The 144,179-nt window shown below is 44.8% G+C and overlaps 6 protein-coding genes across 7 annotated transcripts in view; 2 read left to right on the top strand and 4 right to left on the bottom strand.

The window, feature by feature from the left end:
* Positions 1 to 42,423: 42,423 nt before the first annotated feature.
* LOC127333225 (cysteine-rich receptor-like protein kinase 6) lies at positions 42,424 to 46,158 on the top strand. Its single transcript, XM_051359567.2, has 7 exons — positions 42,424 to 43,288; positions 43,802 to 43,927; positions 44,047 to 44,180; positions 44,267 to 44,477; positions 44,561 to 44,798; positions 44,882 to 45,029; positions 45,103 to 46,158. Exons 1-7 carry the CDS (start codon positions 42,457 to 42,459, stop codon positions 45,388 to 45,390), a joined length of 1,977 nt encoding a protein of 658 aa, XP_051215527.1. The 5' UTR covers positions 42,424 to 42,456; the 3' UTR covers positions 45,391 to 46,158.
* A 16,549-nt stretch (positions 46,159 to 62,707) lies between these two features.
* On the bottom strand, positions 62,708 to 66,007 carry LOC127333224 (cysteine-rich receptor-like protein kinase 6). Of its 2 annotated transcripts, XM_051359565.2 has the most exons (7): positions 65,072 to 66,007; positions 64,446 to 64,571; positions 64,202 to 64,341; positions 63,902 to 64,112; positions 63,552 to 63,789; positions 63,294 to 63,444; positions 62,708 to 63,207 (listed from the first exon to the last, which is right to left on the bottom strand). In XM_051359565.2, exons 1-7 carry the CDS (start codon positions 65,946 to 65,948, stop codon positions 62,917 to 62,919), a joined length of 2,034 nt encoding a protein of 677 aa, XP_051215525.1. In that variant the 5' UTR covers positions 65,949 to 66,007; the 3' UTR covers positions 62,708 to 62,916. The 2 variants fall into 2 exon arrangements, with proteins under 2 accessions (XP_051215525.1, XP_051215526.1); XM_051359566.2 differs by lacking the exon at positions 64,446 to 64,571.
* Positions 66,008 to 82,284: 16,277 nt separating this feature from the next.
* LOC127330118 (uncharacterized) lies at positions 82,285 to 83,475 on the bottom strand. Its single transcript, XM_071825130.1, has 4 exons — positions 83,352 to 83,475; positions 83,169 to 83,241; positions 82,829 to 83,092; positions 82,285 to 82,750 (listed from the first exon to the last, which is right to left on the bottom strand). The coding sequence occupies exons 2-4, from the start codon at positions 83,236 to 83,238 to the stop codon at positions 82,305 to 82,307; spliced, it is 780 nt and encodes a 259-aa protein (XP_071681231.1). The 5' UTR covers positions 83,239 to 83,241; positions 83,352 to 83,475; the 3' UTR covers positions 82,285 to 82,304.
* Positions 83,476 to 99,659: 16,184 nt separating this feature from the next.
* LOC127330117 (uncharacterized) lies at positions 99,660 to 102,255 on the bottom strand. Its single transcript, XM_071826126.1, has 8 exons — positions 101,779 to 102,255; positions 101,468 to 101,675; positions 101,162 to 101,377; positions 100,906 to 101,082; positions 100,463 to 100,837; positions 100,278 to 100,376; positions 100,052 to 100,177; positions 99,660 to 99,973 (listed from the first exon to the last, which is right to left on the bottom strand). The coding sequence occupies exons 1-8, from the start codon at positions 102,252 to 102,254 to the stop codon at positions 99,782 to 99,784; spliced, it is 1,869 nt and encodes a 622-aa protein (XP_071682227.1). The 5' UTR covers position 102,255; the 3' UTR covers positions 99,660 to 99,781.
* Positions 102,256 to 114,303: 12,048 nt separating this feature from the next.
* LOC127333223 (cysteine-rich receptor-like protein kinase 6) lies at positions 114,304 to 117,809 on the top strand. Its single transcript, XM_051359564.2, has 8 exons — positions 114,304 to 114,848; positions 114,958 to 115,370; positions 115,702 to 115,824; positions 115,912 to 116,039; positions 116,121 to 116,331; positions 116,777 to 117,014; positions 117,098 to 117,242; positions 117,333 to 117,809. The coding sequence occupies exons 1-8, from the start codon at positions 114,433 to 114,435 to the stop codon at positions 117,654 to 117,656; spliced, it is 1,998 nt and encodes a 665-aa protein (XP_051215524.1). The 5' UTR covers positions 114,304 to 114,432; the 3' UTR covers positions 117,657 to 117,809.
* A 24,321-nt stretch (positions 117,810 to 142,130) lies between these two features.
* Positions 142,131 to 144,179, bottom strand: part of LOC127333222 (glucan endo-1,3-beta-glucosidase) — a 2,337-nt gene continuing 288 nt past the window's right edge. The window contains exons 2-4 of the mRNA XM_051359563.2: positions 142,915 to 144,179; positions 142,561 to 142,818; positions 142,131 to 142,331 (exon numbers count right to left, since the gene is read on the bottom strand). The exon at positions 142,915 to 144,179 is cut by the window's right edge and continues 61 nt beyond it. Coding sequence (XP_051215523.1) covers positions 142,297 to 142,331; positions 142,561 to 142,818; positions 142,915 to 144,179 — 1,558 coding nt within the window. The 3' untranslated portion in view covers positions 142,131 to 142,296. The remainder of the gene's footprint in view (positions 142,332 to 142,560; positions 142,819 to 142,914) is intronic.

The raw sequence follows: 144,179 nt of genomic DNA, 5'->3' as shown, positions 1-144,179 counted from the left end.
ACCTTGTTTCAGTTCATGGAACTCATCCCTCATCTTTTTGATAAGACCCGGGGGTACATGGTACTTGCTGAACTTCAGCTTGAAATCCTCCCAAGTCATGAACTGACCTCCGTTCATGGCATGGGTGCTTGTCCAACAAGCGCGGGCTGGTCCAGCGAGATAGTGGGTTGCAAACAAGACTTTCTCGTTGGCTTCCACTCCGGCTACTTCCAGGTGGTTCTCCACAGTCTGGAGCCAGTCGTCGGCGTCGAGGGGCTCCTCGGTCTTGCTAAACACTGGGGGATTGGTGTTCTGGAAGTTCTTGAGTTTGGATCCAGGGTGGTCATGATTTCCATGGCCTTGGTTGGCGATGGTCTGCAAGGCGGTGATGTTGGCTTGGCGTTCAGCTCTTTCTGTCTCCCTGTCGGCAAGCAGGGTTTGCAGCAGTTGCATCATCGCGTCGTTGGTGCGATTGGGAGGGGCCATCTGAAGATATAGAAGATCATGAGATGAGAGGGAACCTTCTATGGTTCACTTTGGTTAAGTTTGAAAACATTTGAAAACTTGTAATCTTTTCATGACAAACATAACATTCATTCATTCATTCAACACTTAGTACAAACTAACACACACATACTCCAATGGTTTTAAGAACCATTCTCATGCTACGATACAAAGGACGGGATACAACTCATACCTACATAAGTGAAACTAGTGCAACTACTCCTCATCCTCGACATCGATCGGGACGTAGTCGTCAGGTCCTGCCTCCAGGAACTCGTAGTCCTCCTCCTCGGTGAACTCGTCCTCCTCAAAGTCGTCGTCGTCGCTCAGGAAGGCTCCTCCTCCCTGAAGGTCGATGCCCCCATCGTCATCCTCCAGCTCTCTGATCTGATCCTCCTGGGCCTTGACAGTGGCCTCAAGTGATGCTATCTTGGCGCGAAGGCGCACAATCGTAGCGTCCTTCTTGGCACACTGCTGGCGAAGGCTCTTGCGGTCGTTGTTGAGTAGCTTGATCGCCTCACCCTGCTCGATGATGTGAGCATGGGTCTGGTTCGCGTAAGCGCGAGTGTTGTCGAGGTCCTTCTGAGTCTAGTAGAGCATGAAGTCCAGGTGCTCAGCGTGGTGCCTCAACTCCGGGTGCGGCTGCAGCTCCATGGGCACTCCCATGGCATCACGCCTCACGAGATGCATGTAGCGCGATGCGAGGATGCGCACCACGTTCTGTCCACAGAGGCGCGCAAGTGCCTCCTGAAGGCCACGTGCGAGTCCGTCGAGCCAGTTGCTCTCGCGGAAGGAGAAGAGGATCCTCTCCAAGGTGGGAGGCTCCATCTTGCCCCTCAAGTCGGCAGTGATCACCCACTGTAACTGTCCTCCGGGCGTGTCGTCCAACTGAACCCCGTGGAACTCGGGGTGTGGGCGCCCAAGGAAGTCAGAGACGGCGTTGAGGTCGTGCTCGAAGATCAAGCTCCCTCCGTTCCCAAGCTGGTAAAACTTGGTGTTGATGGGTTCATTCGGCTCCATCTGAAAGAGAATTGGATGAGTAAGTTAGAGAGTGTAAAGTGTGGAAATTTTTTAAGTAGATTCAAATAAGATAGAACATGATTCATCAAATTTTGGCAAAGTCTCAAAGACAAGAGTGTAAGTAAGTTTTCACAAATATTCTCTTCATTTGATTTTTTTAAAGTTAAGTTTTTCAGAACGCCCATTCTAACTAAGGTCTTCTAAGGTCAAACAATGGCTCTGATACCAACTTGTCAACACCCGGATTTTTAAGTCCGGATGCCTATTATGTCATACATCGCAATCCCAGGAATATTGTTGTTGCGAGGCATAATAGTTAAGTATCACAGTCATCATTCATTACAAACCATAAGGTCTTACAAATTGGAATCACATGATCCATATTACACGAATAGTTGATCTATTGATCAACGAACAAACACAAGTTCATAGCGGAAGCGTAAGATATAAGGACTCTCTAGTCCACAGGCCAACGCTTGACGTCGGAAGACTCCTAGTTGTCGTAGGCGTCCTGCTGGTCATCTCCTTGTTCATCTTCATACTCTGGCCATTTGAATAGCCAGGGACAAAGCCGTGAGTACTTCAAGTACTCGCAAACTAATACTAATGTAAGTGCTAGACATTTCTAGTATGGTTTGCTAAGCTCTAGTTTATTTGCATAAAGCCAATTTTAGTTCGCAAGTATTTGAGAAAAGCTTGTTCATATGCTAACTATCTCAAGTGGGAACATTAGTGTCATTCCCACCATTCAAGTGGTGATTTCAATTCAATTCACCACAAGTCATTTCTTCTTTCAACATCATTTTCAAAGATATGACATCGGAAACTGTATGGCCTTTCCAACCGTCCGTAACCGTGGACGCGGCTATTCGAATAGATTGACACTCTGCAGAGGTTGCACACTTGTGCCACAACATTTGATTTCATCCGTCGGGATTACCCCGAATCATCGTAACACAGTACGCGGATCATCAACCATAACCTTTCACTTACAAATCCTAGTATGAGCACCTCTCCCCATGAGCATGGCCTCCCAGTGAAGACCAACTGTCAACCTGGGAACTGCACAGGGCTTGACCGTACAATTCACCTCAATTTCACATCATTTCTCAACAACGGAGGCAGCCTCAAGCGTAACCCCTATGACGTGTGTTCAGAGGGAACCCATACTAAGATGCATAAACTTCCAGTTAAGCCCTACCCATAATCAGGTATTGTGGGGGTACTTACTAATTGGAAAGGTATCGCATTCAAACCAACATCATGTTTATCAAAAATCACCATCTTCTCTTTGTCATATCCACCTTCAAAATTCATTCAATGGAATGCATCATCATTCCAAGGTTTCAAATTCAATTCAAGTCACATTGTTCCCATCTAGAGTAGTCAAGTTTTATTCATTAGCACTAGCTCTAAATCATGAGGGGTGCTATCTTGCTTTGCTTGATGGAGACTAACTTTACTACTCTAGTAAACTTATTTACTTTGACCAAAGTTAACTATAAAAGCAACTTCTTGAGAAAACAAGTAGAAAACTTGTAATGTATAAACTTGGGATAGGCTTATGTAAGAAAAGGTAAGATTCATGGTGCCTTGCCCCAAAGAGCTTTGCACTTTGCAAGAATATTAGCTTGCCTTGGTAGTTCTCAAAATTCACCTCCCCCTCCTCTTGGTAGCAACCTTCTTCTTCGGTGTACTCTCCGGTGCTAGCGTCTAAATTTGAATACGAGTATAGTTACTCACTAATTCAATGGCTATTCCATGTATCACATATAAACACACAAACTATTCTATGCACACGAATAATCTAATTAGGGTGCATGGTTTGTGTTGTTTGAGGAGAATTCACTTCTTTGTATTTAATATGTAAATGATAGTTTCCATAGGGTTCTTGAGAAATAATTTCCTCTCATTGAAATCTTCTTAAGATTTGATTTCTCAAACAATCATACATGAACTTATATTGACTTAAGTCAAACATTCATCATTATCATTTGAGAAAATGATTTAAATGAGGTAGACCACCTCATACTATTTAATAGTGCTACATATGATTTAAATCTCCAAGTAATTCATATAAATGAGTTTGGCCAAGGGTCCAAACATCACATGAATTCATGTGAGACAAAGTTTAAACGAAGTATAAGACTTCATATAATTTACTTAATAGTTTTGGACAATATCAACTACATAAACTAGCCATATTGTCCATTAATTAAACTAGGGCATGATCATGCAAAGTGACCACACCATTTTATTGCATAATCAATTAGTGTAAGTCAAATGTGAGCTATTAGAGTTGGAATTAACTTAATATCTATTATGGTTTTTTTTTAATAATTGTTTGAATATGAAAAAGTCCCTGCCTTCTTCTTTTTATCAAATTAATTCTACAACTAATATGGTCATGGGACCAGTGGCATTTTGTAGATATTTTCATTAGCTTTCCAACAATATAAAGTTCATTAAATTTGGTTGAGCCAATTTGAATCTATTGAATTTCAAAGTTTGGGCAGTATTCAAATTATTTGGATTTGTTTAAAAGTCATTTGAATTAAAAGGGCCGGCGGGAAACTAAATGGGCTGAAACCAATTCAAACGCAGTGATTCGGCCCAGTAACGCGTCCAGCGCGCGTGGGCTTGCTGACAGCAGGGGGCCACCAGTCAGTGACTGTTTAAACCCAAAACGGTATGATCTAATGTGAGGCGTAGGATTAGAAAGCAGATCGATGGCTTAGAGCCATCGTCTTCTCCGGCGAGAGACCAAGGGTCTGGCGGCGAGGGTAGGGGGTCGGAGAGCTTACGGCGGCTCCAGCTAGGGTTGGCAGTATGCTCGACGAAGTTGTGGACGACGGCGAGTCTCCTGGTAGCAGTGGCGTCGCCTGAGGTGGTCGGGATCGTCGGCGATTGCTGCAGAGCTTCCGCGGTGGCGATCTTCCGATTGGCCTTGCTCCGGCGACGATTCGATGGGTGGAGTGGTGGTGGAGAGTCAAGGATGGCAGGAGAGGGTGATGGTGTGCCTGGATTGCTCAGGGGAGCTCGGTATTTATAGGCGCGAGAGGGTGCTGCGGGGCAGTGAGGTGGTCGACATGCTCGCGGCGTCTCCGGCGAGCTAGCGAGCTAGGCGAGGGCGTGGCGCTGTTCTGCGTTTCCTGGCGAAGCGTTTGGCAGCGACAGCGGGGTCGGGCGGTGGCTAGGTTGGTCGCATTGCTTCCACGACTGTCGCGGCGTTCACGGGATCGTGTCGTTGTCTCCGGCGCCGGAGGTCACGGGTCGCGGTCGAGGGCATGTCTGGCGGATGCGCACGTGTGCGGCGGTGCTCAACTCGTGGCGAGGTGGTCCAGGGCATGCTCGAGGTGGCCAGGCAGCGCGTGTCCAGGGCGCGTCTGCGGCGCTCACCCGCGACGTCCTCGGCATGGTTTGGCCACCACTGGGTGCGCGTTTTCCGGCGATGGTCGGCGTTGCTCGTGGCCGTGGCGTTGCTAGGCAGGGGCAGGGGTGCGAGGTGGCGCAATGGGGCACGGTGGCCAGCTCTGGCGACGAAGGAAGAGAGGGTAGGGGCATGCACGTGCCCATGGCCGGCATGGCCATGGCTATGCCATGTGTGCCCTCCCTCTTAGGGTTACTATGCACATTAAGAGTGAGAGGGGACCAGGGGACCATCTAGAATAGGTTTGGGGTAGATTAGTGCTAGGTAGATCACTATTTCAAATAGTGTCAAATAGTCCATAGTTGGAAATTTGCAAATTTGTCCAAATTTGATTTAATTCAAATGGTTGCAAGTTTTTCATTGGGTGTGTTGGATTGAGTTCTAAATGACCATAGGTGATGAGAGGTGGTGGTGGAATGGTTGAATTCAAATAATTGCAAAAATGATAAGTGGGAGATTGTTACATATGTTAAAATGTTGCAACTTTGGTTGAGCATAGCTCTTGATCAAGAAATAATTTGGCATGGTGATCTTTACAAAAAGTGTTCACCTTTATGTTGACTTGGATGTGGTGCAAAGAGTTAGCAAGATTTAGTTTGAGAAAATTGAATTGCAATGGCTCAAAGTAGTGATCAGACTATAATTGGCAGATTTGACCATTATCATATGTGAGCAAGTTTTGCATTTGAAATTTATTTGAATTGTGATTCTTTGGTTCCAAAAGTTTTAATAAGTGTTTAATAACATTATTCAACTAATGGTGAAGACCAAATTGGTCTAGGGTCAAAATTTATAAAAATGCCATAAGGCATATGTGAGGGTTTTAAGGTTTTTCCTTTATTTGATTTCTTTTTCTTTTTGATTTATTTGGTTGGTGATCTTCTCATGATCACTTTAGGGTTTTAGGGTTTATCATATACACCTAATAACAATCATCATGGCATATCAATCAAATGCACAAGTCCTATGCATGGCACTATATGCAATTTAAAAAGTTTTTGTTGGTTTGAAATTTTGCTCTCTGGAATTCTTCTAACTTTCTTTTATTGAAATTTGGGATGTTACACCGTTGCCTGATAATCTTAAGTATGCTTATATTTATGATAAGAAAACATATCTTGTTATTATTAGTGCTAAGCTTTCAGATTTTGAGGAAGAAAGGTTATTGGAAATACTAAAGAAACACCAAGGAGCTATTGGCTACACTCTTGATGACTTGAAGGGGATTTCTCCCTCTATTTGCCAACATGCCATCAACATGGAAGATGATGCAAAGCCTGTTGTTGAACATCAGCGTCGTCTAATTCCTAAGATGAAGGATGTGGTAAGGAATGAGGTATTAAAACTTCTTGAAGCTGGTATTATATATCCTATTGCTGATAGTAGATGGGTTAGTCCCGTGCATTGTGTTCCTAAGAAAGGAGGAATAACTGTTGTACCTAATGATAATGATGAGCTCATCCCTCAAAGAGTAGTTGTAGGGTATAGAATGTGCATTGATTATCGAAAAGTTACTAAGAAAGATCATTACCCTTTATCTTTTATTGATCAAATGCTAGAAAGGTTATCTAAAAATACTCATTTCTGTTTTCTTGATGGTTATTCAGGGTTTTCACAAATTGATGTTAGAACTAAAGAACAAGATAAAACCACTTTCACTTGTCCCTATGGAACTTATGCTTATAGGCGTATGCCTTTTGGTTTATGTAATGCTCCTGCTACTTTTCAAAGATGGACGTCTGCTATTTTTCATGGCTTTTGTGAAAAGATTGTAGAGGTATTCATGGATGATTTTTCTGTCTATGGGAATTCTTTTGATAATTGTTTGCGAAACCTTGATAAAGTTTTGCAGAGTTGTGAAGAAACTAACCTTGTTCTTAATTGGGAGAAATGCCACTTTATGGTTAATGAAGGAATTGTATTGGGACATAAAATTTCTGAGAGAGGTATTGAAGTTGATAGAGCTAAAGTTGAAGAAATTGAGAAGATGCCCTATCCTAGGGATGTTAAAGGTATTCGTAGTGTTCTTGGTCATGCTGGTTTTTATAGGAGATTTATTAAAGATTTCTCTAAAATTTCAAAGCCTCTTACTAATCTTCTTCAAAAAGATTTACCTTTTGTTTTTGATGATGATTGTAAGGAAGCTTTTGAAACTCTAAAGAAAGCCTTAACAACTGCTCCCGTAGTTGAACCTCCTGATTGGAATTTACCTTTTGAAATTATGTGTGATGCTAGTGATTTTGCTGTAGGTGCTGTTCTTGGACAGCGAGTAGATAAAAAATTGAATGTTATTCATTATGCTAGTAAAAATATTGATGCTGCTCAAAGAAATTATGCTACAACTGAAAAGAATTATTAGCTATGGTTTTTGCTTGCGATAAGTTTAGACCTTATATTGTTGATTCGAAAGTCACAATTCATACTGATCATGCTGCAATTAGGTACCTTATGGAAAAGAAAGATGCTAAGCCAAGGCTTATTAGATGGGTGCTTCTTTTGCAAGAATTTGATTTACATATTATAGATAGGAAAGGTGCTGATAATCCTGTTGCTGATAATTTGTCTAGATTGGAAAATATTGTTTATGATCCTGTTCCTGTTAATGATAGTTTTCTAAATGAACAATTGGCTGTAATAAAGGTGAGCTCGCGAGATAGTCCTTGGTATGCTGATTATGCTAACTTTATTGTTTCGAAGTACTTGCCTCCAACCTTTTCAGCTCAGCAAAGGAGGAAATTCTTTTATGACTTGAGGCATTATTTTTGGGATGACCCACACTTATATAAAGAAGGAGTGGATGGTATTATGCGGAGATGTGTCCCCGAATATGAACAACAAGAGATATTGAGTAAGTGTCATGGTAGTGTTTATGGAGGACATCACGCCGGAGATAGAACCGCGCAAAAGGTTCTACAGTCAGGTTTTCATTGGCCAACTCTCTTTAAATATGCAAGAAAGTTTATTTTATCTTGTGATGAATGTCAAAGAGTTGGTAATATCTCTAGACGCAATGAAATGCCTATGAATTATACTCTTGTTATTGAACCATTTGATTGTTGGGGATTTGACTTCATGGGTCCTTTCCCTTCTTCAGGAGGTAACACTCATATAATTGTTGTTGTTGATTATGTTACTAAATGGGTGGAAGCCATACCCACAGAAAGTGCTGATGGTGAGACCTCTTTAAGAATGCTTTTAGATGTTATTTTTCCTAGGTTTGGAGTACCTATATATCTTATGACTGATGGAAGGTCTCATTTTATTCATGGTGGTTTTAGAAAAACTCTTGCTAAATATGGTATTAATCATAGGATTGCTTCCTCTTATCATCCTCAAACTAGTGGGCAAGTAGAATTATCAAATAGAGAAATTAAATCTATCTTGTAAAAGACTGTTAATAAATCTAGGAAAAATTGGGCTAGTAAGTTGAAGGAAGCACTATGGGCTTATAGAACTGCTTATAAAAATCCTATGGGTATGTCTCCTTATAAAATGGTTTATGGAAAAGCTTCTCATTTACCTTTAGAACTAGAGCACAAAGCTTATTGGGCTGTAAGAGAACTTAATAAAGATCCTAAACTTGCCGGTAAGAAAAGGTTGCTACAATTGAGTTCTTTAGATGAGTGGAGAAGTGAAGCTTATGAAAATGCTAAACTTTTTAAGGAGAAAGTTAAGAAATGGCATGATAGAAGAATTATCAAAAGAGAATTTAATGTTGGAGATAAAGTCCTATTGTATCGGTCTCGTCTTAGATTTTTTGCAGGGAAATTACTCTCAAAATGGGAAGGACCATATGTCATTGTGGAGGTGTATCGTTCAGGGGCAATAAAAATTGGTTCTCTGAAAGGTGATGCCACACAAGTGGTGAATGGACAAAGACTCAAGCATTATATTTCTGGAGATTCTTATAATGAAGATCGATGTTGATGTTAATCAAGTGATGACTCCGAAAACTTTCATCAAAGATCAAATTGATAGTTCTGCAGAGTTCGACTTCGAATAGGTAACAATTCTGGTAATAAAAAGTCCGCGTTTAACTTTCCGAACAATGTTTTTGCTATTTTTAGAAAATATGAAAAATTACGAGATCGAATCGGAGCGGAGGAGACGCACGAGGGCGCATCCCCACGTGGGGGCGCGGGCCCCACCCTGGCCGCGCCGCCCTATGGGGACGGCTCCTCGGAGTCCCTCTTCCACTCTGGTTCGACCTGGTACTTTCCTTCTGTCGTGAAATTTTTTTGCTATATAATCCCCCGGACTCCCCGAGGTCTGTATATCGTTTTCTCGTCGTGTTTTGTTTCGAGCTGTTTTCTGCCAGGATCTAGAAGCACCATGGTCTCTAACAACAAGAGCAAGGAGCCTTTTGAGGAGGATATTCAAGACCCCGAGTTGAAAGAAGAAGTCGAGAGTGAAGATTAAGGAGAAGTGGAGGAAGACCCGCGTGTATACCCGCGTGCCACCATCGCAACCATCGGGGTGGTGGCAAACCCTTTCAACCCCAAGAGAAGCGCACGAATTAGCATCGGAGGAAAAGTCCCACGTCGCTTCCTAGCTCCAAGGACATCTCCTCCAGGCATCGACAACCCCTTCTACACTCTAATTCATAATAGTCAAATTGAAAGGATTCCCAAGGCAGTATTACCTAGTAATTGGGATATGGATCGTTCTAATACTGCAGGAAGGATGAAACCTGAAGCTGAGGAGTGGGGAAACAACTCTAAGAGTTGGGACTCACCGTCTGACATACTTCTTAACCGCGTCGAGCACAACTCGGAGCTGATCCACAACGTCACTTACAAGATTGATGAGCTAAAGGAGCTTGTTAAGAAGCTTATCAAGAACTCACCACCACCGCCGAAGGAGTAATTCATCATTGGTTTTGGCACCCCCTTGGTTTGTTCCAAGCTTGGGGGAGTGCCGCGGTATCACATCATCACTATCTTTTACCTTTTTACTATCAAGTAGTGTCATATCATGAGTAGGGAAGTTATAATATAAGATGGTTTGCAGTGTGGAAGTATCTCTCTTTTAGTTTGTTATCTATGTATCCCTTGGTGTGAGTTATCGTTATGGAATATTAATGAGAAGTTTTATCATTTACATTTTGCACACCTTATTTTAGTTTGAAATTTTTGTTATATGATTCATCTTGTTGTTAGTGTTGGTATCACTTTGGGAGCATTAAGTAAATCAATTTCGTTTTGGCAAACTTAGCATTGGTCAACAGCAACAATACTTTGAGGTTTAAGTAGAAAAGAGGGAAATACATGTAGATATATTATTTGATTATCTATCTTTCTTGTTAGCTAATGAGTTTAGTATTCTGAAGTTAAAATTGTTTGTGCTTACAAGGAAGATGCATGATTGTTTCTATCACATGTATATTTGTTTGTTTCTCTCAACTCTTATGCTTGCTTCAAACAACTTTGCTAGCCAAAGCCCTGTACTGAGAGGGAATACTTCTCGTGCATCCAAAACCTTAAACCAAACCTACGCCATGTGTGTCCACCATAACTACCTACTATGTGGTATTTCTCTACCATTCCAAGTAAATACTTCATGTGCTACCTTTAAACAATTCAAAAAGTGTGTATCTCTTATTTGTGTCAATGTTTTATAGCTCATGAGGAAGTATGTGGTGTTTTATCTTTCAAATCTTGTTGGGCGGACTTTCACCAATGGACTAGTGGCACATCTTCTTATCTAATAATTTTGCAAAAAGAGCTGGCAACGGGGTTCCCAGCCCCAATTAATTGACTTTAATTAATAATTCTCTTCACATGTTTTGCCCTGATTCATCAGTAAGCAACTTAATTTTGCAATAGACACTCCTCCATGGTATGTGAAATGTTGGAAGGTACTCGAGGATTCAGTTAGCCATGGTTTGTGTAAGCAAAGGTTGGGAGGAGTGTCATCCATAAATAAAACTAAAGTACATGTGTAAACAAAAGAGAAAAGGGATGATCTACCTTGCTGGTAGAGATCACGTCCTTTATGGGAGCCGCTCTTTGAAAGTCTGTTTGACAAGGGGGTTAGAGTGCCCACTACCATTCGTTGACAACAACAAACACCTCTCAAAACTATACTTTTATGCCCTCTATATGATTTCAAAACTTAAAAAGCTCTAGCACATGATTTAATCCCTGCTTCCCTCTGCGAAGGGCCTATCTTTACTTTATGTTGAGTCAGTAAACCTATTTCCCTCTATCTTAAGCAAGCAATTGAGTTGTTGTGATCCAACCATTTATATTGTGATCTATTTAGTCATGTCTTTTATTCTTCCTTGTTTAGTACAAGTTTTATCTGAATGAATATGACTTTGAAGGTTATCAATGATTATGAGGAGATTGTTATGATTGAGCATGTAAGTTTTGCCGTATAAGCTCTAATATAAAGGCTCTACTCGAAAGATAAGTACAATCTATTAATTGTTCTTTGACCAAGAATGAAGTTTTCCATCACCAATTATGATTTCCTATGCACCTTTATTTGTGATTTCCCTCTACTTGTTTCAAGTTGAGTTATATGAAGAAGTTGTTCACTAGAATGTCTTGTGTGAATTAATGTGATGCTTCTTGTCCGTATTTCATTTATCGACTCTTCACTCCATAAACATGTGGTCTTGTTTACTGAGTTCATCTTCGCTTGGGGACAAGCGAGGTCTAAGCTTGGGGGGAGTTGCTACGTCCATTTTGCATCACTGTTTTATATCATAATTTACTATTATTCATTGATATATTTCATATTTAGAGATGATACTTATGTTATTTCACCTATTTTGCATGTTTCATGATTATTGGAGAATTACTCACCGGAGTCAGGATTCTGCTGGAAAAAGCACAGTCTGGTTACAATATTTCTGAAGATCAACAATTGACGGAAAATATTACGAAGCTCTTATTTTTCCAGAAGACGGAGCTAGCCAAAAGGGGAGGCCGAGGAGGGCTGCCATGGGCCCTCCCCATAGGCTGGCGCGGCCACCAGGCCAGGCGCACCGCCACGTGGGGAGGGGGCCCACAACCCCCCCTCGGCCATCTCCCTTTCGCGTACTTCATCTACCCAAAACCCTAAGGTGCGGAGGACGATCGAGAATAGACACAGCCGCCTCTGCGGGGCGGAAAACACCAGAGAGAAGAACTCTCCGGCAGGCTGAAATCCACCGGGGAAATTCCCTCCCGGAGGGGGAAATCATCGCCATCATCACCGTCATCGAGCTGGACTTCATTGGGATCATCATCATCATCTCCACCACCTACACCGTCATCTCCACCGTTGCACCTCGTCTCCGCTGTAACATCTAGGGTTGAATCTTGATTATTTCATAGGGGAAACTCTCCCAGTGTTGATTACTCCTTGTTATTGAAGCTATTGAGTGAAACCATTGAACCAAGGTTTATGTTCAGATTGTTATTCATCATCATATCACCTCTGATCATGTTCCATATGATGTCTTGTGAGTAGTTCGTTTAGTTCTTGAGGACATGGGTGAAGTCTAAATGTTAGTAGTGAACTATGTTGAGTAATATTTAATGGTTTGATATATAAGTTGTGGTGTTATTCTTCTAGTGGTGTCATGTGAATGTCGACTACATGATACTTCACCTTTATGGGCCTAGGGGAATGCATCTTGTATTCGTTTGCTAATTGTGGGGTTGCCGGAGTGATAGCAACCTGAACCCCCGTTGGTATATCGATGCATGAGGGATAGCAGGATCTCAGAGTTTAAGGCTGTGGTTAGATTTATCTTAATTACTTTCTTGTATTTGTGGATGCTTGCAAGGGGTTTAATCACAAGTTTGTATTAGTCCTAGGAAGGGCGGTGCATTAGCATAGGTTCACCCACACAACACTTATCAAAACAATGAAGATTAATCAACTATATGAAGCGAAAGCACTAGACTGAATTCCCGTGTGTCCTCAAGAACGTTTGGTCATCATAGGTAAACAAACCGGCTTGTCCTTTGTGCTAAAAAGGATTGGGGCACTCGCTGCAATTATTACTCTCGCATTTTACTTACTTGTATTTTATTTATCTGCTATATCAAAACCCCCTGAATACTTGTCTGTGAGCATTTACAGTGAATCCTTCATCGAAACTGCTTGTCAACACCTTCTGCTCCTCGTTGGGTTCGACACTCTTATTTATCAAAAGTACTACAATACACCACCTATACTTGTGGGTCATCAATTCTTAACTTACAAGGTAACACTAAAAAGCATGTTTCAAATCTCATGGTTCGTATAGCTCAACGAAATGATACTCTTGATAAAAAATGTCAAATAGAGAGTGAAGACTCTCTTGAAATACATGCTCTTAAAAATGCTCTTGAGGAATGTCAAGAAACCATAGCGTCTCTTGAAGAGAGGCTAGAAAATCTTGAAGAGCCTCAAGATAAAATTAACAAGCTCACTAAAGCTAGAGATCTTGCTAGAGCTAAGACTAAAGTGCTTATAAAGGAAAAGGCCAAATTTGGTGTTGATCATGAGAAACTTGTGAAGGATCTAGATGAACTAGACAAGGCTCACAAAGCCTTGAAGAGTGAATACTCTCTCCTCTCCAAGTCTAATGAGCAACTTCAAATTAGGCTTGCTTCATATGACATACCTAGTACCTCTACTCCTTCATGTGATCATGCAAATATCATTGAGGAAAATGCTAGGTTGAAGGATGAACTTGCTAAGGCCTCCTCTCCCCAAAGTAAACTTTCCTTGGATGATCTTTTGAGTAAGCAAAGGTCAAACAATGGGAAGGAGGGACTTGGTTTTAATGCCAAGGCTAAAAAGGCAAACAAGAAAAAGGCCAACCCCGCACAAGAGAAAAAGAAAGTCACCACTAATGGTGAAGCCCCTAAGGGCAAAACCATTAATGATGATGATGCGGGAATTGATAACCCTCACTATGTTCCATTTAAAGATTATTATGGTGATGTTTATGATAAATATGTTGGCCCATATGATGGTTATGTTGCTTGGTCTATTTGGGTCCCAAAGACCCTTGTTGCTAACAAAAGAGGACCCATTGAGAAATGGGTACCTAAATCCAAGAATTGATCTCTTGTAGGACTATGCCGTCGGAGGTTCAAAATGGGTACTTGATAGTGGTTGTACAAGTCATATGACCGGTGGCAAGAACCTCGTCAAGGAGTTGAGGCCCAATATAAATAATATCACCGTCTCCTTTGGCGATAATTCTACATCCGAGGTATTGGGTTTTGGCAAGGTTGTGGTTGCACACAACATTACTCTTGTGGATGTCATGCTTGTCAAAACCCTTGGTTACAATTTACTTTCCATTTCCGCCCTTGGCAAGATGGGTTTCGCCGTCTTTATTGATAATGATATTGTGTTCCTCTTGTGAAGCAAGACTCTAAAAGTCGCTTTCTATGGGTATCGCGAACACAACTTGTATGTGGTGGACTTTTCGGGGACAACCACGACAAGTGCGATGTGCCTATTCGGAAAGGCGGATGTGGGTTGGTTGTGGCATCGCCGCTTAGCCCATGTCAATATGAGAACTTTGCAAAGTCTCCACAAGGGGAACCATATTGTGGGACTAATGGAAAATGTGTCCTTTGCCAAAGATCGTGTTTGTAGGGCTTGTGTTGAAGGCAAAATGCATGACTCTCTGCATCCAGGCAAGACTATCATCTCTTCCAAGAGGATCTTGGAGCTCCTTCATGTGGATCTCTTTGGTCCCGTCTCTCATGCAAGTCTTGGTGCGAAGAAACATTGCTTGGTGATTGTTGATGACTACTCAAGATACACTTGGGTCTACTTTCTCAAGATGAAAGATGAGACTCAACAATTATTCATTGACTTTGCTACCGAGGTGCAACGCCAACACAACCTCCTCATTATGGCAATAAGAAGTGACAACGGCTCCGAGTTCAAGAACTATACACTCAATGATTTTCTTAGTGATGAGGGGATTCGACATCAATATTCCGCTGCTTACACCCCTCAACAAAATGGTGTTGCGGAGAGGAAGAACCAGACTCTTATGGATATGGCAAGATCTATGATGGCGGAGTATAAATCCCGCTATAACTTTTGGGCCGAAGCCATCTCCACCGCTTGCCACTCCTCTAACCGGCTCTATCTCCGCAAGAGCTTGAACAAGACTCCATATGAAATACTCACCGGGAACAAGCCTAATATCTCATACTTCAAGGTGTTCGGGTGTAAGTGTTTCTACAAAATCAAAGGAGTTTGTTTATCTAAATTTGCTCCTAAAGCTTTGGAGGGTATATTTGTTGGTTACGGTGCGGAATCTCACACTTATAGAGTCTTTGATGTATCCTCCGGGATTATCATCGAATCTTGTAGTGTGAGGTTCGAAGAAAATGATGGCTCCCAAGTGGGGCAAGTTGATGTATGTGCAGGTGATGAAATACCTCAAGATGCCATAGTAAGAATGGGTGTGGGATTCTTCCGCCCCATTGAGGGACACGGTGTGGCGTCTCGGGAAGGACTATGCTCTACCACAGTGAAGCAAATCATGCACCAACCCAAGAACAAGAACAAGACCCTCCCTCTTGTGTGCAAGATCAAGGACAAGATCAACCAAGCATTCATGATGGCTCCAATGAGGATCCATTCAATTTTTGATTCACCTCATAATGTCCAAGATCAAGTACATGATGTTGAGCACTCTCAAGAAATTGAGGAAGCTCAAGTTGAAGGTCAAGACAGGGACCCAAATGATCAAGTTGATCAAGTGATACCTCCAAGGCCAAGAAGAACCAAGGAGGAGATCGAGGCCCATCGTCTAGCAAGAAGAGAAAGGAACCTTGAAATTCGTGAACACACACATGACAAGGTCCTTGGTGATGTGTGGGCAAGTGTTTCCACAAGAAGGCAATTGGCGAACTTTAGCAATCATCAAGCTTATATCTCCTTAGTGGAACACAAGAAAGTATTTGAAGCCCTTGAAGATTCGGATTGGTTGGAAGCTATGCACGAGGAACTCAACAACTTCAAGCGCAACAAAGTATGGACCTTAGTAGAGAAGCCAAAGGGGTGCCGCAATGTTATAGGCACTAAATGGATTTTCAAGAACAAGCAAGATGAGTTTGGAAATGTTGTGAGGAACAAGGCAAGATTGGTGGCTCAAGGTTTCTCTCAAGTTGAAGGAATTGACTTTGGAGAGACTTATGCTCCCGTTGCTCGTCTTGAGTCCATCCGTATCCTTCTTGCTTATGCATCGCATCAGAACTTTATGTTACAACAAATGGATGTGAAAAGTGCATTTCTTAATGGTCCTTTGCATGAAGAGGTTTATGTTAAGCAACCCCCGGGGTTTGAGGATCTCAACTTCCCTAACCATGTCTATAAGCTTGATAAAGCACTTTATGGTCTCAAACAAGCTCCTAGAGCTTGGTACGAGCACCTTAAAGAATTATTGGTAGACCGTGGGTTTGATGTTGGGCTAATCGATCCCACTCTTTTTACTAAGAGGGTCAATGGGGAGCTTTTCGTTTGCCAATTATATGTTGATGATATTATCTTTGGCTCTACTAACAATTCTTTCAATGATGAATTCTCAAAGCTTATGACCGATAGGTTTGAGATGTCTATGATGGGAGAGATGAAGTTCTTCCTTGGTTTTGAGATCAAGCAATTGAGGGAACGAACCTTCATCAATCAAGCAAAATATCTCCAAGACATGCTCAAGAGGTTCAAGATGACCGAGTTGAAGGGTGTAGCCACTCCTATAGTTACTAAATGTCATCTTGCACTTGATCCCAATGGTAAAGATGTTGGAGATATGCCCAAGAGGCAATAATAAATGGTTATTATATATCTTTGTGTTTATGATAATGTTTACATACCATGCTAAAATTGTATTAACCGAAACATTGATACATGTGTGTTATGTGAACAACAAGGAGTCCCTAGTAAGCCTCTTGTATAACTAGCTTGTTGATTAATAGATGATCATGGTTTCGTGATCATGAACATTGGATGTTATTAATAACAAGGTTATGTCATTATATGAATGATGTAATGGACACACCCAATTAAGCGTAGCATAAGATCACGTCATTAAGTTATTTGCTATAAGCTTTCGATACATAGTTACCTAGTCCTTATGACCATGAGATCATATAAATCACTTATACCGGAAAGGTACTTTGATTACATCAAACGTCACTGCGTAAATGGGTGGTTATAAAGGTGGGATTAAGTATCCGGAAAGTATGAGTTGAGGCATATGGATCAACAGTGGGATTTGTCCATCCCGATGACGGATAGATATACTCTGGGCCCTCTCGGTGGAATGTCGTCTAATAGCTTGCAAGCATATGAATGGTTCATAAGAGACCACATACCACGGTACGAGTAAAGAGTACTTGTCATGAGACGAGGTTGAACGAGGTATAGAGATACCGATGATCAAACCTCGGACAAGTAAAATATCGCGTGACAAAGGGAATTGGTGATGGGATTCGTTGCATAGAAAACAAAAAATTTCCTACCGCGAGAACGCAATCCAAGCCAAGATGCAATCTAGAAGACGGGAGCAACGAGGGGATGATCAAGACTCACCCTTGAAGATTTCCAAAGCCTATAAGAGTAGGCTCTTATTGCTGCGGTAGACGATCACTTGCCGCTTGCAAAAGCGCGTAGAAGATCTTGATCACGGTGCCACGATCGGGCAGCACCTCCGTACTCGGTCACACGTTCGGTGTTGATGAAGACGACATCCTTCTCCCCGTTCCAGCGGGCAGCGGAAGTAGTAGATCCTCCTCGGAATCCCGGCAGCACGACGGTGTGGTGGCGGTGGTGGTGGAGAACTCCGGCAGGGCTTCGCCTATGCGCTGCGGGAGTTTGTATGTGGAGGAGGGGAGGCTAGGGTTTGGGGAGAGGGGGCTATGGGTGCCGGCCTCAAGGGGGGCAGGGGTGGTGCGGCCAAGCCATGGGCTGCCCCCTCCCTCTCCTCCTCATTATATAGGTGGAACCCCAAGGGTTTGCCCAAAGTCTTCGAACAAGACCCCAACAGAAAAACAGCCTTATGGACGAAACCTAGAGGGACAGGGACTCTCCCCTTCCCCCTTTTCTTGGCCGGCCAAGGAGGTGGAGTCCACCATGGACTCCACCTTCCCACTTGGTTGGCTGGTTAGGGTTTGTGGAGTCCCTCCGGGACTCCTCCTTCCATAGTGATTTATTCCGGATAATTCTAGAAACCACCTTCCATAAATTCACCGGATCATTTCCAAACTTGGAAAGTGACTTCCTATATATGAATCTTATTCTCCGGACCTTTCTGGAACTCCTCGTGATGTCCTGGATCCCATCCGAGACTCCGAACAAAACTTCGAACTCCATTCCATATTCCATATCTACTTAAACGACATCAAACCTTAAGTGTGTCACCCTACGGTTCGCGAACTATGTAGACATGGTTGAGAACTCTCTCCGACCAATAACCAATAGCAGGATCTGGAGATCCATAATGGCTCCCACATATTCAACGATGACTTTAGTGATCGAATGAACCATTCACATACGATACCAATTCCTTTTGTCACGCGATATTTTACTTGTCCGAGGTTTGATCATCGGTATCTCTATACCTCGTTCAACCTCGTCTCATGACAACTACTCTTTACTCGTACCGTGGTATGTGGTCTCTTATGAACCATTCATATGCTTGCAAGCTATTAGACGACATTCCACCGAGAGGGCCCAGAGTATATCTATCCGTCATCGGGATGGACAAATCCCACTGTTGATCCATATGTCTCAACTCATACTTTCCGGATACTTAATCCCACCTTTATAACCACCCATTTACGCAGTGGCGTTTGATGTAATCAAAGTACCTTTCTGGTATAAGTGATTTATATGATCTCATGGTCATAAGGACTAGGTAACTATGTATCGAAAGCTTATAGCAAATAACTTAATGACGTGATCTTATGCTACGCTTAATTGGGTGTGTCCATTACATCATTCATACAATGATATAACCTTGTTATTAATAACATCCAATGTTCATGATTATGAAACTAATCATCCATTAATCAACAAGCTAGTTAAGAGGCATACTAGGGACTCTTTGTTGTTCACATAACACACATGTATTAATGTTTCAGTTAATACAATTATAGCATGGTATGTAAACATTATCATAAACACAAAGATGTATTATAATAACCTTTTTATTATTGCCCCTTGGGCATATCTCCAACAGTCTCCCACTTGCACTAGAGTCAATAATCTAGTTTACATTTGTAAAGATATAACTCCTTGGCCTTCTGGTGCTTTATCATGTATTGCTCACGGGAGAGGTTTTAGTCAACGGATCTGACACGCTCAGAAACGTATGTATTTTATAATTCATTTGCGTCTCAACGCATCACTCATTTCCAAACGAGTCGGCATTAAATATGTTTGGTCTTCTGGTAGAACCTTAATTCCGCGGTCTGAAATATGTTACTAATATTGTCACACACAATATAGCTTCAAAGTTCTGACTCTGTCGGAACTACACCAAGTTCTCAAAAACCTCTTGACTTTAACATCCTTTGTCATTGTCAAAACAACGACATACTCTGCCTTCATTTGTAGAATCCGTCACAATATTTAGAACTCTTCTAAATCTAGCATAGACAACTTCTAGCTCATTGTGCTACCTTTTAAACAACACTTAGTCTAATTTGAGATTGAAATTTTATTTTCATATGTGACAAAACAAATATCGGTGCAACACCTTACAGCGATTTGTTTGTCATTTCTCCATACAAAACTATATATATATCCTTAGTTCTTCTTAAGTACTCAAGAATATTCTTACTGTTTTTCAATGATCATCACATGAATCATTCTGGTATATGCTCATAACATTTTTAAGAGCACATGACATCTGATTGTGTACATATTATTAGTGATCTATAATCACTCATGTGTTTTTACTCATTGAGTGTCAGATACACTCAAGTCTTGTTAAAACTTCACATGACAAGAACATTTTCTTAATATTTCTATATTGAACTATTTCAATATCCATTCTATGTACTTTGACTTAAACTTATTTTGTGTTTCAATCTATCTTCATAGATCTTGACACTAGATATGTTTCTGTCCATATCCTTTCATTGAAGTTAATTTCTCAATGAAAACTTTTAATGAAGTATATAATTACATAATTTATAACCAACTATATGTCATCTACATAAAGTATTATAAATATGTCTTAGCGCTCCCACTTAATTTCTTGCAAATGCAAGCCTCTTCATCGTCTCTGATGAAATCAAAAACTTTTGACTATTTCATCTGGTGAAGATTCCAACTCCGTGATACTCACTTCATCCAATTGAAGTTTGTATACCTATCTAGTATTCCACGGACCAGCAAAAATTCTTGGTTGTATCTTGTATACACCTTTTAATACACACTTCTGATAAGTTATGTATTTTGCCATCCTACTAACATATCTCATAAAAGAAATATGTAGTGATTACTAGAATAATCCACATAGACTATAAGCATTGCTACGGAAGATCTAATCTTATCGTAGTCAACTCTTTGAACTTTGTCGTAAACAACTTTTCGACAAGTCGAGCTTCTTCAAGGATATTTCATCCAAGTCCATCAATTTTATAGATCTATTTACTTTCAAAAAGTATTTATCTATCTTGGATTTCATGGCGTATAGCCATTTTAACGGAGTCAGGGCCCATCATAACTTCTTTGTTTGTAGTTGGTTTATCATTGTTCAAAATCAATCCTTTGTCCACAAATCATTTATTTGATCACAAAGTAAACCATACCTACAAGGTTCAATATGTACTTCGATCTCCATGGCTAAAACACTTTGTAGTCATGGGAGCCATGATCGTCGTGGCCACTTCCGGAACCAATTCCAATGTTGCGCTACTCTGATCATTATGCTCAAGTTCATAAACTTTATCAAGTTCTATTGTCCTCCCACTCAAATACTTCGCTAGAAACAATTTCTTGTAAATAAGAAACATTGACAAACACTTTTGTCTTTGTCTACATAGTGGGAAGAATTCCTAATCAATTCTCTGGGATAACCAACAAAGACATTCATCCGATTTTGGTTGTAAACTTATTTACTTATGCTATGCATACCAAAATTTAAGAAAGGACTGTTAGGGTTCATACCCATGCTGACGAGGGATCACCTCTGCAATGCCTACGTATTGTAGACTTGGGTTTTGGGAGAGAGCGACGATGGAGATTCCGGGGTCGAGATTAGGCACACGACGTACCCAGCTTCGGGTCCCCTCGGTGGAGGATCCCTACGTGCTGCTAGCAATCCAGTATATGAGCATAGATGTGTTTACAAGGTGCCGCCGCAGGCGGAGCTATGTTGTCTATCTGTTGTCTATGTGTTGTTCTCCTTATTTCGGGTGCCCTGGCTAGCTTTATATATGCAACCAGCCTAGGGTTTTACAAGAGTCCTAGTCGACTACTTCTTCGGGTTGCCTTGTTGGGCCTTCTCCATATTGGGTCTCCTCCATATTGGGCCGAGCTAGGTATACCAATAATGGGTACCCGAAGGGTATGCCCATGTCAGTAGCCCCCGAGTTTATAGGGAAGTCGAAGACTTGCGTAGAAACTCCAAGCATAACCATCTCCGGAGTCGAAGAAAATACAAGGCGAGGTCCATGTCGTAGATCATGTGTAGCGTAGATGATGTCGATGATTCTTGAAATTATCGGGTGCGCGGCAGCGCTCCCGATGGGAGTAGCCCCCGAGTCTATGTGCAAGTGCTTGCACTTGGGCATAGACTCAAGTTGTACTACTCGATAAAGAACTTAACTATATTTCTGGAGGATTTGATGAAATCCATGTGCTCCCGATGGGAGTAGGCTCCACTCGAGTCGTAGAATCGAGTTGAGTCTACAAACCTTGATTGTCATAGATGTTGTCGAAGTTATTTTCTATCGGGTGAGCGACCAGCGATCCCGATGGGAGTAGCCCCCGAGGCTACAGCCAAGTGTTTGCACTTGGGTGTAGGCTCAACTTGCTTGTAATTCACTCCATAATTTTTCCTCTTTCTTATCGGGAGGGTGAACAATACTCTCGATAAGAGTAGCCCCCGAGCCTATGAGCAGGTGCTTGCACCTAGGCATAGGCTCAAGTTGTACTACTCGATAAACAACTTGGTGCAGCCCCTCTTTTTATCGACTCCAGGCCGTTGCTATTTTTATTTGACATCCATATCTATATTGTACAGGGATAATGGTAATTGGGGCTAGTTCATCTGATGGATCAGGTACTAGTTAACTGCTCTAGTGGCAATCCGTAAAAACCTACTTCAAGATCACGTCCCTGGACATGATCTCGGGATACTGGTGCTAACTCGACAGGTGCCGCTTAAGGTCTTACCATTCTGTCGAGTCCCAGTCATGTTTATCGAGTACCTAACGCGTCCGTTAGGATTTTTCTTCGTATCTGTTGATACGGAAAAAAGTAGCAAACCGACGTCAGAGACGGCGCCACGCCACGCAGAATGGATCTGGGGTCTTGCCTTCGCAAAGTTTTGCGGCATTCAGAGATTGATCGCAACTTTGGCGCTCTGAGAATATTTTGTCAAGTGCCTTGTTCAGCTGATGCAATGACCCATTTTGCGGGCTCTTCTATTTTTCTCTCGGGCTTGATGAGACGGCCGAATATATTGGTTCTTCTATATTGTCGGGTACATCACCGATGCTCTTGCTCGGAACAATATGACGAGTCAATGGACCCGAAGATTTGTCCATCCTCTTCTTTTTTTTTTTTGGTTCCTCCTTGATGAAAATTTCGTTGAGTTCTTTCTTGAAGAAAATTTCTTCGGGTCCTCCTTGAGGACAATTCTTCGGGACCTCCTTGAGGACAATTCTTTCGGGTTCCTCCTTCAGGAAAATACTTCGGGTTCCTCCTTCAGGATAGTTCTCCGGGACCTTTTTGAGGATAATTTTTCAGGACCTTCTTGAAGATAATTCTTCGGGACCTCCTTGAGGATAATTCTTCAGGACCTCCTTGAGGATAATTCTTCAGGTCCTTTTTAGGACAATTTCGTCGGGTCCTGTCCTTTCTTGAAGACAATTTCGTCGAGTTCTCCCTGTAGACAATTTCGTCGGGTTCTCTCTTATATACTTTGAATTTTGCTTTCTCCTGCACAAATAAACAAACTTTTTCTATCTTTCCCTTGACTCTTTTTTTCGCATGCGGTGTCAGATGCTCAGATTCGATGATATGTAAAGTGAATATATGCCGCGCAGCCACCGAGTGTCGGGTGCGACGAAAGTAAACGATAATCAACTTTGTAAAAAATAAAAGAAAACTTAGCTTTTTAGACACGACGAAGTCGATGCATGATGAAGTCTTCGAGTGTAGATAAGAAATCTAGCCAAAGTAGAAACCACCAAATAGCGATAATAGATGCCGCCAAATTGTTGATGAAGAAATAGCCGAGCCTCCGAGCACTGCTGGGGTGACCTTATGATTGTTACTTAGATGTTGTGTCGCAGTTGCGACCCGAGGCGAAGTCATGGTCGAGCCCCCAAGTGTTAGCCATGATGTCGAAAGAAGTTTGACGGAGTCGCGGCGTCATATAAGGTGAAGCCATTTAGGATGAAGCCATAGACAATAATATACGAAGATGAATCCCAGATGAAGTATTTGAGATGAATCCATACTGAAGATTACGCCATTAAATATAGAGCATATAGAAGATAAATCTGTCGATATCATATAGGATGAATTCATTGACCCGAAGAATCCAGTAATAACCATAGAAGATGAATCCGCTGATATCATAGAGGATGAATCCATTGATCCGAAGAAAATAGTTCTTAGTAATAACCATAGAAGATAAATCCATTATCCTGGAAATGCATCGGGTAATATTGTATAAAAGTGAACCAATAATAACCCAAAGAGAAACAATCCAGCAAGCCGAAGAAGATAAATCCACTGAGCCGAAGATAATAAATCCACTAAGTCGAAAATAATTCCACTGAGCCGAAGAAAATAATTTCAGTGAACCGGAGAAAATAATTCCACTGAGCCGGAGAAGATATATCCAGAGCCTAAGAAAAGAAATTCACCAAGTAACCGAATATATTTGTGGTAACGAAGTAATGGTACATCCCTCCCTGTTAGGTGAATTTGCTCTAACGATGTAATGATGCAGCTCCCGAGTATTCGGGTGTGGCGAAAGTAAATAATAGTTATATTTTGAAAAATGAACACTTAGCTTTGTTATTGGCTATGGCAAAATCGACGTGGAAGTAGGTCGCCCGGCAGACAGAGTCGACGAAACAGACGCAGCCGACGAAGTAGAACTGGAAACAGCCGATGAATCGCAGCCAATGACACGGTGGAAATAATCGGCATGGAAGAGAGAATCATCGAGTTCGTGGTGGGCGAGCTCCCGGGTGAAGCGGGTGCACGTTGACGGGCGAGCCCCCGAGCATGGCGACTATGCGCGGTGAAACAGTCGAAGCTTGTTCCGATCTGCAGTTATATTACGGCGCAAAAATTGTACGCAAATAATAGTATGAGCCAAAAAGTATTTGATGTAAATTTTGCGTAATTGAAAATATAGCACCTGATCCATGTATCGGATGAACGGCTCAAATGCACGAGTCCTCCAACGTAGCGGATGCGACGGCCGTTCAATCTGTCGCGCTTTTTCTTTCCCGCAGAAGTTTGGCCTTGCTTTTCTATTTTTTTCCGAATCTTCCTTTGTTGAAGAATTTTATGGCTAAGCTGATTCTCCGGATGGATTGGACATGCTTCCTCTCCTTTTACTTGCAATTTGATCTTCCCGAGAGCTAATAATAATGTCCCCACTTTTTAAATCCTTCGCGTGTGATGACGCTCCATTATGTCAGATGATCTTCCTAGCCTTCACGAAATATCTCAAATCTCTGATGAGAGACCTGGTCACGTACATGTAGGCTGCCTCTTTATTCTTTGACTTGCATCTTCTTTCCGTCTCCAAATCGAACACATCTTTTTTCCTCTTATTTTTTTTATGAGTCTAGCTGCTGCTACAATTCATTGACGTGGATGTGTAATGATGGCTGTAATGCATGTGTTGTGCTTCTTGGGACTTGATCCTGTGCGTCCTACTTTTCCGGCGGAAAACTGCTCGCTTTCGATTCTTCTTTTTCTTCTTTGCTTCATGCGGAGTGGAACGCCTAGATCGGAAATCATACGGAAGTAGATGGATCAACCAATTCTTTGACACAACCACCGTTCTGCGCGAAAAATTCTGCCCGGCCGCCTGATGAGTTTGTTGATAAGAAACTCGATGATCTGAACGTTGTTGATGATGATGACGGATCTCGCCCGGATAACAAAATCCATCCGCCGCGATTTCCACAGACGGCGCCAATTGACGAGGGATCACCTCGGCAATGCCTACGTATTGTAGACTTGGGTTTCGGGAGAGAGCGACGATGGAGATTCCGGGGTCGAGATTAGGCACACGACGTACCCAGCTTCGGGTCCCCTCGGTGGAGGATCCCTACGTGCTGCTAGCAATCCAGTATATGAGCATAGATGTGTTTACAAGGTGCCGCCGCAGGCGGAGCTATGTTGTCTATCTGTTGTCTATGTGTTGTTCTCCTTATTTCGGGTGTCCTGGCTAGCTTTATATATGCAACCAGCCTAGGGTTTTACAAGAGTCCTAGTCGACTACTTCTTCGGGTTGTCTTGTTGGGCCTTCTCCATATTGGTTCTCCTCCATATTGGGCCGAGCTAGGTATACCAATAATGGGTACCCGAAGGGTATGCCCATGTCACATGCCATAACTTGTATGGTGTCATTTCTACGGATCATGATGATGCTCTATTCAGTGTAAAAGCGGTAGTCTCTAAAGCATACAAAAAATATGATGGCTTTATTTTATTTTATCTCATCATTAATCCAACAAAGTTTGGATACATCTCTTGGATACTTCATCATCACTATGATACTCCAAGAAACGTGAGTTGTAGAACAATTTCATAACTTTCTTAGATGTTCGCTAAAACTCGTAATTCAAATATTTCCACCATGATCCAATCATAGATATTTGACTTTTCTATTACGATGATTTCCATTTCATGCTGAAAATTAATTGAATCCATTCAAATATTTCAAACTTCTTCCTTATCGAATATATCCACATATATATAGTCAATTCATTGTTGGAAATTTTTATGAATTAGAAGAATCTCCCGCACACAACTATGCCTAGTGAACCACATACATTATCATGTATTTTTCACTAAGTTTGTTGTCCGTTCAACTCTTGGCCTATGAACGGTATTTTAATCATTTTCTTTAGAAAAGATTTGCAAGCGCCAAATGATTCAAAAATCAAATGACTCCAAAAATCCATTTGTATGGAGTTCCTTCATGCGTTCCTTTCTAACATGACCTAAATGGCGGTTCCACAAATAAGTGGAATTCAAATCATTTGCCTTATGGCATTTTAGCGTCAGTGTTATGTATGTGTGTTTCACCATTAAGATTTATAATAACTTATCCATCGTATATGGAGTAATGTCATAATTTGAACAACTCATTGTTTTCATTTAACCAGAGCAAAATAACAATTATTAAGTTCTTTATTATAAATTCTAAGGGCTGCATAGAATGCTAACGACGAACATAATAACACTTTATTTTGTTCCAGACGTGCATTCCTATCATATTCCTTGTCAGTCACTTAGGCCATTGTATTCTTGTATTGCGTTGTTTTGTATGACACTTCATACCAACCAATATAGTACTAATACCCAAGAATTTCATAGTGTGACTTAACTAGGAATACAACCATAACATGTATATCATTTATATACACCTGAGCTAGACTTTCTAGTCTTTTCTTTTCTTTTTGCCAAAATATCTTTTGCAGTTTCTCTTTTAGCTTTCCTCATTATTCAGAAAAACACTTTAACATTATTAACTTCTAGGTTTGTTGGTCAATTACCAATAACCTTGAGGTTCTTACTTTTAAGTTGATCATCATATGATAAGTGTTTCAGATTTCACTATTAGTAACTTTGTAATATGATGAACAATTTCACTCATAATTTTATCCATCATATCATGACAACTTTCCGAGACCATGTCTGTACATGCTAGGCTCGTAAAGTTTTAACCTTGGTATTTGCATGTGCAAATCTGGCTTGCACCCGTTGTATGCACACGTAGAATCTATCACACCCGATCATCACGTGATGCTTCGAAACGACGAGTCTTAGCAACGGTGCATACTAAGGATGATAACTTCATGGATATGCGAATATTATTAGTGCCCCAATAGTTGGAGGATTGTGACGCCTGGCGTCTTCAACCTTCATACATTCCCATAAAACTTATGAGTTTATGTAGTCTCACCAAATTTATATTCAATCATCTTGCAATAAGGTCTTAGATATCACATATATCTCATACCTTGATTATTTCTGAAAACTAAATTTTCAGCTCCTTACTTTTCAAACAGATTTGAACTTCAAGTTTCACGGAGACAAGATAACTTTACGTACTAATTGAAACCATAGCTCTTTGAATCAACAATGTGAGGTTTACTAAAAGTTTGCTATAGGACTTAATCAATTATTGATTATTTAACAATACGGTACCAATCCGTAAAGTTTCTTGTCAGATTTTAACAGTATTTCTATCTCAATAGCAAGACTAGCGCATGGTAGAAAACGGATGCCAATACTACAAAATTAATTCAAAATACTACTCAGACTATGTTTATGATAATTAGTTCATGTTTTAATCTAATTAATAATGAACTCCCACTTAATACAACATCCCTCATAGTTGTTAAGTGGTACACGATCCAAATCAACTACACCAAAACCGATCATCACGTGAGATGATGTAGCTTCAATGGTGAACATCAACATGTTGATCATATCATCCATATGACTCGTGTTCAACCTTTCGGTTTCCGTTGTCCTGAGGACATGTCTGTACATGCTAGGCTCGTCAAGCAAACCCAAGTATTCCGCGTGTGCAACATGGCTTACACCCGTTGTATGTGAACGTTGAGTCTATCACATCCGATCATCACGAGATGCTTCGAAACGACGAACTGTACAACGATGCATGCGAGGGGAGAACACTTTATTATCTTGATATTAATGTGAGGGATCATCTTATAATGCTACCGTCGCGTTCTAAGCAAAATAAGATGCATAAAGGATTAACATCACATGCAATTCATATGTGATATGATATGGCCCTTTTGTCTTTACGCCTTCGATCTTCATCTCCAAAGCACGGACATGATCTCCATCATCAACGGGCATGATCTCCATCATCGTCGGCGTAGCGTCAAGGTTCATGGCGCCGTCTTCATGGTTGTTCACCCCATGTAGCAACTATTACAACTACTTTGAAATACCTCTCAACATGAAATTAAAGACAACCATAAGGCTCCTGCCGGTTGCCACAATACAATAATGATCATCTCATACATATTCATCATCACATTATGGCCATATCACATCACCAAACCCTGCAAAAACAAGTTAGACGTCTCTAATTTGGTTTGCATATTTTACGTGGTTTAGGGTTTTCGAGAGAGATCTAATCTACCTATGAACATGAACCACAACGGTGATACTAGTGTTGTCAATAGAAGAGTAAATTGAATCTTCACTATAGTAGGAGAGACAGACACCCGCAAAGCCTCTTATGCAATACAAGTTGCATGTCGAACGAGGAACAAGTCTCATGAACGCGGTCATGTAAAGTTAGTCTGAGCCGCTTCATCCCACTATGCCACAAAGATGCAAAGTACTCAAACTAAAGACAACAAAAGCATCAACGCCCACAAACCATTGTGTTCTACTCGTGCAACCATCTATGCATAGACACGGCTCTGATACCACTGATGGGATTCGTTGCATAGAAAACAAAAAATTTCGTACCGCGAGAACGCAATCCAAGCCAAGATGCAATCTAGAAGACGGGAGCAACGAGGGGATGATCAAGACTCACCCTTGAAGATTTCCAAAGCCTATAAGAGTAGGCTCTTATTGCTGCGGTAGACGATCACTTGCCGCTTGCAAAAGCGCGTAGAAAATCTTGATCACGGTGCCACGATCGGGCAGCACCTCCGTACTCGGTCACACGTTCGGTGTTGATGAAGACGACGTCCTTCTCCCCATTCCAGCGGGCAGCGGAAGTAGTAGATCCTCCTCGGAATCCCGGCAGCACGACGGTGTGGTGGCGGTGGTGGTGGAGAACTCCGGCAGGGCTTCGCCTATGTGCTGCGGGAGTTTGTATGTGGAGGAGGGGAGGCTAGGGTTTGGGGAGAGGGGCTATGGGCGCCGGCCTCAAGGGGGGCAGGGGTTGTGCGGCCAAGCCATGGGCTGCCCCCTCCCTCTCCTCCTCATTATATAGGTGGAACCCCAAGGGTTTGCCCAAAGTCTTCGAATAAGACCCCAACAGAAAAACTGCCTTATGGACGAAACCTAGAGGGACAGGGACTCTCCCCTTCCCCCTTTTCTTGGCCGGCCAAGGAGGTGGAGTCCACCATGGACTCCACCCTCCCACTTGGTTGGCTGGTTAGGGTTTGTGGAGTCCCTCCGGGACTCCTCCTTCCATAGTGATTTATTCCGGATAATTCTAGACCACCTTCCATAAATTCACCGGATCATTTCCAAACTTGGAAAGTGACTTCCTATATATGAATCTTATTCTCCGGACCATTCCGGAACTCCTCGTGGTGTCCTGGATCCCATCCGAGACTCTGAACAAAACTTCGAACTCCATTCCATATTCCATATCTACTTAAACGACATCAAACCTTAAGTGTGTCACCCTACGGTTCGCGAACTATGTAGACATGGTTGAGAACTCTCTCCGACCAATAACCAATAGCGGGATCTGGAGATCCATAATGGCTCCCACATACTAAGTTGTCTATGCTAGATTTAGAAGAGTTCTAAATATTATGACGGATTCTACAAAAGAAGGCAGAGTATGTCATTGTTTTGACAATGACAAAGGTTCATTCGATCACTAAAGTCATCGTTGAATATGTGGGAGCCATTATTGGTTATTGGTCGGATCTCCAGAATATGGAAGCCATTATGGATCTCCAGATCCCGCTATTGGTTATTGGTCGGAGAGAGTTCTCAACCATGTCTACATAGTTCGCGAACCATAGGGTGACACACTTAAGGTTTGATGTCGTTTAAGTAGATATGGAATATGGAATAGAGTTCGAAGTTTTGTTTGGAGTCTCGGATGGGATCCAGGACATCACGAGGAGTTCCGGAATGGTCCGGAGAATAAGATTCATATATAGGAAGTCACTTTCCAAGTTTGGAAATGATCCGGTGAATTTATGGAAGGTGGTTTCTAGAATTATCCGGAATAAATCACTATGGAAGGAGGAGTCCCGGAGGGACTCCACAAACCCTAACCAGCCAACCAAGTGGGAGGGTGGAGTCCATGGTGGACTCCACCTCCCTGGCCGGCCAAGAAAAGGGGGAAGGGGAGAGTCCCTGTCCCTCTAGGTTTCGTCCATAAGGCAGTTTTTCTGTTGGGGTCTTATTCGAAGACTTTGGGCAAACCCTTGGGGTTTCACCTATATAATGAGGAGGAGAGGGAGGGGGCAGCCCATGGCTTGGCCGCACCACCCCTGCCCCCCTTGAGTCCGGCGCCCATAGCCCCCTCTCCCCAAACCCTAGCCTCCCCTCCTCCACATACAAACTCCCGCAGCGCATAGGCGAAGCCCTGCCGGAGTTCTCCACCACCACCGCCACCACACCGTCGTGCTGCCGGGATTCCGAGGAGGATCTACTACTTCCGCTGCCTGCTGGAACGGGGAGAAGGACGTCGTCTTCATCAACACCGAACGTGTGACCGAGTACGGAGGTGCTGCCCGATCGTGGCACCGTGATCAAGATCTTCTACGTGCTTTTGCAAGCGGCAAGTGATCGTCTACTGCAGCAATAAGAGCCTACTCTTATAGGCTTTGGATCAAGATCTTCAAGGGTGAGTCTTGATCATCCCCTCGTTGCTCCCGTCTTCTAGATTACATCTTGGCTTGGCTTGCGTTCTCGCGGTAGGAAATTTTTTGTTTTCTATGCAACGAATCCCTACAAAAGAGGTGGATCAAAAGGTATATCGCTCCATGATTGGATCCTTGCTTTACCTTTGTGCATCTAGACCGGTCATAGTGTTGAGTTTTGGTGTGTGTGCAAGGTATCAAGCTTCTCCAAAGGAGAGCCACATTATGGCTCTCAAAAGAATCTTTCGGTATTTGGTTGATACCCCAAGATATGGTATTTGGTACCCCAAAGGCTCAAGTTTTATTCTCAATGGAGACACCGATGCGGATTGGGCGGGAGATAAGGATGATAGGAAATCAACTTCCGGGGCTTGCCAATTCCTTGGTAGGTCCTTGGTGTGTTGGTCTTCTAAGAAGCAAAATTGTATATCTCTCTCCACCGCCGAAGCCAAATATGTTGCCACCGCAAGTGGATGCACTCAATTGTTATGGATGAGGCAAACTTTAAAGGAATACGGTATCATTTGTGACAAAGTGCCTCTATTATGTGACAACAAAAGTGCCATCAAGATTGCCTATAATCCGGTGCAACATTCAAGAACGAAGCATATTGAGATCCGGAATTATTTCATTAGGGATCATGTTGCCCGTGGTAATATTGAGCTTATCTATGTTCCTACCAAAGATCAACTTGCCGATATATTCACGAAGCCTCTTGATGAAGCAAGGTTCTCTTATTTGAGGAATGAGCTAAATACCATTGATTCAAGGAGTATAGCTTGACCATCTTGCAAACACACCTTTGTCTCAAAACTTTATTTGGTTTAGATGTGGGCATGGAATTAGGGGGAGTGCGGTTTAAATTGTTGAGCTATCCCTCCCCCATAATGCCAATATTAAGAAATAATTCCCTTTATATCATATGTTGATATGTGAGCTTCAATGATGAGTAGTGGTTTGGGCCCAAGATATATCTTCGCGGTGCCATACCACAACACGCATATATGGTGGCCTAGGCCACCACACTCTTCTTTGTGAAGAGTTGGAGTTATATGGATTTTCATGGATTTCATTTGACTATCTTTTGTTCTTATGGGAAATCATCCATGTTTGGTCTTTATTTGCAAAGTTTTGCAAATATGGGTGATAACGTACCATCAACAGTGTGTTCTTCCTAACCTAAGCCCCACCTTTCCTAAAGAAACCATTCTTATCTTTTACACTAAAACCCTGAAAATTTTCGAGGGATTTTTTTGGTTTTGGGATGGTTGGCGGCACTGCCATGCGCTTACCTGCACTTGCCGGTGGTGACACCAAGATCTTGTCGGTGGTTCAACCTCGCCGCTGTGGCACCAAGACTTTCGCAGCCTTGGCTGAGCGGCACTGCCGCTGGTGTCATGGGGTTAAGTGATGGGCCTGGTGGGGGAGTTAGGGCAACCGCCCCATTTCCCCCCTGCGTCCCTCTCCTCCCACACATCGCCCCAGCCGCCGCCGCCGTCCCTGCCCTCAGCCGCCGTCCCGAGCTCTTCCTCCTCCCCTAGACGGTTGAATCGGGCAGGCCCCTCCCTCCTCCATGGCTTCCTCCTCCGGTTAGCTTCCTCTCCTCTCTCTCTCCCTCTCTAGAATGGGTAGACCTTTCTAGAAGAAAGAAGGCTGGATGAATCTCTCCGTAGTTTTTTCCATAGAGGTGGATGATCTTGTGCATTGTGTGGTGAAAATTTGAGAAACAATGGTTGAGGCTAGAGCAGATCTGGTCGATTTTCACGTTGACTGGCACTGCCGGCCTCATCTCAGCGGCACTGCCGCTGGGCTGACACTGCCGCCCAAGCATCACCGGCACTGCCGGATGGGCCGGCACTGCCCCCATTCCACCCCGGCACTGCCGGTTTTAGCTGTTGCCAGATCAACCTTAGCCTCCTCACTTGTATCTTGAACATTTCCCTCACCATGCTATGATTATCATGTTTTCTATGTTTTAGTGTACCTTACCATATGCTCCCTCTTCCCATTGCTTTCACAGATGCAGGTGGTCCTCATCGCTCTAGCTCGGGAAAAAGGGCGATACCTAATGACTTTGAAGCTGATATCCTACCAGTCAAGAAAGCGTCTCGTCGGGAGAAAGGTGTGGCTGCTGCTGCTGCTGAACCTCACTGTAACATCATCTGAAGACTACGAGGCTTGCCTGTTGGGAAGTGGCCGGATCATGAGTATGCTCGGCTGCGTCAAACTAACTCCTACACCACACCCCGGGCCGCAAATTGCTCTGAGCTGTTCTGGACCAAGTATCAAGAGAAGACTTATGAAGATTTCTATGTGAATGACACCTATCAAGTTGCTCCTATGCATCACATCAACTTTACTCACATGGATAAACACGCCCAATACTTTGCCGAAGCCCGAGAGATTTGTGAGCAATTTGGTCTCTTTCCGTTGATGAAGTTTCAACATCCTTACTGTGTTGATGTGATTGGACAATTCTTTGTCACAGTCTATGTTGATAATGATGATGCCAAGACTATGACTTGGATGACAGAAGGTCGCAAGCTTCATGGCACTTGGGACCAATTTGCAGCTTGTCTTGGCTATCCTGTGCTCTCTGGCAATGAAGATGGGTATTTTAGAGCTCACAAAACTCCCAAGCCCATTGAGAAGGCTCTCCTTGCTGATCTTTATCTTGAAGGAGAAGTGGTATATGGATCACAGAATTTTCTTCGCCTGGTGTATGACATCCTTCTTCGCATTTACCGAGAGGTCCTAAATCCCAAGGTTGGCTGCGTTGATCAGATCTATGGGTATCTTGGCAATCTGTTGTTTCTCTCTCACCAGCACCGTGACACTGGCCGTCAGCTTGATGTGATGGACTTTCTGTGGAATGAGTTCTGGGCATGCATCATGTCTCGCAAGGCTCCTGTGTTTGCTCCTTACTTCATGTTCTTCATTTGCTCTCGTTGGGACAGTGCTGGGTTTGGCACACTCACTGATGATGTTATTCTTCTACCTCACAAGCACAAGGATCTCAAGGTCAAGCCTCATCCCAATCCCCCTCGTCTCCCTAGTGATGAGGATTCTGCTGAAGAGGACTCTGATATGGAGTATGCTCCTCCTGCTGACAATGGCTGGGTTGCTCGCATAGAGGCCAAGTTGGCCAAGATGTTTAGTCTTAAGACTGACATCAACAAGCGTCAGTATCAAGCTCATAGGGAAAGAAAAATGGAGAGGAGGAACACGAAGCTCATCATGCGCAAGCTGGATATTCCTGTTGAGAGTGGATCTGAGGAGATTATTACTCCTGAAGAAGAATGGATCTCTAAGCATGGCAATGTGGGTGAGTTTGAACAACTTGGGCTTCTTAGTCCTTCTAGCCGTCGGTGCCCCACTAGTGATGATGTTGAGCCCGCCGTGTCCGAAGACGATGAAGAGTCAGAGGAATCCTCCGAGGATGAGTGAGCCTTCATGGGACGATGTAGCATCACTTCTTTTCTCCTTTTTGGTGTCTTGATGCCAAAGGGGGAGAAGAAGGTCTAGTAGGAATTGCACGGGATTTGCTAGGGTTTGAGGGCACAAGAGTTTGCTTTTTATCATTCCGTTAAAGCTTGTGTCCTCCGTTTATTGTCTATGCTTATGTTGAACCATATCTTGTGTTTTTATGTTGCAAAACTTTGTTCTATGTGTGGTGGGCAAGACCGTGTAGTGAGTGACTTATTGCTATGGTTTTCGGTATTCTATATGGTTGAGAGTATTGTCATAAAGTGGTATGATCATCTTATATATCTCAACTTGTCTATGGATTTATCTCTAGTTGATACTTGATATGGTTATGGGACTCTTGTTCATGAAATTGAGATTTTGATCATGAATTGATGAGGATGTCATTATGAAAGGGTATGATCGTCTCATCTCAACTTTTATCCTCTTCCCTACATTGTCTGTCATATTTATCTCTTATGGATTGTGCTATATACCTTGAAAGTTAGAGTCTCTATATCTAATGTGTGCATATATATTCAAGCACTAAATTTCTTGTATGCACACATCTAGGGGGAGTCTCTCTCTTATGTCTAACACAATGCTATTCTTGCTCTATACTTTGCAAAATCCCGGTATTGTCATCAAACACCAAAAAGAGGGAGATTGAAAGAACATTTCATGATCTCTGAGGTTTTGTGTGTTTGTTAACAACAGCGGTGACAATTTAACTATGTGCTAAGTGGTTTACAGATAGAGAAAAGATACCACGCGTAAATCTCGACCCACTCAAAAAGGAAGAAAAGAAGAAGAACAAGCAGAAGCCTGTCCCTGGCCGGCACTGCCGGCGGTACTGGGCCGGCTCTGCCGGTGTGTGCACCCCGGCACTGCCGGTGGTTCCAGGCCAGCACTGCCGGTGTGTGCACCCCGACACTGCCGGCGATTCTGGCCCAGCTGCCGGTCTGCCTGTCGACCTGAAGATTCAGAAAGAGGCCGGCACTGCCGGCGTCTCAGGGCCGGCACTGCCGGCGATTCTCCTCCAACGGGCAGAATAGTTGGTGGGGTATAAATACCCCCCTTCTCCTACCTTGGAAAGGTGCTCAAACCCTAAGAACTTCATCCACCATTGTTGAGCCACCAAGAACACCAAAATAGCCGGATCTGCTCCCTCAACCACCCAAATCCCTTGTGCTTTGGAGAATCGAAGGAGAAGACCCCGATCTACATCCTCACCGAAGCGTTTTTCATTTCCCCCTCATATGCTTGAGGGCCCCCTTGTTAGTGTTCCTCTTTGGATCCCTAGTAGTTGTTGTTGATGTACTCTTGTTGATTTCTTGTGTTGTTACAGATTTGGGAGCCTCCAATTTGGTTATGGATGTGTGCCCCAAGAACCTTGTAAAGGCCCGGTTTCAGCCTCGAGGAAATCCCTTAGTGGAAGAGGGCTAGGCCTTCGTGGCGTTTCTCACAGGAGATCTGAGTGAAGCCTTCGTGGCTGTTGGTTTGGCTTTCGTAGCAACCACACTCTTCCAAACGTAGACGTACCTTCTTGCAAAGGAAGGGAACTACGGGAATCATCTTCGTGTCATCGCGTGCTCCACTCTCGGTTACCTCTATCCTCTTCTATCTCTTATATTGAGTAGCTATATCTTGCTTAGTTGATAACCTTGTCATATAGGTAAATTCACTTAGTTGCATATCTAGAGAATTTACCTTTGTGTCAAGCCTAAATTGAAAAAGAACTAAAAATTGGTTAGCACCTATTCACCCCCCCTCTAGGTGCGGCATACGATCCTTTCATGCCCGAATCTTAATGGTCCGACTGGCTGCGGACTTCAAGACCATGAGCTAGGGTTCTAGGGACGGCGCTCACATCTGACTCGTCCTTATCGGCATCGAGGACGTGGCCGGCGAAGTCGGTCACGGCGTCTCGTGTCGTCCATGCGGAGGAAGGAGAAAACAGACGATGTTCCCCCACGAATCGGTACGCTGGGCTGGTCCTGGGCTGCGGCTTGGGCCAGTGTTGGGCTACTCCACGGGCTGCTGTGGCTAGGTAGGTCTGGTAAGCCACCCTTTTTCTTTTCTTTTTCTTTTCTGTTTTCTATTCTCTTTTTGAATTCCGATTTGAACTTAATTCAGTTTGCAGATGTTTGTAATTATTTTAACTTGGCAAATATCTCCAAAATAATAATTACAACTTGAGACATACTATTTTGATTTTTAATATAATTATAGTTTCCACATACACAATATTTTAAATAGGTATGTCAACAAATATAATTTCCATTCTCTTTCTTTGGAATTCCAAATATTTTATAATACTTATAATACTTTTAAATAATAGATGATATGTTTACTTTGCTTTATTTAGCAGGGAATGATTAATAAAATGTGATCTTAGTATTTAGTTTCTTATATTAGAATATGATTTCAGGGGTATTATTTCATGTGTCCTAAGTTTTCTAATTCAAGGAGGTGATCCAGTGGCATGATTTCATGTTCCTAAATACTTCTAAGGACTTGGTTTCTTATTTGAGAATTTGATCACTTGCATATGATTTTATGTGAGCACCTATTTGTTAAGGTTTTGTAAGTTTTATTATAACCCTATTTCAAGGTTAATACTATTTTTTTATCTTTGAAAATATCTAGAGTAGATATTGTATCCATAATGGTTTGGTCTTGGTTACAAGGTTGAGTGGTTGATCACCACACATGGGTTCAATTATAGGATTTAGTACTAGTTGTTTCTTATGTTCCATAATTGAAGTATAAGATTTGACTAGGGAGCACTTCTAGGTTTCTAATTATATTCACCTAATGGCACATGGTTTGAAACTCAATTATGGCCTAGGTTTTAATGGTGATCATATAAGTGATGCACAAACTAGGATTGATCATCTAATAACCTTACTGGTATTTGGGTTTACGGTATGGTCTTAGGATTTGCTTATGTGCACTAGTTTAAGTATAATTGAAATAGAGATGTGATCTCTAAGTGGTACACAACTATAGGTTGGAATCTTATATAGGGTTTTAGGTGTGTAAGGAATATGTCAAGTTGACTAGGGTTTCATATTCCTCCCATTAATAGGATGGTTACCTCAAAGGATCACTTAGGTTTATATAAAGGCTTGACTAGACAAGGTCTTGCTATCCTTCATGTGTTTCACTACTTAGGATGGGAAGAATGATCTAGGGTTGCTCACTTAGTAGTCCCCCTATGATTTCATGTGATTGATGATTTTTGCTTATTATACTAGGTTTAACTTATGGCTTATTCTCCTATTTCTCCAAAACATGACCATGTATTAGACACTTGTTCCTCACTAACTCTCATGATTGTCTTCCTCACATCACACTCATTCTAGACCTTAGGGTTTATGATCATTACAAAGTTGTGATGATCAAGGGATTTGGCTTACTCAGTTATCACTAGGGAAATATGGTACTCATCTCCAATATCAAGTATTGTCTTTATCAACTAGGTATAGTACTTATTTTATACTTTCTTGGATGGACATGGCTATGGCTGTCTCAATAGATCATATCCATTGGAATGCCTGAGATAATAACTTAGAGTTATTCTCAAGGAATGATGATATAATCATCTGGTTGTATGGATAATTCTCTTACTAGAAATCAAGTGTTGGTTCAACTAAGTTGAGTGTAACACCATAGCTTGAGCTTTCCTATGTAGGAATGGATTATTTTAGGGTTTAGGGTGTACTCACTAGATCTCATTGGTATGAAAAGGTTAAGTCTCCATCTGGATAAGTTAGTTGGATTAGTCTCTGCTTTACTTCATCAATTCATGGATATAGTCTTGCTCAATTTAATATTGGATTACCTCACCACTCCAAGATGAGATAGATTATAACCTAACGCTTTAGTTCAAGAATTATCCTTGTTTCTTTAATAGGTATAATTAGGACTGATATCTATGGTTTCTCTTATTTGGGAACGACTTAAATAATATCTGAAGGTTATGCTCCAAAGATAATGATGTGGTCATCAATATCCATGGTTAACATAAATGGATTCTCCCTCTATGAAATGTCTTGAATAACATCCTAGGGTTCTTCTTATATATGATGACTTGAGCATATGGATGTATATCCAAAGTTTAGCTCAAAGTTGACATTGCTTCTCTAATAAATATAGAACTCTCTCTTCTTGAGGTTTTGATGTATAATACTTTGAATAGAGAAGAATAAATAGAAACTAGGGTATAATTGTAGTGTTGATATCTTTGTCATGAATCGAAGAATGAAGTGGAATAAATACCATAGGGTTCATGGTAGGAGCATACATTAGTTTAGCACATGGAAAAGATAAGACAAGAATAGTTTCTCCATTTAATTGTTACTTGATTTGTAGTTGAATATATAGATGTTCACATGTTATGGCAAAGATTACCATATTATGATATTTTATAAGATCAAATAGCTGATCCTTGATTAATGTGTTATTGGGTTATTTTTTAGTTCCATTTGATCTAACCCCTTAGATCAAATCACCACTATCCAAAACAAGGTTTTAACAAAGGTCACATTGAGGTTTATAGCGCTTGACTTGATGAGCTACTTCAATTCCACCAAGTCAAGTGAAACTTTACTCCCTCAGATTCATATTAATTGACTTCAATATAGATGTATCTAGAACTAAAATGTGTCTAGATACATCTATATTAGAGTCAATTAATATGAACCGGAGGGAGTAGTTACTTTGACATGTTTCATTTGAAACCGCAAAAATTCTCCGGATTTTCTATGTATGAATGCAATGCACACATTTGTTTTCTCTATTTTTGTAACCCCAAATCCTAGGATATTACACCCGGGTCTAGGGTTTCCCCTGGAGCAGCCCAGGCGAAGAACGCAGACTGCAGAGACAACGCCTTCAACAAGGTAACGCCGAACATGCGCCGCCATCATCCGCCATGATCGAAGTCGGGCCGGCTTTCACCGGCAGCTACGCCTCACCATCGGGAGCTAGACGACGGATCACGAGATCCGCCAAAGCTAGCCACACAACTAGCCGATATCCTCCGGCGAAAGAGAATACCACCACCGCCATGCCGAAGATCTGTGTGTGGATCCCAAGATCCCCCACCCCAGATCCCAACGAGGCCATCCATCTCCGGAGAGGAGGTCGCCGCCGCCATGCCCGGGGCCGCCGCCCCAGCTCCCACGTGATGCGGGCGGAGCAGCCCGTCGCGCGGAGGAGAAGGCGCATCAGACACGGCCGCCTCCAGGCCCCAAGGGCCAAGATCCAGCCACGCCACCAGCGTTGCCGCCTCACCTTCCGGTCGCCGACACCGCGCACCACCACCACCACAAAAGAAGATCAGGAGCGGCGCCGCCAGCTCCCAGGGTCGCGACCAGCTGCAACCCCCGCCGCCGCCATGCCGCGCGGGCTTTTCCTGGCGACACCTCCGGCGGCGGCGAGGGGAGGGAAGGGCTGGAGGGGGGCCGGAGGTCCGGTGAGAAGGGTCTCCCCGGAGTGGCGTGGCACCGCCACCCAGGGGGGGGGGGGGGGGTTAGGTCGGGAAGCACAAGCAAACTCCCCCGATGCAACCTCAGCGCAATCTCAGTATGTGTCCTTTGGTTGTGAGCTGTGTGTGATTAGGTACGCAAAATAATTGAATAACGGATTAGGGCTCCTTTGATTCATAGAATTTATAAACAAATTGTAAAGGATTTTAGTTCTATGGAAAAAATTCTACATTGGTTGTTTGATTAACTAGCAGGGTGGCCCTCGCAAATGCGAGGGCATCATCATAGTGTTTATTATTTTACACACATATTTATTATATGTTACAAATAGATAGAGATATAAAAACAACACAAATATTATGCTAAAGCTAAATACCACCTAAGTGAGGGACATCTTTCTAATTTATAGGTGAATAATTATTGGTCCATTCCTAGAATATAATATTAATAACCAGTCGTGTCATCGATACATGATATTTGCTTAACACATTGATGTGTTTTTGGAATATTATGCAGTGATAATATTTATATTAGCAGTAATTAGCAATAAAATTATATGTGTCATGATCAAAAATACTATAGTCCACATGACAAGTGCAAGATGATGTGTTTATGTAATATTTGCAATGGAGGAGGAAAATAGATTTTCTTAAGAAAGACCATTTTTGTTAATAAGCCATGAAAATATTAAGATATCTTATTTTTCTCTTTTGTTTCCTATGTTTTTAGACATGTGATATTCTTCTTTGATAAAAAATATATGTACCTTTAGGCATCGACACTCTTCACAACGATAATCAAAGTAATAGATATTTGACTCGTGTGTTTTTCAGTCAACATGCAAGTCCTTATTTAAATATAATATAGAAATATGCAAACAATTCTTGATTATCGATGACTTACCGACTTTTTTACTCTATTTTCTAAGAATAAACAATGTGAAAAGTACGCAAATATAGTCTAGATGCTTCGTCTAAGTCGGTAAAAAATTAGGCACTCTTGATTATTTAAATATAAATAATGAAGTTAGATAAGTTTATTTTCTCATGCTGGCGTAGGACTTTGAAAATGTTTATACGTAAAATAAGATGCATGATAGGACAATCGCCTACCGTTTTTATCTCTATCAAGCCTTATTATCTTTAGCGTTCCATAAATCATCGAGAGGCATGAAACTACATATCAAAAGAGTGTGTGTATTTCTCTTATCATACCTTTTTAATAAAAAACCAAATTAAAGCTAAATCGTTGTAAGAAATATGTTCATACTCCCTCCTGTCGGATTTAATCGACACGGAGAGAGAGCTGCGCGTGCATGTTCTTAGGCAGGTGGGCGCGTTGATTTTTCAGGACTGCAGGTAGTCTTAATTTGAGGAGAGTGAAAATGGTATAATCCAAAATCACGAAAAAATGTTAATACTTCATCCGATCAATATTACTTGTCTCTTATATTGAGGTATATAGAAGTAAAATGTGTCTAGATACGGATGGAGTAATATGTTTCCGGCAAATCCGAAAACAATAATGTCATGTAGTCAGAAAATTGAGACGCATAATTATACATGATTTCAATCTCTATGGCTTCTTTCAACTTCAGGGGCCAATCAGACATCCGGTTGTGAATTTACATGCGAGCTAGTGTGAAACTTTTTGTGTTTATATTTTATGTTTTGATAAAAAATATTATGCATTGAAAAATAATTTAACACTTTATAGTTTGGCACGTATTACCCGCCACGTCTTAGTTTACATCAAATATATTCTGCATGTATTTTTCCTAATGACCTCCTAGTGATACCTAGATGGAAACACCTACCGCAGTATTATTTTTTGATGATGAAACTTGCACATGTACCAAAATCAACGTGTCTACATGTCCGTGTTGTACACAAACTCCTTTATATGAGCACCTACCACGACTTATGTTGTGCACAAACTCTTTTTTTTCTATTTGAAACGGTATAGTACTGTGCACAAACTCTTTTCTCTCTCTTTTAAACGGTACATGAATAGTCTCACGATATGTTAGTTGCAAAAGTTACAAATATTAAATATCTAACTGTCTACGTGTTATTGGTTACTTTTGTACATATATATTGTTGTACGTAACACTTTTTATCTTTTAATTTCATACGTTAATATTAAAATCATGGGTCTATATTTTTTAAGCATATGTGGATTAACCTGGTGTCTCGAAAAACACCCTTATTTTGCTTTTAGTATATAATAGAATAGATGGAAACAATGTAGGGTAAATCATATAGGAAAAAGCATTAGTCATACCTCATGAAAAATTCCTTTGCTACAATTAAACACATTTTATGTTTTTGTAGAATTTAAATAGACATGACATCTCAATCTTATAATTTTTCGATTCCTGTTTTTTTCTATCCTATGAATCAAATGAGCCCTTAGGTTAGGTAGCTAATTGGCGAAAACGGACAATTGATTTCCAGTTGTGCCGTGTCTGATGGTCAAAATTAACCCGGTATACAAAAGCTACCACCAACAATTCCCCGTTCAACACCCGCAATTCCCCGTTCCACCATCACTGGTCGCTAGTATGGCGGCTCACCACCTCCTCCTGTTCGTGGCCATCGTCACCGTCGCGTTATTCGCTTCCCCCGCCGCAGGAGAATACCCGTGGCTAATTTGCAGCTCCAGCACCTACACGGCCAACAGCAGGTACGAGAAGAACATCTACCGCATCGGTGCCATCCTCCCCAAGAAGGCCTCCCAGTCACCGGACCTCTTCGCAACCGCCCAGGTCGGCGCCGTTCCGCAGCAAGTCTGGGCTCTCGCGCTCTGCCGCGGCGACGCCAACGCCTCCTACTGCTTCACTTGCCTCGACCAGGCCTTCCGGGTCCTGCCGGACTCGTGCCCCTACAGGAGGTCCGCCACCGTCTTCTACGACTCCTGCGTGGCCCAGTACTCCAACATCCATTCCCGCGCCACCGACGACACAACATACAACCCGACACGTCCGACCCTCTTCAACATTAACGCCACGGTCGAGCCGGCCAGGTTCCAGCGCGTCGTGGCGGCGCTCATCAACGCCACCGTGAACTACGCCGTGTACAACTCCACGCGGCTGTACGCGTCCGGGGAGGCCGACTTGGACCAGGAGTTCCCCAAGGTGTACGCCTGGGCGCAGTGCACGCCGGACCTTACGCCGGAGCGGTGCCGGGACTGCCTCGTCCAGAACATGGAGTATCTGCCGACGATGTTCACCAGCTCTATTGGAGCCAGGCTTCTTGGGGTGAGGTGCAGCTACCGGTACGAGACTGTGCCCTTCTTTGATGGCCCGGTCATGGTGCGGCTGCCAGGAACGGCAGCCAGCTCCCGAGCACCGGCGTCTGCGCCGGCTGTGACGCCAGCGACGGCGGCCGGAGAAGGTGAGTCAAATTAAAGCTTCAACCTTTTCTATGCGAATGTGACACATCATTTCGGTTATTGCCTTATTGCAACTTGCAGTCTTGCAAGACGCCCATCATAGCTTTTGCACGCCGAAATCAAACATGCTTGAGCCGCACATTCTTTCCATATTCTCTTCCTTTTCCTCAGTTATGTTCCCACGGAGTCAGTGTAAAGTGTAGGAATTTACTATGTCCCTTCCACAATAGTATAAGCCTTTTTTAAAATCTGAAAAGGCTTATATTTCGAAACGGATGTAATACCATTCACGTGCTGAGATCACCATTTGGTGAAACTAACATCTCTTTTCTGGGAAATAAAAGTAACTGCTCTGTTTGAATTTACTTCTCCATCACATCTCTTTCCTTGTCTTATTTAGGGCGGCTTGCAAGTCATGTTCTGTATACTTCAGTAACCTTATATGCCATTTCAGTTCTTATTTGTAAACCTCATCGGACCTGACATTTGTCTTGTTACATTCGTTTAATTCACAGGGAGAAAGTACAGTGCTTCTGCTTTTGTTCTTATAGTTGCTCTTCCTACTATAGCTGTCATAAACCTTGTCGCTTGCTTCCTTCTCTGGAGAAGGCGGCGGACACTAGAACAAGAAAAACAGCCAAGTAAGTCCTGCATACTCCTCAAAAATTATAACCGTATAACAATTCACGGTGGGCCCAAACTGGCATAAACACTGACCAACTCGTGGTCACAAATGGCATTGATAATTAAACATATCCAGGTTACTATACCGAAGCCGAGGACATCGACAGTGTAGAGTACATGCTGATTGGTATCTCAACACTCCGTTCTGCAACTGGGGATTTTGCGGAAATCAACAAGCTCGGCGAAGGCGGATTTGGTGCAGTGTACAAGGTACATACCAAGCAATTATATATATCTTGGGGAAAACACATCGCAATTTTTATAGCTCGGCTTAATTTCGGTTCCATCTTGCACAGGGTACTCTGCCGAACGGCGAAGAAATAGCAGTGAAGAGACTGTCAAGGAGCTCAACTCAAGGAGTGGAGGAGCTGAAGAACGAGCTCGCCTTGGTTGCCAAGCTTAAGCACAAGAACCTCGTCAGGCTTGTCGGTGTCTGCTTGGAGCAGCAGGAGCGGCTGCTCGTCTACGAGTTGGTCTCAAACCTGAGCCTCGATAAGATCCTATTCGGTACTAACACGGAGTCTTTCAGTTCTCTACATTTTCTCTCTTCTGTTTTGGTACTACTTTCTTAACTTATGTATGTTGCGTAGACACCGAGAAACGCGAACAGCTTGACTGGGGAAAGAGGTTCAAGATTATAAAAGGAATTGCTCGAGGTTTGCAGTACCTCCACGAGGACTCCCAGCTCAAAGTAGTACACCGCGATCTGAAAGCTAGCAACGTCTTGCTTGACACCAACATGAATCCCAAGATCTCAGACTTTGGCCTCGCCAAGCTCTTCAGGAGAGATCAGACGCAGGACGTCACAAACCATATCGTCGGAACATAGTCAGTAATTTGGAAACTACTACATACTCCCGTTCATTCAGTAGGCATAAATTGAACCTAACTGGATTGCCATCATGTACTAGTGGATACATGGCGCCAGAGTACGTCATGCGCGGAAACTACTCGGTGAAATCAGACGCGTACAGCTTCGGGGTCATGGTTCTGGAGATCGTGACCGGGAGGAAGAACAACTGCTACGATACCCAACAATCCGAAGATCTCTTGACTGCGGTACGTTTCTTGCTTGCTATCTGAATGTATGTATCAGATGCCGCCACACAGTATTGCTCTACAAATGGTGCAGATATGGGAGCACTGGACGGCCGGGACGGTGTTGAGTATGATGGACCTGTGCATGAGAAGCAGCTTCTCGGAAAGCGAAGTGTTGAGATGCATCCACGTAGGGCTTCTGTGCGTCCAGGGTAACCCGACGGACCGCCCGTTGATGTCATCTGTAGTCATGATGCTCGGGAGTGAAACCGTCTCCCTCAGTACTCCGTCCAAGCCAACGTTCTATGGAAGGGACAATGCTGGTGCCAACTCGGGCACCGTGTTCGGGTCAAATTTTTCTGTGCATGATGGCCCTCGATAGTCCATTTAACAAATTCAGCTGAGACTACTCATAGTGGGAGTAAGGCTAGTCATAGTGGGGAGTAAGTTAGACTAGTAACATGACATATGTTACTAGTCTAAGTTACTACTTTCATAGTGGGTAGTAAGTAATATGTGGTGTCATGCATTGTGTTATTTACTATGGTGTAGACTCAACTTGTCTTGGGGTGTGTGATGTTATGGTAACATAGCTAGTTACCACCTCACTCTCTTTCTTCATTCATTGCTATGCCATGTCATCAAAATGCCTTGGGTTGTGTGATGTTACTAGCTAAGTTACTCCCACTATGAGCAGTCTAACATAGCTAGTAACATCACACACCCCAATGCATTTTGGTGGCATGGCATGATAATAAATGAAGAAAGAGAGTGAGGTGGTAACTAGCTATGTTACCATAACATCACACTTCTCAATACAAGTTGAGTCTACAATTTAATAAATATAACATGCATGATACCACATATAAGTAACTATCCACTATGGAGGTAGTAACATAGGGTAGTAACATGCACCATGTTACTACTCTATGTTATTCCCCACTATGACTAGTCTGATGCCCGCTTATTTGATATCGCTCCCTTCTTGAATGCAAGGTCACTGTATGAAAAATATATATTCAAAGACTACTACTCAAGATATTGAATTAATATATCGATGCATGCAATATTCACATTAATAAGCACCATTAAAACATCAATCCTAATCCACTAGGTAAAGTAGAATATTGAGTTATTGAAAAGACTAACATGTTGGCCCTCTCAAATGCGAGGGCAATGACTGACCATGTCTAAAATGTTTTCTATGGTTTCACAGAAATTTATATTATGTGATTATAATTAACATGATTCTATGGGCAGCACAAATATTGTTCAAAAACAGAGCATTTGTGCAGGTGACGTCTTTAATGATATGGTACTAGAATAATTGATGTTGCCAAAAGAGCTTGTCAAGGATTATTCATGCCTTTTGTGCACGGTGATATATTAGATCAATGCATATAATTAAAATTTGTTGCAAGCTAGGATGTCGCTCCTTAATGTTACTTTAGTTTTTTTTCGAAATGGGGAGTGCCCCGGCCTCTGCATCGATAAATGCACACAACCTTTAATGTTACTTTATTGTGAGACTATATCTTATACTCCCTCCATACCGATTTATAGGGGTATTACGCATTTGAAGATAAAAATTTAACTACTAATTAATCAACAAAATATAGGATATATATCACAAAAATTATACTATTGAAAACTTCATTTGAATACGAATCCTATGGTATAATTTTTGTGGCATATATCTCATATTTTATTGATCAATTTTTTTCTGAAGAACACAATACAAACGCAGGCGCCCACATACACGAGCATACACTCCCCTATGAACGCACACACGCACACCGTACCCCTATGAGCACCTCTAAAAGACTGAGCCGACGGGTTGGATCTTGAAATTGACGAAGTCACCACAGGCGCCTCACTATCGACGGGAACGTCGCCTCCCACTGAATGAATATTCCGCCTTTATGAGACAACAGATGTTAACCTAGGGTTTGAACTCTGGTGGGTTGGGGGTACAACCACCCTTCTAACCACCCAACCTATTTTGTTGACCAAATTTATAGTCAAACTTTCTCCTCGAAATACGTAATATCCGTGTAAACCGGTATGGAGGTAGTACTCGCTATTTTATGATTGAATTAGAGCAAGTACAATAAGGCTTACTCAGCTAGCTATAAGGATTTAAATATAATATATGTTCTTAGTTGGAGGGGAGAGAAGAAGAGAGAAGGTAAGTGGGCTCTTATGTAAGAGTCAACTCTAGCATGTGCTTCTAGGTATTTTGTGAGACTAAATGGTGAGTCATGTATTGATAAAGTAGTGCATGTCTAAAGCCAACTATTATACATATTAGCTATATATTGACTATAAATGATGTGGCATATTGCTTATAGTCATCAGCTAGCTATACTATTGAACTTGCTCTTAGAGTCAATAAAACTTGTCTAATAGTACAAAAAATTGGCGCCTGCATTAAACAGGGTGATATTAGATCAGTACATAGAATTAAAATTTAGTGAAAGCTAGGATGAATGAATTCTAAAATGCAGGGTAAATATCGACGGCTACTATGGCAGCTGACATCTACTAATGGACGAAAGTTAAATCGTGGTTCATGGAGAATAATTGGACGTAGGCCATGATTAGCACCATGTGCTGGCACGGCAATGTAAGCTGATGCCCCTTTTCCACACACAGGGTGGACCGCCATAGTGGCACCGTATCAGAAGACCCGAATCTCACAATCGTGGTTGTAGATCGTGCTTAACTCGATCATGATTTCAATTTCATAGTCGCCCTATCATCTTTGACCCGTCAAGTAGAACAACTGCGCCACTTGCGAGCGATAGGTACGCACCCAAGAAATAAATGACCACTGAGTGACTGACTCATCGTATCTATCTATCTATCGCCGCTATCGCCGGTCAGGCTCAGAAAAGCGGACCATCTTGCCCGTGTCAAAAGGATAAAAAGATAGTTCCATGGTCCAGTAGCTAGTGGCGGAGCCAATATTCAAATACGGTGTACATGTCATCCTAAAATTGTTATTTTACCATTCCCTCGGTGTCCTCAGAGCAAGTACAATAAGGTCTAGTCAGCTGACTACAAGAATTAAAATAATATATTTTTGTCTAGTTGGATGAGAGAGAAGAGGAGAGAGAATGTGAGTGGACTCTTATGCAAGAGCTAGCTCTAGCACGTGCTCCTAGGCAAAGTGTGTGAATGAAAGGTGGGCCATCCATTGAAAAAGTAGTACATTCTTATAGCCAACTATTGTACTTGTTGGCTACATGTTGACTATAGATGATATGGCATCTTGCTTATACCTAACAACCGGCTATACTATTGGAGTTGCTCTTATAGGTAAGGCCGCAAACTCAAATTTTATATACCAAGACAAATAAATTAAACTAGTAAATAGCATAATTAATTATGTGAAAATGTTTGTGTTGCTTATTAATTAAATGTGTTGCATGTGGTGTTTCCTTCTCTATAAATACATGCAACATTCACATTAATAAGTATCAGCTTACGAGGTAGAAATTTTATCATTTGTTCTCAATCAGTGTTAGTGGTCTTGTATATACATGAAAAATGTACTACCTCCACACCGATTTATTAGGATATTACGTACATCGAGGATAAATTTGAACCACTAATTTGATCAACAAAAAAAATACTGAACTACTTTAGAGAAAAAACCAAAATGTGAAAATCCATATCTAAAACGAAAACCACATATCACCGTCATATCAAAATTAATAAATCGAAATGGACATGTACCGGCAGCGCAATGACCTCATAGTATATCTTGCCAACACTGGCTCTCGATGATGTCCTGTGTGACACCCACTGGCGGAGCTTAGTTAGGGCAAACCCGGACCATGGCCCGCCCAGCCCAGGAACAAAATTATGTTTTATACCTATGCCACATGTGTAAAGCCCACCACTAAGCAGCCCAGTTCACGTGAGAGGCAGAATGTTCGCGATTCAGTTCCTAGCCTGGGTGTTTCTTCTCGTCAGCGGCGCGTCCGGATTCTCCATCCATGGCGCCATTGGCGGGAGGCTTGCCAACTGCCGTGAGCTGGCTACCGAGCGGCGGAGCTAGCAGCTGGACTGCTTGGTCCGGCTACCGGGAACAGTCCAGTCCAGCAGCGATGCCAAGCCAGCGAGGACACCCAGGCGGACATATGCCCCAACCCTAAGCAGCTAAGCCAAAGGCAGCAGACACAGGCCGGCAGGGTCTCCTCCATGGCATGCAGCAGCGAGAGCTAGCAGAGACTATCCAGCAACCCAGTCCACCACAAGGTGTCCTCCATCTTCTCCAATTTTCTTGCTACAATCCCACAGGCCGCAGCTGCTCCTATTTTTGCCTGGTGAAATGCATAGCACAACCGCACAAGTGACACTGCTAGTAATGCACTTGCCCAAATCTCATTTCTTAATTCTGTTTCAGTACCAATTTTCCTATAGACTATAGTGTCGTCTGAAGTTATTGTTTAACAGTTTGGTAATTGGTAATATGAACAATTCATTCTATTGTTGTCTAAAAATTGCTGTGACATTGGGTAGGTTAAATGAGAAGATGAATCTTTTATCTACTAGTGCCACCCTAATTTCTAAGAACAAATCTTAGTATGCTCCTATGCTTTACTTTGTTCTAGAGCAATTTATGTATGATGATATGCTCAACCAAAAGGTAGCATTAGGTGTTGACCAATCTATAGTTTTGGAAGAATTCCTTGTGTCAGCTTTGGTTTGGCCCGCCCAAGTTTTTCTTTCAAGCTCTGCCACTGGTGACACCCACTAAGTCCTTCATGAAAATAACAAGAGGTTGAAGAGGAAGGATATAGTGTAAGAAGTGGGACAGTAGGAACTGAAGGTCTAGGTATAAATCATGACACCAAAAACTCTTTTTGGTAGGATTCGCTAGTGGGTGGAATATGCTTGACCAATCTCTCTCGTTGTGGACCCACAATAAGAATTCTTTATATGCAACGGTTCGCATCTATCCTATTTGTTTGAAGCAAATCCATGAGCTCTGGCTATTCATTAAGAAGAAAAGAAAACGATCTATCTATTATATTATTAAAACAACAAACAACCAACGTTGTAGATAAATTATTGATAATGAAAGTAAAATAACCGGCCTAGATTAACTTCCTCTCACGTTCGGCCTATGTGGATCTCAATATGCGCATATGCAGTCCTTATCTCCCACGTCTACACACAATAGAAAAAAAAACTCCACGACTCCAGATATATCTCAACTACTCTGTCTCTTTGACCAATGCACGTAAGTTGCGATTTCTGTTTCTTCTCTCAGATCAATCAAATAACTCGGAGATCTCATCTAATGTTCCACCAGGAGTTCTACATGACATGTCGACGAGAGGCCGCGATGGCTCTACCAGCTATATGGTCGCCCACTCCGTCGATCGGTCTCATCTTCATCACATGGAATCTCATCTTTCTATCTCACCAATCGAACTGTTGACGATGGTCGAGGACATCTTCTTTTGGTTTGTAAGCAAGCCTTTTCCCTTCTATTGATGAGCATAACACGATCTAAACAGAGCGGATGTGCTCCAGCCTCCAAAGAGTAGAAATCGATGGGTACAACCGCACGTCGTCTTTTACCGGCCATGGCGACGTACGTGTGGATCCCTGGACTGTATGGAGGCGGTCATGTAGATACTCCAGGAAGCAGTAGCATGCAGGTGCAAGCCATCCGAGCATGCTAGAGGGAGCTGCTAGCCATGCATAGAAACTGCAGGCAGATCGATATCTGTAGTTGTCGATGATCAAGATATATACCAACATCTTGCAGGGTGTGCATGGTAACTGGTACGTATATGTTGTTGTCTTGCTATAAGAACATATACAGCCTGTGTATGTCTCTGGGGTTTCATATGTTGAATATCAGAATTGAGATTGCCCAACTCTTATTTGAGAGAGAAGTGAAATTCTTTGAAGGCTACAGTAAATATATTCAGAGTTAATTACAATCGTCATGAATTAATATGTGGTTATTTTTTCGCGAAAACGCAAAAGGTTTGCGTTTCGATTCATTGATAGAAAGGAAGTTTACATTACAAGCCTAAGAAAAGACCGAACACCTACAGTACACACCCGACACTCAAACTAGACTACGACAAAAAGGCCGAAATCCGTCGAGTGCTCCTCCGGGACACTACAGAGTGAGCTCCTCCGCAAGACAGAACCCTTGCCGATGAAAGTCGCACTGCTCGCGCATCGTCGAAATTACCAAGAACCTGCCAGCTGCAGCCAAGACGCGTACCACCTGAATCCCGCGAGCCCACCACGGCTCAGCTGGGAGCATTGCTGCTCCGGCCTCGACCCAAATCCGAGGAACGCCGTCGGCGCAGCGGCTAGCTCCCGGCAACCTCGACAGACGTGCAAGCGTGCAGTCTTCAGCAGCCCGCCAACAAACATAGAGGCCAGCCCACCACTGCTCGTCCAGAGGCGTGCTCGCGCTGATCGAGGAAGATCCTCATCGCGCAAGCCACCGCGATACTACTCGGGAGGCTGGCGCGCTACCTGCATCGCAAGACACCTCCCATGTGGTCAGCGCTGAGATCCACGAGGAAGACCTACGGCCCGAACTCAAGTTCCCAAGACGACGCCTCCAAGGAGGGTACGACGTCCAAGACGCCGTCGTCGCCCGATTTGGCTAGCCAAATCTGAGGTTTTCACCCGAAACATGAGACCCTAGGCAAGGGAGGTGCCAAAACTCCTCGGTGACGCCACAAGAGGAAAACGGCGCCCTCAGGCGTCGCCGTCACCGGCCCCAAAAAGGCAGGACTTTCGCCCAGAGCATGGCTCCTCTCCACTGCAGGCACTATCATCCTTCGCCGAGACCTCCTGCGCTGACCCTTTTCTCTCAAAGCGCTAGCCTTGGTAGCGCAACCCGCCGGCAGCACGTCCAGCGCGCCAGGTCGGGGGCAGCCATGCCCACAAAGGGACAGGCTGCCTAAGAGGGGCACTACTGAGCCGCAAGCGGTGCAAGTGCCACCATGGGGTGGGTCGCTTCGGGACTGCGGGACTGCACACATCCACCTCAGAGAGCATCGCCGGCCACCCAGCATCGTCCACCTTGTCACCAGCGCCGCGCGGACGCCACGAGCCACCACGCCAAGATGGCGTAGGGTTCCGCCCAACCCGGCCAGAGCAGCAGCACATGCGCTCGGAGCCAAGAAGGACGGACAAGGAGGAGGTGCCTGGCCGCACCCAGGCGCTGGAGGGCAGGACGGCCGGGGCCCGCCAAACCCAGATCGGGCCCAAAGGGCCCAGATCCGAGCCAGCAAGCCCGCGCCGCCATGATGTCACCTCCGGCCGCCCAGCACCACCTGCCGCCAGCGCCGTCGCCGCCATCCCCAGCGCCGTCGCCGTCGCTGGCCACCACCCTACGCCGCCGCGCCGCCCGCCGCCGGACTTGGTGGCCGCCCGAGGGCAGCCGCCGCCTCCAGCACGGGGTCGCCGCCACGCCACGAAGCCGCCACACCGCTGCTAAGGCAGCCGTGCCGCCGCGCCCCTCGTCGAGCGCGCCGCCCTCACCGGCCGCGTCGGCCCGCGCCAAGGCTTCCGCGCGAGGGGGAGAGGAATCCCCGCCGCCGCCAGCGCCCGGGCTTTGCCCAGCGACGCCCTCCGGCGGCGGCGAGGGGAGGGAGGAGCAGGGGGAGGGGTCTGGGCCGGTGGCGGCTAGGGTTCCCTCCCGTCGCCCACGGGAGCGACGAGGGGGAACGAGAGGCAGTCGTCTCAAATCCAAGACAATATCTTCAGGCAATATGCTTCAATATGTGGTTATTTGGTCATCTGAGGTATAAGTAGTGCTATTTGGTGTTTAGAGCGGTGTGCTACATTTATTTTTTTTATACTCGCTCTGATCCTTTTTAATTGACTCAAATTTAGTACAAAGTTGTATGGTGCTAATTACAATACAATGGAACTTTTGTACACATAGAGGAAGGTCGGATTGCCATGTTTCTTTTGTACACATAGAGGATTTTATAATCAGATTTATCGTCGTGCATCCCTAACTAGAGAAGGTAAAAGCTTTACTATAAAGGGAACACACCAATTGTTATTTTTTCTAAAAGGGAATTAGCCGACTGATTTAGTTGTCCCGAAGAGAAACACTGTAAGTTTTACACAATCACAGAAGAATGTTTTATTTTGGCAAAATATTGAGTAAAAACATTTTACATAAAGTTAGTTTGGACACAGAATGTTGATCGGATAAACAGGATTACTAGCTTAATACAATATTTTCTTATCAAATTATTGTGTATTGCTTCAGCTTCCCCTTTATCCTAGAAACAAGTAAAGTCAAAAGCCTCACCTCATCCTGTAATCTTTTTTGTTCTTCATCTTTGCAGGTGTAAGATCCTTTCGGCTAATTATTTGTAGAACACATGACAATAAAGTTTCAGTAAAATCTTTTGGGAGGAAGTGAGGTACATCATACTTCTTGCTTTTTTCTTGCTTGATTAAAATAGTAGGTTAGTTAATATATATTTTGTTAAACAACAATACACATGTTTATTGCTACCGAGCTCTACTGTAAACACTGAAAGGATCATAGGGAGAAACTGTTAAGAAATTTCACACCAAAATATGCAGGAGTATATCATAAAAGGCAACATTCTAAAATTCTTAACTTTCAGAATAATGTGCTGCCTCACATCAATTATGCCTCCCATCAGCACCTGCCTTGCCGAAAATCATGCATATGCCATCTAACTCTGCAATCTTTTACCTTCGAGCCATGTATGACTTTGATTATGGCTGCACCAAATAAGATTAGCTGAACTTCCACCAGCACTATTCAGGTTACTTCGAGCTTAGGAACTGGTAGAGCAACTGTTTGCATGCATGCTACAAGGATAGCTTTGAGATACCCATGGTATGTGGTAAGACCGCTGCATCAGTGCAAGGGCTAGATTGAGAGCAAACCAATAACGTAAACAACATTTGTTTTCACGACTATTTACTTACTCTTGGTAAAGAAAATTTCTTACTCAAAGGTATAATGTGTCGGCTGGAAAACACTATAGAAGATGTGACTATAAAATTTAACCATTAATTGCATTATTTATGCAGCTGAAACAATCTGGAAGCTCAAGGTGAAATCTTCAACGAGATAGCACAGTGAAACATGTGATTAACTGGTCTCCACAACATTCATGTTTTACCTAGCTGTTGAACTCTGAAGTAAGTGGTGCAATCTATCGGTTTCAATGCAAAATTGGTGCACATAAAACTATAATATTATGGTTCCTCATTCGTCAGAAGAATTGGAAATCACTTTTTGTTTCTGTAGGGACGAATACATATATATCTCCTTATGCAAAAAAAAATATACATCGAGGCAAATATGTATTATTTATTGTATTGTTTTTTCTACATATTTATTCTACCGGTGCTTTGGGAATTTTTGTATATATTACATGTTACATTAATTGAAAATTAGTTCACTAATAACGTCATTAAATTTCTTAACAATCATGTGTTTCTTTGATATCCTAGAGAGAGAAATCCCTTACTTTGATGGCTGAGTGGCAACGACTAATAATCTTTGTTGGCAAGAGAACCTTAAATCACAGCTTTTTTTTGCTTGCTATCTATGCTGGATGTAACAACTAAAGCTTAATTACTTCCTCGGGCCAAGTGAAATAATAAAGCTTTTTCTTCACATATCTCATGTTACCTTCCTTCTTGCAGGTACCGGATACTTTAGGATAATGGTTTTTTGACATGGCAATAGAATTTCGGTAATTCAGCAGCGTATGTATGGAAGTCCCCTAGCATATTTTTGTAAACTTAGCAATTAGATTTGTCAATTTATCCTGTGTATGGAAGTCAATGTCATTTATGTTGGTTCATATCTAAGCCATCACATTAACTTTATAAATTACATGATTATGTTCTTACTGTTCTTATGAATTATCAAGAAGGATCATAACAGATATGCAGTGGATATCGCTAATGTATCCAGTTGATCACCCATCTTTGTAAATGCTACCATAAATGGAAAAATCACTACACAAGCTAGGAGTGACAATCAATTGCTCGAATTGACAAAAAAATGCAAGTTGAATTCTAGAATCCACAACTACATAATAGAACTTTTGAGCCTAAATAATGAAATTACTCAATCGTTTTTATTTATAACAAGTGAACAATAAAACATCTAGCCGCGCAAATGCGCGGACCACCCGGCTAGTTCTATTTATAAGTAAAACCAAATTAAAAACCATACAACATTGAATACTTTCGGCCTATGAATCGTTCATAAAGCCTAAATATCAATACAAATATAGAAAACAACCTGCCACACATAGCCTACTACATTTTCGAGCATTCCACACAAACATCGATTCAACTGCATCCATCATGTAATCTCAACCGCCTTCTTCTTATTGGCGCCGACCTTTTCGCCTTTGGATTTTACCTTCTCCATATTATTCACAAGGGAGCCAAGCATCAAGATAGAACGAGGCGACAGAATAGCCTACCGCATTTTGGCTACCGTCGCGTGCGCGCGCCCGCTAGTGGTACCTCCCCACTAGTAAGGGTTACTTGTCGCATGCGGGCGTGGCACGCAGCTAGCAGGTATTTACTAGTAGCGTGTTGCCGTGGCACGTTCCCAATAAGTTCATTGGCAACGTGTTGCCCCGCACGCCGCCAATATAAGTAACTAGCAGCACACTGCCCGCACGCTGCCAATGCTTGTATGGCTGCCTACGTTGCCGTTTCTCTGTATGATACATACACATGCAGTACCAAATATATACACACATCCATTATGATACAATTATACGAGTGACCAAACCATTATTTGATCTCAAATGTTAGAAACTACGTTCACAAGCAAGTTAGTAATCTAAACTAAAATCATACAAATGAGAAATGCAGTCATGATGAGCAGCATCAGGACGAAGGTGGCGTATCTAGTTTTCGCCTCCACCGAAGTTTTATCCCGTTTGTAGATGCAGCTGCTAAAATGGTGCACCTGTATCCAACAGTCTTTTCAATTGGCAAAGACTCCGGGAACTCTACCCTTCTAAACGACATACGGCGGCATATCCATGCACAAGATAAATAATATATGTCACTAAAGAAAATTCATAGATAATATACGATGTAGTGCCACAATATTTGAAAAAAGAATCAAGTACCCAGAGATGAACCTCATATAAAGACACGCAATAAAAGAGGTCAACCAATAAGACCAAGTTAAATACGTAAACAATGTGCATGGACATATGATAAGATATTTTTGGATGCCTCTTTCATTCAACGGTGCCAGAGTATAATCATCAGCAAATGCATTCGAACATAAAGACACATGGCAAAAGAGGTCAACCAACAAAAACAAGTCAAATACACAAACAATGTGCAAGAACAATTTACAACACAGGACTTATAATTATTGATTGTTCTAGTTTATTGACCGTATTTTTGTGGTATCATATTTGTAATGATTATTATTTATCATTCATGCCCAAATAATCATGAAAAAAAGCATCATATATTATACATATTCTTTCCAACAGTTCTTCATTAGCTACTCGCGAGTTTTGTGAGTCGAGCCGAGTTTTAAATCTGGACTCGGTTGTTAAACGAGTCGAGTCAAGCTAAATCGCTAGTTGACCGAGCTTTAACGAGTCGAGCCAAGCAGCTCGGCTCGAATTTCTTTCCTAGCTGCTACAAGGAACAAATCACTCTAGAGGGACTTCTTTTCTGTAACTTTTATTTCATTTTTTGGTTGTGTGCATCCCTATTGTCATTAGAGCACTGCGTTGTTGCATAGATTGGGTGTAGTTGATATCTTCTCGATATTAATATATTTCCTTTATGCAAAAAAATACGATTCATAAGAACCCTGTATGGAGAGACACTAACTCAATCGAATGAGTTGAAGAATCTGGTGAATGGGGTGGAGCTTAATGATCTGCCTGATATATTATCATGAAGAATTAGGAAATATGGGAATTTCAAAGCGAAATATTAGTACTTGTAGCTAATATCTAACTGGATCTAACCCACATAAATCATTGTGGAAAACCAAGATTCCTATGAAGGTAAATTTTTTGTTATGGTTGGTGCTTAGAAATAGCATCCTAACCAAAGGTAGTCTCATCAGTGTTTAAAAAAAGATAGTCTCATCATGAGAGCTTGGATAGGAAATACTCAATGCCATTTCCGTGGCCACAATGAAACTGCTAACCACTTGCTATTTGGGTTTTCCTTGTCCAAACAGATCCGGCAAAAGTAGTTATTTGTGTTAGTGTTTGCGACAGAGAGGTTCAGATGAACCTGGACAGTAGTTCCGATAGAGGTAGTCGGCAGTTCAAACCATATTGTTGTTGATCTGATCGTAACTATAAGATCAATATCAAACCGTCTGTTGTAACCTTCCTTGTATCTAGCTCTGTCGTTGTTGGCCCCTATATATATTAACACGTAACCGATGGAAGTCCCCATCGTTCCCACAACATCTCATACGATCATATGGTATGAGATCCAACTTCCTATAAAACACATCTATGTGCCTCGCCCCAGCCTCCATCAAGAACATGACGAACCCCCTTGCAGGCATCAGCGTCAATGAGAAGTTGACGAGGAAAAACTACCTCATATGGCAGTCGCAAGTACTGCCTCCTCTCCGCGGCGCCCGTCTCATGAGCTTCCTCGACTCCAAGACCGAGCCGCCGCCAGAAGAGATCACCGTCAACAAAGATGGTAAGTCAAGACGAGAGCCAAACCCCGCCTACGACGCGTGGGTAGCTACGGATCAGCAGGTCCTCACGTTCCTCCTCGGCTCCCTCACGCCGGACATCCTCGTCACCACCATCAGGATGGAAACGGCAACTGAGGTTTGGGGGCGATCGAGGCGATGTTCGCCTCCCAATCCAGAACGCGGGTCTCCAACCTCCGCGTCGCCCTCGCCAAGACGAGGAAGAAGAACATGACCACGGCGGCCTTCTTCACCGAGATGAAGGGCTTCACCGACGATCTCGCCGCAGCAGGCCGGCCTATCAACGAGGAAGAACTCGTTGAGTACCTCCTGGCCGGCCTTCATGAAACCTGCAATCCCCTGTTCGCCCCCATTGGTGGCGGACCTGTACTCCCAGATCACCGCCTACGACAACCGCATCGAGCTCCTCACCGACGGTGCCATCAGCGGTGGGAGCAGGCTCTCCGCCAACTCTGCTCAGCGTGGTCGTGGAGGACCACGCGGCCGTGGATATCATGGTGGGCGCAGAGGAGGACGTGGCAACGGCAACCGTGGCCACGGTCGTCGTGGTGCCAGCAACCCACGTCGTGGAGGAGGCAGGAATGGCGGCAAGGATCGTGACCTCGTTACCTACCAGATCTGCGACAAGCCAGGACACGAGGTGTGGAAGTGCTGGCACCGCTATTCCGACGACGAAGAAGAAGAGGAGGAGAAGGGCGCCAATGATGTGTCCTATGGCGTGGACACCAACTGGTACGGCGACACCGGTGCCACTGACCACATCACCGGTGAACTCAACAAGCTCACCATGAAGGAGAAGTATCATGGCCGTGATTAGATTCATGTGGCAAATGGACAAGGTACGAGCGTTAGTCATGTTGGTCATGCAATAGTTGATACCCACTCAAAATCCTTGCATCTTAAAAATGTTCTCCATGTTCCACATGCCACACAAAAACTGGTTTCCATTCATCGATTTACTAGAGATAATCATGTCTATATTGAATTTCATCCATGGTTTTTCTATGTCAAGGATTGAGCAACGAGGAGGGTACTTCTCAAGGGTAGGTTCGTGCATGGGCTCTATCCATTGATTTCTTCATCTTCAGTCAAGAATAAACAAGTTTGCAATGTCATCAAGCCTTCAGCTTCAAGATGGCATAGTCGTTTAGGGCATCCCTCTTTTCGTATTATTCAACAAGTGCTTAGTCAACTTCCTTACATGGGGTCTACTAGTGTATCCACTTTTTCCTTACAACTTGTGTTCTCAGATGTTTGGGGACTAGCACCTAGCTCAGTAGGGAAATATACATATTATGTAAGTTCATTGATGATTTTAGAAAATTTTCATGGATTTATCTTCTAAATAAAAAATTTGATGTATTCCAAATATCCATAACTTTCAGCAACTTGTTGAACGACAATTTGATAGAAAAATTATTGCCCTACAATCCGACTGGGGAGGAGAATATGAGCACTTAAACTCCTTCTTTCAAAAAATTGGCATTGAGCATCATGTGTCATGCCCCCATGCTCATCAGCAAAATGGATCCGCAGAACGCAAGCATTGCCACATTGTAGAAGTAGGCCTTGCTCTTCTTGCTAATGCATCCATGCCACTCAAATTTTGGGATGAAGCATTCTTGACCGCTACCTATCTCATTAACATGTTGCCTAGCAAAGTCATAAATAATGAAACACCCATGGAACGTCTTCTCCACAAAACGCCAGACTATGCATCTCTTCGCATCTTTGGTTGTGCTTGTTGGCCAAACCTTCGACCTTACAACCAAAGGAAACTTGCCTTCCGTTCAAAACAGTGCGTCTTTCTTGGTTATAGCCACATGCATAAAGGAGTCAAGTGCTTAGATGCAAACTCTAGTCGAGTCTACATATCACGTAACGTTGTTTTTGATGAAACGGTGTTTCCTTTTGCTAGTCTCCATGAAAATGCCGGCGCTCTCCTACGCAAAGAAATTCTCCTTCTCCTAGCGTCTCTTCAGAATCATCCCGTGTCATCTCCTGAGAGGGAACATCATTGCAATGAGCTAACATCTAATGACTCTGAAGTGCCTGTATTAAGTCCTACGCAGGTACAGTTGAATGCAGAAAAAATTGTGCAAAACGATGGTCATACAGAGGAAAACAGGCACCTGGACGCTGGTGCACCACCTGGCGCCAGACACAAGGCGAATCAGCCTCGGATCACGGAGATTCCCGACCGCCAAGGATCAACCTCGGGATCGCACGCGTGCCTTCCGGCACAGACACATCGCTTGGACCCACGACAGCGACATGCGTAAGGACACGGGAGACAGGACCGCGCGACAGCGCGTCACCAGCCGCGGCATCGAGGCACACGTCCGGCGAATCAACGGACGACGCGTGGACCGCACCAAGCCTAGGAGAGCGGGAACCCACGCCCACGTCACCGACAACATCAACTGCGGGATCCGCGCCATCTACTGCTACAACTGATTCAGGTTCAGGGGGATCTTCTGCACCAGCGCCCCATGCAGCTCAGCCTGTTGCGCCGGTATACAGGACAAGATCAAGAACTGGCCATGCTAAACCAAAAACTTACACGGACAGCACTGTCCGCTACGGTTTGTCTTGCTCTTCTGATGAACCTGAGAATTTGCAAGTAGCATTAAAAAACAAACAATGGAACCAAGCTATGGATGAAGAATATAAAGCATTGCTAGATAATAAAACATGGCATCTAGTACCTTAGAAAAGGGGTAGTAATCTGATAGATTGTAAATGGGTCTATAGGATTAAAAGAAAAGCTGATGGCACTATTGATAGATATAAGGCTAGATTGGTAGCTAAAAGTTTTAGACAACGTTATGTCATAGACTATGAAGATACTTTTAGTTCAGTTGTTAAAGCTGCTACTATCAGACTTGTTCTAGCCATTTCAGTTTCCAAAGGCTGGAGTTTGAGGCAACTTGATGTGAAGAACGCGTTTCTCCATGGTGTTCTGGAAGAAGAGGTCTACATGAAACAACCACCAGGTTATGAAAATCCCAATGTGCCTCATCATGTGTGCAAGCTTGACAAATCACTCTATGGGCTGAAGCAAGCACCAAGAGCATGGTTTTCCAAACTATGTTCTAAATTACAAGAGCTTGGTTTTATGGCATCAAAGGCTGACACGTCATTGTTCATATACAACAAGTTAGGTATAATTATATTTGTGCTAGTTTATGTTGATGATATCATTGTTACTAGCTCTTTCAACAAAGCCATTACTGCACTCCTTCAAGATCTTGGTTCAGCATTTGCATTAAAAGATCTAGGTGATCTCCATTTCTTTCTGGGAATTGAAGTAAAGAAATTTAAACAAGGCATTGTATTAACCCAAGAAAAATATGCTCTAGATTTACTTGACAGAGTTTGTTTGAAGAGGTGCAAAAGTCTGCCTACCATTGTCGTCATCAGACAAACTCTCTCTCACAAAGGGAGAACTCCTAGGACCAGAAGATGGTACAAGGTACAGGAGCATTGTTGGAGCCTTACAGTATCTGACTCTCACAAGACCAGACATTGCCTTTTCTGTTAATAAGGTGTGTCAGCTCCTTCATGCACCTACTACTGTACATTGGACAGCTATAAAAATAATATTGAGGTATGTCAGTGGAACAGTTAGTCTTGGTCTCACTTTCAGAAAATCATCCTCTGCATTAGTGAGTGCTTTTTCAGATGCTGATTGGGCAGGCTGTGTTGATGATAGAAAATCCACAGGAGGTTTTGCAGTCTTCTTTGGATCTAATCTAATTTCTTGGAGTGCTAGAAAACAAGCAACAGTATCAAGATCAAGCACAGAGGCTGAGTATAAGTCTCTGGCAAATGCCACAGCTGAAGCTATATGGATTGAATCTCTATTAGGAGAACTTGGAATTCAAAGGAGTAAACCGTCATGTTTATGGTGTGATAATATGGGTGCAACTTATCTATCTGCTAATCCTATTTTTCATGCCAGGATGAAACATATTGAAATTGATTTTCATTTTGTCAGAGAAAGAGTTGCTGATAAGCAACTAGAAATTCGATTTATTTCATCCAGAGATCAAGTAGTAGATGGTTTCACTAAAGCCTTACCTACCAGACAGTTTGAAGAATTCAAGCACAATCTCAACCTAAAGAAGGTTGTGATTGAGGAGGGGTGTTAGTGTTTGCGACAAAGAGGTTCAGATGAACCTGGACAGTAGTTCATATAGAGGTAGTCGGCAGTTCAAACCATATTGTTGTTGATCTGATCGTAACTATAAGATCAAGATCAATCCGTGTTTTCCTCTGTCTGTTGTAACCTTCCTTGTATCTAGCTCTGCCGTTGTTGGCCCCTATATATATTAACACGTAACCGATGGAAGTCCCCATCGTTCCTACAACATCTCATATGATCATACTTTGTGCATTAGATTTGGCAACGCTTTCCGACAACTACAATGATATGTGTGTGGAGGGGTAGCAGTTTGTCGGACCATTTGAAAAACTAGGAATGATGCTTGTTTGAAAAAGACAGTTTCCTGATGATCCTACAGGTGTTGTCTATAGGTTGTGAAATCTTCTTAACTCCTATACAATAGTATTGCAGAAAAATCAAGACAAGGGAAGAATTGAAGACGGGTAGGAGGGGATAAAGCTGGTGATTCAGGAATCTTATGCTAGATCTTATGGTTGGGCTCATGCGCTAGCGAGGATCACTGGAGCTCGAAGCGTGTGTTCTTGTGTGTATGGTTTCTTCTTACTTTTATCCCCGTTCTTGTTTGAGAGATGGCTGATATGTGTGTAGCCCTTGCTTGGTGGCAAAAATGTAAGGTTGTTAGTTGTGATGGGTTGTATACATTTTCAGTCTTTTCTATTATTTTCTTTTTTCCGAAATTTTGCAAGACTTGTGAAGTTTGCTAAAAAAAACCTCACCAAATCCCAAATTCACACATATTTGAAAGCATATTTGGTTTTACTGTATCAGCCTAGTTTAATCCACATTTTCTCCACTTTTTCCAAATTTATTGTATTTTTTTCAATAACCAAATACTCTACCCTACCTAGTGTTAGTGGGTTGTGGATTGGAGTTTTCATGGTGATTAATTTAAGGGGATTTGGTGAAGTGTTCTCACCCATCTCGGTGGAGATTATTCCAATTCCTCATGAAATATTTAGTATCAAACAAGACCTTTGTTAAATGGAATCTCGAGGGCCATCCAAAAGGTTTGACGTGGACGCGATGCTCGAGTTGGCACCAACATTGTTCCTTCCATAGAACGTCGGCTTGGACGGAGCTCTGAGTGAGACACTTTCACTTCCAAGCATCATGACCACCGACGACATCACCGGCCGGTCCGCCGGGCTACCCTGAACGCATAGAAGCCCTATGTGGATGCATTTCAACGCTTCGCTTTCCGAGAAGCTGCTTCTCATGGACAGGTCCATCATACTCAATACTGTCCCGGCCGTCCAATGCTCCCACATCTGCCATTTACAGCAGCCGTGAGACAAACTGGGTCGCAACAATATCTGATACATATATTCATGATCACGATCTGCAAGGCACTTACCATAGTTAAAAGATTTTCCGATTGCTGGGAATTGTAGATGTCGTTGTTCTTCCTCCCGGTCAGGATCTCGAGAACCATGACCCCGAAGCTGAACGCGTCTGATTTCACTGAGTAGTTTCCTCGCGTCGCATACTCCGGCGCCATGTACCCACTAGAAACATCATATGAAATTCAATTTAGTTTAAATTTCTTTGTACTGAATGGCTAGGTAACTAGTGTTACGTGAACGAGAATATATATAGTTTCTAAGGTACTGACTATGTTCCGACGACACGGTTCGTGACGGCCTGCGTCTGGTCTCGCCCGAAGAGCCTGGCGAGGCCGAAGTCTGAGATCTTGGGGTTCATGTCGTTGTCAAGCAAGATGTTGCTGGCTTTGAGATCACGATGCACTACTTTGAGTTGGGAATCTTCATGGAGGTACTGCATGCCTCGGGCGATTCCGTTTATGATCTTGTACCTATGTACCCAGTCAAGCTGCTCACGTCTCTCGGTGTCTACGCAACGCCCATAAATTCAGAACGTAGGATCAGTACCAAATGCTGAGCAGAAAATGGAGATAGCAACTGAAATAGTAATAAATATGTAAATGTGATTCTGAGTTGGCACCAAATATGATCTTGTCAAGGCTCCGGCCTGGGACAAACTCGTAGACGAGCAGCCGCTCCTGCTGCTCCAGGCAGACGCCAACAAGCGTAACGAGGTTCTTGTGCTTCAGCTTAGCAACCAAGGCGAGCTCATTTTTCAGCTCCTCCACTCCTTGTGCTGAGCCCTTTGACAGTCTCTTCACTGCTATATCTTCGCCGTTGGGCAGAGTACGCTGTGCACAATGGAACCAAAACTAAGCTGAGCTATAAAAAATTCTAGTATTTTCTGATTTTCTCCGGTATATGTTCACTTGGTATGTACCTTGTACACCGAACCGAATCCGCCTTCTCCGAGCTTGTTGATTTCCGAAAAATCAACCGTTGCAGCACGCAATGTTGAAATGTCAATCAGCATGGAGTCTACACTGTCGATGTCCGCAGCTTCAGTAGAATAATTTGGATCTGTTTAAACATCAATGCTATTTGTTACCACAAGTTGGATGTGATTTTAGGCCCACCGTGAATTGTTATGCGCTACAAAATTAGATAAATTTTGCAGGACATACATGGCTGCTTTGCTTGTGCTAGCGCTCGCCGCCTCCTCCAGAGAAGCAAGCAAGCGAAAAGGTTAATTGCTGCTATAGTAGGAAGAACAACTATAAGAACCCAAGCAGGAACACTGTAGTTCCTCCCTGTGAATTAACCAATGTAACAGGACAGATGTTACAAATTAGAACTGAAATTTTTTTCGATAAAGAGAATATATTAATATCAAAAGATATCAAAATTAGAACTGAAATGACATTAGGTTAGTGTTGATCTGGACTTGTAAGCAGAATTTTGCCCCTAATTAAGACGAGAAAAATATATGATGGAGAACTAAGTCAAACGTATAAGTTACCTCTATTTCCTCCAGAGAGAACAAAATTTTACGAAATAGCAGAATATTATTGAAGTATATTGAACTTGAGATCAGCAAAAAAAAAATTTGCACCTAACTAATAAGACTAGAAAAGAGATAGGATGGAGAACTAATTCAGATATAGAAGTTAACTCTTATGAAATGGTAGTCTCTGGTGTATCACAATTCACAATTCCTTAGCAAGGACTGAGTGGGAACAAAGCTTTTGTGCCGCTAAAGTATCTTTGATTTCAGCTTCCAAAATGTGTACTCTAGAAAGATTGAAGGTACCTTTTCCGGCGGCCGTCACAGGCGTCAAAACATTGGGCACCCCAGCCGGCGCTGAGGCCGGTTCTCCGGAACTGGCCGGCGCTGAGGCCGGTGCTGGAGAACTGGCGGACGTTCCGGCCAGCCGCACCATGACCGGGCCATCAAAGAAGGGCACCGTGTCGTACCGGTAGCTGCACCTCATCCCAACAACCCTGGCTCCGATAGAGTCCGTGAACAGATCCGCCAAGTAGTCCATGTTCTGGACGAGGCAGTCCCGGCAGCGCGCCGGCGTGAGGTCCGGCGTGCACTGCGCCCAGGCGTACACCTTGGGGAACTCCCGGTCGAAGCCGGCCTCCCCGGACGCGTACAACCGCGTGGAGTTGTACACGGCGTAGCTCACGGTGGCGTTCACGAGCGCCGCCACAAGGCGCTGGAACCGGGCCGGCTCGACCGTGGCGTTGAATATGTTGCGGACCGGACGGCTCTGGCTGTATGTGCTGCCGTCGGTGGGGCGGGAATGGATGTTGGAGTAGTGGAGCACGCAGGAGTCGTAGAAGACGGTGGCCTCCTTGCTGAAGGGGCACGCGTTCGGCAGGTCCTGGAAGGCCTGGTCGAGGCAGGCGAAGCAGTAGGAGGCGTTGGCGTCGCCGCGGCAGAGCGCGAGAGCCCATACTTGGTCCGGAGCGGCGCCGACCTTGGCGGTGGCGAAGAGGACCGGGGACTGGGAGGCGTTCTTGGGGAGGGTGGCACCGATGCGGTTGATGTTCGCCAGGTAATGGCTCTTGGCCGTGTAGGTGCTCGGGCCGCAAATTACCCACGGGTACGCTTCCGCCGCGGGGGAAGGTAGCAACGCGACGGCGACGATGGCCAAGGTCAGGAGGAGCTCGTGAGCCGCCATTCTAGCACCGAAGGCCTTGAATGCAGCCGCATTGAGCGCGCATGCGTATATAGAGTCAACTCAATTCTTAAAGTCTTGAGTGCTGGCCAGTATACATTGCATATAGATATAGAAAATGGTGACCACTTTTCCACGCAGGACAGACGGTGAAAAGTGACAAAAAAAAATAGACTAGCCTTTTTATCTGAACATTTACCACAAAATAAACCCGTTTTTGAAAATATTTCTGGTTTTGACTCTTTCACACACGCCTGCTCCACGAAGATAAGAGTGTCACCGTAATACCAGAAGGGCGCAGAGTGTATCTCTCCACCATTGTGGCGAGCAATATATCATCATAAACTATCCAAGTTCATATACCTACCTTTCGATGCACCTGATTAGAACCTTTTTGATTACCTTAATATGGAAACGTGTAAGGAAACATTGCCCCTAAGTGTGTTTTTGTTAATTAATGATAATCTTCTATAGACTAATGTTTTTATTGTGTTTATATGAAGGGATATTTCATAGACCTTGCTTGTAGTCCATGCGTTGGATTCAAATGTGGATGCCATGAATATAGGGTCAACTCAATTCTTGAAGTCTTGAGTGTTGGGCACTGGGCAATATACATTGCATATAGAAATTGGTGACCACTTTTCCACGCAGGGTCAAAACTAACAAAAATAGACTAGCCTTTTTTATCTGAACATTTACCACAAAATAAGCCGGTTTTTGAAAATATTTCAGGTTTTAACTCTTTCACACGACGCGTGTCCCACGAAGATAAAGTGACACCGACACACCGTAGTACCAAAAGGGCGCAAAGTGTATCTCTCCACCATTCGGGAGGAGCAATATATCATCCTAAACCATCTAAGTTCTTATACTACCTTTCGATGCACCTGATAAAACATTTACGATTAGCTTATTGTGGGAATGTCTAGTGGAAACCAAGGCACACCTTTTAGAGGACATTTGATATTCTCATGGTCCAAAGACTTGTGCATACGAGAACAACATGATGATTACGGTGGTGGTGGTGGTGACGACGACGACGATGAATGGCAAAACTATCTCGTAGTATAGCATATCACTCAATCAGTTCAGTACCCTTGTTCTTTTAACAATATACACTCATTGTTGTTGGCATCCTTGTTACTTTAACTATGCACATTATCAGTAAAACGTGTTCATCACACAACACATGAGCTAGTGCCAAAAGCGGGACTAGGAATAACTTGATCTTTATATCTCTACGCGTGCTTATGAATTTTCTTTCGAATCTCGTGTTTCAAGAACCGCCACAGTTAGAGTATAAATAAATAAACACTAATCATATAGTTGGATTTAAATAATAAAATTTATTGATTCTAGGGCAGAATTCCTTGAGTCGTAATTTGTTTATATTTATGGCATGCTTGCTTTCTTTAATCCAATATATAGGGTAGACTCCATCAAATCCTAAATGGCTAAGATGTGCATGAAATTCAAATTTCATTTATAAATATGTATATATTTATATAGAGTTTGTCGTATGTATTGTGGTTAGTCTAACCACTCTGGACCCAATAAGTTAGGGGACCAAAATGTACTTCATTGTGTTTTAGATACATTGGAGATGCAATGGACCATTGTCTCATCAATAAGGAAGGTGTTGTCGCCATATGATGATTGAAGACAAGCTAGGATGATCGACAACGAAAGCTTATCTATTACATTGCACCATTGTTATCTCGGTAACAAGTATTTTATTCATGCATACTCTTTTTGCATCTAACATCTTGTAGGTTGCATCTTGGCATGAAAGTTTTTATTTGCAAATGTTGCAATTTTTGCAAAGATCTTTAAAATAAAAACTTTTTGTTTCTTATGTGAGTAAGTTGAGATGATGGATATAATGGGGAGTATATAAAATCATGTTTATGATTCATCAATCCCAAATATGTCCTTTAGCAATTTATCTCTCATGTGCAATATTGTTGAAATTGCATCTTGAATCCTTATTTTGATACTTGTTGCCTTTCTTAATTCATCTCAACTAGATTTAGTTCCTTTATTGCTAGCTGTGATATATTTGAGATTTTGATTGGATGAAGTTCATTAATATGCCATGAGAGAAAAGGGATCCCTTGTCTATATATGCTTTCAAGTATAAACCCTTTTGGCATATCTTATGATTTCATCTTGGATATCATGTGTTCTTTATTTTATCTGAACTTTTGTGTGTGCATGTTTCTTTTTGGATTTTTCACCATGTTGTCCACCTAGAAACTTATATACACGAGAGTATTAATCTCTTGTCTTGATATCCTTGTTATTTGCCGACCAACCTTCTTTTCCATTTGGTTTTTGGTGTGTTGGTAAGAATTTTTTTATGAGTGCTTAATTTACTTTGATTGAATCTTCTTGCACTTATATCTCTTGAATGTTTTTGAACTCAAGTTTGTCTCTTCTTTTTTTAAATGATGCAGAGGGAGTGAGAATTCTCTAATGAACATTGGGGAGCTTCCTTATTTCGTTTAGAGCATTATTTCTCTCTTATCATGACATCTTGTTTCTAATTGGTTCTTGGGATTCTTTGATTTCTTGCTTCTTTCGTTAAAGTTTGTTATCCTTGTTATTTATTTGCAATATTTGATCCTCAATATGGTTTGAGTTCTTCCATATATTCATACTTGGATAAGTTGATGACGTTGGGATTCCAAGTACAGTGTTGTGTCAGCAAAGTATTTCCCCCACAAGGGTGACTCGAGGGTTTAAATCGAACTTTCGGGGAACTGAGCAAAGAGTATTCTCTTATCTCTTCTTCTAGCAATCCTGCAAAGTAAAATAAAATCCTTGTTTCCCCAACTCCACCGTGTAGTTGTCAAGCACAAGGTTTCGTGTAAGTAAATAAAACACAAGTAAAAATAAAGCGAGTATAACTAGATAAAATATAGTAACTGAGTAAAAAACTGTAAATGGGTTGATTGTTTTTGGTGTTTTGGATTCAAATAAGAAAAGAAATATTTTTTGTATTTTCAGATTAAAATAGTGCAGCAGATAGAAAACAAGATAAACACAATATAAATGTGGTTCTTATGATAATAAAGTGGACCGGGTTCATGGGTTCACTTGACTATTCTCTCTTTTAAGTTGTATTGGACAAATAGTAATTCATCAATAAGATACGAGGATGCAAAATAATAACATGAGTAATATAAGCATTCATATGGGCATCACGTCCTAACATAGAGATGATGCAACACACCTCTCTTATACTCCACAAGAAAGGAAAAATTCCATGCAATCTTGTATTAAGAATTAACAAAGTATAGTCATAAGTACTTTGAAATGATGTTTGAATATCAAATATGCTACCTTGACCAAACAAGATCATTACTTTTGTCACGTGAAGAACATAACACATGCATTCACTTTATCCCTAGTGAGGTAGCAAAACAAAAGGGCAAAGCCATAATAGATCATGAATTTATTGTCACTATTTAATCATTAAAACCATGCTACTCCATCTAATACACACATCACCCCACACATGCTCTTGCATAGATGTTGGATCAGAACAAATACTTAAGAACGGGGTACATAATATGCATCTATCAATACATCTTACACATAATACGATCATATCGCATAGCACAATATCATAGAATAAGGATCCACCAAGAGGTATTACAAATATGACCATAATCCTGTGAGGTAGCTCATATGGCACTAAGAACTATGAAGAACATGAAAGAAAGAGATCAAGTTACTGCCACAAACCCGTAGTATAGAGGTGGTCGACTCTCCCTTGAACATGGTGATGATGATGAAAACGTTGGAGAAGGTGGAGATCCCTCTGACGGTGATCCCGACGGAGTTTCCCCCTCCAATCTTCTTTGCTGCATGCCTCTCTTTTCGTGTTTCTGTCTTCTGCGGCGCTCTCCTCCCGAGAACTCATTGGGGCCATATATATAGTGATTTTTAGGTCAAAATACGTCGATGGGCAAAATAATCAGGTCAATTGGACGATCAACGGTTGAAAGAGTATGGGTGGCGTGCCCTACATGTTTGGGCGTGCCACCTGTGCTCTTTTGGGCCTCAGACCCATCCAGGCCTCTTACAAAGATCCAGGGTGATTCTCCCGATGAAAAAGTAACGCTACAAAAATCTCAGGTCAATTTGACTCCGTATAGGTCTTTGAAAGTGAAAAATACACAAATCAAGGAATTCCTGTTCTGCAGAGTTATAAACCAAATAAATAGGATCATTGGTAAATCCCCATAAGTCAATGTAAAACATAGTAATAACATCATATATGTTGTAAATATGTGGGAATTCAATATGATAAAGGATAAAGTTCATGTATGCATTTTGCATGCATCATAAGTGCATATAAATTCACTCATTTTATGAGAAATGCCACACATTGGGGAGGAACTCATCCTATGTTTGTCTCCAAATTTCTTCATCCATTTTGGTATTTGTTGTCAACGGGGGAGAAGTTTAGAGGGTTTAAGGTAAGTGGCTTTATTCTTAAGATTGGTTTGTTCTTAAGTGTTTGCCTCTCTTGCATCTCATATTTATTATGTTTTCCATGGTTGAATATACAGTGTAAATTATCCAAAGGTTAAGCTTGACAATATATGCAATGAAATTCAAGTCCATTACACGTGCATATATTATGGGAGAGTTTACCCTATATATGTTGGTTCTACTCACATCTCTTGCATTAGTTGTAGTATGTGTGAGTAGAATAAGTTTTGATTTGTAATAGTAGGTTTGTGTTACTTGATCTTATCAAATACTACCTCTTGTATTCATTATATAAACCCTCTTATTGAGATAGTCATCAGTTACCAAAATGGGGGAGATTATAAGGGTACTTTGCCCCTATGTTTATTTTGGGTAATTGATAACAATTCCTATGGACTGATGTTTTTGTTGAGTTGAGTTTTTGTTTGAAGAAATACTCCATAGGTTTTGCTTGAAGACCATATGTTGAATTCAAGATAGTTGATGTCAAGAGAGAAGTTTTGGCTAGAAGTTGGTGTCACAATCCTCCAAGCCTCATGAGTTGAGCCATTGGTGACCAAGACTTAGGGCATGCAAATAATTGAGGTGTTCTGGCTTCAATGAAGCATGAGCGTTCTCATGAAGATCAAGCGGGATGCAATTAATTCTCTCACCCTCTTATGGTGTTGGCGTCACTATGTGAAAAGGGAGAGGAAGAAGGCTACAATGGAACTCGAAGACGGAGTTCGGAAGCACGCGACAAATGAACTCAAAGACGGATTTTGGAAGAGAGCGATAATGTAGTCTCCCCCTTTCGCTTTTTCTTGAGTATAGGACCTCACAATATTAAGAGGGGAGCTAAGCTTTTATTTGGTACTTGGCTCAAATCATTTCATCTCTACTTCCATCAAAGTTTTCCATCTTTTTCCATCAAATTTTTCCACATTCATCGTGGCGTTTCTCTGTGTGGGGTTCTTGAGCTTGTTGGTAGCTTTTCAACAAGCCCAATTTCATCGAAAACTGAATCCGTATGCAAATTCTATTGCATTTTCGAGTTTGGAGTTTTTATCGATTTGTCTTTTTAGTTTGGTAAAATCTTTCTTATTTATTTTCTTACTACATGGTTGGACTATGATGTTTCAATGCATAAAGTTGTAGACCTCGTTGCTGTGATTTCAACGAGCCCAAGATTATCAAAAACGAAGTCCGGATGTAAAAGTTATGGCTTTTTCCGTGTCGAGTGTTCCTGCAGTTTTGTATGGGCGGTCATACCAGGTGTTTGGCTGGTATGACCGGGCATACACGCCCGTACAACAGTTTTGTCCAATCATATTGGGTCTGGAGCCGGTATGACCGGCCATGCACGTTCCTGCACGATTTTGACATAAAAACGGCTAGTTTTGCTATATATGAAAGGGGCTAATTAAGTCGGTGGATCTTTAGCTTGGCCATTATTTTGAGATTCATATCAAGTTCTCCATCCTTTTACTCTCTCTTTCACTCTTCTCCACCAAGTTTTGGATCAAGAGAGATTTAACCAACAACTTTGCGAGTGGATCCATCCAATTGAAAGATCTTTTCATCCTCTCTCTATCCACCGATCAAATTTGCGATTTGAGCCTTGTGTCAAGTTCTAGCTTCGATCTTGTTACTCTTGGAGGTTGATGACTACTAGGCGGTAGCAGTTGCCGGGAGCGATCAAACTGTGATCGAGCCGGAAAGTTTGTACATAGTGGAAAGGACTCCTACTTCATTGAAGGAGCACACGGAGAAGAAGGTGAGCCTTCGTGGCGTTCGGTGTCCTTCATGGTAACCGCACCTCTCCAACAGTGACTAGCTTCCCCTCAAGGAAGTGAACATCGGGATACATCGTTGTCTCCGCGTGCTTCGGTTATTTCTTTCCACGTATTTAATTTGCGATAGTCATCGAGTTTGAAGTTCTTGATATATTATTTTGTCATATAGGGTGCTCGACGTAGTTTATATAGGCCACATTATTTATCTGCATAGCCTAAAATTGCAAACAAGTCAAGAAAAATTTTCTAGAACCTATTCACCCCCTCTAGGTTACTAACATTGAACTTTCACTCTCAAGTTCATCAAGCGGCTCGTTTGCCGCTTCGACGTACCCAACCGCATCATCACCGACAACGGCTGCAAGTTCAACAGTGGCTTGTTCAAAGGATCTTCACCTGAGAAGCAAGGCTGAGCACGCCAATGTTGTGGTGCTCAAGGGTCTGAAGACCAAAAGCTTCAAGAACAAGCTCAAAGCCAGCAGCAAAGGCTGGCTCGACGCTCTCCCGTTTCGTACTACAGTCGATCCGCACTACAAGGACCAAGCCTACAGGTGAGACACCCTTCTTCCTCGTCTACGGGGCGAAAGCGGTCCTTCCCACCAAGCTCAAGCATGGGTCACTGCGGGTCCTCGCCTTCGACGAGGCCCACCAGGACGACATGCGAAACGATGACATGCTCCTACTCGAGGATGCTCGTCGCCAGGCCGCTGTTCCCGTAGCCCGGTACCAGCAAGGTTTGCGCCGCTACCACAGCCGCAACATCCGCCCTCGTACGCTTGAAGCTGGCGACCTTGTCCTTCGAACGATCCTCTCTCGATAAGGCCTACACAAGCTCTCGCTGATCTAGGAAGGGTCGTTCAGGATCGTGCATGTTTCCGGCCTAGCTCAACACGGCCGAAGATGGAGGATGGTGACCCGGTGCGGAACCCATTGAACAATCTTGAAGGTTTTCAAATTCTTTTTCTTAGAGGACAATCTTGTACTTTTCTGAAGGCAACCGCTGAAAAATAAAATAGATGTCAAACCAAAGCTATAAATACCAATAAGGGTTCTCACATAAATTTAATTTAGACTACAATGTTAAGGCTACACGTACATGCATAACTATTAAAATAATCAACCAACATCAGCAGTAGCAACACCAATATTTGAGGAAGAAAGTCCACTTTTCGTCCTTCAACTTTACGAAAAGTTCATGTTTCGTCCTAGAACTTTGTTTTGGTTCAAAGTAGACCCTAAACTTCCTAAATCGATCACTATGAAAGTTTAAAGGATTTAATGTCGATGTGTGCACCGGGTTATAAAAAACCACATATTACCCGATCTTACCGGACCAAAGTGAACCGGATTAGTTTTAGATGGTTGAACCGAACGTGCTAGCTAAAAAGAAGGAAACCTCCCTTAATCTCTCTCGTGATTCTCGTGGAGTCTGATATCGTTTCTTTCCCACGCCCACGCCGCCCTCTGCAGCGCCGCAAGCCACACGCCGCCATTGACATAGGCATCCCAAATGGGCCTGCCGAAGATAGTACCCGGGGTTTACTGAAGGCCCACTACCCGAAGAATAAGAAGATTCGGGAGCCCAAGATATATTAAGGAAAGTTAGAGTTGTAATAGGAAGTGTTATTTGTAATCTGGCGGGATGAGTTAGAAACCGTCCCGGACTCTGTAACTTGTACAACACGAATCCCTCGGCTCCGCCTCCTATATAAAGGGGGAGTCGAGGGACGAAGAGATCATCGAATCATTATTCACAAACCCTAGTTTTCATAATCGTCGAGTACTTTTCGGCTGAAACCTTCGAGATCTACTTGCCCTCTACTTCCAACTAAACCCTAGCCTATAATCCATAGGCATTGACAAGTTGATACCTTGTCAATTGGCGCCGACCGTGGGGATTAGAGGCGTAAGGATCTGATCTCGATGGCACGTTCAAGATCTTCGACATCATCAACCGCAAGCAACGCAATGGATCAATGTAAACAGATCGCTGCTGGTCCTGTCGATTTTGTTCCTCACCCACCCTCCCGTTTGGATGCATATGCGTATCTGGCGGAGCCTATGGAGATGACGTTCGGAAGGTTTCGCTTTCGCGTCGAGAAGGAAGGATCGTATCGTGTCGAAATTCCGATTTCGTCGGGATCGTCGGCGGTCGATTCCGATTTTTCAAGCTATACATCGTCAACTGAATCAGGAGAAGAAGAAACTTCGTCGACACGCTACGTCAGCACCAGGGCAAGAGAGAAACTCGCCAAGATCTTCAGCGACATGTCGTTCGAGTCATCTGCGGACTCATATGTAAGCGATGGCTCAAGCGATATCGACAGTTACGACTTCATCGACAAATCTATCACAGTGGGCAAGGTCTTCATCAATCTCAACGATGATGTCACCAAACCCAACATAGATCTGAATACAAAATATCATCAGATTTATGCTATTGAAGATCAAGAGGAAACATCTGAGGCTTTCGACGATTTGGGAAATCCATACGTCGATCCCTCTAATCTGCGACGAGGCCTGGGCAATAAATACGTCGGGCCACAACCGCGAGACAGAGTTCAACTTTCGCAAGCAGCGTGGGACAGAGCCGCGAGAGCTATGAACGGTACAGAACCAATGGCTACCACGGCCATACCAGAGGAATTACAAGCATATCAATATAGGCTCGCACGAGCTGCCAGAGAATTGGAAAAACAGACAGCTGAGTTAAACAGGAGAAAGAAGGCAGCTTCTGCATCCAGCAGGAGAAGGGCAGATCTAAGTCGACAATCTAGAACTTCGGGTGATAGCCACAGGGAGGCTCGGAACAGAGGAAGATCAAGGTTACAACACATACCCGAAGCAGAAAGAGAGCACTTGGTCCAAAACCTCGACATGTCCTTTATGTCGATAGACACAAGAGGGAACATCATCCCTAAGACACCAGAAGCTGGGTATATGGCGACACAAGCTTTTATCCTCGCATCTAAACCACCTCCAGGTGATCCAAGGGAAACACTATACAATATGGCAATAGCAGGAGTTGGAGCTATGGGGACAGCGTTTGTATCAACGCCTCCCGAAGGAGCGGCAAGGCAAAATAGTCCACGACCTGCAGCAGCAACAGCGGCAGCCCCTGAAGGACCAAGTGGAGCAAGAGATACGGCAGCACAGGCAAGGGTCGATAGAGCGCGGCAAAGCAGAAGGGAACATCGGCAATCCCCAGAGCTTAACGACGAAGATATGTGTGGCTTGCCATGTTTCACGAGGAGAGTCAGAAAAACTCGAGTCCCTTCAGGATTCAAGTTACCCGATAACTTCAAGAAATTCGACGGCCTTCAAGATCCAGAGGATTGGCTAGTTGATTATCTCGAGACGGTGAAGCTCACAGGAGGAACTAGGGCAACAGCTATGCAAAGCATCCAGGTGCATTTGAGTGGAGCCGCACGATCTTGGATAAAGAAACTTCCTCCAGGATCTATCGACAGCTGGGAAAGCTTCGAGGACGTGTTCATCAAAAACTTCCGGTCCACATGCAAAAAGCTTGCGTCGTTGGAGGAGTTAAGAGCATGTCGACAAAAGCCGGACGAATCAATGAGAAAATATATCCAAAGGTGGAATATCATCAAGAATTCAGCAGAAAATATATCTGACGAAAGAGCGATAGATGCGTTTGTCGCAGGAATCAGGCGTGGAGATTTTGTCGAAGACTTGGGAAGGACCAACCCAAAGACAGTATCCGCGTTAATGGAGATAGCCAACAGATGGGCAGACGGAGAAGATGCTGTTCACAACAAACGACACAGGTCGCCAGAGGAGGACCGTGGTCGAAATTATCAACCGAGGCGACGATTTCCCCGGCAGTACCCGAACTATGACGCTCCAGGACAAATTTCGGCAGGTTTTCGGGCAAACACAGGAGGAAACAACAGAGATGATTATCAGAGAAGCAGTGAGCAGCGAGGCGATAACAGGGACGATTCTCGCAACAACAGGCAAAATAGCGGGCCTAGGTTCCCGAGGCCTTTCGTTTCCCCCGAAGAAATGATGAATGGGCCGTGTCAGATGCATTTTTTCCTCGACAGCAACGGAAAAAGACAGTCAGGGCACCTGCAGAAAGACTGTCGTAATTTCCAGGCAATGCTAAGGTATGCAGAGCACGCTAACGCTCGGGCAGCACAGAGAAACCCTCGGGAACCCAGGAGCGAGATTCACTTGCCACCACCTCCCGTGATTACAGATGACAATCGACATCAGCTCAGAATAGCGGCAGCACCTCCACCACCACCTTATGTTGATCCTAACTCCAATGGAGTGGTGTCGATGATTCAGAAGGGAAGGCCATCTAATAGAGCTCAGAAAGTAATCTCACGACAAGTGTTTATGGCAGAAAAAATGCCTCCACCAACAGTCGAGTATCTTAATTGGTCAGGACAAGATATTGGCTTCACCATAGCAGATCATCCGCAGCAAGTTCCTCGACCAGGGCAGTCAGCACTTATTTTACCAGCAGTTATTGCGGGATTTGATGTCTCTCGAGTGTTCATAGACGGCGGCAGCAGCTTAAACCTTATGTATGCAGATACATTGAGGAAGATGAACATATCCTTAGCAAACTTGAAGCCAACAGACACAAGGTTCCACGGTATCACACCGGAGAAACCAAATTATCCATTGGGGAAGATCAATCTCGACGTTCAGTTTGGAACCCGAGAGAATTATAGAATCGAGAGGTTGGAATTTGAAGTCGTGGATTTTCCGTCGCAATACCACGCTTTGTTGGGACGACCAGCATATGCTAGATTTATGGCGGTGCCACATTACACATACCTATTGTGGAGGTTGCCTGGACCAAAGGGACCAATCACAGTTAAAGGAAGCTTCGTCTTAGCCGATAAGTGCGACAAGGATTTTCATCGACTATCAGAAACTTTCGGGATGCAAGCTGAGTATTTGGCATCAAAAAGTATGACTGACTACGATGTGCTGCCAGACGTTGGAAGGCCAAATAAAGAATCAACTTTCAACACCGAGAAAAATTCTAAGGAGGTGCAGATTCACCCGACAGACCCGAAAAAGACGACATCCATCGCAAATGACATGGACGTCGCATAGGAAAGCGCGCTCGTCGAGTTCCTCCGTGAGAACTGGAAGATCTTCGCATGGTGTCCAGCTGACATGCCAGGAGTACCCAGGGAACTTGCCGAGCACCACCTAAACTTGGATCCATTAGCGAGACCAATCAAACAACCTTTGCGGCGTTTTTCGGAACCAAACCGCAAAGCCATGCTGTCAGAAATCAATCGACTAAGAGAAGCTGGTTTTATCAAAGAGATATTTACAGAAGCCACATGGGTAGCAAATCCTGTGTTGGTGCCGAAGAAAAACACTAAGGTCCTTCGCATGTGCGTCGACTTTACGTGTCTCAATAAACATTGTCCAAAGGATCACTTTCCCCTCCCGAGGATCGATCAAATTATCGACTCCACGGCTGGATGTGAACGTCTTTCCTTCCTGGACGCATATTCTGGTTATAACCAGATCAGATTGAAAGAAGAAGATGAAGTAAAGACCGCGTTTATTACACCTTACGGCGTGTTTTGCTACAGAACAATGCCCTTTGGTCTAAAAAATGCGGGAGCAACATACCAGAGGATGATGCAGAAGTGTTTGGCGACACAGATTGGGAAAAACGTGCAAGTATACATCGACGATGTCGTCATAACATCAAAAAAGGGGGCAACGTTGATCGAGGATCTCAAAGAAACCTTTGATAACCTCGACAAATTCTGCCTAAAATTGAACCCGACGAAGTGTTCTTTTGGCGTCCCAGCAGGAGAACTTCTGGGGTTTCTAGTTTCAGCAAGAGGGATTGAAGCAAATCCCGACAAAATACAAGCTATCGTAACAATGAGGAAGCCAACAAAGTTGAAAGAAATACAGCAGCTAACTGGGCGAGTCGCAGCTTTGAGCAGATTCGTTGCCAGGCTAGGAGAAAAAGCGTTACCATTTTACGCTCTGATAAAGCAAGGAGATAAGTTCCAGTGGAACGAAGAAGCCGACAGAGCTTTCGAGGATTTGAAGCACACAATTTCGACACCACCAATTTTGGTGGCGCCGAAGGAAAAAGAACCTCTCCTGCTGTATATTGCAGCCACGCCCCAAGTGGTTAGCATAGTGCTAGTTGTCGAAAGAGAAGAAGAAGGAAAACTCCATGGAGTGCAGAGGCCAGTATATTTCATCAGTGAAGTTCTGTCGCCTTCCAAACAGCGGTACCCGCAGTACCAAAAACTAGCATATGGAGTAATTGCAATGGCAAGGAAGTTGCGCCACTATTTTTCGGCACACCCGATAATAGTAGTCAACGAAGCACCTCTTTCAAATATACTAAACAATCCAGAAGCTACAGGGCGTGTCTCCCTTTGGGGAATAGAACTTTCCCCTCGGGACATCACGTATGAAAAAAGAAAGGCAATCAAGTCGCAAGTTCTGCCAGATTTCATTGCAGAGTGGATGGAGCTACAAAACACGGGACCCCCAGATTTATCGAGAACCTGGACCATGAATTTTGACGGGTCCAAGAGAGTAGAAGGAGCTGGCGCAGGAGTAGTACTTATATCACCTGAAGGTGACAAGTTGAAATACGTCCTTCGGATGACGTTCCCTAACGCATCTAACAATGAAGCAGAATATGAAGCCCTCATACACGGGATGAAGATGGCGAAAGCTTGCGGTGCAACTCGACTAAAAATCTTTGGCGACTCACAATTGGTGGCTCAGCAAGTTATGAACCAATGTGATGCAGTCAATGATAGCATGATGGCATACAAGGAGGTGTACAATGAGCTCGAGAAGCTGTTTGATGGATGCGAGGTAAATCACATCAGTAGATTGAGCAATGATGAAGCCGACGTTCTCGCAAACATCGGATCGCAGTGCCTATCAATCCCGCCAGGAGTATTTTGGGAAGAAATAGCGGAGAGATCCACGAAGCCAAAAAAGGTGCAGAAAAAAGCAAAAGAGGAGAAAACTTCGACGCCTCTCAAAGAAACCACGGAGTTTGAAGAGGACCAAGAACTTGTGATGATGGTACAAATTCCATGGATGCAAGCATATATATCATACATCCTCGGGAAAGAAATACCCGACGATCCAGTTGAAGCAAGGCGAGTTATTCGACGATCCAAAGCTTTTATAGTGATCAAAGGGGAATTATACAAGCGAAGTATATCAGGCGTCCTGCAAAGGTGCGTCACACCCGAAGAAAGAAGAATAATTCTGAAGGATGTACACGAAGGAATATGTGGCCACCATGCAAGTAGTCGAGCTATTGCAGCCAAGGTTTTTCGAGCAGGATTCTATTGGCTGACAGCAATCGAGGATGCCAAGGAAATAGTAAGAACTTGCGACGCGTGTCAAAGGTTTGCCGCAAAACCTCACTCTCCAGCAGCAGAACTAACACCAATACCATTGTCGTGGCCCTTTGCCCAATGGGGACTTGATATGGTGGGTAAGCTACACAAAGCTTCGCCAGGAGGATATGAGTACTTGCTGGTTGCTGTCGACAAATTCACCAAGTGGATCGAAGCAAAACCGATAAATTCACCAGATGCAACATCAGCAATAAAATTCGTGAAGGGCATTGTTTTTCGATTTGGAGTACCTCATAGCATCGTCACAGACAATGGCAGCAACTTTACATCAAAGGAGTTCAAAGCGTACTGTGCAGAGGTAGGCATCAAATTGCACTTTGCGTCAGTTGCACATCCTCAAACTAATGGTCAAGTCGAGAAAGCCAATGGCATCATCTGCAATTGCATTAAGAAACGCCTGCTAGGACCACTGGAAAAAGCTCGACATACCTGGCCAGAAGAACTACCAAGTGTGTTGTGGAGCATCCGAACAACACCAAATACAGCGACACAGGAGACCCCGTTTTTCCTCGTCCATGGAGCAGAGGCAGTACTGCCAATAGAAATAGAGCACGACTCCCCTAGAGTCACAGAGTATAATGAAGAAGCTTCCAGGAAAGCATTGGAAGGCAGCGTCGGCAACCTTTTCGATGAAGCTCGAGACGAAGTATTATCAAGGGTAACCAAATATCAGCAGGACTTGAAAAATTATCACAGTCGATGTTTGAGACCAAGATCTTTTCAAGTCGGAGACTTAGTTCTGTGGCTCAATCAAGAGCGCACTGAAAAACTCGAGTCGCCATGGTTGGGACCTTACGTTGTCACAGAAGTCATCGACGGAGGAGCATACAGGATCAAGGACAAGAAGACGGGGGTTCCCGAGAAAAACCCTTGGAACGTAGCACAGCTCAGGCGGTTCTACGCCTAGAGTCGAAATATAGTCCTTCTCTGTAAAAATACAATGTACTGAAACGCCCGCGAGTTTTCAGACGCACTCTTTTCCTTTTCGGGGCACCGAGTGGGGCCGGAAAGGTTTTTAATGAGGCGGGCTCGCGGTGCTGCAATATAATAAAGATAGTGGAGATATATTTCTTATTCTTCGACACGCTCGGGGGCTCAACGCCTTCACGCTTCAAAAAACATACAATATAGATATATTAGACTTACCCAAATATTTCGCCTTGGTACACTAAATACCTCGCCAAATATCGGAAGCTAATAAAATTTTAAATATAGTGTACACATCAACAAACTTACTGCTTTGGTCTAAGAACCTCGCAACAAAAATATAGAACTTTGACACCACGAGGCTCGGGGACTCTCAACCCATCCATGAAAAAAACAGCGGTATCTTATTATGACAGGAGGAAAAGTCTTCGAGATGGAAAAAATAGTACAACTCCAGCCAGAAGGCTCGGGGGCTCCAGCAATATAGAGCAGTTTACAATATACAACAAATTTCTTCGGAAATCAAAAAAGATACAGACACAATGTTGTTCAATATAGTACAAATCAGTCAAAACCTAAAATACTATCTATGGACAAGCCTCTGGTTGTCTTATGCTCAGCATAGGACCCCTTGATGAAGAATTCTGAATGCATCCGAAGAAGCTCATCTATCATCGACTCAGCCACAGGAGTTACCATTTCATTGATTGAGTCGATATCATTCTTTCGCCGCGATTTTTTGGCCAGGCAATCAGCAACAATCTTCGTCAGGTCTAACTTTGGATGGCAAATATTTATCATAATCATGGCGAACCTCGCTCCAGCTGTCAATTGAGCTCGCACAAAATTATGAATACGAGGAGCATCTCTGAATACCTCCAATAATTCAGGAAGAGTTTTGGGAACTTCATTTTGAGGAAACAAAGTCCTGTAAACAAGGGTTAATGTTGTCGTGCAAAAATTGAGAAATTCGCGCACTTGGCAAGCACGATCTTGAAACCTGACAATCTGCTGGGTTCGTTCAGGGGAGGCCCAGAATAAACAGCCATGGTTAAGGGAAAGATTGACGAGAAGATTTGTTCTCTCGTTCACCCTTCGATCTTCGGCGGCAGCATCAAGAACCGAGCCTGTTAAGCGACAAGGCAAGGAATTTGAAAGGGGGCACAGCAAAGTAAAGAGGAGGCATTGCGAGATTAGAAAAACATACCTAACATATCTGTGCTAGCCTCCAACATTAGTTCAAGCATGCTATTTTCTCGGGTAGTGGCTCCCTTTGCTTCCAATACAGCAGTATCCTTAGCAGCCATAGCTTCTTTGGCTTGTTGGAGAGCAAGTTTTTCTTGTTCAGATGCTTTTCGAGACTGTTCCATCATTGCGAGAGTTTGCTTCTTCATGGATTGAAGTTGTTGTCGAAGCTCTTGCAAATCTTCTGACGAATGTTTGCTTGAAGAACCTTCGAGAGGGTTATCAGCGATTGGCATTTTCTTCGAGAAGGAAGAAGCGGGAGAAGCATCGGCAGAGCAAGGATTGGTCGAATAATTGTCAAATATTAACTGGAAAAGAAAGCGCTAGGATCAATGATAGTGCCAGAGGGAATTTCATTAATTTCTAGAAATATTTACATAGGCATTACAAAAGAAGTTTCTCCTAAAGGACTACCAAGATAATTGTCGCCACAGCTAAATTGGCGACAAGGGCAAAAGAAACAGAGAACGAAAAAACAAAGAGGCATGCAACTAGACCTCCGGCCTTGATGAGCTAGGAGTTGAAGCTGGTTTGATCCCAAGATAGGCCAGGATTTTCTTCGTGTTGGGCTTGGCTGCCTTAATCAACGACCTCCATCTTGGCTGCTCTATCTGATCGGTGTCGCCAACCTTCATCCAATCAACAGTTTGTTGGCTGTCAGCGACCAGGGCAACAGTACTCTCGACAGCAATCTTCATGTTTTCCTGGCGCATCTTCAGTCCAAGGTCCTCTGATGAATTGAAGCTCTTGGCAAGGGCAAGGAAAGTCGGGGGCTCCTCTTTCTTCGGGAAGAAGTAGGGGAACAGCGTCGACAGTCCCGCATTAGCATTCGCCACGCCTTCACGAATTTCGGATCCATGAAGCTCCAGATAAGAAAGCGCGTCAAGGAGAGGATCATTGTCGGGATTTTCCAGGTCAAACTCTTGGTTTGTTTGGTCTGCCACAGGAAATAAAACGTTGGTCAAAAACAAGAAATAGCGGGTCTCATAAAAATAGAAGGGATCAATAATATTACTTTGAGTGCGTCGACTTTGTGATTTCAGGCGCTTGAGGATCCCCTGCTCACGAGTAGCCTGTGCAGCTTTGTGCTCGTTTAAAGCAGTTTCAGCATCCTCAAGTTTTTTCTGCAGATCTTCGACACTAGCAGCTTTTGCTTTGGCTTCATCAGCCTCTGCTTTGGCTTCGCTAGCAACAAGTTTGGCTTTCTTGCGGGCCGCTTCACTTTGCTCCAGTTTTTGAGCAAGTGCGTCGGCACGTTTGTTGGCCTCTGCAAGTTTCTCTGTCGAAATAAAAAAAAAAGAGGAAAGGTCAAAAATGGCGACAAACGACAGGAGCAAGAAATCAAAAATTATTACCTTCAGTTCTGCTGGCATATTCACGGTACCCAATGAATTGGGATCCGATGCGGATAAGCTCTTTGATCATGGGCTGTCAAAAAAGTAAAAAGAAAGAGAAACGTAGGTATGAAAAAAGAGTGAAGGCGTGAAAAAGCAAAATAGAGGAAATATAGATATTGGCAAGAAAATTCAAAAACTTACATCATCCAAGAGCAGAGTGGAAGAGCTACCCAATTGAGGGGCAGGCTCAATGATCGTCTCAACCCTCGTCCTTTTTGGTGAAGGAGCAAGGGGGCTTGATGGCGGAGTAGTGGTGACGACGTTTTGTTGAGGAGGCGAAGATTCTTCTCCTTCAACTAGCGTCTCAGAGGCAAGTAAAGTATGTGACGCGCTCGTCCGAGGAGCCACGTCAACGGTTGGTGTTTCTTCCTCATCATCGCTGTGGTTAAAAATCGACAGCATAAAAAGCAAGACAAAACAAACACTTCGAGTACAGCAATAAGGAGACATAAAAAGGACTTACGAGCTGACAAGGGATTCAAGATAAGGATCGTAAGTTGCCTTCTGATGTGAAGGATCAACTTCTTCGGCTTTGGAAGTGCCGGAGTCTTCGACATCATTTCTTTTCCTTTTGCCTTTCGGGGAGACAGCGGGAGGAGGAGATTGTGCCGACGAAGTACCTTCGGAATTACCCGCAGATTTTCGTGAATCCACGGGTTCGTTCACAAAGGATGGAGCTTCTTGATTGTCATCCGTGACAATGGCCCTTTCTTCGACTTCTCCACCCTCAGGAAGAGGAGGAAGCGAGACAAGGTCAGGATGATTCTGCGCAAAATAAAATAAGGAGAGACGTCAGAAAAGAAGTTACAAAAAAGTTAACAAAGCAATAACAAGATAATGGACAAAGATTACCCGGGGGAGTGGATTGGAGGCGCTGAATGGTTTTACGCAACAAGATGCAGGGACAGGATCTTTTTTGCTGAGAGATGAGATTTTTCGGACAAGTTTTTCCAAGTCTTTGACTTCCAAATCCACCGACAGCCGATCTACATCCTCGTTGCCAGCATATCTCCATAGAGGATTTTTGCGAGCCTGAAGCGGCTGCACTCTTGTCCTTAGAAAATATGCAGTAATTTGGATTCCCGATAATGTAGGATAACGTTGCATAGAAAACAAAAATTTTCCTACCGCGAACACGCAATCCAAGCCAAGATGCAATCTAGAAGACGGTAGCAACGAGAGGGTATCGAGTCTCACCCTTGAAGAGATTCCAAAGCCTACAAGATGAGGCTCTTGTTGCTGCGGTAGACGTTCACTTGCCGCTTGCAAAAGCGCGTAGAAGATCTTGATCACGATCGCTTCCGGCGCCACGAACGGGCAGCACCTCCGTACTCGGTCACACGTTCGGTTGTTGATGAAGACGACGTCCACCTCCCCGTTCCAGCGGGCAGCGGAAGTAGTAGCTCCTCTTGAATCCGACAGCACGACGGCCTGGTGTCGGTGGTGGTGGAGAAATCCGGCGGAGCTTCGCTTAAGCGTGCGGGATGTGGTGGAGGAGAGAGACCGCTAGGGTTTGGGGAGAGAAAGGGGGTTGGGCGCCGGCCGTCTAAGGGGTGCGGCCAAGGCTGAGCCAAAGAGTGGCTGCCCCCCTCCCTCTCCTCCTCATTATATAGGTGGAAGCACCAAGAGTTCTAGTCCAAGTCTTCGAATAAGACCCCAACACTAAAACCTCCCATATGTGGGAAACCTACTCAAGGAGGGAGTCCTACCCAAGGTGGGACTCCCACCTTTCCTTGAGGTGGGTTGGCCGGCAACCCTAGGGGAGTCCATCTTGGACTCCTCCCCTTTAGGGTTGGCTGGTCATGCAAGGTGGAGTCCCTCCGGGACTCTACTTTCCATGGTGATTTCTTCCGGACTTTTCTAGAACCTTCTAGAACCTGCCATAAATGCACCGGATCATTTCCAAATTTGGAATATGACTTCCTATATATGAATCTTATTCTCCGGACCATTCCGGAACTCCTCGTGATGTCCGGGATCTCATCCGGGACTCCGAACAAATATTCGAACTCCATTCCATATTCAAGTTCTACCATTTCAACATCCAACTTTAAGTGTGTCACCCTACGGTTCGTGAACTATGCGGACATGGTTGAGTACTCACTCCGACCAATAACCAATAGCGGAATCTGGAGATCCATAATGGCTCCCACATATTCAACGATGACTTTAGTGATCGAATGAACCATTCACATATGATACCAATTCCCTTTGTCACACGATATTTTACTTGTCCGAGGTTTGATCTTCGGTATCACTCTTATACCTTGTTCAACCTCGTCTCCTGACAAGTACTCTTTACTCGTACCGTGGTATGTGGTCTCTTATGAACTTATTCATATGCTTGCAAGACATTAGACGACATTCCACCGAGAGGGCCCAGAGTATATCTATCCGTCATCGGGATGGACAAATCCCACTGTTGATCCATATGCCTCAACTCATACTTTCCGGATACTTAATCCCACCTTTATAACCACCCATTTACGCAGTGGCGTTTGATGTAATCAAAGTACCTTTCCAGTATAAGTGATTTACATGATCTCATGGTCATAAGGACTAAGTAACTATGTATCGAAAGCTTATAGCAAATAACTTAATGACGAGATCTTATGCTACTCTTAATTGGGTGTGTCCATTACATCATTCATATAATGATATAACCTTGTTATTAATAACATCCAATGTTCATGATTATGAAACTAATCATCCATTAATCAACAAGCTAGTTTAAGAGGCATACTAGGGACTTCTTTGTTGTCTACATATCACACATGTATTAATGTTTCGGTTAATACAATTATAGCATGATATATAAACATTTATCATAAACATAAAGATATAAATAATAATCACTTTCTTATTGCCTCTAGGGCATATCTCCTTCAGTCTCCCACTTGCACTAGAGTCAATAATCTAGTTTACATTTGTAAAGATATAACACCTTGGCCTTCTGGTGCTTTATCATGTTTTGCTCACAGGAGAGGTTTTAGTCAACGGATCTGACATGCTCAGAACCGTATGTATTTTGTAATTCATTTGCGTCTCAACGCATCACTCATTTCCAAATGAGTCGGCATTAAATATGTTTGGTCTTCTGGTGGAACCTTAATTCCGCGGTCTGAAATATGTCACTAATATTGTCACACACAATATAGCTTCAAAGTTCTGACTCTGTTGGAAATACACCAAGTTCTCAAAGAACCTCTTGACTTAACATCCTTTGTCATTGTCAAAACAATGACATACTCTGCCTTCTTTTGTAGATTCCGTCACAATATTTAGAACTCTTCTAAATCTAGCATAGACAACTTCTAGCTCATTGTGCTACCTTTTAAACAACACTTAGTCTAATTTGAGATTGAAATTATATTTTATATGTGACAAAACCAATATCGGTGTAACACCTTACAGCGATTTGTTTGTCATTTCTTCATACAAATATATATATATATCCTTAGTTCTTCTAAAGTACTCAAGGATATTCTTACTGTCGTCCCATGATCATCTAATGAATCATTCCGGTATATGCTCATAACATTTTAGAGCACAAGATATCTGATTTTGTACATATTATTCGTGATCTAAAATCACTCATGTGTTTTTACTCATCGAGTGTCAGATACACTCAAGTCTTGTTAAACCTTCACATGACAAGAACATTTTCTTAATATTTCTATATTGAACTATTTCAATATCCATTCTATGTACTTTGACTTAAACTTATTATGTGTTTCAATCTATCTTCATAGATCTTGACACTAAATATGTTTTAGTCCATATCCTTTCATTGAAGTTAATTTTCAATGAAACATTTTAATCAAGTATATAATTACATTATTTATAACCAACTATATGTCATCTACATAAAGTATTATAAATATGTCTCAGCGCTCCCACTTAATTTCTTGCAAATGCAAGCCTCTTCATCATTTCTGATGAAATCAAAAACTCTTTGACTATTTCATCTGGTGAAGATTCCATCTCCGTAATACTCACTTCATCCAATTGAAGTTCGTATACCTATCTAGTATTCTACGGACTAGCAAAACAATTGGTTGTATCTTGTATACATACTGTTAAGTAGTGTATTTTGCCATCCTACTAGCATATCTCATAAAAGAAATATGTAGTGATTACTAGAATAATCCACATAGACTATAAGCATTGCTACGGAAGATCTAATCTTATCGTAATCAACTCTTTGAACTTTGTCGTAAACAATTTTTCGACAAGTCGAGCTTCTTTAAGGATATTTCATCCAAGTCTGTAGATCCATTTACTTTCAAAAAGTATTCATCTATTATGGATTTCATGGCGTATGGCCATTTTAACGGAGTCAGGGCCCATCATAACTTCTTTGTTTGTAGTTGGTTTATCATTGTTCAAAATCAATCCTTTGTCCACAAATCATTTATTTGATCACAAAGTAAACCATACCTACAAGGTCCAATATGTACTTCGATCTCCATGGCTAAAACACTTTGTAGTCATGGGAGCCATGATCGTCGTGGCCACTTCCGAAACCAATTCCGATCTTTGTGCTACTCGATCATTATGCTCAGGTTCATAAACCTTATCAAGTTCTATTGTCCTCCCACTCAAATACTTCGCTAGAAACAATTTCTTGGAAATAAGAAACATTAACAAACACTTTTGTCTTTGTCTACATAGTGGGAAGAATTCCCAATCAATTCTCTGGGATAACCAACAAAGACATTCATCCGATTTTGGTTGTAAACTTATTTACTTATGCTATGCATACCAAAATTTTAAGAAAAGACTATTAGGATTCATACCCATACCATAACTCGTATGGTGTCATTTCAACGGATCATGATGATGCTCTATTAAGTGTAAAAGCGGTAGTCACTAAAGCATAATCCACAAAATATAATGGCATCAATATTTTATCTCATCATTGATCCAACAAGGTTTGGATACGTCTTTTGGATACTTCATCATCACTATGATACTCCAAGAAACGTGAGTTGTAGAACAACTTCATAACTCTCTTAGATGTTCGCTAAAACTCGTAATTCAAATATTTCCACCATGATCCAATCATAGATATTTGACTTTTCTATTACGATGATTTCCACTTCATGCTGAATTTATTTGAATCTATTCAAATGTTTCAAACTTCTTCCTTATCGAATATATCCACATATATATACTCAATTCATTGTTTGAAGTTTTCATGAAGTAGAAGAATCTCCCGCACACAACTATGCCTAGTGAACCACATACATCATCATGTATTTTTCACTAAGTTTGTTGCCCGTTCAACTCTTGGCCTATGAACGGTATTTTAATCATTCTCTTTAGGAAAGATTTGCAAGCGCCAAATGATTCAAAAATCAAATGACTCCAAAAATCCATTTGCATGGAGTTCCTTCATGCGTTCATTTCAAACATGACCTAAATGGCGGTTCCACAAATAAGTGGAATTCAAATCATTTGCCTTATGGCATTTTAGCGTCAGTGTTATGTATGTGTGTTTCACCATTAAGATTTATAATAACTTATCCATCGTACATGGAGTAATGTCATAATTTGAACAACTCATTGTTTTTAATTGACCAGAGCAAAATAACAATTTATTAAGCTCTTTATTATAAATTCTAAGGGCTAGATAGAATGCCAACGACGAACATAATAACACTTTATTTTTGTTTCTGACGTGCATTCCTATCATATTCCTTGTCAGTCACTTAGGCCATTGTATTCTTGTATTGCGTTGTTTTGTATGACACTTCATACCAACTAATATGGTACTAATACCCAAGAATTTCATTGTGTGGCCTAACTAGGAATATAACCATAACATGTATATCATTTATATACACCTGAGCTAGACCTTCTAGTCTTTTCTTTTCTTTTTGCCAAAATATCTTTTGCAGTTTCTCTTTTAGCTTTCCTCATTATTCAGAAAAACACTTCAACATCAATAACTTCTAGGTTTGTTGGTCTAATACCAATAACCTTGAGGTTCTTATTTTGAAGTTGATCATCATATGACAAGTGTTCTAGATTCCACTATTAGTAACTTTGTAATATGATGAACAATTTCACTCATAATTTTATCCATCAATTCATGACAACTTTCTGAGACCATGTCTGTACATGCTAGGCTCATAAAGTTTAACCTTAGTATTCGCATGTGCAAATCTGGCTTGCACCCGTTGTAAGCACACGTAGAATCTATAACACCCGATCATCACGTGATGCTTCGAAACGACGAGTCTTAGCAACGGTGCATACTAAGGATGATAACTTCATGGATATGCGAATATCATTAGTGCCCCAATAGTTAGAGGATTGTGACGTCTGGCGTCTTCAACCTTCATACATTCCCATAAAACTTATGAGTTTATGTAGTCTCACCAAATTATATTCTATCATCTTGCAATAAGGTCTTAGATATCACATATATCTCATACCTTGATTATTTCTGAAAACTAAATTTTCAGCTCCTTACTTTTCAAACAAATTTGAACTTCAAGTTTTACGGAGACAAGATAATTTTAGGTACTAATTGAAACCATAACTCTTTGAATCAACAATGTGAGGTTTACTAAAAGTTTGCAATAGGACTTAATTAATTCTTGATTCTTTAACAATACGGTACCAAACCGTAAAGTTTCTTGTCAGATTTTAACATAATTTCTATCTCAATTACAAGACTAGCGCATAGTAGTAAACGGATGCCAATACTACAAAATTAATTCAAAATACTACTCAAACTATGTTTATGATAATTAGTTCATGTTTTAATCTAATTACTAATGAACTCCCACTTAATACAACATCCCTCATAGTTGTTAAGTGGTACACGATCCAAATTCACTACACCAAAAACCGATCATCACGTGAGATGATGTAGCTTCAATGGTGAACATCAACATGTTGATCATATCATCCATATGACTCGTGTTCAACCTTTCGGTTTCCGTTGTCCCGAGGCCATGTCTGTACATGCTAGGCTCGTCAAGCAAACCCAAGTATTCCGCGTGTGCAACATGGCTTACACCCGTTGTATGTGAATCGTTGAATCTATCACATCCGATCATCACGAGATGCTTTGAAACGACGAACTGTTACAACGGTGCATACGAGGGGAGAACACTTTATTATCTTGATATTAATGTGAGGGATCATCTTATAATGCTACCGTCGCGTTCTAAGCAAAATAAGATGCATAAAAGGATTAACATCACATGCAGTTCATATGTGATATGATATGGCCCTTTTGTCTTTGCGCCTTCGATCTTCATCTCTAAAGCACGGACATGATCTCCATCATCAACGGGCATGATCTCCATCATCGTCGGCGTAGCGTCAAGGTTCATGGCGCCGGCTTCATGGTTGTTCACCTCATGTAGCAACTATTACAACTACTTTGAAATACTACTCAACATGAAAATTAAAGACAACCATAAGGCTCCTGCCGGTTGCCACAATACAATAATGATCATCTCATACATATTCATCATCACATTATGGCCATATCACATCACCAAACCCTGCAAAAACAAGTTAGACGTCTCTAATTTGGTTTGCATATTTTACGTGGTTTAGGGTTTTCGAGTAAGATCTAATCTACCTACGAACATGAACCACAACGGTGATACTAGTGTTGTCAATAGAAGAGTAAACTGAATCTTCACTATAGTAGGAGAGACAGACACCCGCAAAGCCTCTTATGCAATACAAGTTGCATGTCGAATGAGGAACAAGTCTCATGAACGCGGTCATGTAAAGTTAGTCCGAGCCGCTTCATCCCACTATGCCACAAAGATGCAAAGTACTCAAACTAAAGATAACAAGAGCATCAACGCCCACAAAACCATTGTGTTCTACTCGTGCAACCATCTATGCATAGATACGGCTCTGATACCACTGTAGGATAACGTTGCATAGAAAACAAAAAATTTCCTACCGCGAACACGCAATCCAAGCCAAGATGCAATCTAGAAGACGGTAGCAACGAGAGGGTATCGAGTCTCACCCTTGAAGAGATTCCAAAGCCTACAAGATGAGGCTCTTGTTGCTGCGGTAGACGTTCACTTGCCGCTTGCAAAAGCGCGTAGAAGATCTTGATCACGATCGCTTCCGGCGCCACGAACGGGCAGCACCTCCGTACTCGGTCACACGTTCGGTTGTTGATGAAGACGACGTCCACCTCCCCGTTCCAGCGGGCAGCGGAAGTAGTAGCTCCTCTTGAATCCGACAGCACGACGGCCTGGTGTCGGTGGTGGTGGAGAAATCCGGCGGAGCTTCGCTTAAGCGTGCGGGATGTGGTGGAGGAGAGAGACCGCTAGGGTTTGGGGAGAGAAAGGGGGTTGGGCGCCGGCCCTCTAAGGGGTGCGGCCAAGGCTGAGCCAAAGAGTGGCTGCCCCCCTCCCTCTCCTCCTCATTATATAGGTGGAAGCACCAAGAGTTCTAGTCCAAGTCTTCGAATAAGACCCCAACACTAAAACCTCCCATATGTGGGAAACCTACTCAAGGAGGGAGTCCTACCCAAGGTGGGACTCCCACCTTTCCTTGAGGTGGGTTGGCCGGCAACCCTAGGGGAGTCCATCTTGGACTCCTCCCCTTTAGGGTTGGCTGGTCATGCAAGGTGGAGTCCCTCCGGGACTCTACTTTCCATGGTGATTTCTTCCGAACTTTTCTAGAACCTTCTAGAACCTGCCATAAATGCACCGGATCATTTCCAAATTTGGAATATGACTTCCTATATATGAATCTTATTCTCCGGACCATTCCGGAACTCCTCGTGATGTCCGGGATCTCATCCGGGACTCCGAACAAATATTCGAACTCCATTCCATATTCAAGTTCTACCATTTCAACATCCAACTTTAAGTGTGTCACCCTACGGTTCGTGAACTATGCGGACATGGTTGAGTACTCACTCCAACCAATAACCAATAGCGGAATCTGGAGATCCATAATGGCTCCCACATATTCAACGATGACTTTAGTGATCGAATGAACCATTCACATACGATACCAATTCCCTTTGTCACACGATATTTTACTTGTCCGAGGTTTGATCTTCGGTATCACTCTTATACCTTGTTCAACCTCGTCTCCTGACAAGTACTCTTTACTCGTACCGTGGTATGTGGTCTCTTATGAACTTATTCATATGCTTGCAAGACATTAGACGACATTCCACCGAGAGGGCCCAGAGTATATCTATCCGTCATCGGGATGGACAAATCCCACTGTTGATCCATATGCCTCAACTCATACTTTCCGGATACTTAATCCCACCTTTATAACCACCAATTTACGCAGTGGCATTTGATGTAATCAAAGTACCTTTCCAGTATAAGTGATTTACATGATCTCATGGTCATAAGGACTAAGTAACTATGTATCGAAAGCTTATAGCAAATAACTTAATGACGAGATCTTATGCTACGCTTAATTGGGTGTGTCCATTACATCATTCATATAATGATATAACCTTGTTATTAATAACATCCAATGTTCATGATTATGAAACTAATCATCCATTAATCAACAAGCTAGTTTAAGAGGCATACTAGGGACTTCTTTGTTGTCTACATATCACACATGTATTAATGTTTCGGTTAATACAATTATAGCATGATATGTAAACATTTATCATAAACATAAAAATATAAATAATAATCACTTTCTTATTGCCTCTAGGGCATATCTCCTTCAGATAACTCTTTACCACGAGTATTTTGCAACTCGTGGATACGAGCCATCAAGTTTTCTGTCGACGCCATTTCTTCTTCGGTAGCCTCCGCGTCCCAGGAGCGGCGGCGTAAAATTTTCTCGGCACCATCAAAAGGAGGGATGTTGTCCTCTGCACATCCATGGTTCTCCTCCTGAATGTACAACCACTTCTTGCGCCATCCTTGAACTGAGTCAGGAAGCTTGACGTCGAAGTAGTCGACAGTGGGACGAACAGAAATCACAACGCCGCCTATATTATAGGCGACATTGGGCGAGCCATTGCGGCGGCAGAAAAAAATGCGCTTCCAAAGCGCCCAGTTAGGCTGGACGCCAAGGAAGGCCTCGCACAGAGTGATGAAAATGGAGATGTGAAGGATTGAATTCGGCGTGAGGTGGTGAAGTTGCAAACCATAGACAAAAAGAAGTCCACGGAGAAAAGGATGAATGGGGGCGGAAAGTCCGCGGATGAGGTGGTCGACAAAACTTACCCGGTACCCCATTGGAGGGGTTGGGTAGCTTTCCTCGTGGGGGAAGCGCAATGCCTGGGGTTTCTTGCTGATCCCCAGCTTCTTCAGCATGTTGATGTCCTGAGCGGAAATCTTCGACCTTTCCCACTCCGCCGTTCCAAGATCCGCGGCGGCCATGGAGGATTCCGGCGTACTGTGCCTGGTCAATCGGCGAGGTGGCATCAACAATGGCGCAGGATTCACAGTTTGGAGGTGAGGAGTTCAGGAAGTTGTGGATTGCAAGGAGGAATTTGCAGATGAGAGAAGGAAGACGGCGCGGGCGGAAGTGTCCAAGGAGGAAGAAGATGAATTTATATAGGGGTGCGGTGAAACGACGAACCGTTGGATAAGGGAAATGTGTGACAGATGATAGCCATGTGGCGTCAAGGGTAAAAAAGTAATTCAACGTCGCGGAAGTTACGGTGCGGGCGCCAGAAAAAGCGGAGGACGTGTGTCCCCCACTTGCACGACGTGTCAAGATAGTGGATTAGTTGGGCCCGCGTGGCGGCGAGAAAAGGCTTGTCGCAAATTTTTGATAGGCAATTGTGGCTATCGTCAGCAATAACGTCATCTTGACAGAGGGAAAAAAATTTGACTCAACAGCTTCATAAAAGGCGACACGGAAAAATAATGATGGAGCCTTTGATCAAATACAAGTTTCTGATCAAATGCTCGGGGGCTACTTTGGAAAAAAGAAAAAGATCTAGAAAGAAAAAATAAAAGTGGCATGAGCCTATGACCAAATATGAATATTTGTTCATAGCCTCGGGGGCTACTCCCATCGGGAGCGCTGTTCGCGCACCCGAGAAATTATAAAACTCCGGGAGAAAAAAGGAAATATGTCGGCATAAGGCGTGGAGCCTACACCCAAGTACAAGTCCTTGGCTGTAGCCTCGGGGGCTACTCCCATCGGGAACGCTGTTCGCGTGCCCGATGAAATTATAAAAGAAGGAAAGACAGAGAAAAAAGAAAAATAAAAGAGCAAAAGAGTATATTTCGAGTTATAACTAACTCTGCATATACTCCCATCGGGAGAGCAATATAAGTCATCTTTGACTCGATAAAATGTGCCATTCCAACAGCCGGAAAAGCACTCGACAATATATTCTCAGAACGCCAAAGTTGCGATCAATTTCTGAATGCCGCAAATTTGCGAAGGTAAGACCCCAGATCCGTTCTGCTGGGCGTGGCATCGCCGAAGACTGCGCTCTGCTACTTTTATCCGTATCAACAGATACGAAGAAAAATCCTAACGGACGCGTTAGGTACCCGATAAATTTTACTGGGACTCGACAGAATGGTAAGACCTTAAGCGGCGCCTGTCGAAGTTTACACCAGTATCCCGAGGTCATGTCCAGGGACGTGATTTTGAAGTAGGTTTTTGCGGATTGCCACGAGAGCAGTTAATTAGTACCTGATCCGTCAGATGAACTAGCTCCAATTACCAATATCCCTGTACAATATAGAATTTTATGTGAAGAAATATAGAAAAGTTAAAGCTGTCGAGTAAAAATAAACAGTGGAGATTTTCCCTGACTCTACGATTCAAGCAAAATCTCGGGGGCTACTAACATAGGCATCCCAAATGGGCCTGCCGAAGATAGTATCCGGGGTTTACTGAAGGCCCACTACCCGAAGAATAAGAAGATTCGGGAGCCCAAGATATATTAAGGAAAGTTAGAGTTGTAATAGGAAGTGTTATTTGTAATCTGGCGGGATGAGTTAGAAACCGTCCCGGACTCTGTAACTTGTACAACACGAATCCCTCGGCTCCACCTCCTATATAAAGGGGGAGTCGAGGGACGAAGAGATCATCGAATCATTGTTCACAAACCCTAGTTTTCATAATCGTCGAGTACTTTTCGGCTGAAACCTTCGAGATCTACTTGCCCTCTACTTCCAACTAAACCCTAGCCTATAATCCATAGGCATTGACAAGTTGATACCTTGTCAGCCATCGCCCATTGCAACACTCAAACGCCGTCGTCGCTCTAGAGGTGAAACCTGACAGAGCCGCTCCATCCCACCTGCACAAAAAGAAAACGAGATCGCAAGGTGTCCGATACAGGGTGAACTGAAGGTTCGTCTACATGCAAACTTCTGTACGATGTATATATGATTAAGACAAGACGTAGGTTCTTTCCATCTCACCTTGATTTCTTTTGAATTTGTTTGCACTGGAATTAGATATGGTTTTTTTATTTCATCTACGTGAAAAATTCTGTACGTGTATGATTAGAACTGCACCTAGGTTCTCTTAATATGCCCCCTTGATTTTGTTTTGAAATAAGATATTGTTTTTCATTGAATGGATCTAGACGTGTATAAGTTGTTAATTAGCTCAAAGTTAATTGGGTGTTTGATTCTGATGTAGTGGCGACTGACATCTATGCAGATCAATAGTGTGATTTTGCTGCAATTTTGGTTTAGCCTTTCACACGGTTTTTAATTATTAACTGATCTTTTATTTATCTTATCTCTGAATAGGTGTTGGCATGGATAACTCTGAGTTCCTTCATGTCAGATATCATTACAATGGGGAATTTTTTAGTGCAGCAAGGAGTCTAACCTATGTTGGTAGTACTGTAGCGTCATCGTTCATTAAGCGTGACAAAATGTCATATTTGGAGCTGATTGGGCGCCTTAAAAGTCACCTTCCAACACTGTGAGAAAAAATGACACACGCCTGCATTTTCTGCACTCACAGACGAGACCACTCCTCTATTGTTTTTCCACACTTGTGAGGGCAGCTTGTTGCCGTAACAAAGGGAAGAAGAGGAAAAATAGATCTTGATTTTCGCACAGGAAGGTTCACAAGCGGCACGGCGAGGAGGACAGCAGCCGCGTCACATGTCTTGACCGCCCGCAGCATGCGACTGGCGGACGAGCGCACGGCAAGGACGACGAAGCAGCGCAGTCAGCTTAGTTGCAGACGAAGAGGAGGATGGAGAGGACGAGGAGACTACCGCCGCGCCGTCGACTTAATGGCACACGAGGTGGACGACTACAGCGAGGTAAACGCCGGTGGCAGCGTCGAAGAGGTGTAATCCGACAGGCGGATGCACGGCACGTCGAGGCTGACCGCGACTGAGAGGAAGACAACCGAGGCGTTGTGCGCACGCGAGGGCTTAGCCGGACGGCGGCACCGGCGAGGAGGATGCGCGGGACAGCTAGGCTGAGGCGCCGTGGAGCGATAGCTCGGAGTGTAGGGATTTTGACCACGACTAGTTAATTTTGATCAAAATAGGGTGGTGGGGATTTTAGATTTGTCCAATCGGTTTGGTTTTTATTTGGCCCGGTTCAGTTCGGGTTATGATGTCCCTTTAGCAAGGTTTTTTCCACGTCAACTGAAAACTGTGATAGTGATCGATTTGCAAAGTTGAAGGTTAGTTTTAGACTAAACAAAACATTTGGGACGAAATGTGAACTTCCTGAAAAGTTCAGGGATGAAATATGGACTTTCTTCATATTTGAGGGAAAATCAACCGGACAGTCGTCGCGGGAAGCCTCTGTTTACTCTCTTTATTTTGGGCTAAACTTTTGGAAAGAAGTTGGTTTTAGAGTGCTGCTATACACACGACAAATTTCGTACGATTTTTGTACGATCCAACTCATCACACGCACGCAAAGAGCGGTTTGGCTTTGGGCTGAAACTCTGACTTGGGATCTGGAAGAAAAGAGAGAACCTGGTCTCCTATCAAGATAGACCCTCTCCACTGAGTGACACGAGTGTAAACATCTCTAAAATAGTTGTAGGCTAGGAAATTACTATTAGTAAGCGAGACGAGGCTGGACGTCTCTCTCCCTCTCCCGTCCGAAGCAGAGGGGCTTTTTTTTCATCTCCCGACCGATCCACCTCTACGCCGCCGTTGCGCTTGATCCCTCGTCCTCCGTCTGCCGCTCCAGCGGCGGGAGGGCGGGGGATCACCGTCTCGCGGCTGTAAATAGTGTAGGGTCTGTAGGGTCACCGGCCGGCGGCGATGAGGAGGTGGTGGAGTCGCTGGTGCGGTTTTTGATGCAGGTGCGCGTCCCCTTCGACTCCGGCGCTCGGTGGAGCTCCGTGGTGGTGCGCCTGCGTCCGTTGCACTCGCGAATCGACGGATTCGTGCTATGCTTTCTTCCCCGGCCAGATCCCGCGGGGCGGCGGATCTGGGATGTGAAGATCTTGAAGATGATGACATGGTGGTTCGCGGCGGAGCCGCTGTTCCTGGGCGTTACCTCTCCGGAGGCGGTGAGTGAGGACTTCCCGGTTGCCACGGGGATGCTTTCGTCGATCCAAGGCGCATGGACGAGCATAGGCGGCGGCGCGTCTTCCTCTCGTTCGGGATACCGGCGATGCTGGAGCTCAGAAGGACTCCTTTGTAATATCTTCTATTTTCTGGGCTTTTCTGTAAGATCGAATTATCTATGAAATCATCATCTTCTCGCAAAAAAAAAAATAGTTGTAGGCTTTCCCGAAATAGCTAGTGAAAAATAGGTGCAAACGTACCTGTTTATTTAAATTAAAAAAAATGTTATTTAAAGTTCTTTAAAAATATAAAATAAATATTTACATGTAGCTTACATGTCCCAATTCCCCAGAAAACATATGATTGAATCTCACTTATATAAATCTGAAAAAATATACAAATAACACTATAAGGATTGGATTTACACATGAGAACTGGCACGAGTAAGTATTAATATAATATGTACAGGCAAAAAAATTAATTCAAAATTTTCCGAAACTTATAATATGTAAACGAACCGTGGCTCTTAGAGTGTCATCCTGCTTTTGCCCCGGTCTCGCCCGTCATTGATTCAAAAAAAAACTAGTTAGGGTGGATGTCCAAGTGTCGCATCGAGCGGCCTCCTGTGTCGGTGTGGAAAGAGGGCTCGATATTGTCGAGGATCTGACGCGAGTCCCAAACCTCGAGCTCCTGATGCGCGTGCGGCGCTGAAAACTGGTCGTGGACATGATCTTCCGCATATCACGGTCATGGGCCCCCTCCTCCCACCTCTAGTGCGCCTGCGAGCTCCCTCCGCCAGCAATGCAACCTCCATGTTGTCGTCGTAGCAAGTTTGGTCCCTCCCCACTGCCTTTGCTACTTGCACCATCGCTGGGCGGCCCGCTCCAACCCTCGGGTTTGCCGATCCTCCTTGCGCGAGGTGAAGGAGGAGCCGGAGTTCGCGATGCCGCCCGTCAATCCGAGGCGCGGCGGCAATAGCGTTAGCCGGCAGCAGCACAAGCGCGCCGGCGGTGCCCTCCTCATCCCGAAGCCGGAGGTGAAGGAGGAGCAGGACGACGAGGCAGCCGGTAAGGCGGCGCTGTTGGCGGAGTACAAGCGGCAACAACGTCTCATCGCCAGCAGCGATGACCCCGAGGACTACCCTGGCTTGCGAGCGGCGTCCTTGGCGTCGTTGAACGACAAGGACGCCTGGAGGGGCGACCTCGACGCGGCGATCACTACAGGAATCGCGGTAGATGCCGACGGCCTTCGACCCTCGGCGTAGCACGCGCTTGCCCTCGGCGTACGATACGCCGACGGGCCCCCTCGGCGTAGCTCCTCGGGGAAGATAGGCCTCGGCAGAGCACACGCGGCCCTCGGCGTAGAGGCCGCCGTCGGCGTAGCCGCAGAGGGCCGACGGCTGGAACCGCTCGTCGGCGTCGCAACCCTCGGCGTAGCACGGTGGCCGGCGCCGTCCGGCTAACGTCCGTTTGGGCTACGCCGAGCGGCGCCCCGTCGGCGTATGGAGCCACGTGGCAGGACCTGGGCTTCCCTGGGCGACGCTACGCCGAGGGGCGCCCCGTCGGCATACGCCCACACGTGGCAGGACCTGGGCTTCCCTGGGCGACGGTACGCCGAGGGCCTCCCCGTCGGGTTACCTCCACACGTGGCGCGGCCTGGGCGTCCCTGGCAACGGTACGCCGAGGGCCTCCCCGTCGGGGTACCTGCACACGTGGCGCGGCCTGGGCGTCCCTGGGCGGCGGCGCTACGCCGAGGGCCTTACCGTCGGGGTAGGGGGTGCAATTTGGTCCATTTCTGGACGCGTGGCGCGCCCTGGTGGATCCTGGGAGCTACCCCGAGGGTATACCCGTCGGCGTAGAGGGTGCAATTTGGCTCATTTTTTTCGTTTTTTGCTGTTTCGCGCGTTTTCCAGATTTGACAGGATACACAAGCACATATAATTCACATGAAATTCATAGGCATGAAGTGCAAATACATATAACATCAAGTGCATACATAGTGTCATAGTACCATAGGTTGCATACATAGTGTCATAGTGACATGGGATGCATACATAGTGCCATAGTGTGCATACATGCATGGTGCCATAGTGTCGATAAGAGATACAATGCGACAACTAGAGGAGCTCGTCGCCGCTAGACACCGGCCCGGGCCGATTCCTTCCGGTAGAAGCTGCGGAAGAACCACCGGGAGAAGGACCGGGAGAAGTACCGGGAGAAGTACCGGGTGTAGCACCGGGAGAAGGACCACCATGATGAACCGGTGTGATCTCCCTCCCACCACCCTGGTTTCCGGAACATCCCGTTCCCTACACACATGTTCCCGAGATGTTAGCAATTTGCGAGGCAAAGGAAAGCCGTAGTATTCGGTTTGGCGAAGAACTTACCGTTGTTCTCCCATAGTACTCCGCAGCGAAATTTTCCTTCGATGGCATGTTTGGCGCCGGCCCCGGAAAGGGAGGCATCGGCCCTAAATCCACTGTCTGTCCAGTTTGATTGGCCACCATCGACGCCTGCAAGATAGTTTACATGTCAGTCTTTGAAGAAATGAAGCATCAAACTAGGGGAAAGTGGGACTTGTCATCATTTGCGAAAACAAAGGTTGGAACTTACATGTATATATGCCATGTACTCCATGAAGTGCTGCTGGTGCTGGTTGAAGGCCACCTGATATTCTTGATGAGCGACCACGTAGGCCGCCTCGAAGTCAGGCTACAATTTCACAAATTCATGTCTCGTTAGCACTTAGCAATGTATGAACGAAAGTCGGAAAGAGGATGGAAATGAGGGAAACTTACGTCGTATGCGGGTTGTTGCCGAGCCCGGCGACGAGGCGGGAGAGGGGGGCTGTCCTTGGTGAGTCCCGCCTTGAGACGCGTGAAGGTCGTGGTGAGGGTATGCTTGACGGCCTTGTTCAGCATGGCGAGACGGCCATGCGGCAACCCTCCGGACGACAGGACCAACGACTCCTCGTCGACCTCCGCGCTCATGGGGTCATCCACCTCCGGGTGACGATGCCTCACCATCTCGCAGTAGTTCTCGACGTCCTCGGCGTAGGTGCCGAAGTACTCAGGGAGCGAGGGCTGAGGCTGCGAGAGATCGGGCTTCTTAAGCCGCATCTTGTTGTATATCTCGAGGTCAGACATCTCCTCCTCGGGTCCTAACGCGGCCCTCTGCATCGCGAAAGGAAATGTTGTGAGTACCAACTTTGAACCTGAAGGAAAATAAAATGTATACATACCGTCTTCCCCTTGTAGCGCTCGTAGCTGAGGTTTCCCCCACAGTGTGTGCCACCGTCGCCTCGGTTCTCCGCGTTCCGCCTCGCCACGGCTGCAAAGTCCTCGTCCATCTTGAGCCACCTCGTCCTAACCATCTCCTCCCATGCCTCGGCATGCGGCTCGGCCCAATCGGGGATAACCTGAAAATGCAATACTCAACTCAATCTAATGCAATCGCAACTTAGTAGCAATGTAGAATCTCATTGACATTTTACTCACCGACATGTAGTCCTCCACCGTCATCTCGTACTCGGCCTTAGCATTCTTACCGACAATGTCCGGCTTATGGACCCTCTCGCCTCTCTCTGCCCAGAAGTGACCCGCGGACGTGATCCTTTGGTTGTACCACACCTGCGGTGTCAACCTCTCACAAGTCGCCCGCAAAGTCCTGTTCGCGGCCGCCTCCTCAACCTCGGGCGCCACACGATAAAAACACTTCAATCATGCAAAAAACAATTGTGAGATTCATGAGTTAGAACATTGGGGTCATCAAATATGAACGAAGCTCGAGAAAATATGTCTTACCCAAAACTTTCTCATCACGGCCTCAGCAGCCGTCGGGAAGCCTACGCCAGGGGCACTCTCGTAGTCCGTCCAAGTAGTGGCTAGCTTCATCTCGCCAGCTGGGACAGTGCCGAGGGGATAGTACTTGCCCGGCCAGAACTTCCTAAGCAAAGCTCCAATCATGCTGCTAGGCAGGCGCCCCTTGACCCCCGGAGGAAATATCCAATTGCTGCACATGAAAATCAAACATTAGCACATGAAAATCAAACATTAGTACATGAAAATCAAACATTAGTACATGAAAATCGAAATTGCCAAATTAGTACACTTACTCAGTGCCAGCAGGAATTATAAGGGTCTTCGCCTCATGGGTCTTAGGCTCCTTCCTCTCGTCGGGGACTCTCGCTTCCCCACGAATCTTCAGTGCCTTCGGCCGCCCATCCTCCTCCGGAGTCTCAAACCCGCGGCTAGAGTCCTCCTCGGCTCTAGACTCCGTCTCCGCCTCCTCTCTAGACGTCCCCTCCAAAAAGAACCCGGAAGCAACGTCGCCTGAAGCCGAGGGTGGTGGCTCAAAGTCCGGTCCTCCCCAGCCACCTCCACCTCCACCTCCACCTCCTCCCAAGCCACCTCCAGCTCCACCACCTCGTCCCCGTCCTCGTCCTCGTCCTCGTCCTCGTCCTCCTCCTCCTACCGCAAAGTCCTCGTAACGCGGATTGCGACGCGGTTCCCTCTCACTCCTTCTAACATTGTTCTTGCGTTGTTGCATCTTCTTAAGCAAGCTCGACGAGTCCTCCTTGCCGCCGCTCATATTGTTCAATCACCTGCATTGAGAAAGAGAAAACAATTAAGAAGCATGTTGAAAAATATATAAATAGTAAGCATAAAGACACTAAACAATTAAGAAGCATGTTCAAGAATATATAAATACTAAGCATAAAGATACTAAGCAATAAAGAAGCATGTTGAAAAAAATATAAATACTAAGCATAAAGATACTAAACAAATAAGAAGCATGTTGAAATATAAACACATAAAAGACCCTCACCAGCCGTCATCAATCTCATCGTCAATCTCATTTTCTTTCTCCTTGCCACTATCACTATCACTATCTTTTGAGTAGTAAGTTGGATTTTGATAGACGGGTGGAGGCTCATCATCGCTATCATCTTCCACTTGTAACTTCTCGAGCATATCTATGTCCTTTAGATCCACCACTGACTCACCACGAGTTTCTGCATCGTTCCTGAGGTCCTCTTCAAGAACACATTCTAACTCAAAGTGCCCGAAGTCCTCTTCCTCTTGATAGAAAATTCCCTCGTATGTTACAGGGTCAATGTTGTTGTAATCGTCCTCGGAGGGAATCGGTAGGTTACCATGTGGCGATACCTGGAACACGACTTCCCAGCCGTTGAGGGCCGCTTTCTGGCATGGGTACGGCAAATAATAAACTTGCTTGGCTTGGTGAGCAACAATATAGACATCGGCTCCGGTATAGGTGGTGGAAGGCTTAACTTCAACTAACCCAATGGACTTGGTAATTCTCTGTCCACCTCTTGGGTCGAACCAATGACACTTGAACACAACGAGATTGAGTTGTTTGTTTGTACGGTTGAAGGTCAGCTCGTATACATTCTCTAACCTCCCGTAGTAATCAAAGGTATCGGATCCTTTAGTGAAGACACCAGTATTTATCGTTTTTGGATTCGCCGGCCCTTCTCGGTGTGTCTCTGTATGGAATCGAAACCCATTCACGTCATACTTCTCATACTTCATGACGTCACGGTTACAACCTTGGGAAACACATCTCAACTCATCTGTCATCTCAACGTTTGCATCAGCTCCCTACAATCACGGTTCAAATTTGTTGTGTGCATTAGTTACGTGGAATAACAGGGACAAGTCACATATTGGTAGGTAAGAGGGACAGCTTAGACATTACTTTTTTCATGAACCAAGACACAAAGTTTATTTTTACTTCGAGCACCCTCTTTCAGTAGAGTCTCCAACTCCGCGCCCGTGGGATCGCGCGGAAGCCACCACTGTTCATCCGTGAATTCGCTGAAAGGATACAATAAGCATTAGACCGAGTTGAGTGTAGGTGATCGAAACTAGATACAATAAGCATTACACCATGTTACCTAATGAAATCGTGACCGCCATCGTCGTCGTCCCCCCCCCACCACTTCCTTCATGTTCATAAGCACATAGAGCATTATGCAATCCTTCTCTTCCCTCTCCAATCTATATTTTTGTCCTTTACCAGCCTTGCCACCGGGACATTGGAATAGTTGAAGCTTGGGGTCATTCATGGGCACGTCGACATTGTAACGAGAGACCGGGTTATGCAGTGGGAACTTCATCAGGATAGTACGTTGTTGCGGCATCTGCCATCTCCCGAAGGCACGTTGCCTCAGCTATGCATGCTTCAATCTTGGCTTTGTTTCCAGTTATCTTCCGAATATACTTGAACTCTCTCTCAATACAAAATCGCCACCGAAACTGCACTGGGCCACCCAATAGTGCCTCGTTTGCGAGGTGCACAATGAGATGTGCCATCGGAGTAAAGAAGCCTGGCGGAAAGATCATCTCCAAATTGCATAACAACTCCGGCACTTGAACTTGCAGCTTCTCAATAACCTTAGGACATATCTGCTTAGCACAGAGCGTGCGGAAGAAATGGCTCAACTCATGAGCACTCGCCATATTTTCTCGGGGAGATACCCTCGAAGCATCACCGGCATCAGCCGCTCAATCCATATATGATAGTCGTGACTCTTGAGCCCGGTGACTTTTCCCGTCGAAAGATTGACTCCCTTGCTCATATTCGAACAATAACCATCAGGGAACATCACAACGTATTTTAGCCACTTGAATGCCTCCTTCTTTTGGATGGAATCAAGGCAGAAGTCGGCGTGCGGCTTGAACCAATTCTTTCGACGGCCAGTAGGACGTTGCATGTGTAATTTCTTCCTATCACAGAGCTTCTCAACATCAACTCTAGCCTTGACATTATCCTTTGACTTCCCGGGAATGTTTAGGCACGTGTGAAATAAGGACTCCGCGACATTCTTTACGGTGTGCATCACATCGATGTTATGGGGCAGTTCGAGGTCCTTGTAATACTCGAGCTTCGTTAAGGCTGCCTCGTGAGTCCAGTTGTGCGTTACACCATATCCCTCAAATTGATGGCCAGATTCCGATGCCGCTGGCACGAGAGCACGTAGCTCGGCATCAACAGCTATACCATCGAACTTTGGCACCTCTGTTACTTCATGCACAACTTTGCCTTTCTTGAAGTTCTTTTTGTCTTCTCTGAACGGATGCCTCCGTTTGAGGTACTGCCGATTCGTGTCAAACGCAACATACTTGCGACCCTTATTTAGCCAAAGGAACTCAAGTCGATGCCTGCACACTGGGCATGGCCATTTACCAGCTGTACACCATCCACATGTTAGGGCGTACCCAGGCATGTCATGCATGGTATACTGCAACCAAACTTTCATGCAGAAGTTTGTCTTCGATGCTCGGTCGTACGTCAACGTCCCGTGGTGCCAAGAGTGGTTCAAATCTTCCACAATCGGCTGCATGTAGACACTCAAGTTCTTCCCCGGGTAATGGGGCCCTGGAATGATCAGCGACAGAAACATGGTCTTCCTCGTCATTAGGACTCCGGGAGGGAGATTGAGCGGAATTACAAACACGGGCCAACAACTGTAATTGGAATTCGACATACCATATGGATTGAAGCCATCTGTAGCTATCGCAATTCTGACATTCCGAGCATCTGCTGCCATATGGGGGTATTTTCTATCAAAGTTCTTCCATGCATTGCCATCAGATGGATGTCCCATCTTCGTCCGCCCCTGATTGTCCTTTATTCGAGTCCCCATCTTGTGCCACGTCATCTGTTTGGCGGTCTCCTCAGTCAAGTAAAGCCGCTGGATTCTTTTTATGAATGGGAGATACCGAAGAATCGACTTTGCGATCTTTGACTGCCTCACCTGACCATCCTTTCCCGTTACCTCTTCATACCTAGAGGCCTTACAAATGGGACAGTACTTGTCCTCCGCAAACTGTTTCCAGAAGAGAACACAGCCATTTTCACAACAGTCTATCCTTTGATAATCCATGTTGAGCGCCGACATGAGTTGCCTCGTCTCGTGCAGGCTTTTAGGCAGACAATGCCCTTTGGGCAACATGTTACCAGTTGTTTTCAGACTTGCTTCGAAGCCGTCACGGGTGGTGTTGTACCGGGTCTTGTCGGCTAGACATTGGGAGATGGCATCGAGCTGAGAAATCTCGGCGCCATCGTACAGAGGCGTCTTAGCAGCGGCTATCATATCATAGAAGGCCTTCGCGGCTGGCTCTGGTTCCTCCGGTTCTGGAGGTTCCTCCGGTTCTGGCGGTTCCTCCCGTGAAGGTGGCGACTCTGGCATGTGGGCATCGACAAGATCATCTAGAAAGTCTCTAACCCCATCGTACTCATTGCCATTGAGCCGCTGCCGCATCACCTCACCTCTGTCACGTTCGTGCTCATCAAAGTCGATCTGCGTGACGTAACGAGGCATATACCCATATTGCAGAAGGTGTTTAAACATGTCATCCTTTCCACGACGGTGATGCTTCAAGCAACGATTGCACGGGCAAAGTGGCTGAACCTTCTGTTTTGTACCACGCGCCAACTCCTTCACTAAATGCCAAGTCTTCCTTATCCACTCATCTGTTTTATTAGTCGCACTAACACGGCCGGTGTACATCCATCCATTATCAGCCATCCTCTGCTCTATTGGAAGCCAAACGACAAGCATAGCATTTATATCAAATAGGAAAATGCATCATATTTTAATTTTTTTAACAGGCAAAACGAATGCATCAACCTACATCTCTACTAGGTGGGCTCCTAGCAGCCGCCGGATCCGTAGATTGAGTACGTTCTCCATGCTCTACCCCGGTCCGAGTCAAAATTTCGGCAGCACCTCCCCGCTGCTCTCCCGATACACGTCTCGCCAAAAAGACAAGAGGATGTGCATCCGGAGAACAACGGTGAGGCGCTGCCGAAATCCTGACTCGGACCGGAGCAGAGCATGGAGAACGTACCCAACTACGGATCCGCCGACTGTCCCGTAAATGCCGCAAGCGTTACGGTTGAAAATATGCCGACCACTAATGCATATTTATCCACGTAACGCTTGAGGACGGGAAGTGACACCTAGGTTACGCAACTTGACTTGGAAAATGAATCTAGTGACATAAATAAAATGCGGAGAAGAAGTTCGAAATTTTGCTCACCCTCGGCTGTAGAGGAAGTAGTGGAACAACCGGCGAGAAGCGCGTCAAGATCCGGGATCGTCACGCCGGGGTGCTCACGAAGAGGCGGTCACGGCATGGCCTATTACAAATTCACCAAATTCACATTATTAGACATATTTCTACTAAACAATCCGGTGGCGGCTAACAAATTAACTAAGCAAAAAAATCCTAACTAACTCGGGTAAGATATGAATTCGGGCCAGTCTTAGTATAATTTGGAGCAAACCATGTACTGTAGTAGTAGCGAAGAAGCTAACATACATGGATGTGTTCCTTGTAGCTACTACTGTAAACCTCCTGTTAACAGATTAACTAAGCAAAAAAATCCTAACTAACTAACTAACAGCTAACAAATTTCTATTTCTAACTAACTAACTAACTAACAAATCCTAACTAACTAACACTAACTAACTAATCCTAACACTAACTAACACTAACATATACCTGCGGGAGGAGATCGATGGCCGGGGTGGGGGGGGTGGTGTGGGCCGTGGGGCGCGGTGGCCTGCGAGTGGTGGGGGTGGGGGGCGGGCGGCGGCTGGCGGCGGGCGGCGGGCGGCGGCCGGCGACGGGCGGCGGCCGGCGACGGGCAGAGGAGGGGCGGGGACGGCGGGTCGAGGGAGGGCGGGCGGCGGCGCGGCGGGCTGGCGGCGGCCGGCGACCGGCAGGAGGGGCGAGGACGGCGGGTGCCGGCGGGTGGCGGCGGCGCGGCGGCTCGGGAGGCGGGCGGCGGCGCGGCGGCTCGGGAGGCGGGCGGCGGCTGAGGGAGGAGCGGGCGCGCGGGAGGAGGAAAACGCGAGCGGGAGGAGGAAAACGCGAGCGCGCGTGCGTGGCCGACCAGGTGCTTGTTATCCAAATCCCCAGATACGCCGAGGGCCACCCTCGGGTTACCCTGTCGCGCCCATCCGCCGCGGGCCCCCCTCGGGGTAGCTGTTCGCCGGGCCGACCAGGTGGACCCTGGATTAATGTTAGGGTTGCCGGATACGCCTAGGGCCCCGTGATACGCCTAGGGCCCCCCTCGGCATAATGATTTTTTTTAAATTTTTGTTTTTTTTTCTTTCATTGTTTCTTCTAAGTTCTAACAATAATATACTAGTAGTAAAATAATTATAGCATCTTACCTGCAGATTCCCTCTGGTCCATTTATTGAGCGAAGGAAAGTGTCGCCCCAGTTCAAATCCGGACAGTTTCCAGCGGATTCGGCGGGGCACCGCGGGAAGCGGGTGGGATTCCCAGATGGCTTCCGCGCGCATATGGCATGTGATAGGTGGTGCGTAGGAGGTATCCTACCGCCGCGCGGAGGTCCCGCGCGATACTGAAATGCGCGCCATGTAGCTGCTTCACAAAAAAAAGCCCTTCCGGCACCCCGAAAATGGAAAAACCGTCGCCCGTGGTTCGGATTGGAAATCCGCGACCGGGGCCTTGCTTCCCATCCTAAGGCCCACGCACGTGCCAAATATGGCCTCGTTCCGACAAACTATGTGGTGAAACGGGCCGTTTCCTACTCATTTCCCCTAAAAGCCATAGAACTCCGGACGAGATAGCCCTGTTCGTGAAGGGTTCTCCAAGATAATTGCCGTATCCCACTTCCGTCTTTTGCAGTGGTCACTAGGACGCATAAAATGACGCCACGCGGCTCCGCTCGATTTTTTGGCTCCTTTTGCTTTGCCAACTGCGCAAAACGGGGCCGCCGGGACATGCGGTATGGCCGTACCGGGCGCGCGCGTGCACCCGTCCGCCAACGCGCGAAACGGAAAACATTTAGCACATAAAATGACGCGTCCTAGACCTAAAAACATTTTTCCCTCCATTTATTGAGCGAAGGAAAGTGTCGCCCCAGTTCAAATCCGGACAGTTTCCAGCGGATTCGGCGGGGCACCGCGGGAAGCGGGTGGGATTCCCAGATGGCTTCCGCGCGCATATGGCATGTGATAGGTGGTGCGTAGGAGGTATCCTACCGCCGCGCGGAGGTCCCGCGCGATACTGAAATGCGCGCCATGTAGCTGCTTCACAAAAAAAAGCCCTTCCGGCACCCGAAAATGGAAAAACCGTCGCCCGTGGTTCGGATTGGAAATCCGCGACCGGGGCCTTGCTTCCCATCCTAAGGCCCACGCACGTGCCAAATATGGCCTCGTTCCGACAAACTATGTGGTGAAACGGGCCGTTTCCTACTCATTTCCCCTAAAAGCCATAGAACTCCGGACGAGATAGCCCTGTTCGTGAAGGGTTCTCCAAGATAATTGCCGTATCCCAGTTCCGTCTTTTGCAGTGGTCACTAGGACACATAAAATGACGCCACGCGGCTCCGCTCGATTTTTTGGCTCCGTTTGCTTTGCCAACTGCGCAAAACGGGGCCGCCGGGACATGCGGTATGGCCGTACCGGGCGCGCGCGTGCACCCGTCCGCCAACGCGCGAAACGGAAAACATTTAGCACATAAAATGACGCGTCCTAGACCTAAAAACATTTTCCCTCCATTTATTGAGCGAAGGAAAGTGTCGCCCCAGTTCAAATCCGGACAGTTTCCAGCGGATTCGGCGGGGCACCGCAGGAAGCGGGTGGGATTCCCAGATGGCTTCCGCGCGCATATGGCATGTGATAGGTGGTGCGTAGGAGGTATCCTACCGCCGCGCGGAGGTCCCGCGCGATACTGAAATGCGCGCCATGTAGCTGCTTCACAAAAAAAAGCCCTTCCGGCACCCCGAAAATGGAAAAACCGTCGCCCGTGGTTCGGATTGGAAATCCGCGACCGGGGCCTTGCTTCCCATCCTAAGGCCCACGCACGTGCCAAATATGGCCTCGTTCCGACAAACTATGTGGTGAAACGGGCCGTTTCCTACTCATTTCCCCTAAAAGCCATAGAACTCCGGACGAGATAGCCCTGTTCGTGAAGGGTTCTCCAAGATAATTGCCGTATCCCACTTCCGTCTTTTGCAGTGGTCACTAGGACGCATAAAATGACGCCACGCGGCTCCGCTCGATTTTTTGGCTCCTTTTGCTTTGCCAACTGCGCAAAACGGGGCCGCCGGGACATGCGGTATGGCCGTACCGGGCGCGCGCGTGCACCCGTCCGCCAACGCGCGAAACGGAAAACATTTAGCACATAAAATGACGCGTCCTAGACCTAAAAACATTTTTCCCTCCATTTATTGAGCGAAGGAAAGTGTCGCCCCAGTTCAAATCCGGACAGTTTCCAGCGGATTCGGCGGGGCACCGCAGGAAGCGGGTGGGATTCCCAGATGGCTTCCGCGCGCATATGGCATGTGATAGGTGGTGCGTAGGAGGTATCCTACCGCCGCGCGGAGGTCCCGCGCGATACTGAAATGCGCGCCATGTAGCTGCTTCACAAAAAAAAGCCCTTCCGGCACCCCGAAAATGGAAAAACCGTCGCCCGTGGTTCGGATTGGAAATCCGCGACCGGGGCCTGCTTCCCATCCTAAGGCCCACGCACGTGCCAAATATGGCCTCGTTCCGACAAACTATGTGGTGAAACGGGCCGTTTCCTACTCATTTCCCCTAAAAGCCATAGAACTCCGGACGAGATAGCCCTGTTCGTGAAGGGTTCTCCAAGATAATTGCCGTATCCCAGTTCCGTCTTTTGCAGTGGTCACTAGGACACATAAAATGACGCCACGCGGCTCCGCTCGATTTTTTGGCTCCGTTTGCTTTGCCAACTGCGCAAAACGGGGCCGCCGGGACATGCGGTATGGCCGTACCGGGCGCGCGCGTGCACCCGTCCGCCAACGCGCGAAACGGAAAACATTTAGCACATAAAATGACGCGTCCTAGACCTAAAAACATTTTTCCCTCCATTTATTAAGCGAAGGAAAGTGTCGCCCCAGTTCAAATCCGGACAGTTTCCAGCGGATTCGGCGGGGCACCGCAGGAAGCGGGTGGGATTCCCTGTGGGCTGCCGCGCGCATTTGGATTTTTATAGGTGGGGCGGAGGAGCTATCCTACCGCCGCGCGGAGGTCCCGCGCGATCCTGAAATGCGCACCTTGTAGCTGCTTCACAAAATTAAGCCCGTCCGGCACCCCTGAAAATGGAAAAACCGTCGCCCGTGGTTCGGATTGGAAATCCGCGACTGGGGCCTTGCTTCCCATCCTAAGGCCCACGCACGTGCCAAATATGGCCTCGTTCCGACAAACTATGTGGTGAAACGGGCCGTTTCCTACTCATTTCCCCTAAAAGCCATAGAACTCCGGACGAGATAGCCCTGTTCGTGAAGGGTTCTCCAAGATAATTGCCGTATCCCAGTTCCGTCTTTTGCAGTGGTTACTAGGACACATAAAATGACGCCACGCGGCTCCGCTCGATTTTTTGGCTCCGTTTGCTTTGCCAACTGCGCAAAACGGGGCCGCCGGGACATGCGGTATGGCCGTACCGGGCGCGCGCGTGCACCCGTCCGCCAACGCGCGAAACGGAAAACATTTAGCACATAAAATGACGCGTCACACTTGTACATATATGTTAGGGGCAGATGCAAGTTTTCCAACAATTCTGACGCTCCGGTGATCTGTATCTTGGGAAACCCTAGGGCGGGGACCCCGTAGATCTACCCCTATAGCTTTCTCCGTGCGAGAGTTTACCAATGTAATTTTTTACTTGTTTTGGTTTATTTAGGACATATGTACATGGAAACCATAGGTTGGGCATACTTTACCATAAAATAGGCTCCATTTTAGCCGTGGCGAGAGTTTCCACATACAAATCCTGGATTTTACCAAGTGTTAGCCCATGTATGCGGAAATCGTCAACAACGGGTACATCCAAGGTTAGCCAAACCTTACATCACACTTGTACACATATGTTATGGGCATATGCAAGTTTTCCAGCGATTCCGACGATCCGATAGTCTGTATCTTGGGAAACCCTAGGGCGGGGACCCCGCAGATCTACCCCTATAGCTTTTTCCGTGCGAGGGTTTACCAATGGATTTTTTTATTTTCTTTGCTTTGTTTAGGACATATGCACATGGAAACCATAGGTTTGGAATAAAATAGGCCACAGATGAGCCGTAGCAGGAGTTTCCACATACAAATCCTGGATTTTACCAAGTGTCGGCCCATGTATGCGGAAATCGTCAACGCGGGGTACATGCAAGGTTAGACAAACCTTACATCACACTTGTACACATATGTTAGGGACAAATGCAAGTTTTCAAGCGATTCCGACGCTCCGGTGATCTGTATCTTGGGAAACCCTAGGGCGGGGACCCTGCAGATCTACCCCTATAGCTTTCTCCGTGCGAGGGTTTACCAATGGATTTTTTTATTTGCTTTGCTTTGTTTAGGACATATGCACATGGAAACCATAGGTTTGGAATGAAATAGGCCCCGGATGAGCCGTAGCAGGAGTTTCCACATACAAATCCTGGATTTTACCAAGTGTCGGCCCATGTATGCGGAAATCGTCAACGCGGGGTACAAGCAAGAGTAGACAAACCTTACATCACACTTGTACACATATGTTAGGGACAAATGCAAGTTTTCAAGCGATTCCGACGCTCCGGTGATCTGTATCTTGGGAAACCCTAGGGCGGGGACCCTGCAGATCTACCGCTATAGCTTTCTCTGTGCGAGGGTTTACCAATGGATTTTTTTATTTGCTTTGCTTTGTTTAGGACATATGCACATGGAAACCATAGGTTTGGAATGAAATAGGCCCCGGATGAGCCGTAGCAGGAGTTTCCACATACAAATCCTGGATTTTACCAAGTGTCGGCCCATGTATGCGGAAATCGTCAACGCGGGGTACATGCAAGGTTAGACAAACCTTACATCACACTTGTACACATATGTTAGGGACAAATGCAAGTTTTCAAGCGATTCCGACGCTCCGGTGATCTGTATCTTGGGAAACCCTAGGCCGGGGACCTTGCAGATCTACACCTATAGCTTTTTTCGTGCGAGGGTTCACCAATGGATTTTTTTAATTTCTTTGCTTTGTTTAGGACATATGCACATGGAAACCATAGGTTTGGAATGAAATAGGCCCCGGATGAGCCGTAGCAGGAGTTTCCAGCGATTCGGACGCTCCGGTGGTTTGTATCTAGGGAAACCCTAGGGGGCGGGGACCCCGCAAATCTACCCCTAGGGTTAGGGTTAGGGTTAGAGTTAGGGTTAGCAATGGACTTTTTTCCTTTGTTTTAGGTCATGTGGTGGCAAGTATGGATCCATGCTATCTAAGGTTTTCCTCCGGTTCACCCCACCGGTGAGTTCTGCCCTATACGTCCAGGACATGCCTAAGTGCCGTCAGCGCATGTGCGTGTAGCCGAAAGACCCCGGGGGTACAACATTAGACAAACAACACCACACCATGCTGGTGGTGGTGTTTTGTTGGAGAAGAACACATGGGTATATATAGGGAGGCGAGGGGCTGAAACGGCGAGAAAAGCTGGCGGGAGAAAATGGCGGGAAAAATTGGCGGGAAAGATTGGGCGGGAGAAATGGGCGGGAAAAAGGAAAAAAAAGATGGATGCTAAGCCGACGGTGCCCCTCGGCATAGGCTAGACAGCTGACGTCATTTTGGCGGGAGGGGCGGGAGGATTCGGCGGGAGAAATTGGCTCAGCTACGCCGACGGTGGCCCTCGGCATAGGCTTCACGCCGTCAAGGTTCAGTTAGGGCATGGCCGCGGGGCGACGGGACGGGGTCGCACCCTCAACCTATGCCGAGGGCCGCCGATACGCCGAGGGCCACCCTCGGCATAGCGTGTCATACGCCGAGGGGCGCGATACGCCGAGGGGCGCTTCGAGCAGCTGGGCTGACCGGGCAGTACGCCGACGGCCCCGACATTTGGCCGTCGGCGTACGCCACGGCCGTCGGCGCAGCGCAGCATTCCTGTAGTCCATCTGTGACTCTGGGAAGCCGCTCGTGGACCTCACCGACGACGGCGAGGCTGGGCCAAGAGGCATGGTGAAGGACGAGCCCGTCGACGAGCCCGACGAGCGCGGCAAGCAGGACGTCGTTGTCGACGACATGTACAACTTCCACCAGTACACAACGCCTCTGGCCGCCGCAAGTACTACTAGATTAGGGTTTAGTTTAAATTTTATCGAATTTCGTTCGAATCTATGTAATATATAGCAAGTATGAACGAATTCGCTTATGTTTTAAATATCTGAAATTTTGTTTGGGGGGCGCGGCTGGGAAGCGACGTCCCCAAACATAGCACGAAAGAAACACGTCCCCAAATAATAAATCCAGTGTCGTTTGGAGAACGCTTTGCGGAACTCTGTTGGAGGAGATGCTCTTAGTATATGTTTCGGATCCAATGGTATTTTTACTAGGCTCGGCAGTACTGCGGTTTGGATCTTAGCTGAACTTGTGCACTGGGAAGAGAAGGGAGCACCAACAGAAAGGAGAATCATACACAGATCGGACAGGATTTGTCGTGTGTGAAGCACTTTCGTTGGTTTTATCGTGCTCAAACGGTGGTCGTAGTCAGCCTATCAACTTTGACTCGTCAAGTTGAATAATTGCCCAAGTTGCGAGATGCGCACCCGTGAAAAAAAATGACAGTGAGTGGCTCGTCGTACTATCTACTAATCTATAATATCCATCTATCGCCGCTTCGCCGGCGCCAGGCTGAGGGAAAGCGGGCCATCTTGCCCGGTCGTCGTCGTTGACGCGCCGTGCCAAAAGGAAACAAAAGATCGTTCGACGATCCCGCAGCGATGCTCGCCGTCATCGCCGTCCTCCTGCTCCTCCTCCTGCTACCGCCGGCGATGCCGTTCGAGGGCTCCGAGTGCGACGGCAGCAAGTACGCGCCCAACAGCACTTTCCAGGCGAATCTCAACCTCGTCGCTGCTGCGCTCCCCGGCAACGCCTCCTCCATGCCCACCGGCTTCGCCACCGCCACCGCAGGCACCAGCCCCAACCGGGCATACGCCATGGCGCTCTGCCGCGGCGACGTCAACGCCTCCACCTGCGACGCCTGCGTGGCGGCGGCGTTCACTGCCGCTGGCGCCAACGGGAATTGCCCCAACAACACGGGTGTCACCATGTACGAGGACGCCTGCGTCGTTCGATTCTCCAGCGTCCAGTTCCTCGACTTCCTCAGGGCGGATCAGTGGCAGCCCGGCGAGCTTGCGTACGTACGGCATATCCCAAGACATGCATCTTAACTTATCAAATCCGTCTCTTCTCTTGAATACATAATTCTACTAGTATCTAAATACGGTTCTGAAAACTGGTTCAAGATTTCTAATCACCCCGGCGTTTGGGAACGTCACGACAGTGCCGGGAGCCTGGTTCAGCGCCGCCGCCACAGCCATCCTCACCGCCGTGGCCGACCACGCAGTGGCCAACTCCACCTTCAGGAAGTACTTCGCCACCGGCGAGATGGATTTCCAGCCAAAGATTTACGCGATCGCGCAATGCGTCCCGGACATGACGCCGTCACAGTGCCAGAGCTGCCTCGGGACCCTCGTCATTCAGTCGACTGGGCTCCTAGTCAACACCAAGCCCCGGTGGATCATGTCTTTCGTGGCGTGGTGCAACCTGAGGTACAGCGTGCAGCCGCTCTACGAGGGACGGTCGATGCTGCAGCTTGAGGCGCCGCCACCGCCGGCAGTCGTGCCTCCCTCTGCAGCTCCAGATTCTGGAGGAGCAGGTAGGAAGCAAACACTTTCGCTTCTTACTTTTATGTGAAAGGTTGTATTCTGCTTCAATTCATAGTTTCACTACAAGTTTACATTTCACGTTTTCGTACTTTGGTGTATGCTGTTGTTACTTAATTTCAGTTCTTACTTTTATCTAAAAAGATTGTATTCTAGCCTTCAGTTGTCACTACAAGTTTACATTTTACGTTTGGTACTTTAGTGTATATTGTTGTTACTTTCAGTGCTTACTTTTAACTGAAAGAGTGTATTCTGCTTCAGTTCATAGTGTCACTACGAGTTTGCATTTCACGTCTGGTACTTCGGTGTATGCTGCTGTTGCAGGGAAGAAAACGAAAGCAGTAGGAATCGCTGCGGGCATTGGTTGTTCCGTCGTCTTGATACTGGTTTGCGTTTTTGCTTTTGTTGTATGCAAGAGAAGGGCTAAGGCTACCAAGGACGGCCACCGTGAGTAGCATCTACTAGCATGTTAACTGTCTTTTTAAGAACTGGAATGACTACAGTTAACTTGTTGATGGCATTCTTGTCATACAGCACCAGCATTGCAGAAAATTGCGGGCGCACAATGCACGATCTTCGATTTACCTACGCTACAAGAGGCAACTGAAAACTTCTCCGAGAAAAATAAGCTTGGCGAAGGCGGTTTTGGTATTGTATACAAGGTAAGTAGTCAACCAGGAACGCACGTAAGAAAAGGAAATCATGTATCACACCTTCTCTAGCTCAAAAGGCGTATATTGCAGGGGATACTACCAGATGGGCAAGAAATAGCAGTGAAGAAACTTTTGGAAAGAACTGGGCATGGTTTGAAGGAGCTGCACAATGAGGTGCTGCTATTGGCAGAGCTGCAGCACAAGAATCTTGTTAGATTACATGGGTATTGCTCGCATCGGGATGATACGCTGCTAGTTTACGAGTATATCAAGAATGGGAGCCTCGACAACTTTCTGTTCGGTATTGTCTCCTTCACTAACATCTCTAGCTCTCCGGTTACAGACATGCATATCCGTAATTTTGGTCAGTTGTGACTAGTATTGCGCCGCTTAATTGTGTCTCTCTACTCTCCCGACCCCCCGTAAGTCTTATATGTGATATATGCATGATTGATGCATTTACCGGTAATATATGCCTACCATGAGAGACACTATCCATACATACTATGTAGAAAAGCAAAACATGAATAGGAATATAAACGAATAACATATAGCTATACAACTAAGTTTCTTGTTTAGAAGTTCAGTATAAGCCAATAAATATGTACTGTAGCATTCGATATTATAAGTTATCACAGCCAATATTGTAGATACAATTTGAATATTATTTTTTTACAACAGTTATAATGATGATTATTTATTTACCTTGCACCACCTCATATGAATTCAACATTTCGTTCCAACAGAATCTAGGGAGGAAAGTGCACTCAACTGGGAGCAACAGTATAACATCATTCTTGGAATTGCCAAGGGAATATTGTATCTTCACGAGGACTCAAGCTTGAGGATAATCCACCGAGACCTCAAACCTAACAACATTCTTCTTGCCGACGACATGGATCCAAAAATCGCAGACTTTGGACTGGCGAGGCTGCTAGGAGAAGGTCATACACATACTAAGACAGCTAGAGCTGCTGGAACACTGTAAGGTCATATCTGTCATGAAACATTCAAGAATTGTTGATATCCAGCGTGTGTACAAGCCTGCTAATTGCTCATTCCTGCAGTGGTTATATGGCACCAGAGGCAATGCACGGACGCATGTCACCAAAGATCGATATTTACAGCTTCGGTGTGTTGGTTCTTGAAATTGTAACTAGGAGAAAGAACAGCAGTTCTGGTGATCGTGACGCAGTGAATCTCCTTACCGATGTAAGTGCTGATTTACTTCTTTTTAGTTCATTTGAAATTGAAAGATTCATGTAAATATTATGTCATCATATCTGAATAAGCATCTAACAGGTGTGGAATTGTTGGACAAAAGGGTCGATATCTGAAATGATAGACCAATCACTCGATGAATACGCTCGAAGCCAAGCATTACGCTGCATCCACATCGGGTTGATGTGTCTCCAACCAGACCCTGACGACCGTCCTTTGATATTATCCGTCATTTTCATGTTAACTAGGGACAACATGGAGATTCAGGCACCGGCACAACCTGCATTCTTCTTCCGGAGGGAATCACTTTTAGCTTCTCTATCGTCGTACGACCAATCGGATATCATATTGGACGATAACGTCTCTGTGAATGGGGTTACAATCACTGATCTGTATCCTAGGTAAGTCATGGGTCTGGGTAATGTGAGGCTTTTGCTAAAGTCAAAAGTTTGGCTAGAATAGTTTTTCCATTTGCCATTTGGTAAAAGAAAGTGTAAGTAAAATCAAATTGAAAGAAGCTTTCAACAAGTTGGAATCCATATTGAAGCTTTATGGCCATTGTTTTGCCAGAGTATTCAACAGAACATAATCAAATTTTGGAGCTTTAAACAAAAAGCATCCGGTAGTAACGTGACTATATTTTTATGAAAATTATTGGACATGAAGGAATTATTTGAGAATTTATGCTAACTCCAAGTTTTACTGAAGTTCTAAAATCCAAATCACTCAGAATGTATCACAGTTCACACTAAGACTGAAATTGCATTCTCTGGAGCTGTGCCATTTTAGTGAAATGTTCGTCAATGATTTGGTCTTAAGTTATGCATAGAGTGACCAGAAATGAGGTAGTTAGATATTGATACAATTATACAGAGACTTCCAGTGTGAGTGTGTGATCATTGTCAATGTTTAGACTGGAACGATACCCTCGTCCGGTATCGGTTGCATGTTTATATAGCACAGAAAAAGCCCCTGGCGTGGCATGTACAATACGTAGTAGATCGGTGTACTACACCGTATACCAATATGTTACAAACTCTAACAGCCCCCCTTAATCTAAACCTTGGAGAGGTTGAGATTAGCTTGAATTCATCTAGCTTCTTAACTGGAAGAGCCTTGGTAAAACCATCTGCAACTTGATCCTTGCTACAAACAAAACGAATGGCTAGCTGATTCTTTGCAACCCTTTCTCTAACAAAGTGAAAGTCAATTTCTATGTGCTTGGTACGAGCATGCAATACATGATTAACAGACAAATAGGTAGCACCTAAATTGTCACACCAAAGACTTGGTTTTTGCTTCAATTTTACTCCAAGTTCTGCAAGAAGAGGTTCTACCCAAATCAACTCAGATGTAGAATTTGCAAGATATTTATATTCAACCTCAGTACTAGACCGAGACACTGTATCTTGCTTTCTAGCACTCCAAGAGACCAAGTTAGGTCCAACAAATATAGCAAAACCACCTGTGGAACGTCGATCATGAAGACAACCTGCCCAATCTGCATCAGAAAAGGCACTAAGAAGTGTGGATGTGTTATCACCGGATTTTGGCCAAATCAGGAGATGGGCCGTAATTGAGATGGACTTGAAGGATATACACGTGGAGCGTCTCTGAAGCGGCCCGGCACGATAAGTTTGGGCTAGATTGCCCGTGTATCTGTATATTATAGTAGATTGCATCTTAGTTTAGAATTAAGAGATAGAGTTTAGCTCGTACACGGTTGGGTTTATTCCCAAGTTAGAAAGTCTACGGACTATAAATATGTATCTAGGGTTATTGAGAAGGAAGACGATCACGTTCACAACAAATCAATCTAGGCGCATCGCCACCCCTTGTTTCGAGGGTCTCTCCCGGGTAAGCAACATGCTGCCTAGATCGCATCTTGCGATCTAGGCAGTATCAGTTTATTCGTTATTGGTGTTGTTCGTGCTGAAGCCTTTTTGATGGCGAGCAACACCCTTATCTTAGGTGTTTTGGGGCTGACGTCGATGCTTTCACGATGTACTTATTTAGCTACGCTGCCCCTTGATATCTAGCTGCCCTTACACCTATTTTAGGTGTAAGGGCAGCATCTTGCTTGATCTTTATTTAGTAGATCTAATCCGTTATAGTTGCTCCTTGTTCTTCAAGGATTGGTTTGATATCCGTATGGTTAGGCCTTATAAACGGGTTGAACGATCCGGTAGTGCGTAAGGTGTGGTTTATTAAGCTCTAGAGGGATTGTTCCGGGGATCAACTTCACGTTGGTTTTTAGGCCTCTTTAGGGCTGGTTTTCCATTATCTTACGTATCTGCTAGGCTCAACTACGCATAGGATGTTCCGATTATACGGTGAAAATCTAGACTATCGTAGATTAGTTTAGCTTGATATTGATAAAGCATGATCCCCATGTCCTTATAAATCTGACATGAAACATGGGGCAATCGGCTCTTTGAGCCGATCCACAGAACAACTTAAGAGCCGATCGGGGCTCGTATTTAATGTTTACGTGTTTGCCATGCAGGAAACTAGTCGAAGCAATCCATCACCTTCCTGACCAGGTATAGGTCAGGTGGCACGCCCTCGTAAGCACCAGGACGTGTGCCAGAAGGCATTGCGGGCCGTCGCCCGAGGGACCAGGGTCCACCGCAATCCTGGGAGCCTCCCGGCTCTACAGTGTTGCCCGTCGATACTCGCCGGTGGGTTTTTGACCGCAACACATTCTGGCACGCCCGGTAGGACACTCTACAGCAACCACTACGTCGACATCTGCAGCAACCATGTCAAAAGCTGCGGATGAGGTGGTGGGCGAACCAGTCACGTACGCAGATCTGCCGGAGGAACACAAGAAGAAGTACGATGAGATGAAAGCCATCTTGGAAGCCGATCTCATCGGCTCTTTCATGAAGACCCGTTCACATGGCATCAGATGGAAAGGGTTCTCCCCTGAAGGTGCTCTCGATGAAGTAGACCTCTCTACCTCTTCAGAGGAACGCGCCAGAGCTCTTTGCCAGGAGATCAATTACATGGTGGGTCATTCTCTACACCGCCATTCTGAGAGCTTGGTGAACGCTTTCGAGCGCGTGGCGTCCGAGTGGTGCAGGAGATCATGAAGCATCAGTACTCTCCGTCCGTACCGACCCTGGGAACTCACCAGGGAGAAATACCGCTCCAGATTAGACCGCCGCTGCCATTCGCTCTTGCGGCGCCAGAGCCGCCGGGTTCACTGGCGTATGTTGTCTATAAGGTTGGTGGCGATCCTAGCGATTGCCAATTCCTATATGAGCCGCCCAAGGAGATCCCACATGGATACGTGTGCACATACGTGCCGGACTGCAACGCCTTGGCGCGCACAAGCCAGATCGCACCAACATGGATTTCTGGAGTAGATGCTGACAAACAAGCATGGCTGGCTAAATATGCTACTGGAACGAGTCATGAAGGCTCGGTCCCTACAACTAATACCATGGAGCAGATCAGCACTATCTTGAGAGACCAGTTCGGCATCTTGCCGAAGAGGAAAGCAATCGGCTATTCCAAGCCGTACCCCGACGAGTACGATCTGATCCCACTGCCACCCAAATATCGGCTCCCTGAATTCTCAAAATTCAATGGAGCAGAAGGATCTAGCTCAATAGAGCATGTAAGCCGATATTTGGCACAGCTGGGCATGATTTCAGTGTCAGACCTGTTGCGTGTGAGGTTTTTCGCACAATCTCTTACGGGATCAGCCTTTGGGTGGTACACCTCGTTGCCACCAAACTCAGTCCGCACATGGAAACAGCTGGAGGAGCAATTTCATGTGCAATATCACTCAGAAGCTACCGAAGCTGGCATTGCCGATCTAGCGCAGGTGCGGCGAAACGGGAGAAACAGTGTCTGAATACATCCAACGTTTCAGGACTGTCAGGAACCGATGTTATTCGGTTCGTTTATCTGAGAAAGAAGCAATCGAGCTGGCAGCATTGGGCCTCGCAACGCCGATCAAGGACCTGACTTCCCAAGCTGAGTACAGTTCATTGTCGCACATGGTGCAGAAACTCACATTGTATGAGCAGCGACACCCTGAATTGTACGAAGACAAGTTCAAGCGTCCGGTAGGCCTGGTCGAGATGGAAGAAGCTGAAGATCCTGCACCAGACCTGGAGGTTGCTGTAGCTGAATGGGCTCGGGGGGCAAACCCCGTGTCCTGCAAATGGGTAAAACCTCAAGGGCCTGCAAGAGGGTTTGATTTCGATTTGAGCAAGGCTGAGCAGATTTTCGATCTTTTGCTTAAGGAAAAACAGCTGAAGTTACCCGAAGGCCATAAAATCCCTACAGCACAGGAAATGAACGGGAGGCCGTACTGCAAATGGCATCACTCGTTCACCCATACCACCAATGACTGCAAGGTGTTTCGTCAGCAGATCCAAATGGCGATAGAACAAGGCCGATTGCTCTTCGGGCAGTTTGCCATGAAAGTGGACACACATCCGTTCCCTGGAGTCAACATGGTGGAACCTAACCACTCCGCGAGGCGTCGACTGGATTTCTCGTTCGATGTCAACATGGCAGGGCCTGTGCGCCACCATGGCAAGGATAAAGAGCAAAGCAGTCACTCCCGCAGCAAGGAAAAGGAGGAGGCCGATCCACGCGACCGGCCCCAATATGATGACAAGCGGTACCTCACCAAGGAACAAGTGAGAAGCGTGCGATACCAAAAACCACTCTCCACGCATCTCCTCAACAAATATGAATATCAGTATGACCGACGTCAGCAGTACGACAGAGACGCCGAGAGACACAATCGGTCTGATGAAGACAAAGGAAGGTACCGTCGGCGTGACAGAGACGACGAAGGACGTGAGCACCGCGCTAAGGAGAGGTCAAGGGAGCAGGAAGACATGGATAGGCACTGGGACTGTCCCTTCTTTAAACACTGCTGGGATTCAGGGATGAGCCGATTGCCAACAATCGACAACTGCCCGGAGTGTAGACGCCGGAAGAAAGATGCAGGGGATGTTTCAGTTTTCAAGCGTCTAGGGCCTCTCCCGCCACAGAACAAACGAGCTGAGTCCTCTCAAGATGAAGACTTTGAGGAGTCAGAAGATGAAGAAGAGGATAGGTGCCACCGGCCAAGGTGGTGCCCCGATGGACTCAGCCACTCCCAAAAGCGTAGGGTGCAGCGGCTACGTAGCTTGGAGCAAGCCGAAGCGCGATACTTGCACACGTTGAGGAAAGCGCGGCCCGATCTGGCCGTGAAAATTCAGCAGACCTTGGACGAAGAGAGTCGTCCACCAAAGAAGGTTTGGCGGCCCAAGCAAGAAAAAGCCGATGTGAGTACATCGGCTGGCACAAACATGGTGTTCTTCCTTCCATCAGAGTTTCGTGCCCCAGGAACTGAAGAAGTGCCGATAGCACAGTTTGACTGCAGTCTACAGCCAGTCATCTTTGAAAAGCCACGAGAGAAGGGCTGCAAACACATGAAGGCCCTATACCTAAAGGGTTATATCAATGGGCAACCCGTCGGCAGGATGTTGGTGGACACGGGAGCAGCGGTCAATATAATGCCATATTCCATGCTACGGCGTTTGGGACGCTCCAGTGACGATCTGATCAAGACCAACGTCACACTAAACGACTTCAACGGCCAAGCATCAGGGACGCAAGGTGTCCTGAACGTGGATCTAACCATAGGCCGAAAAACGATCCCAACAGCATTCTTCATCGTCGACAGCAAGAGCACCTACGCTGCCCTACTAGGAAGGGATTGGATTCACGCTAACTGGTGCATTCCATCTACAATGCACCAATGCCTGATACAGTGGGATGGCGACGACGTAGAAGTCGTACATGCAGATGACTCGATCGACGTCTCAATAGCCGGCATGAACATTTGGGACTCGGCAGACCAAGAGCCACTCTCTGGAATCAGTTTGGACGGCTGTGATCGCATCGAGGTGTCAAAAAACGGGGTGAGGCTGGTCTTATCCACCGACCTAATAGAGTAGCAAGAGCAACATCCATCGACATACGTGGCAAGGCCGATCCCTGCGATCGGCCCCAAAAAATAAAAAGCAAGGATCTTACTTCAAACATGTCACGTAGTCGTAGTAGGGAGGTTTCCTCCTGTAAGGGAGCATATACAAGTTGTAAACCTTCATGGAGCAATTCAATCAACATGGAGGCCGATTCTAGCAATCGGCCAAAATTATCCTCGCCATACGTGTTGCCTGTGTTCAACGTCGATCTAACAGGCGACGGAAAGCTAGGATATGGGTTTACGTCAGCTGATGAGCTAGAAGAGATCGACATTGGTCCTGGGGATAAGCCACGACCAACATTTATCAGCAAAAAGTTGGATCCACATCTGAGGGGCCTGATGATAGCTTTACTGAAAGAGTACCCAGATTGTTTTGCATGGGATTATACAGAGATGCCTGGGTTAGACAGGAGCATCATTGAGCATCGGCTCCCTCTGAAGAAAGGATTTCGGCCGTTCCAGCAGCGAGCACGACAGATGAAGGCCGAAATTTTAGTAGAAGTCAAAAAAGAGATCGAGAAAATGTTGAACGCCGGGTTCATCAGGCCATGCAGGTATACTGAATGGATTTCCAATGTCGTACCTGTGGAGAAAAAGGATGGCCGATGGCGCGTCGCCATAGATTTTCGGAATCTCAATAGTGCCACTCCAAAGGATGAATACCCAATGCCAGTAGCAGAGACATTGATCAATGCAGCTGTTGGTCATAAAATTTTAAGTTTCATGGATGGCAATACCGGCTACAACCAAATTTTTATGGCCCCAGAAGATATACACAAGACTGCATTCAGAGTACCAGGCTCGGTAGGCTTGTTTGAATATGTGGTCATGACATTTGGGCTGAAGAATGCCGGTGCAACGTACCAACGAGCCATGAATTACATCTTTCATGATCTGATCGGCAAGTTGGTAGAGATCTACATTGATGACGTGGTGGTCAAGTCTGTCTCAGTGGAAGGGCACCTGGAGGATTTGCGGCGCATCCTGGACCGAACTAGAAAGTTCGGACTTAGAATGAATCCAAAGAAGTGCGCTTTTGGTGTGACGGACGGTCAATTCCTGGGCTTCCTAGTTCATGAACGTGGAATTGAGATCGGCCTGAAAAGTCAAGAGGCAGTGTGAACAATGAAGCCACCTACCACCAAGAAGGAACTCCAAAGTCTCATCGGCAAAATCAATTTCGTCAGAAGGTTCATCTCTAATCTGTCAGGATGAATTGAGCCGTTCATGGGATTGGTAAAAATCAAACCTGATGAGGAGTTTCACTGGGGGCAGAGCAACAGCGAGCGTTTGATGAGATTAAAGAGTATCTAACGAAGCCGCCCGTGTTAGTTCCGCCCTAGCAAGGCAGGCCATTCTATATGTACCTGTCAGTAGCCGATACTTCTATCGCCTCAGTGGTGGTGCAAATCTATGATGGCATGGAAAGAGTTGCTTTCTACCTCAGCCGAAGGATGTTGGATGCAGAGACGAGGTACCCGGAGATCGAGAAGTTGTGCCTCTGCCTATTTTTTACCTGCACCAAGCTTCATCACATCTTTTTGACGGCAGAAATTGTCATCATTTGCAAATCAGACGTCATCAAGCACATGCTGTCGGCTCCTGTTCTGAAAGGCCGACTCGGTAAATGGATGTTTGCGTTATCGGAGTTGGATCTCCGGTATCCACCTGCAAAAGCAGTTAAAGGACAGGCCCTGGCCGATCTGATCGCGGAGCGAATCAACACTAATATAGCTGCACTGTCTATACGTGCATGGGCCATGTTCTTCGATGGATCGGTTTGCGACGATGGTTGCGGCATTGGCATCCTACTCGTGTCGCCCCGGGGGCAACCTACACCTTCTCTATCAGGCTATGTACCCCTTGCACCAATAATGTTGCTGAGTATGAAGCAGTACGTAAGGGGATGGAGTTGCTAATTGAAGCTGGGGTAGAAGCAGTAGAACTCTTTGGAGACTCAAAGTTGGTGATTTCCCAGCTCACGGATGAGTACAAGTGTGAGAGCGAGTCGCTCTTCTCGTTATGAATGCATTGCCGCGAGCTGATGACACAGTTCAGGTACATAAACTTCAATTGTATCCCGAGGTCGCAGAATACGGAGGCGAATGATCTCGCACAGATGGCGTCAGGCTATAAGGAGACAGTAGAAGGCGCCGATGTCCAGATACATTTCATGGAGCCAGATGATTGGAGAGCCGATATCTTCAATTACTTGAAAGATCCGGCTCGGGGGGCACCTAAACGGATAAGGTACAAGGCTATGAAGTATGTCCTTATTGGGGATGACATGTTCTACAGGACCTTGGAAGGGTTACTCCTCAAATGTTTGGGAACAGCGGAGGCAAATCGGCTCTTGCATGAGGTGCATGAAGGTGCCTGTGGAACTCACCAATCGGCTCATAAGATGAAGTGGCTGATCAGGCGATCGGGATTTTATTGGCCCACCATGCTTGAAGATTGTTTCAAGTACTATAAAGGGTGTCAAGCATGTCAGAAGTTTGGGAGCATTCAGATGGTACCCGCATCAGCAATGAATCCCATCATCAAACCTTGGCCATTCCGAGGTTGGGGCATGGATATGATCGGCAAGATTCATCCTGCGTCGAGCAAAGGCCATGAATGGGTTCTGGCCATTACAGATTACTTCACTAAATGGGTGGAGACCGTCCCGATGAAATCAGTAGCATCGAAAGATGTCATCAGTTTCGTGTTGGAGCATGTCATTCATAGATTCGGGATTCCCCAGACTATCACGACCGATGGAGGTTCGATCTTCGTGTCTAAGGAGTTTAGAAAATTCTGCGAAGATATGGGAATCAAGCTGATCCGATCATCTCCATACTATGCTCAAGCAAATGGGCAGGCTGAAGCATCCAACAAGAGTCTGATCAAGCTGATTAAGAGAAAAATCGACGAGCATCCTAGACGTTGGCACGAGGTATTGTCAGAAGCACTGTGGGCTTATCACATGTCGTGTCACGGAGCAATAAAAACCTCGCCATATCATCTGGTCTATGGACAAGAAGCTGTGCTGCCCTGAGAGATCAAGGCTGGGTCGAGACGGATTACGTTTCAGAATGATTTAACTACTGAAGAATATGCAGCCCTGATGAGTGACAGCATTGAGGATGTAACGGAACTCAGACTATGGTCGCTTGAGAAAATCAAGGAGAATAAAGCCAAGGTGGCTCGCGCATATAACAAGAAGGTGAAACCAAAGGAGTTCCAAGTTGGTGATCTGGTATGGGAAGCTATATTGCCGTTGGGGACTAAGGATAAAGTGTATGGTAAATGGTCTCCAAATTGGCATGGCCCGTACAAAGTTGACCAAGTTTTGAGGGGTAATGCATACATGCTCGAGCAGTTGGATGGCGTGAAGTTCCCAGTGGCTGTCAATGGCCAGCATCTCAAGAAGTATTTCCCAAGTATGTGGGATGATGGGCTGTGAGATACGGGGGCCGATTTTTAAATCGGCCAGTAAAAAAATATTCACCAACTGGAGCAGTGGAATATGGGGGCCGATGTATGAAATCGGCCGATAAAAGGAAATATATGTGCAAAGCAAGAGCCGATGCACGGTCCTCGACTTATGAATAAAACAGCCGATGCACGGACATCGACTTAAGAACAAAACAGCCGATGTACAGCCATCGACTTTAGAGTTACAAAGTATTATGGTCAGATATCAAATTACAGTCTGAATTTGAGGAGTGTTTGCTTGGATGACTGTCTAATTTGGTATTTGAGTTTGGCCTTATGGGCGTTTGAGGGGAAAAGACCGATACGTTGCTATCGGTTCTTGGTGCGGCAATCGGAAGACTTGAAATTGGATAAATGGAGAATCAAATTGGAAGAACAATTTTCATTGATTCAAAGGAGCGACTTTACAAGAAAGAGCCGATGGCTCTCAAAAGGATCATCCGATGCCTAATGCACTACTACTACTAGCCCTATACTACTCCCTAATCTAAGGGCCGTCGCTGCCCTTGTCGTCGCCGTCGTAGCTGCCGTCGGCGCTGCTATCAGCGGGCTCCTCGTCGCTGCTAATGAAGCCGCCAGCGGGGGCTTCATCCTCCTCGTCATCGTCGTCGTCGTCGTCGTCCGACCAAGCCCAGCCACGGAAGCGCTTGGCCGGTGGGTACCCCGCGGAGGAGGAGTCTTCATCCGTCTCCTCCGCCTCTTCTTCTTCCTCGTCAGAGGAGAAGTCCGCCTCCCATGAGAGGAGGTCGTCGTCGCTCGCCGCCTCCAGCTCCCCGTCGATGAGGAACCGGAGGTCTTCTTCCCCGTCGGTGAGGGGCTCGTCATCCTCCGACTCGATGGAGGAATCCCATTCTCTCGCGTCCCAATACTCGGGGGCGAGAGCCTCATAGATGGCCATCAGATTGACCTCCGGCTCTGGCTCGCTGGAGGAGGAGGAGTCGAAGGAAAGGCCGGAGGAGGCAGAGGAGGAAGAGGAAGACATGGCTGCAGAGAGGGCTTTTTGCCGATGGCAAGTACAGAGCAGGGGAATGAAGAGATAAACTGCTCGATGCGGTTAAATAAAAGGGGATATAGTGGAAATTTAATGCTTGAGCAGTTTTCGAGGATGCGGTGTCAAAACTGTCAGTCGTGCAGAAGCTGAGAAGACAGGGCATCATGATGAAGGATACTGCGATGGTTCTGCTCTGCCCCGACGTGACTCTACGAAGAAAAAAACAGAGTGGTTTTGAAATTATCATTACCAAAACCAGGGGGGCATGTGTTATCACCGGATTTTGGCCAAATCAGGAGATGGGCCGTAATTGAGATGGGCTTGAAGGATATACACGTGGAGCATCTCTGAAGCGGCCCGGCACGATAAGTTTGGGCTAGATTGCCCGTGTATCTGTATATTATAGTAGATTGCATCTTAGTTTAGAATTAAGAGATAGAGTTTAGCTCGTACACGGTTGGGTTTATTCCAAAGTTAGAAAGTCTACGGACTATAAATATGTATCTAGGGTTATTGAGAAGGAAGACGATCACGTTCACAACAAATCAATCTAGGCGCATCGCCACCCCTTGTTTCGAGGGTCTCTCCCGGGTAAGCAACATGCTGCCTAGATCGCATCTTGCGATCTAGGCAGTATCAGTTTATTCGTTATTGGTGTTGTTCGTGCTGAAGCCTTTTTGATGGCGAGCAACACCCTTATCTTAGGTGTTTTGGGGCTGACGTCGATGCTTTCACGATGTACTTATTTAGCTACGCTGCCCCTTGATATCTAGCTGCCCTTACACCTATTTTAGGTGTAAGGGCAGCATCTTGCTTGATCTTTATTTAGTAGATCTAATCCGTTATAGTTGCTCCTTGTTCTTCAAGGGTTAGTTTGATATCCGTATGGTTAGGCCTTATAAACGGGTTGAACGATCCGGTAGTGCGTAAGGTGTGGTTTATTAAGCTCTAGAGGGATTGTTCCGGGGATCAACTTCACGTTGGTTTTTAGGCCTCTTTAGGGCTGGTTTTCCATTATCTTACGTATCTGCTAGGCTCAACTACGCATAGGATGTTCCGATTATACGGTGAAAACCCTAGACTATCGTAGATTAGTTTAGCTTGATATTGATAAAGCATGATCCCCATGTCCTTATAAATCTAACATGAACCATGGGGCAATCGGCTCTTTGAGCCGATCCACAGAACAACTTAAGAGCCGATCGGGGCTCGTATTTAATGTTTACGTGTTTGCCATGCAGGAAACTAGTCGAAGCAATCCATCACCTTCCTGACCAGGTATAGGTCAGGTGGCACGCCCTCGTAAGCACCAGGACGTGTGCCAGAAGGCATTGCGGGCCGTCGCCCGAGGGACCAGGGTCCACCGCAATCCTGGGAGCCTCCCGGCTCTACGGTGTTGCCCGTCGATACTCGCCGGTGGGTTTTTGACCGCAACAGGATGAGGATGCTGTAAAAGTTATTCCAAGTTTTAATGTATCGTTCACATATCTAAGAATTCTTTTCACAGCTGACCAATGTTCTGTAGTTGGAGCATGAAGATACTGACATACTTTGTTGACAGAAAAGGATAAGTCTGGCCGTGTCAAAGTCAGATACTATAAAGTTCCAACTATGCTCCTGTACTGAGATGAATCTTCGGAGCCAAGAGGTGTACCAACTCTAAGAGACAATTGCTCAGATGATGACAATGGTGTGGGGCCCGGTTTACATGCAATCATGCCAACTTTAGTAAGAATGTCTGTAGCATACTTTTCTTGTGTTAACAACAAACCATTTTGTGTCTTCTTTACCTCAATGCCAAGAAAATAGTGTAAATCACCTAAATCTTTAATAGCAAAATTCTCATTGAGACTCTGAAGAAGAACATAAATAGCATCATCAGAGGAGCTTGTAACTATGATATCATCAACATAAATTAGCACAAATATGGTGATACCTGACTTGGTGTAGAGAAATAGTGAGGTGTCAGCTCTGGAAGGTGTAAAACCAAGATTGCACAGTTTTGAACTCAACCTTGAATACTAGGCACGAGGAGCTTGTTTCAACCCATATAATGCTTTGTCAAGTTTGCAAATATAATGCGGAGCGCGAGGATCTTCAAAACCTGGAGGTTGTTTCATGTAGACCTCATCTTCAAGAACACCATGAAGAAACGTGTTTTTGACATCTAGCTGCCTTAACATCCATCCTCGGGAAATAAAAATAGCCAAAACAGTTTAATGGTATCAATTTTTACCACTGGGCTGAAAGTGTCCTCATTCTCAATGCCATACCTTTATTTAAATCCTTTTGCTACTAACCTTGCCTTGTATCTGTCAACTGTCCCATCTGCTCTCCTTTTGATGCGATAGACCCACTTGCAGTCAATCAAATTTTTCTTGGAGCTTGGAGGAACAAGGTGCCATGTTTTGTTGATCATCAAGGCATCATACTCCTCTTCCATCGCTTTTCTCCAATTTGAGTCACCAAGAGCCTCAATCAAAGTACAAGGTTCACCTGTAGAAGAAAGCATGCCTATCTGACTGTACCATCAATATTTTTTGTTTGTTTCTTTATACCTTGCTGAAGTCGAGTGCGAGGAGGTGACGGTGGTGGTGCAGATTGTTCAGGAGATGATAGTGCCAAATCAGCAGCACCATCGGATGCTACAACATCTTCATCCCAAGAAGATCCGACCGCAGCTGACGTCGTGTCCTCGCTGGGCGACGAGGAAGCTAACGGCGTGGGCGGGGGCGATACCTCTTCGCGCCCACCAGGGGACGCCCGCCGCGGAGAGTCAACGCGGGGCAAGCCAGCCCGAGCTGGCCGCGTGGCGGACGGAGACAGGGGCGGCGACGGGGGTCCTGGGCGGGAGAATCCCCTCGGGCGGCGTGCGAGAATCAGCGCCAGAATCAGCATCGGAATCCGACGAATCAAAGGAATGTTCCTCCTCGTGTCTTGCGCCATTTTCGTCCGTTTCTGACTCTGATTCTTCAGTTTCTGTCGCACTCGAAGCTCCATTTTCAGCGCGGTTTTCTTCAGCATGCTCAATATTCTGCAACACATTAGGAACATGAATAATAGGAGACATATGATCATCAGTATTTGTGCATCCCTGATACGTCTCCGACGTATCGATAATTTCTTATGTTCCATGCCACATTATTGATGTTATCTACATGTTTTATGCACACTTTATGTCATATTCGTGCATTTTCTGGAACTAACCTATTAACAAGATGCCGAAGTGCCAGTTGCTGTTTTCTGCTGTTTTTGGTTTCAGAAATCCTAGTAAGGAAATATTCTCGGAATTGGACGAAATCAAAGCCCAGGGGCCTATTTTCTCACGAAGCTTCCAGAAGTCCGAAGGAGAGACGAAGAGGGGCCACAGGGGAGCCAAACCATAGGGCGGCGCGGCCCCCCCCTTGGCCACGCCGGCCTGTGGTGTGGGGCCCCCGTGCCGCCTCTTGACCTACCCTTCCGCCTATAAAAAGTCTCCGTGACGAAACCCCCAGTACCGAGATCCACGATACGGAAAACCTTCCAGAGACGCCGCCGCCGCCGATCCCATCTCGGGGGATCCAGGAGATCGCCTCCGGCACCCTGCCGGAGAGGGGAATCATCTCCCGGAGGACTCTACGCCGCCATGGTCGCCTCCGGTGTGATGTGTGAGTAGTCTACCCCTGGACTATGGGTCCATAGCAGTAGCTAGATGGTTGTCTTCTCCCCATTGTGCTTCATTGTCGGATCTTGTGTGCTGCCTAACATGATCAAGATCATCTATCTGTAATTCTATATGTTGCGTTTGTTGGGATCTGATGAATAGAGAATACTTGTTATGTTGATTATCAAAGTTATATCTATGTGTTGTTTATGATCTTGCATGCTCTCCGTTACTAGTAGATGCTCTGGCCAAGTAGATGCTTGTAACTCCAAGAGGGAGTACTTATGCTCGATAGTGGGTTCATGCCTGCATTGACACAGGACGATGTGAGAAAGTTCTAAGGTTGTGTTGTGCTGTTGCCACTAGGGATAAAACATTAGTGCTATGTTCAAGGATGTAGTCACTAGTTACATTACGCACCATACTTAATGCAATTGTCTGTTGTTAGCAACTTAATCTTTTGGAGGGGGTTCGGATGATAACTTTGAAGGTGGACTTTTTAGGCATAGATGCAGTTGGATGACGGTCTATGTACTTTGTCGTAATGCCCAATTAAATCTCACTATACTCATCATGATATGTATGTGCATGGTCATGCTCTCTTTATTTGTCAATTGCCCAACTGTAATTTGTTCACCCAACATGCTGTTCGTCTTATGGGAGAGACACCTCTAGTGAACTGTGGATCCCGGTCCAATTCTCTTTACTGAAATACAATCTCTTGCAATCTTGTTCTCTTGTTTTACGCAAACAATCATCTTCCACACAATACGGTTAATCCTTTGTTACAGCAAGCCGGTGAGATTGACAACCTCCTTTGTTTCGTTGGGGCAAAGTACTTTGGTTGTGTTGTGCAGGTTCCACGTTGGCGCCGGAATCAGCGGTGTTGCGCCGCACTACAGCCCGCCGCCATCAACCTTCAACGTGCTTCTTGGCTCCTCCTGGTTCGATAAACCTTGGTTTCTTTCTGAGGGAAAACTTGCTGCTGTGCGCATCAGACCTTCCTCTTGGGGTTGCCCAACGAACGTGTGAAATACACGCCATCAAGCACATTTTCTGGCGCCGTTGCCGGGGAGATCAAGACACGCTGCAAGGGGAGTCTCCACTTCTCAATCTCTTTACTTTGTTTTTGTCTTGCTTAGTTTTATTTACTACTTTGTTTGCTGCACTAAATCAAAATACAAAAAATTAGTTGCTAGTTTTACTTTACTTGCTATCTTGTTTGCTATATCAAAAACACAAAAAAATTAGTTTACTTGCATTTACTTTACTTTATTCATCATGTTTCCTTTTAATTTTACCACAAAAAACATACCGGTAGGACGTGGGTCTATAGTTGGGAGAAATAATATAGAAGAATTTTTCAATCATGTTAGTACTATTGAAAATTTTGAAGATAGACACTTGGTAGACCTTGCGCCTACTTATGAAATTGCTGCGGCGCATTTAGTTACTTTGTTGGAAACTAAATTTGTTAATCTTAATCCTATAATCCAACACATGTTTTTCACACTTGGCGATATGGAAGAAGGGGAAAAGAAAGATTTTGTATTAGAAACCCTTCTTAGAGAATTTGGTGGTCTAGCAAGAGAAGCTAGAAAGGTGTTTGCTAAATTTAATATGCTTGGTTCTCCTACTAATTTTGTTAGTCTCCTTGAAAAGATGGATATGGATAGAATAAGATACACTAATAATATTGATGATGGAGGGGAGATCAAAGCACCAATACCATGTAAGCTCCTAGCTATGAATGATGCACTAGAAAATAACTATGCTTGGCTTGTTCCTGAAAATTTGTTTGATGAGAGTAGCACGCCTAAGACTAATGAAAAGGGGGATGCTAAAACTTATGTATCTAATATACTATGCCTGGTTGAGAAAAGCCCACACCCCGCTGAAGAAGTACCACCCTTCGATAATACTTGATACACACTTTCTGCGCCTAGCTGAAAGGCGTTAAAGAAAAGCGCTTATGGGAGACAACCCATGTTTTTACCTACAGTACTTTGTTTTTATTTTGTGTCTTGGAAGTTGTTTACTACTGTAGCAACCTCTCCTTATCTTAGTTTTGTGTTTTGTTGTGCCAAGTTAAGCCGTTGATAGAAAAGTAAGTACTAGATTTGGATTACTGCGCAGTTCCAGATTTCTTTGCTGTCACGAATCTGGGTCCACCTCCCTGTAGGTAGCTCAGAAAATTATGCCAATTTACGTGAGTAATCCTCAGATATGTACGCAACTTTCATTCAATTTGAGCATTTTCATTTGAGCAAGTCTGGTGCCATTTTAAAATTCGTCAATACGAACTGTTCTGTTTTGACAGATTCTGCCTTTTATTTCGCATTGCCTCTTTTGCTATGTTGGATGAATTTCTTTGATCCACTAATGTCCAGTAGCATTATGCAATGTCCAGAAGTGTTAAGAATGATTGTGTCACCTCTGAATATGTCAATTTATATTGTGCACTAACCCTCTAATGAGTTGTTTCGAGTTTGGTGTGGAGGAAGTTTTCAAGGATCAAGAGAGGAGAGTATGATGCAACATGATCAAGGAGAGTGAAAGCTCTAAGCTTGGGGATGCCCCGGTGGTTCACCCCTGCATATATCAAGAAGACTCAAGCGTCTAAGCTTGGGGATGCCCAAGGCATCCCCTTCTTCATCGACAACATTATCAGGTTCCTCCCCTGAAACTATATTTTTATTCCATCACATCTTATGTGCTTTTTCTTGGAGCGTCGGTTTGTTTTTGTTTTTTGTTTTGTTTGAATAAAATGGATCCTAGCATTCACTTTATGGGAGAGAGACACGCTCCGCTGTAGCATATGGACAAGTATGTCCTTGGTTTCTACTCATAGTATTCATGGCGAAGTTTCTCCTTCGATAAATTGTTATATGGTTGGAATTGGAAAATGATACATGTAGTAATTGCTATAAATGTCTTGGGTAATGTGATACTTGGCAATTGTTGTGCTCATGATTAAGCTCTTGCATCATATGCTTTGCACCCATTAATGAAGAAATACATAGAGCATGCTAAAATTTGGTTTGCATATTTGGTTTCTCTAAGGTCTAGATAATTTCTAGTATTGAATTTGAACAACAAGGAAGACGGTGTAGAGTCTTATAATGTTTTCAATATGTCTTTTATGTGAGTTTTGCTGCACCGGTTCATCCTTGTGTTTGTTTCAAATAAGCCTTGCTAGCCTAAACCTTGTATCGAGAGGGAATACTTCTCATGCATCCAAAATACTTGAGCCAACCACTATGCCATTTGTGTCCACCATACCTACCTATACTACATGGTATTTTCCGCCATTCCAAAGTAAATTGCTTGAGTGCTACCTTTAAAATTCCATCATTCACCTTTGCAATATATAGCTCATGGGATAAATAGCTTAAAAACTATTGTGGTATTGAATATGTAATTATGCACTTTATCTCTTATTAAGTTGCTTGTTGTGCGATAACCATGTTCACTGGGGACGCCATCAACTTTTCATTGTTGAATTTCATGTGAGTTGCTATGCATGTCCATCTTGTCTGAAGTAAGAGAGATCTACCACCATAGGGTTAAGCATGCATATGTTAGAGAATAACATTGGGCCGCTAACTAAAGCCATGCTCCATGGTGGAAGTTTCAGTTTTGGACAATAATCCTCAAATCTCAAATGAGAAAATTATTAATTGTTGTTATATGCTTATGCATAAAAGAGGAGTCCATTATCTGTTGTCTATGTTGTCCCGGTATGGATGTCTAAGTTGAAGAATAATCAATAGCGAGAAATCCAATGCGAGCTTTCTCCTTAGACCTTTGTACAGGCGGCATAGAGGTACCCCTTTGTGACACTTGGTAAAAACAATGCATTGTGATGATCCGGTAGTCCAAGCTAATTAGGACAAGGTGCGGGCACTATTAGTACACTATGCATGAGGCTTGCAACTTATAAGATATAATTTACATGATGCATATGCTTTATTACTACCGATGACAAAATTGTTTCATGTTTTCAAAATCAAAGCTCTAGCACAAATATAGCAATCGATGCTTTTCCTCTATGAGGACCATTCTTTTACTTTCAATGTTGAGTCAGTTCACCTATTTCTCTCCACCTCAAGAAGCAAACACTTGTGTGAACTGTGCATTGATTCCTACATACTTGCTTATTGCACTTATTATATTACTCTATGTTGACAATATCCATGAGATATACATGTTACAAGTTGAAAGCAACCGCTGAAACTTAATCTTCTTTTGTGTTGCTTCAATGCCTTTACTTTGAATTATTGCTTTATGAGTTAACTCTTATGCAAGACTTATTGATGCTTGTCTTGAAGTGCTATTCATGAAAAGTCTTTGCTATATGATCCACTTGTTTACTCATGTCATATACATTGTTTTGATCGCTGCATTCACTACATATGCTTTACAAATAGTATGATCAAGATTATGATGGCATGTCACTCCAGAAATTATACGTGTTTATCGTTTTACCTGCTCGGGACGAGCAGAACTAAGCTTGGGGATGCTGATACGTCTCCGACGTATCGATAATTTCTTATGTTCCATGCCACATTATTGATGTTATCTACATGTTTTATGCACACTTTATGTCATATTCGTGCATTTTACGGAACTAACCTATTAACAAGATGCCGAAGTGCCGATTCTTTGTTTTCTGCTGTTTTTGGTTTCAGAAATCCTAGTAAGGAAATATTCTCGGAATTGGACGAAATCAAAGCCCAGGGGGCCTATTTTCTCACGAAGCTTCGAAGTACGAAGGAGAGACGAAGAGGGTCCACAGGTGAGCCAAACCATAGGGCTGCGCTGCCCCCCCTTGGCAGCGCCGGCACGTGGTGTGGGGCCCCGTGCCGCCTCTTGACCTACCCTTCCGCCTATAAAAAGTCTCCGTGACGAAACCCCCGGTACCGAGAGCCACGATACGGAAAACCTTCCCGGAGACGCCGCCACCGCCGATCCCATCTCGGGGATCCAGAGATCGCCTCCGGCACCCTGCCGGAGAGGGGAATCATCTCCCGGAGGACTCTACGCCGCCATGGTCGCCTCCGGTGTGATGTGTGAGTAGTCTACCCCTGGACTATGGGTCCATAGCAGTAGCTAGATGGTTGTCTTCTCCCCATTGTGCTTCATTGTCGGATCTTGTGAGCTGCCTAACATGATCAAGATCATCTATCTGTAATTCTATATGTTGCGTTTGTTAGGATCCGATGAATAGAGAATACTTGTTATGTTGATTATCAAAGTTATATCTATGTGTTGTTTATGATCTTGCATGCTCTCCGTTACTAGTAGATGCTCTGGCCAAGTAGATGCTTGTAACTCCAAGAGGGAGTACTTATGCTCGATAGTGGGTTCATGCCTGCATTGACACTGGACGATGTGTGAGAAAGTTCTAAGGTTGTGTTGTGCTGTTGCCACTAGGGATAAAACATTAGTGCTATGTTCAAGGATGTAGTCACTAGTTACATTACGCACCATACTTAATGCAATTGTCTGTTGTTAGCAACTTAATACTGGAGGGGGTTCGGATGATAACCTGAAGGTGGACTTTTTAGGCATAGATGCAGTTGGATGACGGTCTATGTACTTTGTCGTAATGCCCAATTAAATCTCACTATACTCATCATGATATGTATGTGCATGGTCATGCTCTCTTTATTTGTCAATTGCCCAACTGTAATTTGTTCACCCAACATGCTGTTCGTCTTATGGGAGAGACACCTCTAGTGAACTGTGGATCCCGGTCCAATTCTCTTTACTGAAATACAATCTACTGCAATACTATTCTACTGTTTTCTGCAAACAATCATCTTCCACACAATACGGTTAATCCTTTGTTACAGCAAGCCGGTGAGATTGACAACCTCACTGTTTCGTTGGGGCAAAGTACTTTGGTTGTGTTGTGCAGGTTCCACGTTGGCGCCGGAATCACTGGTGTTGCGCCGCACTACATCCCGCCGCCATCAACCTTCAACGTGCTTCTTGGCTCCTCCTGGTTCGATAAACCTTGGTTTCTTTCTGAGGGAAAACTTGCTGCTGTGCGCATCATACCTTCCTCTTGGGGTTGCCCAACGAACGTGTGAAATACACGCCATCAATCCCCATGTGATGTGGATGTGGAGGATGTAGGAAGAAGTAGAATTTCTTTCTTTAGGAGGGCACCGACATTAGGATGAAGCGAGGCAAAAGGAAAGACATTCTCATCAAAAACAACATCTCGAGAAACATAAACTCTGCCAGTGGAAACATCAAGACATTTGACACCCTTATGAAGTGGACTATAGCCAATAAAGACACACCGAGTAGAACGAAAAGCAGGTTTTCGTTTATTGTATGGACGGAGATTAGGCCAACACGCACAACCAAAAGTGCAAAGAGCATCATAATTGGGTGTAACATTCAGAAGACATTCGGTTGGACTTTTAAGATCAAGAATTTTGGTAGGAAGAATATTTATGAGAAATGTGGCGGTAAGAAAAGTTTCATCCCAAAACTTAAGAGGCATGGATGCATTGGCATGAAGTGCAAGACCAACTTCTACTATATGACGATGTTTTCTTTCAGTAGAACCATTTTGTTGATGTGCATGAGGACAGGAGACATGATGAACAATGCCAATCTTTTGAAAGAAACCATTGAGTTTTTCATACTCACCACCCCAATCAGTTTGCATAGTAAAAAAATTCCTATCAAATTTGCGTTCAACATACTGTTGATAATTAAGAAAAGCTTGATAAACATCTGAACGCTTTTTAAGCAAGTAGATCCAAGTAAATTTGCTATAATCATCAATGAAGCTTACATAGTATGCATGTTTCCCAACAGAAATGATTCTTGGCAACTGGTGGAGATAGGATATGGCAACTGGTGACTCTTGGCAAGCTAACAAGAATTACATATATATGGAGTACTTTCTGGGGTGTAAGCTATATTATTTCTCCTAAGAACTTGTTGAACAATAAACGAAGAGGGATGTCCTAAGCGGCGATGCCATGTGGATGAAGACGTCTTTATTGTGAAGTAAGCATGCTTGGAGGATTCATTAGATATGGGCATAAAAGGGTAGAGACCTCCATAGCAGGGGCCTTTAAACAGAGTTCTTCGTGTTTCCTGGTCCTTGATCAAAAAAAAGAAAGGATGGAACTCAATAAAGATGTGATTATCAATAGTAAACTTGTGAACATATAACAAATTTTTGGAGGCACTAGGAACATGCAATATGTTATTGAGTTTGGACGAGTTATGAGGGGTGCGCAAAACTGAATGACCAATATGACTAATATGCATTTCCGTACCTTCTGCCGTGCGCACACGGTCTTGGCCTTGATACTTGTCGTGTGTAGAGAGCTTGCTCAACTCAGCGGTGATGTGATCAGTTGCACCCGTGTTTGTATACCAATTGGTGTCAACGCCATACGATGCAAGATGTGCACCCTTGTCATCACGCTCGCGATCATGGTCACTATTGTTCTTCTTGTCATCCGAGTAGCGCCACCAGCAGTCACTAGCAGGGTGACCATGGATTTTGCAGATTTGACACTCAGTGTCGACGTAGGGAGTGGGAGCCCGGTCAGACCGCCGGCCTCGAGGGAAATCACCACCACCATCACGGCGGTCATCGTGACGCCTGTCATCACGGCACTCATCGCGGCGGTCATCATGGCGCATGTCATCGCGGCGCCAATTGTCGCGGTCATCATCATAGCGGCGGTTTCCGCGGTCATCATCATAGCGGCGCGGAGGAGAGCGGCCACGGTAGCCACCGTCACCACCACCACGCGGAGGAGAGCGACCGCGGTAGCCACCATCACCACCACCACGCGGAGGCGAGCGACCGTGCGGGGGAGGAGTGCGCCCACGCGGGCAGTAGTCACGCTTGGCATGTTTGCTATTGAAGAGAAGGAGTCAGTAGACTCCTCCACGCAATTGCGCAAGTCGTACGCGTACAGCTGGTCGTACAGCTCATCAAGGGAGGTGCCTGGGTTGCCGTTGACGGAGGTGATGAGGGAGTTGTAGTGTCCCTTGTCGAGGCCATTAAGGACATGGTTGATGACCTCATCTTCATCAAGAGACTTCCCGAGAGCACCCAGCTCATAGGCGAAGCCCTTCATCTTCGTGAAGTACTCATCTGCTGACATGGATAGCTTCTTGGTGTTGTTCAGCCTGTCATGTAGATGCTGCACCTTAGACCTGGAGGCAGAGGCAAACATAGTAGTGATGGTTTTCCATGCATCGGCGGTGGAGTTTACATCAAGAACGTGGGGGACAACGAATTCAGCAGGAACCGAAGCACCTGCTGATCTCGTGCGAGCCATGCACCATAGGCCGGGTTTGGCACCGTGATCTTGTTCTTGTCAGCATCTTCGGAGTCCAGAGTTTTGGGCGGCGCATGGTCGGTACCGTTGAGCAGCCCCAAGGCGTCAGCTCTGCGGAAGGCGGGAAACACCAAGGCCTTCCATGGGAGATAGTTGTTGCGCGTGAGAGGTTGGGCCGGGGGGGGGGGGTGCCTAGGGCAGCAGCCATGGCGGCGGCGGTGGAATTGGACGAGCTCATGATGATCTAGGGTTTTGGGTTGTGAGGATGGCGGCGGCTGACAGATAGCGGCGGCGATCTGGTTCGTGGGCGGCGGCAGCGGCTAGAGAAGCTGCGGCGGCCGTGGATGGTCATGGGCGGCGGCTGTGAAGGATAGCGGCGACGATGTTTGTCTTGGTTGTAGGCGGCGGCGCCGGGGGCTGGGGAGCGGCGGCGGCAGGGTCATGCAGCAGCTAGGTCATGAAGGGAGGTGGCTCTGATACCATGTCCATGTTTAGACTCGAACGATACCCTCGTCCGGTATCGGTTGCGTGTTTATATAGCACATGAAAAAACCCTCGCGTGGCATGTACAATACGTAGTGGATCGATGTACTACACCGTATACCAATATGTTACAAACTCTAACAATCATTTTATAAAAAATCAAGAACACATATTAAGAAATAAAATGTTATCTAAAAAACGAAAAGAGGATCAATAATTGCTCCGTGTGAGCTGCACAAGCAAAACCTTATGGTGCATAAATATACCGGCAGCAAAGAGGCTATGATACCCGAAAATGGTGAATGGATCCTGGGTGCGCGCGCACCATTTACGAAAAGTTCAAAAAAATACTATTTAAAAGTTTCAAAAAAATGTGAAGTAAATTTTTGCATGTATATATTATGTTGATACTTACTCGTATGTGTTTTCACGGAAAAATACCATTGTGTGTGACCTACACAAAAATGACAAAATGTATTCACTATTCTCATTTGGACATTTTGTCATTTTTATGCAGGCCACACACAATGGTATTTTTTCGTGAAAACTCACACGATATGTACATGCAAAATTTTACTTCACATTTTTTTGAAACTTTTAAATAGCATTTTTTTGAACTTTTCGTAAATGGGTGCGCGCGCACCCAGGTTCCAAACGTCCGGGTCGCTACGATACCACTGTATTATATTATACATGCACCGGTGGATTGTGAAATACATGGATTTATTTGCCTAGTTTTGCAGCAAAAAACTAGAATTTACACGAAGAAAACAGAGAGCTGAGATTATTGCTCTTTGTTACCTGACGTACAATTGAACAACAATGGTGATAAGATTAAACCTGCAGAGTAAAAATCAACGACTGCATTATCTGTTGTAAAAAAATTGTAAACCTAAGAATTAGATGGATTCTTTGGTGAGCATTAAGATCTATGTTCGCTAGCTTTCAAATTTTGGTGAATCACCTTTAGCTTGTTTGTTGTCATACGACCAATCGGATATCATATTGAACGAGAACGCCTCTGTGAATGAGGTTAGACTACTCATAGTGGGAGTAAAATAGGTAGTAACATCACACATCTCAAGGTATTTTGGTGACATGGCATATCAATAAATGAAGAAAGAGAGTGAGGTGGTAACTAGCTATGTTAGCATAACATCACACACCCCAAGACATGATGAGTCTACAACATAATAAATGACACAATGCATGACACCACATATAAGTTACTACCCACTATGGAGGTAGTAACTTAGACTAGTAACATGACATACTATGTTACTACTCTAAGTTACTCCCCACTATGACCAGCCTTACGGTCACTGAGCTTTATGCTATGCAATTTATGGGTGGGGGTGATGTGATGCTCTGGAGGCTGAAGCCAAAAGTTCGGCTAGACTAGTTACTCCATTTGACATTTGGCTAAAGAAAGTGTAGATACAAACAAATACAAAAGCATTCAACAAGGTGCAATCCATATTGACACTATGTTGCCACTGTTTCGGCCAGAACATTGAACATAACATAAACAAATTGGATCTCAAATTTTATGGTCAGGTTTGGAGCTTTCAGCAAAAAACATCTGGTAACGTGACTATATTTTTATGAAAAATATTTGAACACTTTTGCTAACTCCTGGTTGTCCCAAAGTTCTAAAATCCCATTCACTTGAAGTATCACAATTCACAATTGACACTAAAATTGCATTCTTTGAAGCTGTGGCACTTTAGTGAAATGTTCGTCGATGATTTGGTTTGTAGGTTATGTATGGAGTGACCTGAAATGAGACGGTAAGATGTTGATACAAAGACATAGAAGCGTGACCCACAGTGTAAAAAAGAAATTCAGACAACTTATGAACAAACAACCCCTAATATGAGAATGAAAAGATCAACAGGGATCATTGCTCTGTTGGAGCTGTGCGACTGCTTGGCACGGTACATAAATATACATGCAGCAAAGAGGCTATGATACCATTGTATTATACTCCGTCTTAGACATGCGGATTGTGAAGTACATGGATTTATTTGCCTAGTTTTGCAGCAAATTACTAGAGTTTCCTTAACAGAGTGCTGAGATTATTGATCTTTGCTACCTGCCGTCAGTTCAGGGCTTCAGGCCCTTGATCGGAGTACGCAGCTGCCTATCTCTGCAAAAAAAAATGAATAAACACTAGTGGTAAGATTAAACCTGCGGATTAAAAATCAAGGAGTGCATTATTATTTGTGGTAAAAAAAAGTTTAAACGTAAAAATCAGATGGATTATTGGGTGAGCATTAAGATCTCTGTTTGCTAGTAGTTTTTCAATCCAAAACGCGCGCGCTGGTTTTCATAGACGCTACTACGTACTATCTCAGACTCTCACTAGATGAACTCACTTTGCGCCTGGTGAACAACGGAGCCGGCGCCACCGAAATCGCACGACTGGTCGGAGCGGCCGTTGCGCTGGTAGTAGTCGTTGAATGCGTAGGACGCGTGGGCAAGCTTGGTGTCGGGATTGAAGCAACGCGCGCCGGGCTGGATGTCACTGCAGTCGGCGCCGTGGCCGCAGGCGTAGTCCAGAGCCGCCTGGAGCCGCGAGTCCCCGACGGCCGCGTTCGCCACGCACCAACTCCCGGCGTTCGGGTCGCAGGTGCCTAATAGTAGTATATATATACTCCGCCCAGTGAGATCACCAAGCTCGATCTGTAGCACCACAACTTAAAACACCACGAGCAGAAGAAGAAGCTCACCTGCCGGTTGCTGGTAGACAATGGAAGCGGCGCCGGCGAAGTCGCACGTCCCGCTGGCCCGGCCCTTGCGCTGGTAGTAGTCGTTGAACGCATAGGATGCGTGCGCGAGCTTGGTGTTGGGCTGGTAGCACGTCTTCCCGGGCTGGATGGCGCTGCAGTCGGCGCCGTGGCCGCACGCCCAGTCCAGGGCCGCCTGGAGGCGCGCATCCCCGGCCGCCGCGTTCGCCACGCACCAGCTGGACCTGGCTGGACTGGGGGCGCCCCCGGCCATGAAGTCGACCTGGTACACCGGCTGGCCGTTCGGGTAGAACAGACCATAGTTGCTCTCTTCGGCGCTCGATTTCTCGTTCTCGTTGAAAAGTTCGAAGATGTACACGGAGATGTCCTCGTTGGGGCGGTACGGGGTGCCGACGCCGGCGTCGAGCGGGCTATAGCTATAGGAGGAGGCGGTGCTGGCGCCGCCGGAAACCACGTGCTTGATGAGGTTATTGGTGTACGTTTGGGAGTTCTCCACGCCGTCGCAGTAGGTGCACCAGCTGTGCTCCCCTTGTTTCACGGGGACAGGCGGTGGAGGTGGTTTGCGCCTTCCCCTCAGCATCGTCTCCGCCGTGCGATTGCCGGAGGAACGCACTGCGTCCATCGCATAGTACACTGTGTCGAGCTGGGCATCAAATAGATTATGGTAGGTGAACCCAGACCCACTATCGACCACGCCGGCGTTGGGGCGGAACAGCGCGTAGTTGATGTCCATGGCGCCATTAGTGGACGCGTACGCCTTGTACGGGTAGATGTTCACCATGAGGTACGAGCCGGTCTGCTCCAAGAAGTCGAGCATGGGGCTCATCACCGACTGCGCGATGTCGTCCCGGAATTGGCCTTTTGACGGCGGGAACGACGACGCCTTGAGCGCGTCGAACGCGATCGGCGTGGTCACCTTGATGGCGTCGGCAAGGCCTAGGCCAGCCAGCGCCGCCTGCACGTTCTTCATGGCCGGAACGAGCTGCGGGGTGAGCCCCTTGGCCTGCTGGAAGACCTCGTTGCCGACGGTCACGCCGCGGATATCGGTGGCGGGGTAGTAGGGCTTCACGTTGCTCTTCGCCCACTGCACCGCCCAGCTCGGGTCGGCGGCCGCGGAGGCCAGCATCTCGTTGGGTAGCGCCACCACCAGCTTTATGCCGGTGTTGGCCATCGCGCTGAGCACCGCCTGGTCGGTGTCGTACACCCTCACCATGGTGACGCCGTTCTTCTTCAGCAGCCGCACCACC

The sequence above is a fragment of the Lolium perenne genome, chromosome 2 (assembly GCF_019359855.2).
Source record: "Lolium perenne isolate Kyuss_39 chromosome 2, Kyuss_2.0, whole genome shotgun sequence".
NCBI lineage: Eukaryota > Viridiplantae > Streptophyta > Magnoliopsida > Poales > Poaceae > Lolium > Lolium perenne.
The sequence above is the reverse complement of the archived record's forward strand: the minus strand, read 5'-3'. Positions and strand labels throughout refer to the sequence as shown.

Bases quoted from the DNA above. Each gene is read 5' to 3' on its own strand.
- LOC127333223 (XM_051359564.2), top strand. From the start codon at position 114,433: ATGCTCGCCGTCATCGCCGTCCTCCTGCTCCTCCTCCTGCTACCGCCG. The intron at 114,849-114,957 runs GTACGTACGGCA...AACTGGTTCAAG, and splicing joins TGGCAGCCCGGCGAGCTTGC to ATTTCTAATCACCCCGGCGT. The intron at 117,015-117,097 runs GTAAGGTCATAT...TCATTCCTGCAG, and splicing joins GCTAGAGCTGCTGGAACACT to TGGTTATATGGCACCAGAGG.
- LOC127330118 (XM_071825130.1), bottom strand. From the start codon at position 83,238: ATGATCAAAGAGCTTATCCGCATCGGATCCCAATTCATTGGGTACCGT. The intron at 83,093-83,168 runs GTAATAATTTTT...TTATTTCGACAG, and splicing joins ATATGCCAGCAGAACTGAAG to AGAAACTTGCAGAGGCCAAC. The intron at 82,751-82,828 runs GTAATATTATTG...TTCCTGTGGCAG, and splicing joins ACAAAGTCGACGCACTCAAA to ACCAAACAAACCAAGAGTTT.
- LOC127333225 (XM_051359567.2), top strand. From the start codon at position 42,457: ATGGCGGCTCACCACCTCCTCCTGTTCGTGGCCATCGTCACCGTCGCG. The intron at 44,181-44,266 runs GTACATACCAAG...CATCTTGCACAG, and splicing joins GATTTGGTGCAGTGTACAAG to GGTACTCTGCCGAACGGCGA. The intron at 45,030-45,102 runs GTACGTTTCTTG...CAAATGGTGCAG, and splicing joins CCGAAGATCTCTTGACTGCG to ATATGGGAGCACTGGACGGC.
- LOC127333224 (XM_051359565.2), bottom strand. From the start codon at position 65,948: ATGGCGGCTCACGAGCTCCTCCTGACCTTGGCCATCGTCGCCGTCGCG. The intron at 64,113-64,201 runs GTACATACCAAG...CATTGTGCACAG, and splicing joins GATTCGGTTCGGTGTACAAG to CGTACTCTGCCCAACGGCGA. The intron at 63,790-63,901 runs GTGCCAACTCAG...GGCGTTGCGTAG, and splicing joins CCTTGACAAGATCATATTTG to ACACCGAGAGACGTGAGCAG.
- LOC127330117 (XM_071826126.1), bottom strand. From the start codon at position 102,254: ATGAGCGGCGGCAAGGAGGACTCGTCGAGCTTGCTTAAGAAGATGCAA. The intron at 101,083-101,161 runs GTGAGTAAAATG...TTGCATTTTCAG, and splicing joins CGGTGGAGGACTACATGTCG to GTTATCCCCGATTGGGCCGA. The intron at 100,178-100,277 runs GTAAGTTCCAAC...ACTATCTTGCAG, and splicing joins AGTACATGGCATATATACAT to GCGTCGATGGTGGCCAATCA.